This window comes from Ictalurus furcatus, chromosome 6 (assembly GCF_023375685.1).
Source record: "Ictalurus furcatus strain D&B chromosome 6, Billie_1.0, whole genome shotgun sequence".
NCBI classification, from domain to species: domain Eukaryota; kingdom Metazoa; phylum Chordata; class Actinopteri; order Siluriformes; family Ictaluridae; genus Ictalurus; species Ictalurus furcatus.
In genome coordinates, this window is record NC_071260.1 from 12,018,286 (window position 1) to 12,148,649 (window position 130,364).

The 130,364-nt window shown below is 38.9% G+C and overlaps 2 protein-coding genes across 5 annotated transcripts in view; both read right to left on the reverse strand.

The window, feature by feature from the left end:
* Positions 1-57,389: 57,389 nt before the first annotated feature.
* Positions 57,390-101,387, reverse strand: ramp1 (receptor activity modifying protein 1). Its single transcript, XM_053626517.1, has 3 exons — positions 100,883-101,387; positions 80,403-80,538; positions 57,390-59,326 (listed from the first exon to the last, which is right to left on the reverse strand). Exons 1-3 carry the CDS (start codon positions 100,941-100,943, stop codon positions 59,071-59,073), a joined length of 453 nt encoding a protein of 150 aa, XP_053482492.1. The 5' UTR covers positions 100,944-101,387; the 3' UTR covers positions 57,390-59,070.
* Positions 101,388-122,194: 20,807 nt separating this feature from the next.
* Positions 122,195-130,364, reverse strand: part of epb41l5 (erythrocyte membrane protein band 4.1 like 5) — a 58,922-nt gene continuing 50,752 nt past the window's right edge. For 3 of the 4 annotated variants that reach the window (XM_053626518.1, XM_053626522.1, XM_053626520.1), the window contains 5 exons: positions 129,716-129,797; positions 127,443-127,520; positions 127,238-127,294; positions 126,551-126,678; positions 122,195-125,236 (listed from right to left, as the gene is read on the reverse strand). In XM_053626518.1, coding sequence (XP_053482493.1) covers positions 125,173-125,236; positions 126,551-126,678; positions 127,238-127,294; positions 127,443-127,520; positions 129,716-129,797 — 409 coding nt within the window. In that variant the 3' untranslated portion in view covers positions 122,195-125,172. The remainder of the gene's footprint in view (positions 125,237-126,550; positions 126,679-127,237; positions 127,295-127,442; positions 127,521-129,715; positions 129,798-130,364) is intronic. The other variant, XM_053626521.1, reaches the window with a different exon arrangement.

Here is a 130,364-nt window from a genome sequence, read left to right on the forward strand (position 1 = left end):
TGAAGGCTACAGCAGGGATAGAGCTTTCTCTTACAAAGCCCCACAATTATGGAACATGGAATGATTTTATGGAGATGCCACTGAACTCTCATCAACTGGAGGCTACATTCTGCCACTGAGGATGACCTCAAGCAGTGCAGCCTGGAGATTGCTGAGGATGGTGCCACTTGAAGTTCCATGGAAATGGTTTTTGACCTCAATTCCACATGGACATTCTCGCTGTGGTTGTTGTGGCTACGGTTGCTGCTATGGCCTTAGGACTGCAATTATTACATACAGTTTTGCACTCAGGTCTCCTTTAGTGAACAGTTCACTAGTTCAACAAAACAGAGGACTACACTGCGCTACACAAGCAGCAGGAGGAGTACCAAGCAGCGTTACGCAGGCAGCAGGAGGGGTACTACACATCGCTTAGGAAGCAGTGGGAGGTGAACTTCAATGTGGTGACCTCAGAGCTCCAGCTGGAGACCAACAGGAGGTCTCAGCTCTGGAGCCCCAGCCCGAGGTAAATGTGGCGACCTCAGGGCCCCAGCCTGAGGTCAATGAGGTGACCTCAGGGCCCCAGCCTGAGGTCAACGAGAGGACCTCCCAAGTCATGCTCAGGTTCCGGGTTGAAGAGGACGTCGCCCTGATTTCCGTCCAACAGAGGATGTTGCCCCGAGCTCCAGCTCCGCTGAGGGCATCGCCCCGAGCTCCAGCCACGCTGAGGACATCACCCCAAGCTCCAGCCCCGCGGTGGACATCGCCCCGTGCCCCAGCCCCACTGGGAGTGGTGCTCCGCCTGTCTGCTGCTCGGCAGAGGCCGCTCAGTTTCCTGGTGCAGCGAAGGACAGGTTACCCAGGGGATCAGGACCGCCACTGGAGGGGAATGTTCTGGAGCACCTTTGGAGGGGGGTTCTGTCACGATCTCGCCTGCAGATGGCGCTGACAAAGGGCCGGAGGGCGCGCGCGCGCGTGCATGAACCAGCGTGAGCACTCGTTCATGGATTGCATATGAACTATGGAGACTTTGTTTACAATGGACACGTGCATTTGTTTCTGTTCTGTCTCCCCCTTGTTTAGTCATTGGTTGTTTTTCGAGGGTGTGTATTAATTGTTACCAGCTGTCAGCGTTCAAGGTAAATTACATTTGTTATTTAAACCCCTCGTGTTCCTGCACACTTCACGCAGTATTAAATGGGCAAATGTGTTAATGAGTAAAGCTGTCACGGAGTGTTTAGGTGTTTAGATGTCGATACGGTTAAGGTTCCATGTCCTGTTCTCGTTTCATGCCACAATTCCAGTTTAATGTTTAGACCTCGTTTTGTGTTTGACCTTTGTTTGAGAAATAAATGTATAGACACCAAGTATATGTGAGCTACCTGGATGCTAGCGGTCGTATTTTCGTGCCATGTGTTTCTTCCATGCTTTGAACATAGTCTCATGTTTAGTACCTCGATTATAGCTTTTCCAGTTTAGACCGCAATCCCTGTTAAGTTCTGGTTGTAAATAAAGACATTCATCTTTAATTGCTTCCGCATCGAGTCCGTTTCGTAACAACTGATAAATGTGTGTGCATACTGATATAACATATCTCACCTAATCAGATAGAATGATCAGTTTAAAGATGAATTATTTTGATAAATAAATCTACCATTTTGAAATCTGTATTATATTTGAGTAGTGTTATGTTTGCTTCAGAGCCAGAGGGCCGCATTGAAATGGATGAAGTCTTTGGCGAATTAAAAGCTCACCTATGGGACTTGCATTGCTGCTTAGACAGTAAATTGTAAATGAATGTTAATGTGTAGTAAATGCATGGACAGTTTCTCCTCCTGCTTGTTTATGTTATTCAAGTTCCACTTTGCTTGTCAGGAGATTATCATGGGTTTCATTCATTCATTCTCCACCACACTATTTATTTATTGACTTTATTAAGTAATTATAATTCCCCCTCGCCAAAAATGGTTTTGCAGTTTCTTTTTAATCTAGCAGTATGAAATTCTTCAGTGACACTCAATAACTCATATATACTAGGCAACTAAACACAACATAACCCTTTTTTTAATTCAACATTAATATTTATAATTTATTAATTACTACTATTTTATACACTACTATAGTTTTCTACTACTACCACTACTATTAAGTCACAGCAACTGTTAAAACTTTCATGTTAAATTTGATAAAAAGTACTTGGCTAGTTTTTGTCCTGTGATTGGCATGCATATTTAACACTATTGCTCCACTGAAACTTTTTCACTTCACATTACTAATTCATTTTCCTCAACCAAAGACATCGCTGAAATATTTCTCAGGAATTCAATAATAAATGAGATTTATACCATCCATGCTGCTACTGTATCACTGTCACTCTCTGCCACACAGCACAGGAATTGGCATGCTAATTAATTCATCCTGCTGTGATTGACAGCTGACAATAAGCATTATTGTCATGGAAATATTTCCATAATTTCAAAAGAGATCAACATCATTTAAATATGACCCTTCTCCTGCTTCTATTCAGAATAATCTATTAAATGGTATTGCACATACATGATGCCCCTCAGCATTTAGCTTTTTTTTTTGCATGGTAGTAAGCCGGCTCCAGGAACCATTTTATACTCTTAATAATTTTTTTCATGTTTACTGCGCATGAGTCCAGCAGACATTCTGACTTTCCTTGTGTGTGTGCAGATAGAGTGGAATTATTGAAGGTGGAGCTTTTCTAATCCTTTCTATTAAAGTAAAATCCTTGAGAGGCACAGTGAAAAGAGACACAAGGCCCGCTTTTATGAGCCCTGTTGTTCACATAAAAGGATCTTCACTCTTTCACGATTCACTGCTGCTATTATTGATGAAATGCAGTTTATGTGAATCATAGCATATAAAGAAATGCTGAATAAAGTAAAAATCTAATTGCAGTTTGTGCCAATTTTTAAGATTTCATTTCAAATATGCATTATGGCTATGGCCAGTTCTATATCTCTATATATTATTTTTTAGTTCTGGTGTTTCAGTGGGTTCTCCCACTGACTACTTACCGTGTGCCAGTAGAGCAGAACTGTGTTTCTAAAGCTTCATTTACATTTTGTTTAACTCTGAAGTTCATAACATTGCTCACTCTTGCCATTTTGTAAATTAGTGCTTCCTCTCAATTTGCTATTTTGTGTTTTGCACTGAACATTTTACTGGTCCATAACAGATAGCAGATAGGATTTAAGAACTGAGGTTGGTATATTGTATCCTGACTGAGTAGTGATATGATTCCCAGAATGACTAAAGACATTTTTTATCCTAGGTCTTTATCTATATGACTCAGTGCTGTGAATGTTTTCCAACGAAGCTGCATTTCCATTTTCATTGCTGTGTTACCAAAAATGCTTAATACCAAAATGCTTTATTCTAGTTTATAATCTGAGCACCAGATTCTTCTTCTTTTATTTGTGTGTGTATCATTGGATGGTACTACATTGTGGTAATGCCAAATTTTCTATTGCTTTAAATAATAAATACAGTGGTACAAATGTGGCCACAGAAATGTTTCCAGCCCTTTTATGTATGCCATCTAGCACATTCCACAAATCAGGAAATTACTGAAGCACTGTTAAAATTCTTACACTGTCCTCTAGGTGGCACAGAAATAGCAGTCCATCCTTCAACTGTAGGCTGTCAGCTGTAGGCTATGGCAAGAGGAGACATTGGAGCCTTAGTTCAGGAAAATGATGTCATTGACAGTGACAGTGTCAGTGCTTCCCAGACTAGATGTTTATGTCTCTTGTCAGTAGGCTAATAAACTAATTATTGTTACTGCTCTTTATTCCAGCAAAGGCTGTTTTTCTAAAGCACCCACATTTATTTAGCCTATTAGAATATCCTATTTATTTATATTTATCCAATTTAGCCAGGATAATGGTGTTGTAGGTACAAAAAAGAGAAAAGAAATAAGATGTTCAATATATTGGTTGTGAGCTAAAATGGTGGTCTTAAACAATGATTGTGAATAATTATGGCCACGAGAATCGTTCAGTGCCTTTAAGCTGAAAGCCTGTCTAATGTACAGCAAAGTCATGATTCCTGGAATGTGAACACTGCTATGCAACACCTGTTTAAGAAGCCAGCAGTAGAACTATGCCATTGCTTAATGATGGGTATAAGTATTATGAGTAAAGGCAGCATTTTAAGGTGTTAAATCCTTGTTTATTGATAAACATATTTCAATGTTGTATTTCTCAGTCCTCACTTGAGTAATAGAAATTCCTGATTTAGACTTACCAGTAGCCTACATATGCAGCCAGGAGTGTGTGCAAATTGCTGGTGTTGTTTATATTCTATGCAAGTGTCCACTTTGACACTACTACTGAATATTTGGCAGAGAAATATATTTGCTCTATATTTTGTCCACCACATTGTTATTTCTACCATTAAAAATCAATATGAAATCTGAAAGTGAAAAGTGAAATTGTATGTCATTACAAAGCATCACCGAAAAATCCATATTTTCCTGTGAAACACAAACCTATTGTTAGATTTCATTCCTGCTATTAAAATAACATGTTACTTGTTTGGTTGACTGTTCATGTTGGCTATTGGTGTAATTTAGCCTCTGTGGGGGACTTAGAAAGTGACTGTGTGACAACAAGCCTCTGTTACAACCAATCCCTGTGACAACCAGTCCTGATGCAGCCAAGTGTCCCCTCAGAGGAATCACAAAATTCCTTTGGGGCACACTTGGCCAAAACATTTCACAATCTGACAGCTACCCACTGGAAGAGGATTATGGATAGCCATAACAAACTGACTTCCCTTATGTTTTTTAAAAAGAAATTACTATGTACATTTTTGGAATTTTATTTTACTTACTCTATATTTTTACTGACCTGCTCATTTATTATGTGGTGAAAAGGTCTGTTTCCCATGTTTTGTTTCATTCTTTTTCTGTGCAAGATGCATTTATACCAGCACCACACACTACTATGCCAGTGTCACTGCTATGCTGAAAATTATCCACCACCCAACTACTATGTGGCCAGCTGTGGTCCATTTTCATTGATGCCTGTATCTGATAAAGTGTAGATGGCTGTGATCAGGTAGGTGTACAAAAACTGATGGCAATGTACAGTATATATTTAGTACTACATCTACCAAAAAAAGTCTAAATATAAAAATGCGAATATAAATCAATGTATTATATAAGAGGTTAAGAGTCATGCTGACTGCAACCTTTTACAGAAAGTGTGTTGATCTTAAAGACAGCATTATTCCAGCAAAAAAAAAAAAAACACACAATATTTTCTAGGGTTGTTTTTAATCTGAATTTCTCAATTCATAAAATTTAGTAAAATGTTACTTCAATTTGATATCACTAATTTCTTGATTGTTTTGGATTTGAGTTTGGATCAAACTGTTCAGTTATATATTCATATCTTGTCACTTGTAACTAAACTCCCATGCTGGTCTATTTATCCCCAATCTAGATCTTGCTGGAGCCTACTACAGACAAGAAGTGGAACAAACAGAAGACTGCCTTTTCCATGGCCATGTGTCACTATGAGTATCAAATGATCCCCTATGGCTTCGCCAATGCCCTGGCTCTCTTCCAGTCATTTGTCAATATGGTGGTCATTATGTGGTGGTTTACATTCAGGGCTGTCTCTGAACCTTCGTGTGCTTGCACTTGAGTTCTCTATTAATTGTTCTCATTCTATTATACATATCCTGTCACTTGTAATTGAACTGCTACACTAGTGTATAACCCTTGTCTAAGTCTTGTCATGTTACATTTTCTCACTCTGTCATAATACATTAAGGAAATAACTAGTCTAGAGAGTATAATATACAGATCTTAATAAATATGCACCCAAGCTAATATATAGTTACATCTAATCGCTCTTCGTTTGTCAATAAAATCCTATGTCAACAAGGGGACTATTTGTGAATTGGTTTGATCAACTTCTGGACAAAAGCAGCTGAGCTCAATCTAGCTATTTAATTCTGAATTGAACAGCCTCCTCAGGCACTGGGCAGCTGTGAAAACTCCTGTTAAAAACAAAAACAAAAATACTTCTCTCAACTCTTGGGAGAGTGACATAATTTCCAGATACTTTGTTTTACTAAATGCTAGTTTAGTAAGTTGTTACCACAGTTAAGACAGTAATACTATGTACAGCCCTATCCACCCAAATCTCCTAGTATTGCATACTTTATTAAATATATATTAATATTCAATATATACATGAATGTAGTGTGAATAGTATTGCACACACATATATATATATATATATATATATATATATATATATATATATATATATATATATATATATATATATATATACCCGATTTCCCCAGCTCAGTTTCATGAGGCTAATAGAAAAATAGAAAAACAATTAACCCATGTGTCAGCTGCAGTGGTCTGTCTCAAATTTACCACCTCTAAGCAAAAGCCTTTAAGGCCAAACATTATATTAATGGCATCTAATGAGACATGTAGTGATTTGTTTATTGCTGGATTTATGAGCCTTTATTGGGTGGTTGTAAATGTAGTAACATAGGTTCCTAAAAGATGCAACCGTGCTTATAAAGCATGATGGCATTCATATTAAACTTGCAGTCAGACAGGTCTTTTATTGCTAATCAATATTGTATACTCCTATTAATATTTATGCACACTTATGTAACTTCTGTTCTTGCTCTTATGTAGATAGATGCCAAGCTATTCATTACATTTTTTCAACTACATTTTTTAGGATTTTAAAAAATTATGTTTGAACCAAAGCTAAGCTGGTAAATCAAATAGATCAGTGCAACAAAATGCAGGTGAAGTTCCAGCTAGAGAGATGAATTTCTCTATGAAATTTGTCCCACAGTTAACTCTCCTATTATGTTGGGGAAAAAAAAAGTTACATCCATTATTTTATGGGTCAAAATGACTTCCACAGTTTAAATACACACAAAAACAGCAAAGAACAGCTTAAAACAGTAAACCTTTATTATGGCTTGTCTTGGACAAGAAGAAACATTTGCATATAAGTTCATGACCCTAAATTTCAAAGAGAAAAAGACAGATTAACCAGTATTTCAGACATCTCAAACATGGAAATGGGTCAAACTGACCCATAACATAATAGGAGGGTTAAAAGAGCATGGTCAGAATTCAGAGAAAGACTTTTCTTTACTCGTACAATGTTCTAAAGTGATTTAGCTTGAAGCTGGGGATCCTGTCTGAAAGGTAAATTGAAAATATTAGCCTGTGTGGAGGCTTGGCCTCATGACAGCAAGATATAATAGTCTTAAATAGTTTGGATTCATATGGCTTAAATCCTATATGTTAGAGGAGATAATATACCATAAATTGCTCTCTATGAGAAACATAAAGAATGTATCACTACTATAAGAGCATCTCTTTTGCTCTTATAGTTTACTTATTCCCCATGATTTCCTAATATAAATTCCTTAGGCATTGCTTTGTGCTATTCTGGTCAGTTCAGTTATCTGAAGAATGAAACTATATTCAAACTACACCAGAATATGAGCTTCATTTAATGCCTTTTTCCTTCACATGAAGTGAATTGGCTGATGAGCACATAGAGCCATCAATAACTAATAGCAATCCAATAAAAATATTTGCTTCCTGTCTTCATTCCTGGCTGAAACACTAAGCAGCTTGTGAGGATGTGCACTCAGCAGGTGTCGTGTTTCATCAGTGTGTGGTTTATTAATTGCAGATCTCCAACATATCTGCCTGGCATAATGAGCATGCCCGTATTTTGTAGCTCTATAACTGGAATGTAAACAGTCTTCAGGAGTATTAATGATGTGGGAGTTGTTTGTTTAGAAGGTCAAGTAAAATGCAAGCCACCAGCGGGGAATTCAGAAGTGTTAGATTGCTTTGCTAATCACTTGGGAATCATATCATTGGTACATGCTAGATTAATCAAATGCAGATTTTTTTCTCCCATATGTGTTTAAATATCCCAATTTAGAAAGAAATTTATATGATATTGATGTTACTTTATTACAGCAAATGCTTCTTTTGTATATTTCATATTACACTATTATAAATAAAGGAGTCAGAAAAGGTTCATTAGAGTTAGGACCCGTTCACACTTGTTCGTTTTTCGCAGCGCGTTAAATGGTCTGTTTTTCGACACTTTTTTTTTGTGTGTGTTAAACGCGGGCGACTTATGTACATGTGCTTTTTTTGTTTTTTATTTTTAATAAATTTGCACAGATTTCAAACAAACTTCTTTCACGTTGTCATTATGATGTATTGTTCGTAGAATTTTGAGGGAAATAATTAATTTAATCCATTTTGGAATAAGGCTGTAACATAACAAAATGTGGAAAAAGTGAAGCGCTGTGAATACTTTCCAGATGCACTGTATGTATATATATATATATATATATATATATATATATATATATATATATATATATATATATATATATAGATAGATAGATAGATAGATAGGTAGATAGATAGATAGATATAGATATATAGATATGAATCTGGTGCTTTCAAAGGACACCATGTTTATGTGTGTAGGCAAAAGGATTTATTAGCAATGAGCATTATATTTTGGGTCTGTCACTTACTGTATGCACTCGCACTAAAATGGTGGGTGCTGGTGTCTTCTTCTTCGTCTTCTTTTTCATCTTCTTTTTTGTTGGTAAGACAGTTTTGTACTTGAGCGCCATTAAGTCATACTTTTATGTAACTTCAGCGGCTCCAGACACGTGAACAAAAGCACGAATCTCATTGGTCGGACACTGTTGACGTGGCAAAAAAACCAAAACATTTGAACTAACATTTAAAAAATTTTACGCTTTGTTGCAACGCCTTTTATTTCTGGATGTGAACACTCTCATTGATAACCATTGGGGTGTTAAACATACCGTTTATCACGCTGCAAAAATCGTCCTGGTGTGAACGGGGCTTAACGGCATACAAAAAACACTTTTGGTTCCCTGTAGGTCCATTTTTGATTCCATAAAGAATTTTTTGTAATTTTTTGTTGCTACAATAAATGGAATAATATGTTTCCACCATAAAGATCCTTACACAATATGGGAACATTTATGTTGAGAATATTTTCAGTTCTCTGTGACACAAACAAAAAATAACTAAAAGGTTCTTCAGGAAACAAACAACAGTTTGTGGCCCCACTCTTCTTTGGTACTTTTACTTTTAAGAATGATGATTCAGAGGGGAAATGTCTAGACAAAGATTGATGACTGCAAATATGACATTAGACTGTTTAAATACATTTGCAATGAACAGGCTTCTTATCTTCTTAAAAGTCTGATTAATTTACTTCAAATTACTTACATGTCTAATCTGCAAATCTAATAAAATCAGCCCTCATTTAATAAATAATATAAACAATAATATAAACCATTTAAAAATGGTAAAATGATTAATAGCATGCTAGCATCAAAATGAATGCACAAATATAAGTCCTGTTTTACAGCGTTTGTACATGCAATATATGTAAATGGCTGAGCACCTATGTCTTACCAAATATCTCTTTTCTAATGAGTTTGTAGCATTAAAATTACTTTCTGTCAAGCTTCTGCTTGGCTTGCATCCTCTTTAAATAATTCATCATGTAGCTCTGTTAGTGAGACACCTGGGAGATGGAATAGATATTCAGATAACAATAGAAGAGGAAAGAAAGGTGTACAGGTCACATGAATATGGAAATATATGTACAAATGTTCCCAGGAAGGCTTGTCATTTGCAATGGTACTCAACTGGGGTGCTTCAGGGCTCACTCTGTCACACATTCCATGAGAACATCTCACCTCACCCTCTCCTAACTTCAATTCAATTCAATTTTATTTGTGTATCACTTTTAACAATGGACATTGTCCCAAAGCAGCTTTACAGAAATACATAAATTCAGGATATAGATTCTAAATGTAAGAATTTATCCCTAATGAGAAAACCAGAGGCGACGGTGACATTGAAAAACTCCACTAAGATGCTATGAGGAAGAAACCTTGAGAGGAACCAGACTCAAAAGGGAACTCATCCTCATTTGGGTAATAATGGATAGTGCAATTATAAATAAGTAAATCCCTTCTATAAATGTGTTAATACTACATGGTAAAATAGTGCAATTGTGTAACCAGGAAAATTCATTACAGTTTTTACATGAAGTCTGTTTTGTTGAACTTATCCATTGTTCACTGAGGGAGAATTGAGTGCAAAACTGTGTATGGTAATTGCAGTCCTAAAGCTATAATAGCAATTGTAGTCCTAACCATCACTGCATAACTGTTCATATGAATTGAGGTCTAAAGCTATCTTTATGGTTTTTCAGTGGTACCATCCTCAGCAATCTCAATGATCTTTAAGCTGCACTATGTGGGGCGATCCTCAGCAGCAGCATGTGACATCCAATTGATGAGAACTTCAACCAGAAGTAGGGCATCTGGATGGATCAGGCAGGTCCAGACAGCAGAAGGGGTCAGTATCACTGGCATCTCAGGAGTATCATGTGTAGCTCGACAGAAAGAGAGAGGGAGTGAGATGGAATGAGAGGGAGAGATTATTAGGTATGCTTATTAGGTATGCTTGCCTTGTAATGGTTAAGGACAATGTACTTTTTGCGTCGGCCAGCCACTCCACCATCAACAAACCTGGGTGAACGTGTGAAAGTGGGGAGGGTGACAGCTTGACTAAACAAATATGTTTTCAGCCTGGACATAAACACTGAGACTGTGCCTGAGTCCCAAACACTAATTGGAAGGCTGTTCCATAACTGAGGGGCTTTGTAAGAGAAAGTTCTTCCCCCTGTTGTAGCCTTCACTATTTGAGTTACCAAAAATAGCCTGCACCTTCTGATCGAAGTAAGCGTGGCGGATTATAAATGACCAAAATTTCGCTCAGGTACTGTGGTGCAAGACTATCCAGTGCTTTGTAGGTCAATAGTAGTATTTTATAATCAATGCGATATTTTACTGGGAGCCAGTGCAGTGTGGATAAGTATGATGTGGTCATATCTTCTGGTTCTAGTAAGGACTCTGGTACTTATATATAAATAAGTTTATATTATATATAACTATTCATGCATTATTTTTTATAGATGCACAAAAAACACTGAATTAAACTACAGTCTAAATTAATAATGTATATTCTGGTGTGTGTCTGTGTGTATTGGTTTCTTTTCAATCTTATATAATAGGACAAACAGTTGTGTAAAGTTTTAGTCTGAAGTTTATTTGTAACACTCAGTTTGGATTCTATTTTACATAAACGAAAAAATGATCAAGTTTGACCCCCCCCCCCCGATTAATCGGAAATAATAATAATAATAATAATAATAATAATAATAATAATAATAATGAAAATAATCGATAGTTGCAGCCCGAGATATGTCTGATATATGACTGTATCTAAAATCAAAATTTTCCCTTTCTTGTTTAGCCACTTTATACTTGAGAAGTATAAAAGGTGTGATGTGGTCATATCTTCCACATCACACCTTTATACTTATAAAGTGTCATTTGTTTCTACTACAAATGACACTTTATACTTGAGAAGTATAAAGTTATACATTTCAGCCTTTAAACTGAATCAATGACCTTTTAAGCACTTCAAAGCCATTACATGTGTAGCTACTGAACGTATTTCAGATAAAAACTGATGCTCTCTTTACTTGATCAGATTAATCCAAAGACATTTGTATAGTGTGACTGTGTGTGTGTGCGTGTGTGTGCGTGTGTGTGCGTGTGTGTGCGTGTGTGTGCGTGTGTGTGCGTGTGTGTGCGTGTGTGTGCGTGTGTGTGCGTGTGTGTGCGTGTGTGTGTGCATATGTAATAAATAATTTCACTCCACCAAGAGGATGCAGATTATCTGTGGGGTTAAAAGGTGTTTTTCATATTTATGAAGACAAGCTTGTTATTTGCAGATAAACTGATAAGTAGATTTGTATTTCCACAGCAAAAGATTTGCATCTTTTTTTCTGCATTCTGTTTCTTTGGCTGATGCTGTACAGTATTCACTCCTTGAACTTTTCAACATCTTGTAGTTACTTACTGAATACATGTGCAACCAACAAATTAAAGATTTTTGTTGTTGTTGTTGTTATTGTTGTTTAATTAACCTTTGTGTCACAACAAAAATATTTGCACCTTTAATGATAGACATATTGTGTAAATCAAATGGTCAAAAAATCAGTTCAGTTGTAACATTAAAAAGGTGGTAAAGTTCAAGGAGGGTGAGTACTTGTGCAAGGCACAAATTCCCATTACAGTGTTTCTCATAAAAGATTCATTCATTCCTAGGGTGTTTTTAATGCATGCCAGGGAGTAAAATGTGAGGCTATTTGCCAAAATGTTGGCACTAACTTGATTCACGGTATCCTAAGTATCTCCTAGAATCCCAGTTTAGTCCCACTCTTTGCTTTTGGGCCAAATCATTCAAGTTTTGGATGGGTGCCATTATTTTATATAGTTTGAATCTTAACACTTTGTGTGATTGGGGTCAAAGTAATTTAAGTGATTCACCTTCACTTCCAAAGGCTTTCTTGTCTAACATATGATAACTCATTTACTAAATATCTTCTCTAACAGCTGTAGCTTTGTGGTTAAGGTACCACACTATTGACTGGAAGGACCGGAAGATGATCACTGTAGGACTGCCTCACCTTAAGGTTGGATAAAATCATATAAGGAATTTGACTGTTATATTATATCTCTCTGATCAGACATAATGTATTGTTGAGATCATTCTGAAAATATGACAGGTTGAAGTCAGCAAATGTGAGATAAATAAGGTGCCTTTAATTTTTACTTCCAAACAGCGAAAATATTGTGTCAAATGCATTTTCTTTGCATATCTTATTTGAGTACTTTTGATTGGTCATATTAAAAAATTGTGGACAATATTAAATTTTATATGTTGGTCTGAAGGGGAGTAAACTCATACCGACAGCCTAACAACCAATACTACTCTTTTACAATATATCTGTTATTATGATTATAACACAGTAAAACTACCAGCATGCTGTATAATAAGCAGGGCACACAGTGATCACTGTGTATGCTTATATACTCCTACACCAGCGCCTACCAAAGAATTTTGTTTTTAACCAATCATTTTCCAATATTCCAGTAATTCCACATGTACCGTTATCCAATAAACAATATAAAAATACAACCCCAATTCCGAAAAAGTTGCAGAAAAAATGCAGAAACAAACAAAAAGAGTCATTTGAAAATTCTGTTCACCCTGTACTTTATGGAAAACACATTATTAACACATTATTTGATGTTTTACTTTGTGAATTTAATTTAGATTTGAAAATATACACTCATTTCAAATCTGTTGACTGCAACACACTCCAAAAATGTTGGGACGGTCGACTGTTTACCACTGTGTAACATCACTTTTTCTTTTAATAGCACTTATTAAGCATTTGGGCGCTGAAGACACCAATTGTTTAAGTTTAGCCAGTGGAATTTTCCTCCATTCACCCATTATGCATTTCTTCAGCTGCGCAACTGTGCGCAGGCTTCGTTGCCTTATTTTGTGCTTCATACTGTGCCACACATTCTCAATCGGAGACAGATCAGGACTGCAGGGAGGCCATGCTAGCACCCGCACTCTCTGTTTACGCAGCCATGCGCTTGTAATCCAGGCAGAATGTGGTTTGGCATTGTCCTGCTCTGGATGGCAGCATATGTTGCTCCAAAATATAGCTCTAACCCATATCTTTGTGCATTAATGGTGCCCTCACAGATGTGCAAATTCCCCATGCCATGGGTACTGACACATCCCCATACCATTGCAGATGCTGTCTTTTGGACCTGACCCTGATAACAGCTTGGATGGTTGTTTTCCTCTTTGGTCCAGAGAACATGATGGCTGTTTTGTCCAAAAACTATTTGAAATGTTGATTCGTCGGACCACAAAACACGATTCCACTGAGCTACTGTCCATCTCAGATGAGACCGAGCTCAGAGAAGTCAGCGGTGCTGCTGGACAGTGTTGATGTATGGCATCTGCTTCGCATAGTAAAGCCTTAACTTGCATCTGTGGATGCAGTGGTGAATGGTGTTGACTAACAAAGGTTTACCAAAGTAATCCCAAGCCTACTTTGGGAGGCAAGTTAAGTAACGCCTTAACTTGCATCTGTGGGTGCAGTGGTGAATGGTGTTGACTAACAAAGGTTTACCAAAGTAATCCCAAGCCCATGTCAGGATATCCATTACAGAATCATGACCGTTTTTAAGACAGTGACGTCTGAGAGATCGGAGATCAAGTACATTCAGAAGTGGTTTCCAGCCTTGAATCTTTTAATTATATTGTGCACTGTGAAAGGTGAAATGCCCAAAATCCTACCGATTTGTGTTGGATTATTTGCTGACGCATCTGTTGGCTGATTGGCGAGCCTCGACCCATCCTTGCTCTTGAAGGACTAGGCCTTTTTTGGGAGGCTCCTTATATACTATTTATTAGCTTTTTAAATTGAGCTATCGTATTCTCCACCAAATATGCATGATAGTCTAGCAGATCAGCTTTAAAAAGGAAATTTGGCTAATTTAATATTTCTGATCAACTCCCAGCTGGCAAAAAAAGTCCCCAGGACATCCCCTAAATGGCCTCTACGAACGTCCCCCGAACGTCCATGTGTAGGGTCCACAGGGTGTCCAGCGGCCATTCGGGACGCTTAGGGGACTTTCGCTGAAATGAACACATTCAGTAGTGTTATGATTTGATATCCTCTGTCCACCAGCGAACGTTATAAACTGGACCAAACGTGGACCTAAGTGCACGCTCACAACGTCCGAGGGATGTCCCCTGTCTGCTGGGCTATTCCTCCAGTGATAAATTGAACTTAACATTCATTAATTATGCATTAGATATTACCTCCGTGGCCACTGGCAATAATATCCTAAATACAGTGGAACATTATTTGAAGAGCATGTAGCAGGATCGGCAATTCTAGACAGAGATCCTTGTAAACAAATAAGACACGCGTGTTTAAAAACAGATGAGACTTTATTGAACTATTCTATGACACAGAAACTAAGCAAACACACGCACGCACAGGTGAATATGGTTTAACATAGTGAATGAAGTGAGTGAACAAAGGATGTTATTTCACAGACCATGATCTGAACAACCATCAATTTTATCAATCTAATTTCAGTTCTTTAGAAGGGGTTTAAACTTAATATTATATGCACCAGTCTTAGCTAGATTCTGGAGGTACTGCGCTTGCCTGTTGAGAGGGCTTCCTCATTACTTCGTGGTGTTGAGGGGATTCCCACGATGGTTATTCGTTCATCTGGTCAGAGTTTGAGTGGCATCTCGGAAGACCAACTGGAATGATGAATGGAACGGCGTCTAGTATGAGGGATGTTTGGAGAGCTGGCGGTGGGAGTTTTGAAAGCTGGGGAGCTCTAGGCTGGGTATCCAAGCAGATGTTGATTGAAGACTCCCGCTGCCGCTGATTAATTGATTTGAGCGAGCCGAGAAAGAAGAGAGAACGCAAAGAGCAGAGAGTTGGATTTTAACTCTTTTCTGGCTAGTCCTGCCCTCTAACAGTTCCAACTAACCAGAGACTGTCTTTGGGATTAGTGTAAGCCAAATGCTCTGCCCATGATGTTAATCAGTCCATTGTCTCTGCAGATGGGTGGTTCCATGCCTTTTCATTATGTGTGGATTAAACTTTGTCCAAAATACTAACATGTAATATAATGACATCCTATCTGAATTTCCTTACTTTCATCTATCAGAAAATTATTCCATAAACACATACATACCGCACACAACAAGTGTAAGTACATTATTAATTACATTATTAATAGTAAAACACAATAATCATACTAGTACTACTATACTAATGCATGCTAAATAAATTAAATGATTAGTGGTAACTTAATGGTGATACACATGAAGGAAATGGAAGGAAACATGGCAGAAAATATGTGATTGCATTGGTTTTAAAGATATATTCAGAGATGTACAGTCATTGTCTCGTAGGTTTTGGTGTCCTTTCTTACTGAAGTTATCACTTTACTGGTGAGGATCCTTGAATTTTATCTGTTGGGTAAGCCATCTGGTTTGGCCCAAAGGCCTAAATCACTGTATGTGACAGCAGTTTCTGTGGTCGAGATGGTCCCACCCTGGGTCAGGGATGCCTCTAACACTCATCTTATTGTCGTAAGGTGGTTGAGTCAAGACAAATGCAAACAGAGGGTAATTAAGTAGCTCCTGAGTGTCTGCTGGGTGAGGTTCATTGTTTTATGGCAGCCAGTCTGTAACGTTTTCTCCAGAACTGTCCGTTGGATTTTATGTCTGAGAGTGTCCATGGGTTTTGTGTGTATAATTATTTTTTGGGTCATATATCTTGCGCGTGGTTGAGATTCTACAGAAAAAACAGAAAAATATATGCAGGATAGTGGGTTCTCCAGGAAAAAAAGTTGTGATCCTAAGCCTTAATCAAACAAATTTGCATTTATTGTGAGCAGCCATAATTAATACATATATGTACTGTATGTAATAACAAGCATTTCATTACATTGATAAAAAGACAAAGTGAGAATTTGGCATATAATGCAACAATCTGCTCGCAAGTCACCTGATTCAACTAATGAGGTGAACTACAGTAGATGTATTCTGGCACACTTTAGAAAAGGATTAGGTATAAAGGTTGGTCATTATTTGATATGGTGAGTTCAGCCAGATGTCTTAGGAGCAAAGACAAGCCAGAATACTAATACATGCCAGTCCATCACACTCAGTAATAAAGCAGGTGGGAAGCAGAACCTAGGAGTTTTGCTTTAGTACCTAGCTTCTAGGTGTTTTCCCTGTTCTACACTAATGGAACCTGATTGTACAAAAGGAATAAATAGCTCTCACCATGCCAAGTGCTTCCATCAAAGATACATGGGCGGGGGGAAAAATAACCTAGTACATTTAATGTCACTAGAGTCAAAGATATGGATTTGGTGACGCAAACTATTGCCAGATGTTGATAACTAATCATATGAACTGCTTATTTTGTTCATCAGTCTTTTATTCTTTATGGTGCATTATGGTGTCTGAAGCATTAATTGGACAGAGCCCATTTGAGGTATACTGTGTCCGAGAGAACCTGACAAGAAAGAGAGTGTGTGAGAGAGAGAGAGAGAGAGAGAGAGAGAGAGAGAGAGAGAAATAATCAAAGGAAGAAAAAGCTCAAAGAGCAGAGAATTCTTGTATTGTCCAAGAACATGGGTCATTTTTTTTTTTTTTATCTGTTACCATGTCTGCCTGGCTGTAGATCAGCATGGTTTGTTTTTAGCAGTGCTGCTGCATGTGTTTTGAGAAATGAAAGATTAACAAGATAAATTGCTTTATCAATCCTGTGCTGCACCTAATTACGAGGCATCTTACAACTTGTAACTGTTCCTGAGAGAGATTACAAAATGGATCAACTACAGACTCAGAATCTCAAGCTCTCCTCTGTTAGACAAGACAAACTGCTCAAAGGAGTAGCCAGTGAAACACGGGGATTCTCAGGAAGTCTCAGCTCTCTCTCTCTCTCTCTCTCTCTCTCTCTCTCTCTCTCTCTCTCGCAAAAAATATCTGAAAAAATATCTGATTTCATTGTATTGCCTATAAAAGTCACTATTTATTCAGCCTGTTCTGTGTAGGCTTGGGTGCTGTTTGAATTAATGTTGGCACACATGCATTTATCAGTGGCTTGTTTTTGCCTGTCTGTATTTGTTTATTTATCCTTTATTTAACCAGGAAGATCCCATTGAGATATCACATCTCTTCTTTCAGGGAGACCTGGTCAAGACTGCAGCACATAGAGTTTCACATAGAGATAATCACAGAAAACAATATCCATAGAAAATAATTAATAAGCTTAAAATCAAGAAAAGCACTTGCAAGATTCCTTTAACACCGTTTGCAAAAGCTGTTTAAAAGTACTCAGAGGTGGCAATATCTCTAGTTTATCTACATTTTGCAGATCGTTCCAGGCCCAGGGAGAATAAAAAGAAAAAGCATGTTTGCCAAATTCTGAGTATACCTTTGGAACTTTTAACCGGATGTGTATAATGTGTATAATTTCATGTGTATAATTATTCAATATTCACTCCTGGACTCATCTGCGTCTCTGAAGTCAATAGCAAAAGGAATGCGCAATTACTTAAGTGTGATGAAAAAGATGATGAGGGCAGAGGTTGAAAAAAGAGGCAGATGTTTTCAAACCATAAGCTTCATTCTTTATCACTTACCATTTCACCAACAAAGTACTGACATACACAATTAAGTTTCATCAACCTTGAAAAGTAAATGAACGAACCGTGTGTGTGTGTGTGAATACTAGTGAGGGATGAGTGTATCCGAGAAATCTATATCTCTAACTGGAGTCTGTCTCTACTATCTGCTCTAACAGGCATGTTTCATAAAACAGCCTGCATTTCCACTCTTTCCTTGCCAGCTGGCTCAGAGAACAGAGTAAAGACTATTTTTGGAAGCCATAACTGATTGTATGATTTGGAACGAATGTTTCTTCTGAGACAGTGGCTACATCTGGTTTGCATATGTGCACACTGATTTGGAAATGTTAATGCATAATTTAACATAATTAAGTCGTTTGTTAAACCAGCATATTTGCAAGAAATATTTTATGTTAAAATAAGTCCAACAGTAAATGGATTTGGTTGAATTTCTCAGGCTACTATGTATACGGTAATGGTGGGACCTGATTTAGGTGCATTAGCTTTTAGACGTGACCTTTGATTACCTTTGTCTCTGTCATTGTCATGTTAGCTCATTTATCAGTATTCGGTAGGCACTTTATCCCCGTCTTAAACCACTGCTACAGAAGTAATAATTCACTTTAGTATAAGTAAAAGTAGTGATCACAGAAAAAACCTAGCCAAATGCTGTTGGTGTTTCAGTTGCTTGCTAGGTTTGTTGTCTAACTAGCTAGCTGATGATAATTTATGCATGCTGTCTAGCTACATAATTAGCTCTGTTGTAACTCTTTCAGAAGTCGGAGTCAGGAACCAGGAGACCAGCCAAGAGCCAGGTTGTAGAAGTATGGGAAATTTATTATGCACACACAAAAGGTGAAATAAACAAGAGAACGTGATATGCAATAATGGCCTGATCATCATTGGTATCTATGTCTCTGGAGTATATTTGCTATGTGGTCTGATTTGGTCAGATCTGGTCTGACGTGTCTCTAAAAACTTAAATAGAAACATCTTCGGGTATACAATAAGGTAGACCAAACAAGATAGGAAGACACCTTCTTAACACAACAAAGTCATAATAATATTCTCAGAATAACATGTTTACCGGTCACAGAGTTACAATATGCAAGTTATCATGATCATATTGCTTTGGGTAAAATTAAAAGGAACAAGAAAAACAGGGAGCTGCGAAATGCAAATATCTCCATGGGTTTTGGTTTTCATAGTTTGCAGATCATTATCACACTGTTCCTGCTGCTGCTGGCTAATTTGGTGTGTGAAGTGTAGAGTTTCAAAAGGAAACGATTTTATGTTGAATGGTCTTGAAATTAAATTATTTAAAAGTTTTTTACTTAAAGGTGATCAAAAATAAGTGTAGGAAAGTTGAATATTTTATTTTTAAAATCCTCAAGTAAAAGTACTATGATTTAATTATACTCAGAAACGTGAACCTTACCTTCAAGTACTGTAACGAGCATAAATGTTGATCAAGCATCTGATTTAAGACTACACAGGAAGCCGTGTCCTGTGTAATTAATTAATTATTCATTAATCAAAAATCAAATGATCAAATATCTCACTGCAATACCACATTGTTCATTCATTTAACTCAAACTTGTTCCAGTGAACAGCACAGCCTGTGTGAAAGATTACCACTCATTAAACAACAGACTTTTCATTTTTTTGGAGTCCTGCCTGGATGCCAACTTCATTGGGATTGAATAGAATGTTCTGCAGAGAAAAAAAAAAACTTAATGTTTATTGGACAGTGCACTCCTTGTTTGCCCCACCTGGATGCATGGCTTCTCTGTATAATAATCGGTAGACCTCTCAAAGGGGCAGAACCTCAAAATAACCTGCCAATCACAGAACAGGACTGCCACCTCAAACTTATTAAACATATCAGTGCCAGTCGGAATATCTTGGAACCTGCTGTAGGTGTTATTTGTAAATAAATTAAATGTAAGTATAAAGTTCTGTTTGATCATTTGCATTAATTTGTTGTTGTTTATAACTCTAGCTAGCTGTCACTTCCTTCTTCAGCTAGCAGCTTAGCTGAGCATGAAATGGCAGACACTGCTAATATTGAACTGATTTGAAAAAAAAAATTGATACTCATACAGTATTTAAGAGGAGAGACTGAAAATCAAACAAGTTGTCAGACCAATGTTTAAGATTTTAATTTAAAATCAGGGAGCAAAAAAGGTCTGTTTAGTTGTCTTGGTAGTGTAAAATTGATTGGCTGTGTTCATTATGAGTCTAAGATTATGTGGACCCATACAAGTCTCTGTGAATGAGCTGTTACAATCGAAATGATAACATGTTAGAACGAGAGCATTAATATAAACCTATCGTTCATGTTAAATGTGTAACATTATAAATAGTCAATGACAGAACGTTGTGCTTCCCCTATTTTAATAGCCACAAGCAGCCATTGCTTTCTACCCCTGCTGTTGACCCATTGCACCACCATGTACTACCCACCTCATCCCACTTTTTTAAGTCATTACTGCAATCCAAATATATGATTCCAATTACATATTTGTATCAAATACACACTTTTCCTTTGGCAGCTGAGTGACCTAATTTACTCAAAGCCTGTTACCTGAGTGTCTTCTTCATGCAAAATGCTGACAAATTCAGTTCTTCTCCCTGTTACTATGCCTAGGGTTAGGGTTAGGGATGCCTGCCATCTCCTTCTTAATTAATCACTGTATCAGCATTTTGAATTGATGAGGTGTGCAAAAAAGAAGCAGGAGCAAAGAGGGACACTCAGGTATTCTGTTGAAGATATGAGCATGTGTGAAATGGGTCTGGTACTGCCAACATAGGAAATCCAGCATGCTTCCTCACCTAAATGCTTTAACTTCTGTCGTATCCACCTCTCTACTGTTTTGTACGTACATTCGTTCAGATTCTAATAACAAATTGCAGCATGACAATTATTCAAAGTCATTACTAGTAGTGAAATCAGATAACGATTCACTATTTTTAGTATCTTGTCTGGAATAAATCTCCTTACACAATGTATTTGGCCTCTTCTTCCCTGAGCAACATTTCTAAAATTAAGCTATCAGAAAACTGAAATTTTTTGGTGCTACACTCTGACCTGTGAGTGATTAACCTGACCATAGACAGTGTCAGAGGGAGAGCAGGGCATCATTAGAAAGAAAAGTATGAGCAATCGCAGGCGGAGAGGGCAAACTGAATGGTGGCCTCTAATAATTATGTGGTCGCTGCTCTGAGTGGCATAGATCAAACGTTCTTTTTGTGGTGTGTGTGGTGTGTTCACCTAATATTACAATTTTTACCTGACATTATCCTCCCATTATCATGACTCAGGCCTTGTGAATAGCTTATTAATGTTATTAAACTGATCATTTCATGACATTTGTTTCAGATCAGATTGGAAAGATTGGAGCTGCCTTCAGTGAGTACGATATGTGTCAGTGTGTTTTCGAAAGTGTGTGTGTGAGTGTGTGTGTGTTTGTGAGTCTGTGTGTAGCAAGTCGGTGAGAGTGATGACGGAGCTCTGCACACTCAGTACACTGTCACCTCAGTGGAACGCTGCAACCTACGCAGCCATCACATGGCATCATATGTCAGCAGCCTGCCCACATCCACACATTCACTCATCCACCTCTACCTCTCTCTCTGTATCTGGCTCTATCATACATACACACCAAACCCACTAGAGCAGTTCTGTTCTTAGAGAGACAAATTAACCACCCTTGCACAGTGTCTGTTCAATGGCTCTACCATTTGCTGTCATATGGATACAGGATTGGAAATGCTGTTGTCTTTGAGAAACACATGCGTGGTAAATACTGTATGAGCTTTATACTCTAGACATATCAAAGGGCTCTTGTTTGAATAATGTTAAAGTCACAACATTTCATATACATTTGAGGGCAAAAGATTGCAATCCCTCCCATTTTCTCTTTCTTAGGGAACAGAGGCTTTTTGCCTATAAAAGTCAAGGGAGAAGTGCTAGAAAGAGACTTACAGGACTCTCCATCCCTGGCAACTGACCAGACCAGACTAACAATGTCAATACCTAACAGTGTCAATACCTGTTGCAGTGGGGGCAGTGGTGGCTTGATGGTTAAGGCTCTGGGTTATGGATCGGAAGGCTGGGTGATCGAGCCCCAGCACTGCCAAGCTGCACTGTTGGGCCCTTGAGCAAGGTCCTTAACCCTCTCTGCTCCAGGGGCACTGTATTATGGCTGACCCTGTGCTCTGACCCCAGCTTCCTGGCATGCTGGGGTATGCAAAGAAAAGAATTTCACTGTGCATATGTATATGTGATCAATAAAGACTCATAATCATTTGCAATATTGTTGAATTACTAGCTATTTTATGTTTAGTCATAACCTCTGTTATTCTGGGTCTTTGGTTAAATTGTAGAATCTTGGATAAATTGTAGAATCTATTTATTTTTAGGCTAGTTATATTTACATTTTATGGCATTTGGCAGATGCCATTATCCAGAGCGACTTACATTTAGCTCACTTATATAACTGAGCAATTGCAGGTTAAGGGCCTTGCTCAAAGGCCCCACAGTGGTAGCTTGGCAGTGCTGGGGTTTGAACTCCTGACCTTCTGATCAGTAACCCAGAGCCTTTAACCACAGAGCCACCACTGCCTTAAACTGTATAGGCTAATAATAGGCACAAGTTATTAGAGAATATTTATCATGTTTTAATAGGATGAACTAATATCACTAAAAAAAAAAAGCTTGAGATACACAATTTGATCATTTTATTTACTTATGATCCCAAATTAACATCTGTGAAACCAATAAGTTACCTCTCTTTTTCATTATATTTGGTACGCCACTAAATCTGTTCTTTTTAATGTTTTTTCTTCTTCTTGGGTTTAAAAGTGTTAAACTCCTTCTCCCTTTCTGTTCCTTTCCTTTCCTTCACTTGCCAACAAAAGTCAAATGTCACAGCTGTAATTGGTTGGCTGCATGTGTGTACGTGTGTGTGTTGCTGTTTCCTGTGAAGTTTGTGAGGCGTCTCTGATGTGAACAACACAGAAGCATGTTTCTTCAGCTTTCACCTGCTGGACAGAGAAATACAGGCACCAAAGGTAATTTAATGGCTCAGGAGTCATTATAGCGCTTGCAGAAGCCTGAGGCATTTTGTGTTTTTAGGCCAGACAGTGAAGTTTCACTTGAGATTCAGGGTGTTAGGCGCAGAGTAGCAGGCGACATGTATCTTGGTACGCTTCCTGTTTTATCCCTGGGTACTAATAACTTATTATTAAAACATTTGACATATTTCTGTTGTCAGTGGTTAACAAACATAAAACACTTACAGAGTGAAAATGTGTGAGTGCTGACAGGAAAAGGCACCATGCTGTAATACTCTGAGGGATTGTTTCATGTTCAAGGTGAGTTCTTCCATTAGAGTGAGACAAAAACAGGGCTCTAAAACAACAGAGTGAATGAGGCACTGGACTGTTTCAATACCGAAGATAATTGCAGAACATCACTGGAATGCAAATCACTTTTCTCATCATTGATCCTGCATTGGTGACCTTGAGGTATTCACTTGTTTTCCATATGCCCAATGTTATGAAGTTAGTCATTGTGTGTATCTGTATTGGTCTTGCATGGCTTATCCTTTAGTGCATAAAAGGAATTTTCTATAAATGTTAAATGCCAGATTGCACCGGTTATTTCAAACTAGATGCGACAGCCTTATAAGGATATCAGAGCAGAAAGCTTGCTGAAGAGCATGATGTCCACTAGAATAAGACAGGCATGTAGAACATATAATTAATAAAGTATGTGCCTGTCTCTCCCTTTGTCATGTCTATATGTCTCCTTCCTCCACTAAGTCCTTTAATCTGTGTCTTTATTTGTCTCTGCTATGTGTCAGCTGAAATGTTATGTCAAAAAGTCTGCATTGTACAATAAAACAGAGTTGCTGAAATATGACATGGTTTCCATCTTAATTGTCTTTTAGTGTAACAAAGTGAAGACTTTATATTTTATCTTACTTTTTTGTGGTCTGGAAAATAAACTCAGCATTTTAAGTCTAAAGAGTACATCTCACAGGTAATCAGAGCTATGAATTTGTGTACCACCCAATATAGAGCATGCATAAAATGTTTATAAGGAATGTGTATATTTACAATATATTCTTCCTCACACAGGTACAACATTTACAGATATTTTCATGTTTCCTCTTGTCGCCTCAGGGAGTTTTTCCTTGCCACTGTTGCTTCTAGCTTGCTCATTAGGGATAAATTAAAATTTAATATCCAGATTTCTGTAAAAGCTGCTTTGTGACAATGTCCATTGTTAAAAGTGCTATACAAATAAAAAAAAATTAAATAAAAAAATGTTTGTAGACTCCAGACCAGTAGGCATGTGATTACGTGATACTGATTAAACACAACGAAGCACTCTTCAAACATTTCTGAATAGGAGTAAAGAGATATATACATGTATAGATTTATTGATTGCTTGAAATTTAGGCAAATGACTGCATTTAAGTATGGTTTGATCTTAAAGAAGTAAGATTGAACAGAAAAAAATGCAATTTAAAAAAAGGTAATGAGTGAAATATGTTACTGTATGCTAGCTTATGTTAGTCATCTCTCTATCATGACCAATGAAGATTATAAATGTTTATGATTTTGACTTCAGTAACTGATTTCAGGAAATCATGTCAGCTAGATTCTGAAAATTGTTTCAAGGTTAAGTTAAGAACCATTTGGAAAGCCTGCCAGGTGAAGATTACGAACATTTGGTGAAAATCTGAATTGTACTGTATTGTATTGAATTTATTTTTATTTCATTTTATTTTATGAAGTGAGCCATCAATAATGTAATAAGTAGGTAGCAATTAGGCTGGAGAAATGAAGCAGAATAATTTCTCACTCAGGTCTTTCATCGAGACAATACGCACATAAACAATTAATCATGGATCAGCACATCACTCAGGAAGAGAACAGTACAATCTGAACTGTTAGGAACAAACAGGAATGGTTAAGAAATTTGATGTATCAGTGTAGACCTGATGAAAGTAATCAATGCTAATTTCCACTTGGATATAAATGCACATAGGAAATGTTCACCTTGCCAAGTTTTTATAGGATAAGCTGAACTTTGCTGACCCACTGTAGATCATTATGGCAGAACGTCATCTGCAGGATCTGGTAATAATTAGAAAGGTAGAGGCGATGATAACCTAAAGGCGCAGGCATTCACTTTCAACACACTCTTAGCTTGTTAGCAGTATGTAGATCTTAATAATGGATCTATTTTAATTGAGAACTGAAAGACTATTTCAGAATGTGCCAAATATGCTCTTCTTATTTGGAGATAATGACCTTAAGATTGCATTTGGCACTGCTTCCTCTTACAAAGAGCAGAAGTGATTAGTCACTTAGGGTGAACAGAAGCTAGTAAGTGTTGCTGGTTTGATTGATAGTTGAAACTAGTTTAGCACTGGCTGTCAGATAGGAGCTGTAACTGTGTTCCCTTGTTGCTTTGAACTGCTTACATGTTGCTAGAATTGAGCGATTAAGACTTTGTTTCAGTAATTAAAGAGGTGTGCTCAGCTGTGAAGCACCCCTACCGCAGTATTTTAGAATTCGTAAAATGCGGACACAGAAGCGTCAGCAAAAGCATCAGCCCTTGTGTGAAGCCCTCATCATGTGAAGACTGAGCTCATATAAAGACATGTGCGAGTCCACAAAGCAAGGACACAGACAAGACACCATTCACTCTGCTAAGTAGCACTTTTTTCCTCTCTCTACTGCTTTTCTCACACTCTTTATTTGCTAACATGCTAACATGTGTTAACATCAGTTCATCCCTGTTGTTTACAAAAGGTGCAGGCCATGGTGCACTCATAGAAGAGTATGCAATTTAGACAACCTACGCTCTCTGCAGGTGGCCTCAGCAGACTCGTTCTCATTCTCGATCGGTTATGGAATTGCCAATTAGCTGCCAACAAGGCCGATTTCATTCCTGCCTTTGCCTGACACCTGGATCCAAACAGAGAACACTGCAATAACCACTACCCTGGTACCCTGGTACCACTCAACTGCAGATGACTTCACCACTTTCTTTTCCAACAAGGATACTATCAGGAACCATTTCTCCACCCCAGACACCCATAGACAGGCTCCTTCTACAAGCAAATCTCAACTCTGCTCCTTCTTACCTCCCTCGGAGACTGATGTCTCCACGCTCCTCCTCTCCAGCCATCCTACAACTTGTCCTCTAGACTCTATCCCTTCTCACATTTTTCAGGTCATCTCTCCTACACATCCATCCAAGGTGCTCACCTTCCTTATCTCATTTAAGCAGGCCTAGGTTACCCTGTGCTTAAAAAAACAACACTTAACCCTGCTGCTGTTGACAACTACAGACCTGTGTGCCTCCTCCCTTTCCTGTCCAAAACCCTTGAAAGAGCTGTTTTCAATCAACTCTCTACTTTTCTCACACAGAGCAACCTCCTGAACACCAAGTAGTCTGGCATCAAAAGCATTCACTCCTCGGAGACTGCTCTGCTTTCCATCTATGACAAGCAAGATCAACCTCAAGATCATCTGTCCTCATCTTACTTCTGCTGCCTTTGACACTGTGAAGCATCCTGTCAACTCTTTCTGATTTAGGCATCACCAGGACAGCTCTGCACCATATGGAATCCTATCTGTCTGGTAGATCCTTCAAGGTATCATGGAGGGGAAGGGTACCTGAATCTCAGCAACTGGGGTTTCCCAAGGGTCAGCTCTGGGTCCATTGCTCTTTTCTACTTATACTATGTCTTTGGTACCTGTGATTGTGTTTCAAGGCTTCTCATATCACTGCTATGCTGATAACACTCCAATCTATTTGTCCTTCCAGCCTGAAGAACCATCAATCTCAGTATGCGTCTCTGCCTGCCTGTCCGACATCTCGGATTGGATGAAGAAACGCCACCTTAATCTCAACTTGGGGCTTCACATCATCCCTGCCTACCCCTCACTTAACCACAACCTCACCGTAAAGCTAGGCTCAACCACACTCAAGTCAACCAGGACAGCCAGAAACCTTGGGGTGACTTTCAATGACCTTTTGATCTTTACAGACCACATTTCAACAGCTGCACAGTCCTGTAGGTTCATTCTGTATAACATCAAAAAAATCAGACCCTATCTAATTGATCATGCAAAACAGCTACTAGCCAGGTTCTTTTTTTTATCTCAAAACTGGACTACTGCAATGCACTAGTCCTAGGCCTCCCAGCCAGCTCCAACAAACTCCTTCCCAAAAGGACCCATGTCATCTCCCTCTCTCTCCACTGGCATCTTGTAGATGCCCGCATCAGATTCATGACCTAGATGCTCACGTACAAGACCTTGTCTGGAACAGCACCCCCTATACCTCAACACCCTCCTTGAGTTTTATGTTTCCTCCTGTGACCTGTAATCAAATAATTCAAACTGACTGTCACTCAGTCATGAAATGAACTTCCAACCTCAATCCGGACAGAAGAATCCATCACTATCTTCAAAAAACAGCTAAAGACCAACCTCTACCGTGAACTAACCCCTAACTTGTCTCCCCAAAAAATCTGTACTTTCACTGGCTCTTACACCTTAACTCTGTGCACTTTGCACCTCTAGCACTCAATTAAAAATCTTGTATGGTAGCACTACTTTTATTGTTTTCTGCTTGCTGTATCACTTTGCTTGTATTCCCTCATTTGTAAGTAACTTTGGATATAAGTGTCTGCCAAATGAATAAATATAAATGTAAGTACTGTAATGTGCATTTGCTTGTTCTGTTCACACGATAAGTAAATGGTGATGGAGTCATCATGACAATGAGTTCATGCATGTGGATTGAAAACAATTACATAAACATAAATAAAGAGACTAGAGATGACAAAATGCAACTTGGATGTGTTGCCTCAGATAGGAGGAAGATAATGGAATTCTTCAAGTGAATTTACATTAAATACTGTACAGCTTTATTGTAGTGCTGTTAAGTTTACATTGTCTTTTTTTCTCCCCTGAAATCATAAACAGAAAAACACAGACTGTCTGAAGTGACAGATTAAGTCAGCTCTGGACTAGGAAAATAAAAAGAAGAAGTGCTAAGAGGGAGATGTCATTTCATGGAATTGACTGCACAGTGCTCTTGGACTGGTTTCAGTTCGACTAAACCCCACTTCTTCATGTAGGTTCACCCAACCAGGCTGGACTTCCTGGATTTTTAAAGCCCTTTCAGGTCTTCTTGAAGCATCATCTTATGATGTACTCCCACATCATAAGACAGTGGCTAAAGTTGCTTCTTTATTTACTGAGTGAATTTCAGGAGCCATTAGTGAAGAACAAAAACACAGGAATCATCATAATTCTATCATTATTTTAATTCTAAATAACTTAATAAATAATATACTGTAATATAAACTATGTACCTACTGGCTCATGGACATAAATGCAAATAAAAAATTATTACAAAAAGAGCCAAATGCAGTTAATAATCACATAAATCATACAAGTACCATATTATAGCATTTCCAAGAGGCCAGGTCATGTGTTGACAGCACATCACATACCTGAAACAAAACCTCACTAATGTAATAATATCGTTAGTCCAATCTAAAATAGTTGAAAATGTATGGCTTTTCCTTAAAATGTTTGAATTTCCTGTTCTTTGCCATGCTATTCCCTAATATAACCTATATGTTATTAGATAACACATTAAAATTGAGAAACATGTAAATGAAAATAAAAATATTTTTGATTATATATATATATATATATATATATATATATATATATATATATATATTAAAATATTTTTTTTTAAATATAATTTACTTTTTTTTAAGGATTTTTCAATTTTCAGCAAACAATTATAGAGGCTATTTTGTGTATGTAACTCTGAGCTTGGCATAGATCAAGTGTTTAAGATGAATGCATGAATGAATGAATGAATGTTTAATATTTACATTATCACATATTTTCATTACACAGACAAACCCATAAAATTTAATAAAGGGTATATCGAGCCTGGTGTACATGCTGAGATTTGAGGTTTGCTGATATACTACTGCTGTATTTAAACTACATTATTGCTGTTGGGCTGTTTTTGTTGTTCAAGTTAAAATAGTCTCATTAAAGCCTCCACAACAATGTAAGGACCCCCAGTTGAATAAGTCCAATGTAAGGTACATTGGAAAGCCGTTTTTAGTGGAAAACCTAGTAAAATTCATCTAGTAGGACTCTAACAGCAGTCATAATTCAGGCCTTGGCTAGTTGGTAAGACCATTCAGTAACCTGCAGACATGCTAGGTGGAGTGTGTTAGCCCTGGCTAGTGTGTTTGAGATCTTCAAACACTGGACACTGTGATTTATTTATTTATTTATTTACTTACTTACTTTTGACAGCTCCAAATGAGAACCAGAATGAAGTAGCAATTTTCACCTAGTTTAGTCATAGCCATTTCCCAGCAGCTAGCTAAGGTTCAACTATTGACTGTCTGCTACCAACCTGGGTAAGCAGAGGACCTGAATGCTCTTGGAGGAAAGCACATTTACATTTGCCAGCAATTGGTGACCATTAAGAGAGTAAAGACATCCCGCTAATCAGAGAGCACGGCCAGTGGTGCTCTTCTAGACTTATAGACCTGCCACAAATGGCTATGACTCTGTCTGGATTCAGTTTTAGACAGTACCTCCCTTTTAGACGATAGGTTCAATATTAGAAACGTAGAATGACATAAGAAGTAATGGTTTCCAGCCAGGTCAAACAAATAAAGCAAGACTGAAGGCAATGTTTGTGATTTTCAAAAACGTTAAACAAAAATTAATTAGCTATCTTGTATTTCTTGCCTTTGTGTTTTTTATTCGTGTCACATTTTGTTCAAAACAGGACAAAAGGACTTTTGAGAATACCTTTAATTAGTATTAAATTGAAAGAAAATTTCCTATTAATAAACATGTACTTTGTGTTAAGTGTTGTATAATTTAATTGATTATTAGTCACCTATGGTACATTAACATGTTTTCTAGTTTTTTTCCAGAGAGACTGAATTCCCTAAACTTTTCCCACAGAAAGGCCCTGCTGTCACTGAAACTCCTAAATTGGTTGCCCCCTGTGTATTCAGAGAAGGCTGGTTATGAGGGGAAATTGGTCTGATGAGACCATGACTCACTGCCGGAGATTCATGTGGCATCAGTTTGATAGAGCATCAAAGTGGAGTCAAATAAGTTGAGCACAAATTATTTTATTTTTAAACTCTGTGGGTGAATCACACCTTTTATGAAACTCGTCAAGGTCTTATCACAGTTGGTGGAATCAGTGAAACTCGTTTCATCTCATATTAAAACTTATATTAGGTAACTATAACATACAGAATCAGTGCGTCCAGAAAAAAGAGGTGGGTAAATCAGTATGCTGGGCACCCTGAACAAGCAGATTCTGGTATATATCTACGTTTAAACATAATGCGCTTCACAGTGGTGCAGTGCTCTTTAGTGCTGTAACTACAGGACATGCTATTCACTCTGAATACCACCACCTGCTGCACACACATTACCCACAACCTGGTTGCTGTGCGATTTTTACTAGGTGGCTTAATCAGTCTACATGGAAGGCAAGCAATCTTTTCAGAATCAAGAAACACACAGTTACTGCAAAAAAATAAAAAGTGCATTACAAAGCCAATATATAGACCTAACTCTCCTGCTAGCACAACATGCAGTCACCTTGTGGTTAAACATGTCAAAAGAAATGACAGATAATAGCCAGACTGGAATAATCTTTTAGATGCAGTGCAATGACAGAACATGCTTGCTCACCATAGTTGGCCAATGATTTGCAGACTTTTTGTTGAAAGCGCAAGCACAATGTGTAGTATTAGAAGCTTTGTTAGAAGATGATAATTAACTCATTCCTCTCCTTTAGTCTGTATTAATGTATGTACCTAACTAGCAGGCAATTCATTGGTACTAGCACTTTTTAGCCTAGACAATTAGGTTTCCAGGCAACCAGAACATGGGACTGGGCAGCATCCTAGAGCTTTTACTTGCCTGCTGGACTAAAGCAGCTAATGAATTTCTCATTTGTCCACCCTGGTCCAGTATTTGTTATATAACTCCAATTCTCAGAGATTCACATCACAACCCCATCAGTCAATAACACAGACTTCATTTCCAATAATGCGCAGAAAGCTAATGAACTAAAGACCATGCCACGTGACTTTTTTTGTCTCCTGACCCGTAATCTCCCAACCCCTTCATACTGATTTCTAATCAATTTCAATTTCAAGCCTGATCTGATTGGCATTGTTGGTTTTGACTTTGAGTATATATATATATATATATATATATATATATATATATATATATATATATATATATATATAGTTTATGAGTTTGCCCTAGCCTAATGTACTATGTTTGCTGCTCACTTTGCTTCACTCTTTTTTGTCTGCTTGATCCTCTAATAAACCTGCCTCTGCATCTGAACTCTGCATCTCCTGACATTGTTTCTCTATTCTACTCCTTTGTTCTGTTTAACATTATTCTCTGTTAACTGCCACCAGTCAGTCTTCCACATCATTAACCAGGAGACGATGTGTTTCTGTACGTACAATTACATTTTCACATGCCTTCATATTTTTTTAGCAGCGTGTGTGATTGTGGCTTTTGCATCATGTTTTTGTCGTCTCTCACTAGCCTCGCTGTGGGAGTAGTGTGAACGTGTGTGCGTGTGGGTGTGCGCGCATATAGTGGGTTTATAGAGCGCATGTCTGTTCTTCATGCTGTGTAGTAACTGCTTTTCTCCCCTCTGGTCAGTCACAGGCATCTGATGTCAAGAAAGCTGTTGGATTTAAAAGCAGTCAATAGATTAGATTTTTTTTTAAAAATACTCTTAACAAAACGAGAGGGGGTTGTGAGCAGAACTCTTTAAAACTGTGCAGTGTTTGTGGAGCCTCCCCTGGAGATAATAACAGCACTGAGCCTTTTCTTGTACTTGAAGAGAGATACTACACTTTTTTATGTAGAGCATTTTAAGCTTGTTTATAATCTTCAGATTTTGTATTTAAAAAGGTTTCTTCAATTTAGCTCGGATTTTCAGTCTGGTTCAAAGCCAGAGACTAAGACGGCTATTGCAAAAGCTTGATTTTGTGTACAATGGCCAGGTTTTGGGCTGAAATGTCCTTTAGCAGAATTTATGATGCAATCTATTTTTGTACAAACTCTTGAACAACTCATCACAAAACAGCTTCAAAGCATCAGTAATATAATACAAACTTTTACAGTGGGTGTACTGTGCATATGCAGTGATTTCATGATTTTTAAAGAAAACAACATCTAAAAAAATAATAAGTTCTTAGTTAATTATTTTTGTTAGTGAAAAGGTAGTCCTCTTTCAAAGGGAACTTCAACGTTTCATTTAGCATAACACTATGGGAGCACCTCTCACACGTGACCGGCATCTGAAGCTTGAGTAAAATCATGCCTATTTAGAGGCCTGCCATGATCAGGTGACGTGGCAATTAACCGCGTCGTGTGATATAAATATGGCACCTGTGAACCGCGCCATCAGCCTTTATTATCTTCAGCGAGAGACTGTATGTCAGTTGTTTGTGTAAAGAAACAAAAAGATGCTTCATTTCCTTGCTATCTTTTCTCAAAATCTCAGAACTTTTCTATCCCTTTAAAAAAAAGAGAAGAAAAAAAAGAATGAGCGAGAGAGAAAAATATGAGTGAGAGAATTCAGGAAATGTGTTATGGTTTGCTCCCGTTTCATCACTGGGAATAGTGCACATTTTCTGGGTGAAGTGTCTAGGGGTGTAGCATGCGATGGCAGCCTCGAGAGGCCATGCATGGTAATGCCTACATTAAGCAGCTCAGCTCACGACTCGCGCTCTTCTCGGAAGCTGAAGCGAGTTGGGTTTCAGAGCCTCGCGGATCTGGGCCGGCCACTGTCGAGGCAGTTAGCTGTCTCAGGTTCGGGGGATCTCTTATGGATCCGGAAGAGGAGCCGGAGACAAGAGCTGCTCTATCTCTTGCTCTGTCTTCCGGGTTTGGCCCTCTGCTGGATTTTGGAGCTCATGTCGTGACTCCTCCTTCCGTTATGGAAAGCCAAAAGGGGAAAAAAACACACACAAAAATAATAGTAATAATTCCTCTCTGACTCCGAGGAGCCCGAAGGATGTGCTAAAAACTGAGAGCAGCATATAAAGAGCTGTTTGAAGTGATTACTAAGGCTGGATGAGCCTTTTTCTCCCCAGTGAAAGTAAATCCCTCACACTGCAGAAACTCCCCTTTCTTCCAGATGTGCATGACAAAATATCAGGTTTCTGTGGGAAAACCATGCATAAGCCGTATTTATAACCCCACAATGTTGGATTATTCGGCCATTGTGGGGAATGAATGGCATGGCTATTTAGCTATGCCGAAGGAGGCACTTGCGAGCTACCTCTCTCCATCGACGGAAGGTAATTGGGGGGCGGCTTTGACATCCAAGCCACCGTGTAAGGCCACCATGGCATTGGTGGGCAAGGCCTATGCGGTAGTAGTCTTGCTTGTGGGTCACTGCTGACAATGACAGTGTTGCAGACCTACCAAGCAGACCTGCTGAGTGAGCTCGACATATGGCGTCATTCAACCAGTTCCTTCCCTGTTGTCTTGAGTTCACCCGGGCATCCACGAGTGGAGCCCGGGCCAGTACTAGTGCGAGAGAGACCCAGAAGGCGAGTATGGCGGCCCACCAACCCCCGCAGACAGCCAGGGGAACCAGGTGTCCGCAGTCGCGGCCTGCTACTAGGCCTGATCTGAGAATGGTCATAAAGGCCAAGCAGGCAAAGAAGAGCGGTCCTGAGGGGCCGTGGAGGGACTTATCAGGGGACATGAGGTTGTTAGGGCAGTTAGCCCCCAGTGCTACTGTAGGGCCTCGCCTAGCCAATGCGGTCCCAAGTTTTCAATGTTCTCTGATCAGCGAGCTGTCACAGGGCAGCGAATATCTGATGCTTTCCCTCCAATAGAATGTGGAATAGTCACTAAAAGACCATCACTAAAAGACCATCTGGCTGCATGGAAACTACTGCCAAATGTGTCTCCAGGGGTTCTGTCTACTGTAGAAAAGGGTTACCGGGTCCAGTTTATAGCTCGACCCCCCCCGGTTCAGAGGTGTGCTCACCACAGTAGTCAGCACAGACCAGAGCCCGACGTTAGCGAGGAAGTAAGATCCCTCTTGGACAAAGGGGCCATAGAACATGTACCCCGTTCCCTGAGGGAGGGAGGTTTTTGCAGCCGTTATTTCCTGGTCCGCAAAAAATAGGAGTATGCGGCCAATTTTAGATCTGCGTCATCTGAACTGTACTCTTCGGACATACAGGTTCAAGATGCTGATGCCCAAACTTATCATTCCACAGATTCAGTTTGAGGACTGGTTTGTGACAATAGATCTAAAAGGTGCATATTTCCACATAGAAATATCGCTAGCTTTATCCCCTCGCACCTTCACAAAGTGCATGGATGTCAATCTGGCTCCATTGTGACTCTAGGGCATCCGTGTACTAAACTACCTGGATGACTGGTTAATTCTAGCATGATCCAGGGAACTAGCGGTTCAACATCGAGATGTTGTTCTCGCCCACAGGAAGAACTTGGGGCTCAGGTTGAACCTCAGAAAAGTATGCTTTCCTCAGTGCAGTGGACAACTTTTCTAGGGGTTATAAGGATTCTACTACGATGAGGGCGTTTCTATCCCCAACATGCATAGGGTCAATCCTATCAACACTGAGCAAGATAAAGCTGGATCTTGGGAGACTATTGGTGCTTAGGGGCCTATTGCACAGGAGACCATTCAGTGGTGGCTGAGAAGGCTCTGAGAATAATCAGTGTCATGCGGTGATGCCTACGTGCTCTGAGAATTTGAGTGTCCCTGGTTTCTAGCCTTGGGTCACACTCTAGGGGTGTCTCCTTAGCACAAGACGGTAATGACAGATCCCTCCCTCACGGGCTGGAGTGCAGTCTTAGACAGCTGTCCAGCACACGGTCTCTGGTGCGGCCCTCATCTGGAGCGACATATAAATTGCCTAGAAATGTGGGCCATATTTCTAGCACTGAAATTCCTTCTTCCTCAATTGAGAGGTCACCATGTGTTTACAGACAACACACCGGTGGTCTCATATATTGACCACCAGGGAGGATTATGTCCGTGCCCCCTGTTCAGGCAGGGCAATTAATTCTTCTCTGGGCAGAAGGAAAGTTGGTCAGTGAGTGCAATGTACATTCTGGGAACATGGGGGCAGACATCCTGTTGAGGCAGGGGTTGAGGCCCAGGAACTGGTGGCTCCATCCACAAGTGGTGGAGTCCATATGGCGAGGTTTGGCCAAGCGGGACTGCATGTGTTTGCCTCCGAGGAGACAACACACGGCCCGCTGTGATTCGCCCTCACTCCTCCCGCACAATTAGGGCTGGAAGCCATGGTGCACATGTGGCCGAGGTCACATCTGTATGCTTTTCCCCCCATCGCTCTGCTCCCACAAGTTCTAGTGAGAATTCGCCAAGACAGTCCATGTCTGCTGCTAGTAGCACCTTACTGGCCAACTCGAATATGGTTCTCAGAGATAATATCCCTACTAAAAGGCACTCCTTGGGAGATTCCCATCCGCAGGGATCCACTGTAGACCCAGTGAACTGCGCAATAACTACAGTCCTGGAGTTCTTACAAGAATGTTTCTCAGCGGGGTGGGCTCCTTCTACAATCAGGGTTTACGTGGCCGCCATTTCGGCCAGCCACGCAACTGTTGATGGAGCCTCTGTGGGGTAACATCCTCTAACTTCGAGGTTTATGCGTGCTGTCAGGCGGCTGAGGCCCATCTGCAGGCAGCACATACTTTCCTGGGACCTTTCTGTGGTCCTGGAAGGTGTGTCAGGTGCCTCATTTGAGCCCTTAGAGTGGATCTACTGTCTCAAGCCGGAGGGCTGATTTATCACCTTCGGCCAGAACTATGGAAACTGTGGGTGTGGCCCCTGAGGGGCACCAGCTCATAGATTCTGGTCTCACAACTGAGGTTGTAGAGACCATGTTAAATGCTAGAGCACCATCCACAAGGAAATTGCATGCACTCAAGTGGCAGCTTTTTGTCTTGTTGTGTGAGGAACGTGAGCTAGACCCAGTGAACTGTGCAATTGCTACAGCTTCTGACTCTAAAGGTAGCACTTCTGCTGGCCCTGACATCTCTCAAGCAAGTAGGAGAGCTACAAGCTCTCTCTGTTGCCCCTTCCTACTTTGACTTTGCCCCTGGATTAGCCAAGGCCTTCCTGTATCCTATGCCGGATTATATTCCTAAGGTGCCTACATCGGCTGCCCACCCTGTGGTGTTGCAGGCTTTCTGCCCTCCTCCATTCCCCACACCGGAACAAGAGAGAATGCACCTGCTGTGTCCATTAAGGGCTCTCTGTACTTACGTCTACCGCTCTAGCCAGTGGCGTAAGTCGGAGCAGCTGCTGGTCTGCTTTGGAGGCGACAGTAGAGGTGATGCTGTGTCAAAGCAGCGCATCTCTAATTGGAAAGTGGAAGCAATCTCTATTGCTTATGAGACGTGCGGTCACGCTACGCCTCTGGACATAAGGGCTCATTCCACTAAGGCGGTCGCCTCCGCAAAGGCTTTGTCCAAAGGGGTATCCTTACAGGATGTGTGTGCTGCTGCAGGGTGGTCTACACGACACATATTCATTTGTTATTACAGCCTGGATATTCATTCCACCTCGGGCTCGAGTGTCTTACAGTGATCATCGGGCTTGGGTCTTTTTGAATAGGCCGTACCCTCGACAGAGTGGGTATTCTCGTTCCAATAGTGTTATGCTAAATGCAATGTTGAAGTTCCCTTTGAAAGGGAATGTCTAAGTTACACATGTAACCCTATTCCCTGAGAAGGGAACGAGACATTGCGTAGCTTTGTCATACCAGGGCAGGCCTGTGAATTGCGTCTTCACTTCAGATAATAGAGGCTGATGGCGCGGTTCACAGGTGCCATATTTATATCACGCGACGTGCTTAATTGCCACGTCACCTGATCATGGCAGGCCTATAAATAGGCATGATTTTACACTAGCTTCAGATGCCGGTCACGAGCGAGAGGCGCTCCCATAGTGTTATGCTAAACGCAACGTCTCGTTCCCTTCTCAGGGAACAGGGTTACATGTGTAACCCAGATGTTTCTCAGTTTGTTTTTGTGGAATATTTATTATATGTGAATTCTGAGTGTTAACACAGAGCCAAGACAAGCACAATGTAAACCAGCCAAAATAAACTCAGATTATAACAACAAACAAAGTAAAACCAAATACCTAGAACATTGGCCACGGGAAATTCCGGATAAATTAGATAAGTGAAAATGTTATCGGTGCCTAAACAGAGCATATGAATTGGCCAACTTTCTCCTCACTGTCAGATATACTAAGCAGAGATAGGTCCTGACCAAATATAGGCTCAGTGCCCACAGTTTCACCACTGAAACGGGCAGGCAGAGAAACACCTGGCTACTCAGAGGCAAGAGACTGTGTGCTCACTGCAACACAGGGGAGGTCGAGACAGAGATACTTTGAAAAAAATTAACCCTCCCTCAATTTCACCAATCACTCTTCCTGACCTTGAGTGACTACATTACACAGGTGTCATTTTACAGTAGCACAAACTCCCCTGTAGCCTCATCATTTTCATACATTATGATTGCTCTCGAGTTATAAAATTTATAACTTCTCATCAGTCAAACAGCAGTAATGTGATTTGACGTCCTCATGGGTACACTTAGACACAGCTTATATTTCATTACCCTGACACAGCATGCTAAATGATGAGCCATAAAACACAAAATAAATATGCTCTGTACACTTTGTGGTTTTTTTGGTAGATCAAAGTTCTAAATGTGACATTCATGAAAGAGCAACAAATCACTACATTGGATCATAAAGAGCGCTTCACTACAACTGTCTTTCCTCACAGTGTATATATATTCTACACTTGCAGGAACAGGGATACTGCCTCTGCATGAGGCACTTAAAGCTGGCTAGCCTCTGTCTTTTTCAATTTTACCCTCCTTCAATAATGAGTATAGATAAAAATAAAAAGCATAAAAAAAATGATTTGAGTTTTGTCCATGAATGAAACAGCTTTATGTATCCAAATACAATCCTATCACTCTATTTCCTCACTGAGTTAGATCTTAGAAATATAAATGTAAATTCTGTGAATGTAAGATATTGAGCATAAAAATTCCACTGCGAATAATTTCACAGCAGATTCATATTCCATCTTTACAAAAGTTAAAAAATTAATTACAAAAGTAAAAGCCTATTTTGTTGTACTTTTTTTTATTCCCTCCACTCAATAATGATGAACAACATAACATTGACTACCTTAATAACAGGACTTAATAACAGGACATTCCCTTACATCCAGAATGCTAAATCCAGCTGTTAAAATCTTTTTTTTTCATGTGGTCTTAATTTGTTGTTATGCCTTGTTACTTTATATATTTTTTGTAGCATTTAAGTATGTTGTAGCAAACAGTGGCTAAGAAGGTCGGGTGGGTGTTTTTACTACCATACATTACATTTGCTCATATTCTTTACCATTGTCATATTGTGTTGTGTGCTTGGCCAACGATGCTTTTTGTTCATAGCTCTACATGCTTTTATGCATAGCTAATGGTGTTATGCAGTGCCACTATCTGTATCCTTATCTGTATTCAGATTTAAACCCAAAGTGGGTGTGGCCTAAACTGATGTGGTAGGATTTTTTTATTGTTGTTATTTTAAAATGAAATATGAACCCTAGCATAATGCCCCCAACAACACTGGAAAACAGTGGAAAAAGACCCAGAGATAGAATTGATTACTGATAATATTTAGTTAAATAAATACAGAGAAGGATGGCATGGTGGGTATCACTGTTGTTAGGTTATTGTCTATGTGAAGTTTCTTATGTTTTCCACGTGTCTGTGTACGCTTCTTTCTAACTTCCTCTTCCACTGGCTACACTAAATTACCCCTAGGTGTGAATGAACGTGTGAATGTGTGTGTGCACAGTGGGTGTGCACTTGCGATGGGCTGCCATCCAGGGTTCCCAGGATTTACCACAACCTTGAATAGGATAAAACAACTACTGAAGATGAATGACTAAATAAAGAACAATCCTCCTGAATGTAGGTGGGTTCAGGTGGTGTGGGTGAAGAAAACTGGCACATCCTTTCTCACTGGCTCAGCAAAATCTGACACACACCATCACTCAGATTAGGGTTGTTGTTTTTTTTTTCTTTTTCAAAAGACAGTTGAGCGATCAACCTGAATTGATTGTCAGCACAGTGAGAGTAAATCAATTCTAAAGCTTCCAATCTCACTCCAGAATCTGAGGCTCTCCAAGTTTCCCAAACTTGTTCAATTTTTCCAATGAATTGAGTCCTGCAGTACTAGACATAATTGGACAACTGATACAAACAATAGTGCACAGTGGTCTGCAAAGGACAAACTTGTGAATGTCTGAGAATGATGTCCACATTTTCCCAACCAGCTCTTCATCCACAGTTTATGTCTTCACATCTTATACTTCTTCTATGCTTTTCATTTCGGTGTTATGTTTTGTATTCCTAGCCTTACAGTAAAGTAACAACATGTCTCATTTGCTGCTCTATTAGTCACTGAACAACAATTGAATCTTTTCAATCCAGCCTAAAATGTCTGAAGATTAAATAGTGTGGACTAAATGTCTGTTGACAGTCCACAAATTAGACAGATACTCATGTAGGACACCCACAGAGCCCACGCATGCTGCAGAACATTTTTGAGAGTTATGCAAGTGCTGCAGCGTGGGAGGAGACATGGTGTCTTCATGAAAGAACCTGTTTGTGAAGACTTTCACTAATGATCTCCTCTTTCACTGCCCATATCCCAGACTGTAGCTTTTCCTTTCCTCAAGACATCCAGCAGTCAAGCACTGCAGTTTTAGTTAAGCCATTTTGCACTCTGCCCTTAATCGTAACGTGTGCCACTGTATGTAATGTCACAGTGGAGAGATTTGTTATGATGATAATGGTGATACCACTTGGTAGACTAGGAGTTGCTACAGTATGATGATAATTTTGATGTCACTAGCTAGACCAGGAGTTGTGGTGGACCCTGGTCCAGATGCTGATCCTGCAAAGTATTTCAGCAGACCAATCCAAGTACTTGCAAAAAATACTGTAACAGAAAGAATAAAAGTATGAAAAAAATGGCCACATGTCAGTGTCTCCTTTTTTCTTAACATGAAACATTGCAGCTTCTGTTACAGGCTTATCCATTCACATGCATTTATGTAAATGATTTAGCTGAAGGTTTCTCATTACAAGAACCTAGATACTATTCTAGAGATCAGCTCAGAAAGAGGTGAGATTTAACAGACTCAAACAGTTATTTCATTTTATTTTTCTCCTTTGGTCAGATTAGTAAAGTGACGACATGGAAACAGAATGTTTAAAGATGACAAGATGAAGAAGTATGTGTTTATTCCCCCCACCGTCAAATTTAAAGTAGATGTGTCTCATCTGTCCATGGCCCTAGTCAAAGTGTTAATGTGACGCACCACTACATAGCAAAACAAAGCATAAATCCTTCAAATTGTTTTACTTAAAACCATAAACAAATCATTAATATCTAAGCATTAAAAGTTAACTGTGGTTATAATTCAATAAGCCTTGGTTTTGCCTCACTATGACATCCACCATTTGATATTGTATTTCATATCTATTAGATTTTACTGAAGGAGCTAAATGGCAGTAGGGTCCATGCGAGGCATAATGGGTACAGGTAAGGTACAGGTCACTGGCAGTGTTTTTGTATTGTCCAGTTTCCTTCCATTTTATTATTAGCCTGCTTTCATTAAAGCAGATTGGTTCATCTTGAAATTGGAATGTGAACTGGCTTAGTGTTCAGATCAACCACTTAAAGAGATGTAGTGTTCATTATTGCTCTCTGTCTAGTCTTTCTCAAATTGCATGACAGTTTGCATTTGTTCTTCTTGGCAGCCTTTCTCTAAAGCCTAGTAGTCCTATATGCACTGTGTAAGGTTTTATTATTAGGCAAAGCATGTGGAAAAAGTGAAGTTCCTAAAACTGAGCGTGTGCTTAGGACATAATTATCAGGACCAGCACCATCCTGGTCCATTTAATCTTAGTGATCAGACACTAGACACCCCCACCTCTTCCATTCTGTTGAGTAGAGTTTATATTTTTCAATTCAATTCAATTCAATATAGCTCATTTTACAATGGACATTGTCTCAAAGCAGCTTTACAGAAACATATAAATACATGTTACAGATTTTAAGTGTGTGGATTTAGCCCTATTGAACAAGCCAGTGGCGACGGGAATATATATATATATAGTAAGTGACACCTGGTTAAACATAGTGTTGTATGGCTGTGTTAGACATAGGGAATTGTGCATTTATGAATGATAAGTGAGTTTTCATAGAATCCAGCTGCCCAGAAATTTCCAGACATTTGGCCTGGAATATTCCCAGAATAACCATAAGATCAATTCTCTAATAGAGACATCATTTGAAGGCCCTATGAGTAGCATGTCTGTAGCTTGTCTTACAAGCCTATAGCAGTCAAATATGACTGATGAAATACGTCAATTGTTTTCCTCCCTGCAGTCCCTGGTGTTTTTGCTCATATGGACTATGACCTTTAAAAGATAATTAAGGGTAAGCTTGGCTCACCATTTCCCTTGGAGTGATGCAACTCTCTTGTGCACATGTGGTCATTTTTCTCTGTACATACAGTCTGCTGTACACTGACTGGGCTTAATTGCTATGGGGTTTCTCTTATCTACAGGCTACAGTGTACCCAATTGTGATGTTTTTCGATATTTATTGCATGTCTGTTTATTTATTATTCTGCCTTAATCAGGCTAGAGAAGAAGACAAATCCAATGCCTCTAGCTGACTTAAATATGCATGTGTACATGGAATGTCCATGTTTCTGTGTGCATGAGTATCTTATTTTCATGTGATTACTATATAAGGACATGACAGGGATGTCCTATTATAGGAAAATAATCAATGTCAAGGTGGAAGCCTGATGGGAATCAACCCTGAAGTTGATTACTTCCCAATGACAGCACATACTGAAGTATTTATTCCTTTTATACACATCAATTTGCCAACAGTTACATTTGATAAAGGACTTTCATCAGTTTATAGCTACATTTAATGTCATGAAACATCCGCAAAACAAGTTAGTTCCTGATATCACTTATGTTATAGCTGCTATAAACAGTCACCCCTCACTAGTCTCTCTTTACTATCTGTTGAAATTCTATTCAGGGGGTTGAATAATTTTGAAACTGGAGAAGTCATTATAAGTTGCATTTTCAGTTGAATTTGGGGAAACCACTTGAAGCATTCATTGTGTTGAACTATTTCAAGTGCTTTTGTTTGATTTGATCATTGCAAACAGCTGAAAGTCTGTAAATTTTTACCATAAACCTGATTTGCAATGGGGGTTGAATAATTTTGATTGCAACTGTATCTCTCCTCAGTGCGATACACTCTTATTTCTCTGTGAAGCCCTTCATCTTTCACAGTGCATTGTTACCTTCTCCCACACATGGGCTCTTAATTGATTGGGCTCTCAGGGCCATTGTAAGTGTGAGCTGAACAAGAGTACTTGCATGTGGTGTGTTCATGCTGCATTATTAGGCTCTAAAAAATAGAGTCTGCACAAATGGACTGAGGGTGAATGTTCTGCAGTGAATATAAGCATGCTCTGATCTACTGCTGCACAAATCTTTAGCAGAGTAATAAAATTTAATTTCATGTTTAATATGTCATACATTCAAGCTCTGCTCCCTTTTTTATATTGTCTCAATTTGCTTGTTAATAAATATCACTTATTTCTGTTAGCAATGTTTGTCCCTGTGATAAATCAAATTTGTGATTCAATTACATTTTGATCAGTGCTGTAGAATGGTATGCATTTAGATTTCTTGTAGGCCAAGAAGGAAGTTAGCATCACCCTGGTTCCCTTGACAAAAAGCCAATAGGAATTTTCCATTGGTTTTTGGAAAATTACAGAAAATTAGTTTAAGTTGCAGTTTTGTTCATCAAGATAATCTTCACAAATTAACACACCTTTTATGAATTGTGAAGCCAGAAGTTAAAAAAAAAAAAACTAATGGTAGGCTACAAATGAACTACTCCAAGGTGGCATGACTTCAACGTCACCACCACTAAGCTTCAGACAACTGTAGTAGATGAGTTTTCCTGATCGGCATGATGATGTTTAATGTCCCTGCCAACCTCTGTAGTCCCATTTACCCACTTGTTATCAACCTCCTATTTCAAGACACAGCTTAACAAAATCACAAGTGGGGTATTACTGGTGTATTTTATGTTGTAGAGCAAAACATGAAAATATCTTGTGCTTGTGTTAACCACAGACCTTATTTCAGGCATTTAACCAAAACCCCATTCAAAAACTTATTGACTTCGGGACGATGGAGCTTGTGTGCCAGGCAAGATTATTTGGAGATTAATTCAAGCATAGAGCAACCTTGAGGGGAATTCAGCAGTTTGGAAGGAGTACCAGTGTCCCCAGTGTGATCTTTTCAGCTGTCAAACTTTCCTGAGTAACAGAGATCTCCATGTCAGCATGTTGTTGAGACTTTCTGTTTGTCTGGTCACTCATTCCAGAGCGCAGTCGAGATGAAGTGGAATCAGTTCTCTGAGGAGACAATGATGTGTGTGCTTCTTTTCTCACTTCCTAATGAAGGACCACTCCATTGCTGGTCTCCCAGATCACCCAGGTTGGAGAGGATGTGCTTCTGAGCCAAGCTGAGAGCAGGAATTCATGTCGAGAATAACTTTCACATTTAATATCTAAGTAAAATGCATGTCAAATATTAACTCAGATCTGTTTCATAGCAACAGTGCCCAGATTAATTATTTTGCCCTCTAATTTGTTGTAGACACTTCTATTTCCTAATTACCCAGAACTAAATTTTTATCTTTGCCCAAGGGGGTAATTTATTTATTTAAGTGGTTTTGGTAATCATGCAAAATGAGGTCAAAGCAGAAATCATTCTCAGTGTTCATATTTGTCAGACTAGAGATCAATTATCCAGTGTATATTAACAACATAATCAAATGTATAGGAGTAAAATTACATTAATACATTACATTAGTGCTGTGAGTAGATATTGATATTACATTGTCTTCCATAGGAGATCACTTGATTATAAGAATCTGAGATCTGATTTGCTTTAAGCACTACACTGATATTTTGATTTCTTTTTAAATCACTTTAGTCTTGAGTCTTGAGTAAAGACTTGGTCTTAAAAAGGATTTGATGGTTTTGGTCTCAATCTCACCTTGGCTTCAACCCCCTTAAGACCTTGCCTTTACTTGATTTTTATTAGTCCTGGTCTTGGACTAGTCTTGGACTTGACACTTGAGGTCTTGACAACAGCCTTACCCACAACACCAATCATTTGTTACTATCAAGTCATACTACGCACATTTCAGATTGCTAACACTGTTTTAATGAATCATTAAAGCTAAATTATAAAGTTGAATTATAGAGACATACACTCAACTAACACTTTATTAGGAACACCTGTACACCAACTCATTCATGCAATTATCTATTCAGCACTGCAATGCATAAAATCAGAAGAATTGTCAGGTTCAAGCTGCAGTGGGCACAGGTTCATTAAGATTGGACAGGTCAAGACTGTCGTCGTCTGATCTGATGACTCTTGATTTCTGCTGAGGCACACAGATGGTAGGGTCAGAATTTGGCACCAGCAGCATGAATCTACGGGCCCAACTTGCCTTGTGTTGTCAGTCCAGGCTGGTGGGGGGGGTGTAATGGTGTGGGGAATGTTTTCTTGGCACACTTTGGGCCCATTAATACCATATGAATCATCAATTGAAGGCCACAGCCTATTTGAGTATTGTTGTTGACCATGTGCATCTCTTCATGTCCACAATTTATCTGTTTTCTAATGGCTACTTCCAGCATGATAATGCACCATGTCACAAAGCAAAAGTCATCTCAAACTGATTTTATGAACATAACAGTGTTCTTCAGGGGCCTTCCCAGTCACTGGATGGGAATCCAATAGAACACCTTTGGGATGTGGTAGAATTGGAGATTCCCAGCATGAAAGTGCACCAAAAAAAACTGATGGGATTGCGTGATGCAGTCATGTCAACATGGACCAGAATCTCTAAGAAATATTTCCAAAATCTTGTGGAATCCATGCCATGAAGAATTGGGGCTGTTTTGAGAGGGAGGCGCTACCCAGTATTAGTATAATGTTCCTAATAAAGTGCTCTCTAAGTGTATCCGTATATAAGTAGTGAGGAACAAAAGAAAACTCACTAAACTCAACCAAATATGTTGCGAGCTATTGTGCCATTATCAGGTTTCCAAAAGTGTAAACCTCATTCCTTTACATTCAACTTTTTAAATATTTTCTGATGGCAGTGCATTTTAATCTATAGGCCTGAACTCTAAAAATATTTCCAATCATAGCCATTCACTGCCATTGCCTTTTTTAGTATTGCCTTATTACACCTACAGTTATGTAAGTATTCATATGAAATGCTTTTTCTGTACTTGATATGCTGTAAAAATGTAATGACCTTTATCATTTTACTTCTGTATCAGTTCATGTCTCTAGATGGAGTATCATGAGCATTGCGGTATCAATGGCTGTTTCACACTGCTGCCATGTTCTGGTTTTTATTCCTTCCAAGTGGAGGACCTGAAGGAGGAGATCACTCCTTCAGGGTTTAGAGAATCCCAAACCTGTTTGCAGTTCTCAATAGATGCTGGCCTAAAGGGAGGTGTGAAGAGAATGAAAGATTGGTCTGTTTGCTCTAATCTTTTCTGTTCTCCAAAACCAAGTCTTCTTCTCAGAGCACTGATGGCATGCAGCCCAAATGCACAGTATCTCAATGTCTGTTTTGTTTTGTCCTTTTATTACCACTAAATGAATCTTCTCAGGCTCTACGACAGCAGATCCTATTGTGTGACCATAAAACAAATCTAGAAGGGCAAGGCTATCATGTGGCTCCACTAATTCTGCTGCACACACACAGCCTGGACAAGTATGGTAACCAGACTCTACTTTTCCCGAGACAGTTCAGATGATCCTGCCGTATTACTATAACGGTAGTGTTAGGTTGCGCTGGGGAAACTAATCCCTGATGCTTTGGCCAAATAGAACAATGATTCATATCCACCAACTGCCATTCATTAAATTAGTATTTCAGTGTTTGGTTTAATTCTCTGGTTGTTTGAGAGTTATGGTTGCCTTATCTCAATCTTGACTGATCAAGAAGGAAGGTAAAATACACTTTTGTCATTTTTACTTCTGTTTTTCTTAATATTTCTTGTCTTAATTTTTTTTTTCATGCTTGCTTACTATCTGAAATAATGATTAAGAAACAGAGTTGGACAAAGGTGTACTACACGAAAGGTTTGCAGGATGTTCCAAGCCATATAAATAATTCATTCATTCATCTTCTGTAGTTGCTTTAACGTAGTCAGAGACCAGTTTCAGGAACATTGGGCACGAGGTGGGAATGCACCATGGATTCCTGGATAGGAAGCCAGTCCATCATGCCACATAAATTAAAGCAACTAAATTAAAAAATATGAAATGCAGTAGCATTCTTCTTGTGAGCTAATTGTGTTATGGTTGTGATGCACCTCAGAGACATTTTTGATTCCGTTGGTGAGTACAATGTATAGATTAGGTTCACTGTTTAACCAGTCGACCCAGACATATAAATTTACTTATTCACTTATAACTAAATTCACTTATAAACAGAACTTCTGCTAACTATTTCTTGAGGTGTGTATGACACACACACAAGGACATGCAACTATAATGAGCATATTAAAATATCAACATATCGCTTCCATCAGAAAGAATTTGCATGAGACGAACCTTCTCACCAGCTTGGCTTTCTCTGACGTTGGTAATGACGAATGTGTGACAGAAAGAATCAGCCTCTGGCTCTCCATACTATGAAATTAAATGCCACTGAAGAGGTTGGTACAGGGCCAGGAAGCCATGTTATTTCACACAAGCTCTACCAGCATACTTGGATCTCGACACTGATCAGTGCCCTCTGACCACTGAGGGATGTTGTCTTACAGAAACACATTGCTCTTATACTGTATGAGGAGGGTGTTATAAGCAGTGTGGTTGATAGAAACAGGTATCAAGCATGTAATATTAGAGACTGGAGGAATAGATTATAGAAAAGACTACAAAGACAGTAAAATGGAAGGCTATTACAAAAAAGCAACGAAGGAACAAGCATTCCTCAATATATCCCTAAAACAATATGAAAAATCTAATATTTTTCTTTTTCTAGAGTAAAAACATACGTTCATCAGAAGTATGTCATCACTGATTTGTTAGTCATTTAGTTTAAATCCAGTTTATTTTACACACTTACTGACTTGAAGCGAGTTTAGCTGTTCCATTGACTGAGGAGGACAGGCTTTGAGTCTGCATAGTTTACTTTGAACTGTTCCTCTAGCTCATCAAATCCACCCACATGGGGTGAGCTGAGCAGCATGCAGCACTCAGTGGAGCATGCTCTTTTTTATACCAGAGGAAAAAATAAATCCTACACACTTCACATGTGGGAGGCATTGTGAAGTGGTTTTACTTCATGCAAGCAAACACCCTTTGGTGAGCTAAATTGGACGCTGAAAATAGGAGCAATTATTAGGTAAAGATAAAACACTGCTTAGGAAAATAGTTGTATGGAAGGGGATTTTTTCATTGATGCAGGACTAGCTAATACAGATCGATTAAATGCCTCCACAATTTATTCATGTTACCAGTACAGCAGGTGGCACAAGAAGGTGGTGCAGCAGGTAGCTTAAAGGTCCAGGGTTCTTGGTTCAATCCTGATTTTGGGTTAGATATTCTGGCGTTCCTTTCATGCTGTACCGCATTCCCACCTCATGCCTAGTGTTTCCTGGAGTAGGCTCCAGATCTACCTTGATGCTGTCCACTAGTAAATGTTAAGACACTCTAATTACATATGTTTAAACTCTTAAAACTCAGTGATCAAAGCAAATTTTACCTACTGATAAACAGCACAGTGTCTCACGATCGGGGAAAACTCATAGGATGTCACTGTGGTTGAATTCTTGAAAGCAATCAAAAACCTTTTGACCATTTTTTCCCCTGCTAATAATATACTTTACCTAACCCAAGCACTAAAGATGGTTTTATTAACCTTCTCAACCTGCCTCAGCTTTCAGCAAATACCACATTAGACAGATAAATAGCCAGTTTAACAAACAAAACAGTCACTCTGCCTGAGGATGTTTCAAATGCTAGCTTGCTAGCTTAAGTGTGCTTTCCTTGTGTAGCATTACCATGTGGTGGGAAACGTTTATCCCAAATTTAGTGAATCCAACTACGCCACCCTGGGGCAGAACCAGGAAAATACTCCCAAATAAAGGCACACAGATAAGTTTTACCACTTGGGGCAAGGAACATGAGAATGAGACATGAGTACAAATATAAAAATTATATTCATACTCGCGTCTCGATGTAAGCCCGAAATAGTCCAAGGGCATGTGTTTGTTGGGTCATTGTCGGGACGCCGATTAAAAAAAAGGGGGTAGAATGTGGCAGGGTAAGTGATTTAACTATCCTATTGGCTCTGCTTAGGGTATGGCTTCGGCAGACCAATGGGGTGGGAGCTACCCGATTATTTAAGGACCCTTATTTTGGTAGGCACATGGGTGTCTTGGTGATACAGAGTTCCTCGCTCCCCTGGAAATTCCGGTTCCCATTTCCGTTCAGTCTTAGAGTGGCGCTGGTGGCGCGTGCATTGTGGTGAGTTGGTGCCTGAGATCACGTTCAGTGATCGCAACATTTAGCCGGTGGCTGAATGGTATGTATGTCGAACCACGGTACCTGTGAGTAATCATACAACTTAGCGTCTGGTGTTTGATCAACCCACTGGTGAGAGTGGGGAGTTGAGCATCTAAGTCTTCTCTAAGACAAATCCCTAGCTGAAGACGCTACATGCGACGCCGCTGCTGTTTTGCTTTACTTCAGTGTTTTGCTTCACCTGATTTGTTTTCTTTTACGGTCATTTTCTTGATCTGTTTTGCTTCATGGTTTTATTTATTGTCTTGCTTTGTCTAGTATTGTTCGTTGTGTTGGTGTCTGTTTTGTTGACTTTAGTTTTGAATGTATGTTGGGCTTATGTTCTGCAACCACATGTAGTCTGAGAGGCTAAGTGGTAAATTAGTGTTTTCCAGCCTCAAACCTGTTTCAGGTTTGTTGTTCCACACAACCACCTTACTATTGAGAGTGTATATGTTAAGCCTTACTGTCTCCAGGCTATATTTTTTCATTTTATTTACTGTTTATCATAATTTTGATTCTGCTTAGGTGCTGTTAACTGACTCTATTTCATATGGTGGTGCCAGTGGGCCTGAGTGTTATAGCCACCACTCCGTGGTGTCTGTAATACTTTTGTTTATCTTTCTTTGTTTAGTGTTTGTGTAATTTTGGGTTAACCGGTATCTTCTTCTCTCCAGCAGCCAGTGAGTCTTGGTGGGACAGGGAGGCTAGTTGCATTTATTCGGTGGTGTGTGCTTCACAGCGTGCTCAGTGTGCCAACACAACAACTTCCTTATGGTGTAGGTAGCATTTGATGATTTTGGTGTCACTTGAGTTGGGTTTGGATGACCTCCCGAGCTGTAGCTGGCCTGCCTTGTTCCTGCCGAGCCTGGGCCTGGATAAGTGATTAGTTTAAAAATCCTTATTGTGCTTCATGGGAGAGTGATTTTAAATTTGTATGTTAAGTTTTAATGATGCTTAAGTGTCATAATAAAATATAATTTTTATATTCATACTCGCGCCTCTCCCTCATGTTCCTTGCCCGATTGGTGAAACTTATCTGTGTGGCTTTAGTTGGGAGTATTTCCCTGGTTCTCCCCAAGGGTGGCATAGTTGGATTTACTAATTTGGGATAAACGTTTCCCTCCACTTGGGAATGCCACACTTGAATGTTAGGCGCTCCATAACAATGGAAATAAGCCTTGATTCAAATCAAGACTCCAGTACTAAATTATCTAAATTATCTTATCTAAATTATTATTCACCGTTGAGATGGCAGTGGACAAAACTGCAATATTAATGCTACTGCTAATTTAAAAAATGGCAAATTCAGCCAACAAAACAATTCTTCCAGAGTTAATCAGTGACTATTTTGGCACAGATGTAATAGCAAAGTGTTATCAGTCGAGTGAAGAGCAATGATGAGACTAGTTCATCAATTGCTGTGATTGGCATTTATCTCAGGAAATGAAACTAGAGAGTCTGATGTGGACGAGCGATTGATGTGTGATTACTCAGTGTGATTACTCATTTTCCATTATAACTGGTTGTATTCATAATCATTTATATTTTCCATCCATCCATCCATCTTCTATACCGCTTATCCTTCCTGGAACCTGGAGCTTATCCCAGGGAGCATCGGGCACAAATCCATTGCAGGGCACACTCACACACACACATTCACACACCCATTCATACACTACGGACACTTTAGACATGCCAATCAGCCTACCATGCATGTCTTTGGACTGGGGGAGGAAACCGGAGTACCCCATTTATATTTTATTTCATATTAAAATAATTACAAATGAAATAATAAATAAATAAATCATTGTGTCTGTATGCTTCAGTGGAATCTGAATTGACTCTTTAAATGCAATATTCTCTCTTTTCATTTTTGGAGGTACAATAACTTTACTTATACTACAGCGCTGCTGAATTCTCGATTCCGATTGGTTGACAGACATTCTGAGGTGTACAATTATTTTTCAGTAAATGCACGGCTAAAGTAGTTCCAGACAGGTCTTGACCGCATTACAGTTCCACATCACTTCACCGAGTTAACTGAACTAACAGAAAAGTTAACCTACTGTCCACCACAGCACACAGAGCTAACAGCAAACAAAATGACAGAAAATTTAGATTTTCCATAAATATGTAAGGAATAATTTACGATGGGCCATTAAATTATTCGAAAAATAATGCCAGGCCCGGATTAAGAATTCAGAGCCCCTGGGCACAATGTCTTGTAGGCTCGCTCTCTCTCTCCCCAGTAACAGCATATCCGTGGCTGAAGCCTGCATTACTAGCTGTAAAATGATGGTTTGGAATTAGCAACAGAAGCTTGAGATGGGATGCGTAATAAATTAGTTTCACACACAAGAGTGTTTTAAGCACAAAAGCTGATAAATGTCTTGAAATAAAACATATGAACAATGTCTTGAGGTGTGGTAACCGTGGTATAAGTGGAATAATTGACTCTGGTCCATTGAATTATTAGAAAATAATGCACATGGTGTGAAAATAATCTCGTGGTGTGCATCATTTTCTAATTCAACTGCCCGTCATCAATTATTCCTTACTTGTTGCTTCAGATACATATAAAAGAGCAACAGTACAGTAGTTTAGAACTATATAGATTGCAATTTGCACAAGTGCTAGCCTATACATTACAATATGTACAACTGTTGTACATTTAATCTATCTTACTATCTAAGCCCACAGTGTAGTGGTTTAAAAGCATGTAGGCCACAAACCTAAATAATTACAACTGTAGAAAGCTGAGAAAAAAAAAGTTAGGCATGCTTAGTATAACATGATCAAGATTGCAGTGATGGAAAAAACATTAGTCTTATATCAAATTTTGATGCATCTTAGGGTACTGATGCTGACACACATGATGTTGGAGTTTATTCCCTAGTAAATGCCACTGATGAGTCTTCTTGTTAGCAAAATCATTGATAAGATTTTTAAAGTCCAATTCTTTTGCCAATGGGCTTTCAAGGGCTAGAAGTGCAAGGCTGTTCAGTCCATCCTGAGGCATTGTTGATTTCAGGTAGTTTTTCATCAGTTTCAACTTGCTCAAAGCCCGTTCACCCTCAGCAACAGACACAGGCAGTGTGCAGAAAATCCTCAATCCAATACAAAATTCCCCAAAAATGCTCTGTAGCTGCATTTTATAAATGGCATTAAGGAGCTCAAGAGGGGACAGAGTATATGGAATTGTGGCACTATTGTGCTCAGGTTTCAGCATTTCATTTTCAAATTCAGCTGTGAGATCCTTGTGGTATTTTCTTGTCATTGCCCTGCATGTTGTCTTTATCTGCTCTTCAGTCATATCTGTCAGTTTTAGAATGGGTGCAAATGTTTCACATATGGTTGCTGTGATCTGGAACCTTGCACTCAAGTCACTGATAATACTATCCATTACAAGAAAAAATATGTTGCTTCTGAATGCACTTTCTGCACTCTTTTGAGTTGCATCTTCTTGTGTCATCTCATGCACATGCATTTCCTTTTCCGCTTCCATCTTTCTTTTTTCACTCTGAAATTGAGCAGGGATCTCCATTGCTTGCGCTACTAAGGAGGCCTCGGAGAGCAGGGAGTCCCATTCATTACGAATAGCCTATATTTTGTCGTGTAGTGTCGTGATGTTTGCAGCCTCAATATCCAGAGAAATATCAGCTGCCTGAAGAATCAGGTTTTGGTTCTTGAAGAGAGCATCCTGTTTTTCCCTTTATTGCCCATCGTTCTGGACTAGAACTTGTAGAGATTGTAGAGATGATTAACATTGCCAAAAAACGTTGAGACCTGGCGACACAACTCAGCTGCATGTACACCCACCAGATTGAGGGTATGGGAATGCTACAGGGTATGTATCAAGTGGATGTGCTTTCAAAATCTGAGCTTGCACTCCTTTCACCTTTCCAGACCTTTTGGCTCCATTATCATAACCTTGTCCTCTACAGTACTCTAATGGTATGCCACTGTCTTGCAACACTGCTTGAATAATTTCTGAAATGTCCCTGCCTGTCTTTTTGTGAAAGTCTTTGAATTGAATTGAACTCTTGGTTATCATCCAAACACCACTGTCTTTGTCTTGATGCACATATCTTAACAATAGTATGTTCTGTTCAGTGTGAGATATGTCTGGTGTTGAGTTACATATCACAGATAAATAGATTGCATCTTCTCTTTCTGCCAGGATAGAGTTTAACACTCTTTTGCCGCAGAGCTCAATGAACTTGTTCTGTTTCTCACCACTGAAATAATGAGTTAACCATGACCCTTGTGTAATGGCAATGTATTGTAATGCTTGTGTAAAAGGGGATCATAATGTGACAGCAACTCAAGAGTGCCAATAAATTTGCCATTATGAATATCATCTAAATTAGCGGTTTTGTCTCTGAATGCAAGATTTCTTGAAGCGAAATGAAGGGTCACATTCAAAAGCCTCTCTAAAATTATTTTATTCTTCTCTTCTTTTGTCTGAAGTTGTTTTTGAAGGTGACCATCAACTCCATTTGCTGCCAATAATGAGTGCTTAAGGCTTTTCCATTTCACATAGCACTGCTTATGGATTGTGTGTGTCTCATGTTTTGGTAATTTTCCGTACATTCTTTGCCATTTCATGTTCACTAACTTAAATCTATCCTTGCTGTTCACTGCACTTTTGGATGGCTTTGTCTGTTCATGAAAGAACACAAGGCATGGGATGCAGTACAGAGCCTCTGTACTATCACTATAAATAATAATCTCTTCTGATTTTCTCACACCCATTGGCTGACTTTGCATATTGATAATAATTTGGGAATGGTTTTCTTTCCATATCTTTGGGTGCCATTTTGGTTGTGTCTGTTTTTTTCTGCACCTTTATTAGCCTGCGTGCAAACAATTGTGTCTCTCTGTTGATTAGTGAACTTCTCTGGCCATAGTCCTGGGTCCTCTGGCAAATACTTTTCTGCGTTGCCCTCACATTTTTCCCCTTCCTCTTCTGTCCTATCCTCATCCTCCTCACTACCCTGAGAGCAACCTTAATTTTCCTTGCTCTCTTGCCTTTCATCATTCCCTATCACATCTTCTTGCTCACTATCTGCTACAAGGACAGATCCCTCCTCAAACATGAAGCATAAAGTATTGTCAATCCTAGATCGATATTAGCCTCTTAACCTGCTTATAGCTTAACATACAATACAACAGGCTACTTGATGTTAGACAATTACACAATTGCAACAAAGTAACTGTGTTTCCGTACATGTCTCTCTTCATTCCTGTCACAGCTTGTCTAAATCATAGATTTAGATCTAGATCACTCTCTTCTCATTGAGACAGAAATTAACATGCATGATTGCAATTAGCCTATTGCACCTTGAGACTGATGAAGGCTGCATCTCATTAACAAGTTGATTTTCTCTTGACAGTTGTGTCTCATTATGAATCACTAAAGAACAGCCTAGAGATCTTTAATTTTCTAATTGGTAACACTTTAGAATACAGATCCTTCATTAATGATTAACTACACAGAAAGAAATTAATAACACAATATTAACATTCTAGTAACTACTATTAACTAACTAGAAATTCGGATTAATGAATTTGTAAGTAATAGCGCACAGATGAATGCAGTAGTTCACTATTAACTAATCAATAACTACTATTTCTTTCATGCCTCCCGGAGAACTACTAAGAAACTATTAATAACTACTATGCCTCCTGGAGGAGTTCGGTTACTGAACATAACCTTGAGGTAACCATGGACAATCAACTGTCCTTATCCTCTCACATTGCGAATCTGACACACTCATGTCGATTTCTCCTTTACAACACCAGAAGGATTCGTTCATTATATCATTTATACAGGCCACTCAGGTGCTGGTTCAGTCTCTTGTCATTTTGAAACTGGATTACTACAACTCACTACTGGCAGGTCTGCCTCTGAGCGCCATTCGACCTCTGCAACTGATCTAGAATGCAGTTGCATGACTGGTTTCCATCCTTCCTAACTTTTCCCACACCAACACATTGCTATGCTCCCTCCACAAGCTTCCTGTAGCTGCCCACATCAGACTTAAAACACTGATGCTTGCCTACAAAGCCAAAAATGGACCAGTACCCACTTACTTCAAAGCACTTATCACACCCCGCACTGCACCACACTCCCTTCAATCCTCTAGCACTGCTCGACTGGTCCCACCATCTCTCAGAGTACAAGGAAAGCATGCATCAAGACTCTTCTCTGTTCTGGCACCTACAGTGGGGGAAATAAGTATTGAAAGCGTCAACATTTTTTTCAGTAAATATATTTCCAATGAAACTATTCACATGAAATATTCACCAGACTTTGGTATTAACTCAAGAAATCCACACATATAAAGAAATCCAAACATTAAAGTCCATAAATGAAGTTATGTGTAATAAAGAGGAATGGCCTTCAGAAAAAAAGGCCTTCAGAAAAAAAATTGTGGATGCCTATGAGTTTGAGATTTAAAAAGATCTCAAAATTATTTGAAATACATCATTCCTCTGTAAGGAAAATCGTCTAAAAGTGGTACAGATTTCAAGCAGATTTCAAAGCAAACTCAGCCTTTGAACAGACCGTCTGTTGCAAAAAGAAGTCTCCAAGAACTCCAAAAGTTAATTACAGGATCTACTGGTGTCAAAGTGCATGCTTCTACAATTAGAAAGAGATTGCACAAATTTGACCTGCATGGAAGGCATTCCAGGAAAAAGCCTTTGCAAGACCAATGAGCATATAAGCAAAGACCAGGGATTTTGGAATAATGTGCTCTGGACAGACAAATCAAGGATAGAGTTGTTTGGCCACAGTAACAGCAGATATGTTCGGCACAGACCAAAGACAGCTTTTCAGAAGAAGCACCTCATACCAGCTGTGAAGCACGGTGGTGGAAATGTTATGGTTTGGGCTTGCTTCGCTGCTTCAGGGACTAGACAGCTTGCATTCATTGATTCAACTATGAATTCTGCATCATATCAAAGAGTGCTTGAAGATAATTTTCCTTGAAGTTTGTTCAAGTGTATCAACTTCATTAATAGGCACTGTTTCAAAGATGATCAAATGTTTGCTTGTCCAAATATGTCAAAAAGCCAACAATTTCCATGGGGTGTACTTAATTTTTCTTATGTAAACAGCTATGTTGCAGCAACAATGAGGGCATATGTGAATGTGTCCTACAGTTTAGCATCAACTGACAGCTGTAATGATTATATCATGACAGATTAACATTACATGCGAGTGATAAATGATCTTATTTGTTGCAGCATTTCTGTTGATTGATCTTTGAGCTAAATCTCTGCTCTGTTAAACCGAGCAAGAGTCATACATTTTCAAGGTTTTCTTGTAAATGTATGTGCAAGAGTAATTAGATTTGTTTAATTGTGATTGATGCATATGAAAATTTGATCTGACATAATTGGGCCCACAGCTGTTTCCTTTGGAAATGAGCCAGGTTTTGAAAATGTTATGTTTATCCAAATAAATGAGGAAAATGTCATGTTACAAAGCTCACTGGTGGATTTGTGCTGCTAGGTTATTCTTTTTTATTTCACTTTGTAATTTTTGTTCACTTAACCCCCTGCACAACAATACATGTGAATACTAAGTGTCTTGATTCACTGAATGATCTATTCATTCCGCTATATTAACTGCTTTTTCCTGTCAGGGTTGTGGTGGATCTGGAGCCTACACCAGAAACATTGGGCATGAGATGGGAATAGTCCAAAGACATGCATGGTAGGCTGATTGGCATGTCCAAAGTGTCCAGAGTGTATGACTGGGTGTGTGAATGTGTATGTGATTGTGCCCTGCGATGAATTCTGTAGGATAGGCAGTACAGAAAATAGATGGGTGGATCATCAGACCCCAACGTCAGGCACAAAAGAAGTCTGAAGTGATGGGAGCCACGGCCAGTCAGTGGAGAGAGAGAGAGAGCAAGCACATGAGTGTACTGTAAACAAAGCAGGTGGTAGTGAGACAGTGAAAGGTTCCAATACTGATAGGAAAAGGTTCAGGACTGATAGAGCTATGGTGCTTTTGTTTGCAGAACTCAGGAGCTTCTGAAGTGCAGTGAATAGTAATGGTAGAAACAGTCACAACAGAAATGGTTTTTACTAGAGATGCACCGATACTAAATTTCTCAACCAATAACGATAACTGATTATTCATAGTGATATCGGCTGATACCAATAACCGATACCGATAGTTCTGCCTTTTATGCCTTCTTTTAAATGAATAATAATTAATTCCACAATTCTGAAAAAAATGCAAATAAAAACTTTATTCTCTCCATTTCAGCAAGTTGTTTCACAGTAAGTGGTCTCATAAACAGAAAACACATTACTCTAATTAACATGAACACATGAACTAAATTCTTAAGATTAAAGTAAGATTTCTTAACTTATTGAATGTTATGAATTCATATTAACATTGACTAAATTCTAAAAAAAAACCTCCTGTTAGGCTTCACATTCACTCACCACAAACAAAAGTATTTCTACTTCATCATTGAACATCAAACTGGTAATATATAATATAAACTTTTTTATATATTAACATTAACTGGATATGAAATTCACTGCTGCTCACTTCCGGTGTAAAATTTTTAGCAGTGCAGATCTTACAGAGCTCAGAAATGGAAGTTTTATCTTCATTCCACACAAGAGACATCATCTTTACACACAGCACAAAATCAATGTGTTTTCCCACCCTCTTTTGATTGACAGTATATAATCGGCCCTGATCATCGGATGTTTTTAAACCCATAGCATGAAAAATAGCCTTTATTGGCCGATACATTGGTGCATCTCTAGTTTTTACAAGAATGCTAATAATTGCAATAATATTACACATTGAAAAACCATCTACTATATACTTTCCTTAAACTTACATATCCCAAGTGAGGCAGAATACAAACCAAGCATACAGTTGAATGTTACGCAACTTGCTCAGTGCCTTTCTGGCAATCCTGTGATTTAAGCTCACAACCTTCCAGACACTAGAGCAAATTCACTTATGCAGAAACACTGAGCTACCATCGCTTACTTATAAAGTCTACACATTTTTGGTTCAGGGTGTTTAGCCAGCAGGACACATTGAAAGGAAAGCAATCAGATTTAAATATAAACACAGGATAAGAAATGGAACAGTCCCTTTGAAAACAGCGCAGGTGCCAGAGTCATCAGCTTTACAAGCTTTACTCCAAATGAACATTCAATTAATCAAAGTCTCTAATCATTACAAATCAAGCTAACAAGCTTTACAGATTGCCTTGTGTAATTAAACCCAGTCATTTCAAGATAGATCAAATTTTGCTTCACCATAAATGTTTATTCGTCAATAAAATTATAATGTCATTGCCATTTACACAGTATGTTAATAGCCACATAGTTTACTCCATTTTGAAAATAAACTCAATCAGCATATCAGCTATATTAAACTTTATCAGGATTTGGCAGGATGCATGAAGGTGAGAGGAAAGAGAGCTGTGGAGTCCAGCGTTCACAGATGACGATAATAACAATGATCCTGTGGTTTATCTGTTCAGAAATTAGATTTATTCAGCCAGTGTCAGTTCCACTGGCATTTCAGCTGTCTCAGTGTAGAGGTATTGTAATGAAAATGCACTGCTTTAAACTACCAACCAGGACCTTGCAGATATATGACAGAAGTCTAGGAGAGTAAGCTTTGCCGGTATAGTATTGTGTATTTTAAAGCCAGTCTCTAGTATAGTTTTTTCAGGTCATTTGTGTGTGTGTGTGTGTGTGTGTGTGTGTGTGTGTGTGTGTGTGTGTGTGAGTAGCATGCTGCACCGTTCATTAGCTATTTGTAGAGATACGAGTCAATAGTTGAACATCTCTCAGTTTCAGGAGCACAGTGCATGTTCTCTGGGTTTGGTAACGTGAGCCTCTGTGCTTTAGAGGGTCACTGGAGCAGGCCGATCTTCATTACACAATGCCCTCACTGCGTTTACTCCTCCACACCACCAGGGCAGTCATGAGCAGAGTGACCACAACGGGTACTATGATGAAGGGCCCTAAAATTCTGTTGGGTGGGTCATGAGGCAGTCGGCCGGTGGGCGAGCAGTTGTGGAAGTAGTGCTGGTGAACACCGATAAAGAACTCATCCACTAGCCTGTTGGGCCAGAAACAGTTCATCTTCAAGGCCACCAGGTACGTGCAGTTTGTCAGCTCTCCATAGGACCTTCAGGAAAGAAATACAAAAGAATGATTAAAAATATGCTCACAAAAAAATTGCAAATTAGCTGGAATCAAGAACATTGTGTTGATAAATGTAGGCTACATAATTATTCATTCATCCATTAATTCGTTTTTAGTATCCATTTTATCCTGGATCCGGAGCCTACCCCAGGTGGGAATACACCCTAAATGGGAAGTCTATCCATTACAAGGCATCATGCACACACCTAGGGGCCTTTTAGCATAGCCAATTCACCTACTGGCATGTTTTTTTGAAGGGAGTGGGAGGAATCCAGAGAACTTGGAAGAAACCCACATTGACATGGGGAAACATATACAGAAACTCTGCACAAACAGTAACCCGAGATCAGGATCTAACTGGGAAGCTGGAGCTGTGGGGCAGCAATGCTACCGACTGCACCATCATGCTGCAGATTACCTCGGCATCCCGTATAGTTTCTTTGGAGTAATATATTTAACAGGCTGCATAATAAAGTAGGTCATTTGTCATAAAATACATAAAAACACATACCACTTTATAGTTTATATTATGAGGATTGTACTGCAACAACTGCGGACCCTGGTGAGCTCAGAGCTAGACCCCCTACAGCACAGAGAGGGACAGGAAACGTCTTAGCAAACTGGTTAAGAGGGCTATCTCTGTCCTGGTCTGCCCTCTGGACAGCATAGAGGTGTCACCCACTGTATGAGATACTGGGGTCCCTGAGCAGCGCCTTCAGCAGCAAACTGCTGCACCCTCAGTGTAAGAAGGAGCGCTTCCGCAGGGCCTTGATATCCCTACAGCAGTAAGACTCTTTAATGCAAAAACAACATAATGTGGCACTGCTGGCTGTTTTTGCATCATCAGCCAACACGTTCACAATATTCTGCAATATGAACATTTATTCATTTATTACTATTTGTTACTCACCCTATACTGTGAACTGTGCAATATTCCATTTGTCACTTATCTGTATATAAACAAGGTGTTACTCATCTGTATATATTCATATTCTGTACAAATACTACTCATATTTGTACAAATAATCTGTACAAACACTGAGGTGTTCATAGTGTACATATTACCATTATAATTATTTATTCTACTGCTATAATTCGTATTTTTCTATTCCTACTATATATATATATATATATATATATATATATATATATATATATATATATGTGTGTGTGTGTGTGTGTGTGTGTGTATATATATATATATATATATATATACACACACACACACACACACACACACATATATACAAAAACAGATAAGAAAGAATACACATTAAATAGGAATAGAATAGAAAAAATGTTTAATATATACATTTATTTATTTAATTAATTAATTAATTGGGCCCAATTAGCCATTTTCCCTCCCCGGTGTCATGTGACTTCTTAGTGTTACAAGGTCTCAGGTGTGAATGGTGAGCAGGTGTGTTAAATTTAGTGTCATTGCTCTCACACTCCCTCATACTGGTCACTGGAAGTTCAACATGGCACCTCATGGCAAAGAACTCTCTGAGGATCTGAAAAAAAGAATTGTTGCTCTACATAAAGATGGCCTAGGCTATAAGAAGATTGCCAAGACCCTGACACTGAGCTGCAGCACGGTGGCAAAGACCATACAGCGGATTAACAGGACAGGTTCCACTCAGAACAGGCCTCACCATGGTCGACCAAAGAAGTTGAGTGCACATACACAGCGTCATATCCAGAGGTTGTGTTTGGGAAATAGACGTATGAGTGCTGCTAGCATTGCTGCAGAGGTTGAAGGGGTGGGGGGGTCAGCCTGTGCTCAGACCATATACCGCACACTGCATCAAATTGGTCTGCATGGCTGTCATCCCAGAAGGAAGCCTCTTCTAAAGATGATGCACAAGAAAGCCGCAAAAGACAAGCAGACTAAGGACATGGATTACTGGAACCATGTCCTGTGGTCTGATGAGACCAAGATAAACTTATCTGGTTCAGATGGTGTCAAGCATGTGTGGTGGCAACCAGGTGAGGAGTACAAAGACAAGTGTGTCTTGCCTACAGACAAGCATGGTGGTGGGAGTGTCATGGTCTGGGGCTGCATGAGTGCTGCCGGCACTGGGGAGCTACAGTTCATTGAGGGAACCATGAATGCCAACATGTACTGTGACATACTGAAGCAGAGCATGATCAGTATGCAGTATTCCAGCATGATAATGACCTCAAACACACCTCCAAGATGACCACTGCCTTGCTAAAGAAGTTGAGGGTGAAGGTGATGGACTGGCCAAGCATGTCTTCAGACCTAAACCCTATTGAGCATCTATGGGGCATCCTCAAATGGAAGGGGGAGGAGCACAAGGTCTCTAACATCCACCAGCTCCGTGATGTCGTCATGGAGAAGTGGAAGAGGACTCCAGTGGTAACCTGTGAAGCTCTGGTGAACTCCATGCCCAATAGGGTTAAGACAGTGCTGGAAAATAATGGAGGCCACACAAAATATTGACACTTTGGGACCAATTTGGACATTTTCACTTTGGGTTGTACACACTTTTGTTTCCAGCGGTTTAGACATTAATGGCTGTGTGTTGAGTTATTTTGAGGGGACAGCAAATGTACACTGTTAGACAAGCTGTACACTCACTACTTTACATTGTAGCAAAGTGTCATTTCTTCAGTGTTGTCGCATTCAAAGATATAATCAAATATTTACAAAAATGTGAGGGGTGTACTCACTTTTGTGAGATACTATATATATATATATATATATATATATATATATATATATATATATATATATATATATATATATTAAACATTTTTTCTATTCTATTCCTATTTAATGTGTATTTAAATGTATTTCTTATCTGTTTTTGTGTAATTGAGCTGCTGTAACAAGGGAATTTCCCCAGTGTGGGATCAATAAAGTTTATCTTATCTTATCTTATGTGGGGTGAAATAACCCTAATCAAGCCCACACACCCTCCTCTGAAAAAGGACTTTCCTCTTTATCGTAAGTCAGGAGAGGTCACAGGAGTTTTTTTTTTTTTAATTCTCCCAAGCATGCTGTTAGCGCAAGAAAAACAGCAATGGTTATAATCAGCAGCAAGCAGGTTTGGTGTATGGGAGATCTTCAGCTTCCTGGTAAACACCACAAACGTACGACTAGCATGCCATGCGTACACACACACACGAACACAGTCTTTCCTATGTGAAGTTAAAGAAATCACAGAGGCAACTGGGAAGTTCATTCTGTGGTGGAGAATGAAAATCTTAACCAAAAACACATTTAGGGCTACATGACTCTACTCGAGCTACATGAGCTACATAACTAGCTAACAGCAGAATAAGAAAATCCTCATGCTTCAGACACGCCCCCTCATGAGTCACACCATTGAAACCCATTAATTTTGTTTCATTCTAATGCACAGCTTTTGTTTCGTTATATGCTACTAAGTGTCTGAATGGATTGCACAACTTCACACTTCAATTGAAAATGCAAACCTACAGCACATATTCAAGCAATGTTTGTTTTTTCTGCATCAAAAATGTACTGCATCATATTGTATCAAATTTTAATTCTGTTTATCGTTACACCTCTAATAATTATCCTACACCAATACTAAGATCCTACTAGGTTGAGATAGGTTCACATATTACAATGGTACGTTCAATTCAATGTAATTCAATTTTATTTATTTAGAGCTTTCATCAGTGCACAGTGTCACAAAGCAACAGGAATCCGGATATAGATATATATTTGTCTTTAATGATCAAGCCAGAGGTGACGGTGGCTTTATTGATCCCCAAACGGAAACTGGGGAATGATAATATGCAGATACAAACAAAGAATATGAGCACACTGCCTCAGGTAGTGTTCAGTTCTTTACAGAAATAAGTGCTGTGTACTGGATATACAGACCTATTTATTATGACATAATGATGTATTTATTAGTACCCTTTCATTCCCAGCTGTTCACTGCTGTCACTGAACAGTGAAGTCTGAAAATGTGTGAAGTACCTGCTATTGTTCAGTTAAAATATAATTTTGGTAAAATTATAAAACTGATTGCTCTTATTTAATAAAAATGCATGGTAGGTTATTCCAGCCTTGTGCTATAATTACATGCTCACAGCACTTAATTTTACACTAAGCATTTAAAATCCTTCATTAACCATGAGCGGCGTGTGCATGTTTGTGACTACCTGAAAACCTCTGTTCATTTCGCCTCAATGCTTTTTCTCCAGTGAACCTGGAGGAGCAGATAACTCTTTGCTACCTGGTCCAGGACTCAGCCCACCTCTCTCTTTCTCTCACCCTCACACAGCCACCCCCATAGTGCCCTCCATAGGGCAGTCTATTTATAAGACCATTCAGCTACGTGTGGGAAGCCTGGGATGACATGGCTGACACAAACTTTTAATCAGCAGCCCTCTTTTACAATGCTATACGCTAACACATTTATCCCAACATTTCCTTTTTCAAATTAAATATGATTATAGCTTGATTATATGATTAGATTGGTATTTATCAAATTATTTTCATATAATTATCTCAGGAATACTCAGATACAGACTTCTCTCAGGCAGGTAGGGGACAGGATCAGATGAAGTAGCTGGACAGTGCAGTAGTTTGTCAGTTTCTGTTGAGGTGAAAAGCAGATAGCAATGCATAATATAAAACACTGCAGTTCACAGAGCAGGGATAAACAGGGAAAGGCAGGGACTGTGTAAGGTTTTCGAATTCTTAATTCAACTGTACATATTTGCCTGTACTATTTTATAGTACATAGCTTTTATAATATAAAAAGTTTGCCCTGCTCTTTAATCTAGTCTGTGAGGGATGCAATGCCTCTAACCACCTCACACAGTTCCTTTAATCTTTCTATTTGTCTTCGCTATTTTAGAGGCATATTTAAAGAATGATATATATTTAATATGTTGAATAAGACAATATGATACACATTGTAAACTTAAAACTAAGAATGACCTAGCTTTGGATCAAAATTCTAAAGTTTCAAAAGCCAGATGATACAGTATACTGCAACAGCAATGATGTCGACCAGCATTGCTGAGCACAGAATACACGTTTAATAAATCTAGCAATCAAAGATGAATCTACAGTGAGGGAAAAAAGTATTTGATCCCCTGCTGATTTTGTACGTTTGCCCACTGACAAAGAAATGATCATTCTATAATTTTAATGGTAGATTTATTTGAACAGTGAGAGACAGAATAACAACAAAAAAATACAGAAAAACGCATGTCAAAAATGTTATAAATTGATTCGCATTTTAATGAGGGAAATAAGTATTTGACCCCTCTGCAAAACATGACTTTGTACTTGGTGGCAAAACCCTTGTTGGCAATCACAGAGGTCAGACGTTTCTTGTAGTTGGCCACCAGGTTTGCACACATCTCAGGAGGGATTTTGTCCCACTCCTCTTTGCAGATCTTCTCCAAGTCATTAAGGTTTCGAGGCTGACGTTTGGCAACTCGAACCTTCAGCTCCCTCCACAGATTTTCTATGGGATTAAGGTCTGGAGACTGGCTAGGCCACTCCAGGACCTTAATGTGCTTCTTCTTGAGCCACTCCTTTGTTGCCTTGGCCGTGTGTTTTGGGTCATTGTCATGCAGGAATACCCATCCACGACCCATTTTCAATGCCCTGGCTGAGGGAAGGAGGTTCTCACCCAAGATTTGACAGTACATGGCCCCGTCCATCGTCCCTTTGATGCGGTGAAGTTGTCCTGTCCCCTTAGCAGAAAAACACCCCCAAAGCATAATGTTTCCACCTCCATGTTTGACGGTGGGGATGGTGTTCTTGGGGTCATAGGCAGCATTCCTCCTCCTCCAAACATGGCGAGTTGAGTTGATGCCAAAGAGCTCCATTTTGGTCTCATCTGACCACAACACTTTCACCCAGTTGTCCTCTGAATCATTCAGATGTTCATTGGCAAACTTCAGACGGGAATGTATATGTGCTTTCTTGAGCAGGGGGACCTTGCGGGCGCTGCAGGATTTCAGTCCTTCACAGCGTAGTGTGTTACCAATTGTTTTCTTGGTGACTATGGTCCCAGCTGCCTTGAGATCATTGACAAGATCCTCCCGTGTAGTTCTGGGCTGATTCCTCACTGTTCTCATGATCATTGCAACTCCACGAGGTGAGATCTTGCGTGGAGCCCCAGGCCGAGGGAGATTGACAGTTCTTTTGTGTTTCTTCCATTTGTGAATAATCGCACCAACTGTTGTCACCTTCTCATCAAGCTGCTTGGCAATGGTCTTGTAGCCCATTCCAGACTTGTGTAGGTCTACAATCTTGTCGCTGACATCCTTGGAGAGCTCTTTGGTCTTGGCCATGGTGGAGAGTTTGGAATCTGATTGATTGATTGCTTCTGTGGACAGGTGTCTTTTATACAGGTAACAAGCTGAAATTAGGAGCACTCCCTTTAAGAGTGTGCTCCTAATCTCAGCTCGTTACCTGTGTAAAAGACACCTGGGAGCCAGAAATCTTTCTGATTGAGAGGGGGTCAAATACTTATTTCCCTCATTAAAATGCAAATCAATTTATAACATTTTTGACATGCGTTTTTCTGGATTTTCTTGTTGTTATTCTGTCTCTCACTGTTCAAATAAATCTACCATTAAAATTATAGACTGATCATTTCTTTGTCAGTGGGCAAACGTACAAAATCAGCAGGGGATCAAATACTTTTTTCCCTCACTGTATTTAGCCAGCGCTGCATAGCCTACTGCTTCGCTGCATGATTTTGCAATGAAATGTAATGCCATAAATATGAAGCAACAATATGCAGCAGGCCCGGACTGGCCATCAGGAGCACCAAGAGAATTCCCGGTGGCCTGATGACTGATTTGGCCTGCTGCTCTGCTGTTATTTATTTATTTATTTTTTTAAAAAATTGTTTATTTATTTATTTAATCGTTATTATTTCATATGATTGCGTGTCCGATGTGCTCAAGTGATCCTTTCCGAATTCGGCATTTGATAATAAATCGATAATAATTCATGAATCATGTTAGTTTTGACTTAAAACGCTATCATTCTCCTCAGCTCCGGCAAACAGTTTGGACAGAGTCATCACTGCACAGAGCGAGGATGGAGAGGAAGTGGCCAGGTGGAGCAGAGAGGGAAAGGGCACGCAAAAGGAAACCCTCTAAAAAAGAAGCGGTGAAATGTAACAAAATTACTGACCTGTACAGGGCTTCAAGTGCAGGTCAGTCTCACCTGTAAATACTCTAGCTTTGTGTTCGCTAACTTAGCTAATCAAGTATTAACCACAGTTTCAGTACTAGCAAACATTAGCACTATTGCTATTACGACACTCAAAATATGCTAAAGGACAACATTATCTACTGTATAGTTATAATACTAAGCAATTTAGCAGACAGATATCCAACATACAGTACATTTAGGGAGCCCTCCATGTTGGTATTTTAAATGTTTAAATTACAAATACAGCTAGGGCAAACAACAGCAACAACAACAACAACAACATCATCAACAACAACAACAAACACTTTCCCAAGCTATTAGTCATAAAAGGCAACATCAGTGTCAATATTAGGATTTTTCTAAATAGATATTGTCATGATGTAGTTAGTATTGTGACAACAGATATGTAGACGATTTCGAAAATTATGTCTGCCCATATGTGAAGTTGGAGAAAAAAAAAATCACAATAAGGTGGAGAGAGTCAACCTGGCACTAGCTATGTTGCAGTGGTCTCACTTCAGGGTCAACCTGAGATGACCGATAGGGGTAAAATAAGGGCCTGTTTACATCTGGTCACTTCATGCGTTTTCTCTGATCGGACAGCTATCTGATTTGTTAAACGGTTCCATTTAAACTTGGCCGAAAAGAAAAATGAAAATGCTTGCTACAACGCTTACGCAACAAAAGGCAGCACTTATTATGTGCAGCATTTTCGCTGTCAGCAATACTAAACTTTAAAACCCAGCAAAATACCTGGATGAAAACTCGGAGTCAACTCTGGTGGGAAAATATAGTGCTGGCTTCTTTTATGGAACAAGACTGGCTATCCAGTTTCCCAATTGGAGCGCCAGGCGTTTGATTATCTTTGTGTCAGCCTGAAAGCAAATTAATGAGGTGGCAGCCTCATCTCCGTCAGACTATACCGGTCCGTTCTTCCACTTGGGAGGAGAAAAGCACTGATGTATGTAGTTTCAACAACCAGATGCATTTAGACTTGTCCAGTTTCATTCAGAATTCATCCCAGACCACCTCCTGATGTAGTTTGAGCAATCGGATTTAAATCCGTCTCGAATGCGTTTCAGGAGGCATTTACACCTGGTCTTTTCACAGTCAGATAGCTATCCGATCAGACAAAACACATGAAGTAACCAGGTGTAAACAGGCCCTTAGATCAATTAAATATGCTTTAATATATTTGTATGAAATGTAGTATGGTTAAATCTCTTTAAGTATAAAATACCTGAGTATTTAAGTTAAAAAAAAACAAAAAACAAACACACTGCCCTAATGTGATGCTTTAATTTTAACAAAAAAAAAAATAGATTTGATCCTGTGTTCACAATTTACAGTGAGGTTAAAAAGTTTTTTCCAATAATGTGGAGACTGTTCATAGCCAGTGGTGCCAGCAGCCATACGGCTGTACGCACTGTGCGTACCATGAGAGGGCGCTCTTATTTTTCTAATCTATCTGTGTACACTCAAGACATATTGAGAACGCAAGAGAGAATGAGAATAAATAAAGGTGTTCGTTTGTGTGTTATAAAGTGTGTATGTGCTTGCATCATGCATGGTTGGGTGTGGTTGAAAAGAAATCTATTGGCTTGTTTCGTTTTGTTTAATTGGCGCTTTTTCCATACATGGAAAATGACATTTCAGATAGTTAATGTCTAAAACAAGATTCAAAATGAATAAACGCTCTCTAAAATAGCTAAATTTGATTGAGACATTTGCAAAAAGGCCTAAAACTAATGAGGCAAAAATTGCTCCTCCGCCCATGGTGGAGACCACAGTCTCGTCAGCACCTGAGTCCGGGCAACCTGAGGCCCACTTTCTTTCATTAGATGATTCGGATTCAGCTGCCAGCTGCTCAACCTCCTCACATGGAACCACTACCCTCCAACAGCAACTTTCTGTTAGTCCTGCCAGCCCACAGGTAACAGTTAGCTGCTTGGTTACAATAACTGACGTATCAGATATCGGCACATTTAAAACAGATGAGCTTAAATTGGCCACTGATTCCGTTAATCCCTGATGAGTTTTTCAACGAGACTTTACTTCCAACATTGAGATACAGCTAGTAATGCCAGTGCGTTAGTGACGCTGCTTCAAAATAGAAGGGAAGATGCGACGTTCGGAAATATGTGGGATCAAAGTTCTGAGTTGGCTGCCAAACTTCATATCAATACCTCGCATGGTAACAATACCGAAAAGCGGTCAAACACACCAGCAACAACCCCAGAAGAATATTGGCGACGGAATTTCTTCCCTTCATAGATTACCTCGCATCTGAAGTGAGAGACCAAGTTTGCCCGGCACTCCCATGACTGATAGGCTAGTATTTGCTGCCGGACAAATTGTCAGAATTGTCGGATGCAGGAACCCTCGTAGCACGGGGAGAACATGCAAACTCCGCACACACAGGGTAGCGGCGGAAATCGAACCCCCAACCCTGGAGGTGTGAGGCGAACGTGCTAACATGAGTGTAAGTAACATTTGGAAATGTGATTTTACAGACTCAGTAATGCAGAAGTCAGAAAATAAACAATAAACAACTAAGACTAAATTTGTATTTTAAAAAACAATAAGGGTGCCTTAGAAAGGGGGTTGTTTGAAAGTACTCAGAGGAGTGGAGACGTCTCTCTTATGCCTGCCCCAAAGTCTTAAAAATGAAGCATGCATGTGTCAGTGCTCAGCGCCAAACTGAAGTGCACTCACATGTGGAAATTCTCAGCACAGCCGCTTTCCTGCTCCAGTACCTTTTGTGTGCTCAATACACAGCACCTTGCACTGTCTTGTAATGGCCATGCTTGCTGCTCTGCGTCAGCAGTCCTCCCTCTGTTAAAGATATTACTTAAATGCCATATGAATTCGCCTGGGACGTTTGTTTTTTTTTTATTTGCTACTGATAACAGTCTTATTAATCTGTGCAGTGGAGTGGCTGCAGAACAACCCAGGAAAAAATACTGTAGACAGGACAGACCGTTCCCTCTTTCACGGGAAACATGATGCATATCTTTTGGTTTAAACATATGCTACATTATTTTAAGAAACATTTTTTAAAATTTGTATACGGCAAGAAACAAATATACCTACTTTATACATGGATGTTTTAGGGTTATTAACATAACTAATACTTTTGTAATAATTCATTAGTGCATGCACTAATTATTAACTCATTCTGTTAATTGATATCATGACTTGTATTGTTAATAAAGATTATTTACATTAACATGTACAAAATGTAGGTTAATCAGGACTGGTATCTACTAGCATGCAGTGTTTGTATCAAGAGAGTCTCAAATCGCCCATAATTTTGGCCAACTTACATTGTTTCTAAGCACAACCCTCACAATGTAAATAATCTTTATTAATAATGCAAGCCATTATCATAATTAACTGATTTAATTAGATGTTAATACTGAACTATAATCTTTGTTAATGGCTATGCGTATATATGACAAACTAATGTATATACTTTATTTCCTGATGAGTTAAAATTTAGTGCATATATTAATTCATTAATTAATAGGTTGTTACAGATATATGCTTATTTGTAGACTTTACAGTAAAGTGTTATCAGAAACTGTAAATCAAACAAAGTGTCATTTATAACAAAATATTAATAAAATATATACTAAAGTATTTACATGTTTTAACATATTTGCAAGACACTTTACACTCAAATATAAGCAAAGCGATATATCAAGCAGAGAACAATACAAGTAGTGCTACCATACAAGATCTTTTAATTGAGTTCCAGAACAAGCAACGTGCGCAGAGTAGAGGTGTAAGTGCCAGAGTAAATGTATTTATTTATTTATTTATTTATTTTATGGGTTGGTTAGGTGTTCATGGAAAAGATGGGTCTTTAGCTGTTTTTTTGAAGATGGTGAGAGATTCTGCGGTCCGGATTGAGGTTGGAAGTTCATTCCACCACTGCGGAACAGTTAGTTTGAATGTTCTTGAAAGGGACCTTGAGTAGGTACTACTAAGCGTCGGTCGTTGATTGATCGCAGATTGCGTGAGGGAACGTAAGCCTTCCTGAGAGAGTTGAGGTAGGAAGGTGCTGTTCAAGCTCAACACTCATCTTATGTGTTGAGCTTGACCTAAATTTCAAAGCCATTCAGTAAAAATCAAATCAAATTGTGAAACAGTGGATATCTTCTTCTAGATACATACTTAAATGAATGGTTTATGTCCAAAAAAACAAATAAAAAGCAAACAAATAAAAAAAAAACTATTAAGAAACTACCATAACCTTTTAGTTTCAGGGGGGAAAGGGAAAGGAAATGGATATTTAAAGAGACGTGATGAAAAACATCCATCTGGACTTTTTTTCACTGTTCCAGCTGTTAGTCATAGTTTTGAAGAAATGCTAAATCACAGCTGCATTTTACATTCAGGATTTAATGATTCAAGTTTTTAAGATTATTGTTTAAATGACGCTGTCTATGCTAAGTTATGCTATGCTACCAAACTAACAATGCACATTTGTACATATGACCATTTTCCTTAACAATAAGAGATGTGACACTCATTTATTCATTATTATGCAAATCTGCATTTGAATAGGAAATTATGCACATTTTGGAATAATGCGATTTCTCCAAAAAAAAAAAAAAACACCTAAAGCAGCACTTGTAGTGAGCTTCTCAGCTCCTAAAATAAGTGAGCATATGGAGGCTTCTTTCCAATAACCGTATGGAGTGGGTTTGGGGGGGTTGGTTTGGGGACTCCTAAAGCAGATGTCACTCCCATGAGTCAGTAGATTGAATTTCCGAATGGTTTAACACCACTAAATATATCTGACTAGAGAAACTGGAGACACATATCAGCACACAGTGACCATGCCCATGATCTCTGACTTTAAATGTTATTTACTTGAGAATTGCACAGGAATAAGAAATGGTGACACAATTAAACTTTCATCCATGGTGACCATAGGAATAGGAATAGATTTTACAATATACTGAACTCTTAACCTTCCCAGCCTAAATTGCCTATATTAATCATACATGAATTAGGCTGAGAATTGCAATACACAATCCTCAAAAACTAGCCTGCTGCATTGTGCCTTACAGACAGCTAAAGCCTGGATATTGTAGAGCACAGAAGTCATTAATGTGACTAAGTGATACTAGATCATATGAGTGTTTTTAAAGGTTGTTTGTCCTGAGTGTGTTCTGTGGGAGCTGAGTGCAGAGCTCAAGGATCCTGCGAGACTTGGCATCAAGTTAGTGCCAGAATGAGCAGACACAGTGGAGGAGCGGGCGCCTGGAAAAGATCAACTCTATAGCTATAAAAGTTTCATCCCATCTATTAAGGGATGCGCCACATCTGGGATGAACATATTCTTTCATCTATACTGGTACAGCATAACATTATTGGCATATCACCATACGAGTATATTGTAACACTCTTAGTGCTGCAGTCAGGCCCACTGTACATACTGCCCAGGTCCAGGACAAACCCTTTTAAAAAGACCCCAAAGGACACAAACTCACACACAAACACAAAACCTACACAAAGTAAATGGCTGTAACAAACTATAACTCATTCTAATGTGATATTCAATACTGTTATAAGAACCTTGCCATAGACTCCCTTGAGTCGTTCTTCCCTTTATCTCTTCTTTTTTGTGTGCCTGACTTTTGTGTCATCTTAGCACGCTCACATAAATATATGTAACTAATTCCCAGAGACCCCCTAAATATAAGCTATGAAAGTTCCAGCCAGTGGGGAAACTCTTACTACAAAAACACAAGCCATTTTACAAAATAGGATAAATATTAATATGTCTGATGAGTTGCAAATTATGCATGGCCCTACATTTTTTTACCATCATAGCCATCAAATACCATCATTCAGTGCGTTTACATGGACAACAATAATCCACTATTAACCTGATTAAGACAATACTGTGATTAAGAACCTACCATGTCAACAGCAATTTTTAATTACCTTAATCTGATTAAGGTCATACTTGAAGTAAGCACTAATCAAATTAAAACATTTGGAGTACTCCTGTTTTAGTCACAAAATCGACGTGTATTACAGACATGTAAACACCTTAATCACATTATTAACGTTGTGTGAGAGTTTTCACCACATTTTGCGTCAGGACACGATCACACACGGCAGTGCTTAACATTTTACGGTGAACAAGAGAGCACGGCTGCGTCCCAAACCGCATACTTGCCTACTGTAGGCCTGTAGTGGGGAAAAATACATGTATCTCGGCTACTATATAGACGGTAAGTACGCGGTTTGGGACGCAGCCCACGGCCTCAAACAGTTGTCTATTTGCATGTACAGCATGACAAATAATTAACTGCACTTGAAGCGTTCGTAAAAAAATTAAATAAAAACACCCAAAACTGTATACGGAACCATAACGAAGACGAACTGTATGTTGATACGTGAAATATCTGGAGGGACGTCGGACGGCGTGGCGCAGTGACGTAATGACGTGTGCCGTTAATCTAATTATGTTCTATAACATGTAAAACGGGTACATGAAAGGAGTATTCTAAAAGCGACAAATGTAAACACCTTAATGACATTATTATCTTAATCAGAGTAAGGTCAATAATTAAGATTACTGCTGTCCACGTAAACGTAGTCACTGATGGAATAGTCATATTTCTGCACATCAGTGGATTAATAAAACCTCCTGGGCCTCTCACCCGGCCTGATCCCAGGACAGCTTCTCTGGTCGTCCCCTGTGATGGCAGAGCTGACTGCAGCTGTTGTTGTCTATGACACTGTATGCACTCCCTGGTCTGCAACACTTCCTGACCTGTGTTTATTTTAAACTGTAGGAAACAGAGTGTACAGGCAGAACATATTCAGTTCTTAAGGCAGTTTTCATTACCAGACCGTCTGTATGATCCATAATTTGCAGAGTTGGCTAAATTTACGTAGAAGTTACGTAAATAAAATACTTAAACATTTTCAACATTCTATAATCAAAAACATGGAAATAAGCAACTACCTTTTCCAACCATCAAAAACCTTTTCCTGTTCATGATAAACTATGGACTGACACTTTGATCTGTAGTTCCCTCTCTCTCATTTTCCCTAATGAACGTTTTGACAGCTAAAAATATCTTCCAATACTCCAGGCTTCAGATTTGTCTAAGCCCAATTCCCAAGTCGAGAGTGTAACCTTATTTTCAATGTGATGGCAACATTAAAAAAAAGGGATCTAGACCTCCACAAGCTGCTTTTTAGTGCAATCAATGAGACAAGCTGTAACATGGTTGAGAACATATTACAGCTATAAAACATGTAGTCAATAGGCTCTGTGGCCTGTTTACTTATGCAGGAAGATTATTAAAATTATTTTCCAAATTTACATATTCAAAATATATTATTCATTAACCTCAAGTTAAATATTCAACAATAATTGTATCTATATAGTTGATTTCTATAAAATATATAAATATTGAAGTATCTAATTGTCCATTCCAGTATAGGCAATAAAAGCAGTGATGAGCTGTTAATAGCTTAAGCAGATGCAGACTGTGCACAATGTGCCTTTTTATATTCATGCTCAATTTAATACTCTCTGTGTGGGAAGAGATTATTTTACATAAATGGTTTCTCACCACCCTAGTGATGGTTTGTCATTTCATTTGTATCTTTTGGCCCCCCCTAGGGCTCAGAGCGTTTCATCGGAAAAGTCACGCTGAGTGTATCCAAGTCTAAAGAACCCAACATAGGCAGGATGGCACGGGTTAGAGAGAGCTATCTTTCTTGGTGGATCTTTACTGATGAGTGTGGTGTTTTGGCTTTTTAAGCTTCCTGTAGCAACGTCAGTAATCCTTTGCAGATAGCGATCATTATTGCAGCTCATTCTTTAACCCATGACCTAAGCTGGTGTCTCTGTCCCTGTTTATGTGCACTGCTGAGCAGGTAAGACGAAGATCTTGTGTGAGAGATGGGAGCCATGGCTATTTTAATGAGCTCTTTAACAGCTGAGACTTCTTGATCTCAGAGCCAGGTGAACGCACCACTCAACCATGTCAAGAGAGTACACATGGGCCCTAAGGCAGTGGTTTTCAAAGTGGGGGCCGCGGCCCCCAGGGGGCACCCAGGGGGCCTCAACAATTTGGTCGGAGCCAACAAGCCGATCCCTCCCCCTAGTGTGTTTTCTCTTTCTCACTCTCAGACAACCACACACACACACAATCAATTCCTAATGTAAAGATGTAAGATGTATTTATTAATAAATAAAAAAAAAAGGGGGATATATTCAGAAGTCTATATTTTTAATGTGTTTTAAAGATATCTTGCAAAAGGGGGGCCTCAGTCAAATGTTAATGCCATTTGGGGGGCCTTGGAAAAGTTTGGGAACCCCTGCCCTAAGGCACAATGATGCATATAGATGATCGGACAAAACTTCTTAGGCACCAAGCATTGGTCATAATACTTAGCACTCAGCAGTGCTCTTCAGAAGGTAATGAGCCACTCACATTCACAGTCGAAATGTTTTATGAGAAGATATTTGTATTCAGAATAAGGTTATTCAGCTGAAGCTGATGTTCTGGGGTCCTAATTCAGATTATTACCTGCATGTATTACCTACATTATTACCTGCATAATTCAGATTATTACCTCCACACCTCCAAGGTTGCCAGATTTTTCTTAGTAGAATTGTTTGAGACAGGGTTTAGATGAGAGCCTTTAAAAACAAGTACCTGCTGGACCTTCTCACTCGAGCCAATATTGTACACAAATGCACTTACGTCAAGGACCAGAATCTCATGTAACTGAGACACATTTCTGTTTTCGGCAAGCTCTGCCCTGCACATGCATAATACAACCAGCAGCCTGTACAGTGCTTATGTTATGGATGAGGTTTGAATACTGATGTGTGCAATTTCATAACGTGTAAGTCAACTCTGAATACGGCCCTAATAAATAGAAACAAATTTTTTGTAAAACATTGTAAAAATCTTATGTCACTCACACAATAATAATATCGCACATTAGTGTAGCAGTGGTTCAGGTCTATTATAGGAATGGATAAAGACATAGACTTCCTGAGGTAGAAACATTAAGTAAGCAGCACATAAACACAGGAGCAGGCCCTCCATATGAAATGTAATTGGAAAAATAATTGGCTCTAGAACATCTAAAATAATTCTCATTCACTGCATATCTTCTGTATCTTGGTCTTGCAATTCACTATCACTCATACAAGATGGCTATGGCTGTTAATGGGAAATATACATTAATGTCTTAACTTAATCTTGCACTTTAGTCTGTTTATGAATATCAGGCTTGTGTAAACAAAAAAAATACTAGAGAAAAAATTAATTAATCCAGGATGACAAGGCTCATGTTTTACCCCTGAGCATATTTGGCTCTGTGGGACTGTCTCTCCTACTGCAAAGCACAACAAAAATTGACTGCCAGTGGCCAAGGTCAATCTTGTCCATCACAGCAAACATTACTCATGGTTAGCATAACAAATGACTCACTGTTGAAAGGAGAGGCAAACAATCCAGATAAACAAGTCAAACTTTTTGTGCGTCTAATTAGCAGCATTAGCACTTATACCTCAGAGAACAACACATTTAAAACGACATGCCTGACAACATGACGAGAAATACAGGGGACATGCATAGCTCATGCAGGCAATATGCATAACTCATACATTTCCACTGTGTGCCTGTCACTACATCATCTTCTGCATGATGGCCTAACACGAGAAAACCCACTGTTTGTTCCTGATCTGACCACAGATGCACTTTTCCCAACAACATGTTTAGAGTGACTGATTAACCTGGAGCCCAACTGTCAAACTCTATGTACAGCTTGCTGTTTTTCTTCTAATATAGTGAAGAGCAGGTTTCGCTGTTGAATGAATCTCTGTGTACTGAAAAAAGGAAGCTCTCCAGAGAGAACACGTAAACTCCAGTTTACGTGTTCATAAAACTGCTGGATTGGACACCCAAAAAGAATTGATGTTCACCAGCTTTGCTCAGCAGCATAAAGAAAAACACTTGTGAGGGATCAGATGTAGAGCGATAAAAGCATCCATGGCAACCAATGATACTGCTACATGTGCTTAAGGGATTAGGGCAAAACAATTCAAGTTCCCAACTACAGCTTGACAGCAGCTTGACAGAAATCCCTTGTCAACAGTTTAAACTTTGCCAATGGCAGGATGATGAGTGAAAGGTCATTGAGAACAAAAATGTTCTTGAGCCCTAGAGACAGGGAATAGCTGAGAATGGCAGACTCTTGACCCTTGCCTCGACATGCCTTAACTACGAGCACTCCAGAGCAATGTTAACATCGGCTGCCTCGGTCACAACACTTTTTTAGTGGGGTGTAGCTGTGATTTTTGAATCAATAAGAACAGCTTCAATTATACCAAAAATGTGCGATTCTCACTAGATCAAAGGTTAGATGCTTAAAACACAATTGATCAAAATGCTGAAAATAAAACTTTTCAACTTTTTTCCCTTTATGTCACAAGGTCCAAATCACTTCACTTCACTGTAATAATGTATGAGCTATATCTCATGAGAATGTATATAATATACTGTATAATATGTGGTTGTTGGTGTCAGACAAGCTGGTTTGAGTATTTTATAAACTGCTGATCTCCTGGGACATTCATACACAACACTCTCTAGTGTTTACACAGATTGGTGCAAAGAAAAAAACATCCAGTGAGTGACAGTTCTGCAGACATAAACACCTTGTTGACAAGTGAGGTCAGAAGAGAACACTCAGACTGGCTTGCGCTGTCAGAAAGGCTACAGTAACCACTCTCATATAACCACTCTATACAACTTTGCTGAGCAGAAAAGCATCCCAGAATGCACAATCCACCAAACCCTGAAGTGGATGGGCTGGAAGAGCAGAAGACCACATCAGGTTCCACTCCTGTCAGCCAAGAAAAGGAATCTGAGACTACAGTTGAAGATTGGAATAAGACCAGTTTTTTCAATATTCAACTGTGAGACACTGAACTGTTTACAAATTATCCTGGTGTTAAACATCTTGAAACCTAATAATAATAAAGCTAATCAAACCTAATCAGTGAGTCAACGCTGCACACATTTACCCTGGCATGCTCAAAACCTTCCAGTGACGCATTACACATAAATCGGTGTTTATCAAGACCAATTTTCACCCACCTGAGGCTTATGAGTTGCTGTTGGCAGAAAAGCATAAACACTGCCTCAGCTAATTATTATCCAGCTGTTAATAGTGCTGCATTCCTTTTAACTTTGAGAGGATTTTTTGCATGTCGCTTAGTTCTAGGCAAAAAAAGTTTTCGTTTTTATACTTCATAGCAGTTATTTTTCCTCAGGATATAGACTATTCCCAGTAAATCAGCAATTCAAAATGCAGACAATAGGTCATTCACAAACATCCACTAGCAAAACGTAGCTACCACACTTTTATAAATATGCATATTGTTCCTTACAAAATTCGTAAAAGAATTGTGAGCGAAACTCATGATCTCAATTCTAAAAAAAAAATCCTGACTCCCATTTCAGAATCACATAGCCCCATTGTGAAAATTTTGTCCTTTTTTGCACCCTGTCCTCATACTTGGGCATAACTTGCTGGCATCACCCACGCAGGCTGGTTCTACATATCCTGAAAATAGACATTGGTTTACATACCGGCCCATCAAAAAAGTTATGGCTTGTAGCCAGCCCATGTGGCTGGGAATAAGTTCTGAATAACCAAAACATTTTAACTAGGCAGCTTTAAGTTAAAAAAATGGCTGCTTTCCTTTCTGTCTTTATTTTGTAAATATAAAGAATTTTGAGCTGATAATTGCATTCTTTGTGTAATTATAATTCGGTTATTAGCCTCTCAGACCCCAAAATATTGTGTCTAAATAATGAGTAAATAAACCGTGTGTCTGTGCCCTTCGTGTAAGTATAGTCAAAATGTACAGTGCCATTAAGCTATCATTTTCGTATCTATGCAGCACTACCTGCTGGTCTTATTTGTATACATTACTAACTTTAAAATTGTGAAAATAAGCTGGAACAAACAGTTGTAACAAGATATGTTGACAGTGTGGGATACAAATTAAATTCACATTACTGTAACACTGAGTCTCATTACTGAAATGTGGTCATCTTTTCTTTTCTTTTTTTAAATGAACAAAATTGTATTATTTAAATTGTTTAGACATTCACTAAACACTTTGAGGTTACTTCTACTAATGAAGTACTAATGTTTACAATAAAGCCTTAAATAAATTGAATCTGATGAACACTATTTTTTTTTTTACATTATTTAATAAGAGAAGTGTTTTATATTGACCAAAATGAATAATAGACAATTAATTATTGAATGAATAAACAGTATGCATTACAATTTTTTTGTAATTTTTTTTTTTTTTTTTTTTTTTGATTTTATCTAAATGGTTAAAACTCCACTACATGTTTCCATAACAGAACAGTATCATTTCAGACCTAGCTGTTTATGCTTCAGACCAAAAGACATAATCTGAATGAAATGAGAATCAAGCAAGTACAGACACGTGTTCTATTAAGAACCGGCCCATAACCACTTCTGCTTTGGAAGCCATTAACTGTGATTGCTGTGTCTGAAGGCTCACTCACACAAGATTAGGCTGTAGTAACAGATTAAGGGAAGCAGAATTGTTTGTGTTCTCAATGCAGCTTTAGGAACTGCCATCCATTGACAGTGTTATTGTGTTTTTTTCGTGATTGTTTTGTTGCAGAACATGGTCATTGTACATGACACAACAGAATTATGTACAAACCAGGGTTTGCATAATTACAAAAAAGAGGAGAAAACAAATAAACAACTAAACAAATGGTGGGGGTGGGAGGAGGGGGAGCACAAGCTATTAGCACACACCTAAGGTACCACCTACTGCCTCTTTTGGGTGACCTTAAATATTCTCAACTGCCATACTGAGATATTATTTTAGAGAGTTTCTCAAAAAATGTGACCATGCCTTTATTGTTCTTGGTTTAGCTTTTTTTTATTCTAGCTGTTGAGCATCCTAGCAGTGCAATATTGTTTAGTTCTAAGAGCCACATTTTGTGTGCCAGAAATGTAGGTTCAAATCAAATTTTAAATATTACCTTCTTGGCAGCAGTTAGTGCAGTGTGAAAGATCATATGTTGATTAGCATTAAAATTAAGGTCAGCATCATCATTTAACAAACAAAGACTGGGATGTCTAACAATAATTCTGTCACATAACTCTTACAGAATTCAGAAAACCTCATCCCAAAACTTGCTAATGAGTTGGCAGTCATAGAACAAGTGCATATACGTCCCCACAATATTTAAAATTACAAAGTGAACAAAAAGGAGTAGGCAAATGCTTAATTCTCTGCAACTTATAAGGAGTAGTGTAAGCCTTATGAATAAGTTTATAGTATATGTCTTGGTGGATGGGGTATTTAGACATCATAAGAATACTTTCCCATATCCAGTCCCAATTTGGTTTATAAGGGGCCAATTCCTTTTCCCATATTGTGGTAATGGGGACAGTGTTATTCTTAAATGCTAAAAGATTCATGGACCACTGTCAACTGCATGGTGGCTTGTTATTAAAATGTTTCTGATTCAGCATGCTTCCAGCTATGGCACCTCAGGCTTGAAACATGTTGAAGATTAATAGGTTGGTTTGGCAGTATTGACTGTCTGTTTTGGACACATTTCAAAAGCTGCAAGAATGGACAAGAAGTACAAATGGTTTAAAGTATTCCAAATAAATTGCTTCAGGGTTCTCGGTTCTTCATGTAGGTTTTCATTGATCTAAGACTGTGGATGTTCATTTCAAGTCTATTGGGAGATGGAGACAATGGCAGTGTGGTGTGAAATAGGCTGCTACTCACTCTACTGTGTCCTCCCAACTGCACCAGTGGCCTTGGTCCAGAGCTTCCATGTCCTCCTTGAACTTAGCCAGGCATAACTCCTTGATAGCATTCTCATAATAGCTGTTACAAGCCATCGCTACTGCAGAGAGAGTCGCTGCAAGAAAAAGAATAATTGATTTAGGAAGGTCCTGCACAGCGATCTCAACACTTCCTATATTTGTCTTCTGATAAATAAATTCAATACTACATCGTGTACGTAATGTTAGATTCTACATCAGAGCTGTGATCTGTTACTTTATATACCTGGCACAGATTCCAGTGCCTTCAATGTTTTCTCTTTTTTCTTTCTCCTTTACTGCCTAAAAATTATTTTAACATGGTGCCATGTGCAACTATAAATGAAAATCGTCAGCCAAAGAAGGACAAACTAGTATTATAAATGAATTTCCGGTTCATGTTAGTCCCTACTTCACAATGAAAGATGCTAAGAAGTTGACTTGTATATTGTATCTTGTCTCGCTTTAAATAATTGTAAGGCTTTATTTGCAGGAATGTGGGCTACAGCTTATTCAGAATGCTGTAGCTAGATTAAGAATGTTCTAGAAGAGTATATTACACATCTTCTACAATTAGTACACTGAATAAAATGGATCTAACTCATTCGTCTTCAATAAGTGTTTTATCCTGGTCAGTGGAGTCTGAGATTATCCCAGGAATTCTGGGTGTGAGTCAGGAGTTGCAGTGCATCCTGAACACACATTCACACATAGGGGCAATTTAACATAACCAATCCTCCCACTGATATTTTTGGTAGGTCAGAGGAAACCAGAAAACCTCAGAAGAAACCCATGTGGACATAGGGAGAACATACAAACATACAAAACTCCACCCGGACAGTAACCTGAGATCAGGATTGAACTAGGAATCCTAGAGTTGTGAGGCAGCAACGCTACCGGCTGCACCAGCATGACACAATGATGATTTATTAATAATAATATCAAATGATGCAAAAGTAGTCCTCTGAAGTACTTTTGATTCCACACACAATCTGCATACCCACATTGCCACTGGAAACACACTGGAACTCATCCAACTTTACACAGCACCATACTAGACAGTGATGTAGTAGCTGGCAACAGCACTGTTGCGGTCATGGAAAGAAGCAAACGCATAAACTTAATTTTTTTTAAATGTATTTGTGGCCAAAATATTGCCACAAATGTGTGTGTGTGTGTGTGTGTGTGTATCAAGCAACATGTCAAACTTTCTGTTTCTATGGTGTCTAAACTTACGAAAGACAACTTACTAGAAAAGTAAAGTTACCCTGGGTAACGATGTAGCTAGCTGCAGTGTTTATGGTAACATTACAGCAAGTGTACGGAGCTGTGAACATGACCTCAAAATATCCCTCAGGCAAATGAATATGACCTCAGGCAAAGTATGTGAAGGTGGCGTAAGAAAAGCATTAAGATAACAGTACAAATAGACAGTTTGACCTAGTGAAAATAGGCCTATGTAAGCATTGTAGGTAGCTAATTGCCACAGTCTCAATATTAATGACTTTAGCTATAGTGAATGTCTTATTCATATCTCAATCGTCAGTAAACCACTTATCCGAGTTAAGAAACGTAGTCCAGCCTAGTCAATCAGTCAGTCTATACAAATAAAATTACGCGATATTAACTTACTTGTCAGCCACATTGGGATGTATCCAACAGACAATGCAAAACATCAGTCCATCTTTCTCTACATATTGCACCCAGTCAAATTCATCCCTCTAGGTAGTCATAAATTTCCTTTCCATTTTATTGTCATAATCTGTGAGTTCGATGCTTTACCAGGTGCTTGGCTGGGTTGTGGAGGCTTGAGAAACATTGCTTTTTAGAAAATGAAAATGATGTGCTTCGCTGCTGTTGCCTGAGGTAAAGTAGAATCGAATTTTGATTGGTCAAGCTTGTTTCTAAGCAACTGCTTGTTTAAACTTTCACTTTCCTGGTTTCTGCTGTATGCAGCAGCCTACACGGTCTAGATTATTTTCAGCAGCAGAAAAACGTGAACTTGGTTATAACTTTTTTTGTTTTTCTGGTTGTTGTTCTTGACATTTTCAGTCTACTTGTCCATTCGGGCAAGTAAAAGTCTCTTTCACTTGCCTGTCCAAAAAATTTACTTGTCCCGGACAAGCGTTAATGTCAAGCCCTGGTTAGTATTATTGACTTAAGAGTTCTAGTACAATCCTAAAAATCAAACAATTTAACCTCATTAAAAAAATGTCAGGTCCGGCAATGAACATTGTCGGCCATGTTTGACTAAGCAAATTAAATACTATAGAACCTACAAGCAGGTTGTTGATGAACACACTGAGTTGAACATCATAACTTAAATCACTTACTGAATCTGACCAGTTGGGTGAATTGATTTCTGTCATGTTAGACTCAAAATCCAGTGAAAAATACAAACTCCCATAAACCACTGTGAACTACAGCTAATAAGGCACAAGGCTTTGGTAAGGCTCCAGTAAAACTCCTAGCTGAAAATGTGAACATTTTCTCAGAAAATATACATTTCTGCTCTGTGTCTTTTTTTTTCTCTATATAAAATGTAACAGAAAGAAAAACAAATCAAATCAGGAGACACAAAGTGTTGGGCTGAGAGGACAGAATTATAAAGAGAAGAAACACAAAAGGATAGTTAAATTCACTACAATAGGTTTAATATGCAGCACTTGTAAAAAATAAATAAATAAAAAAATAAAATAAAAAATAACACCTTTCTGATGTGCTTTGCAGTCTCCTTCCTATTCTATCCTTCATTCATATCCTGTTTTGATCAAAGTGTAAAGCGATGACCCATAAAGCCACACAGGGCATGATTGGCATTGCCTTTGTTGTTTCAGACACTGTGACAGGGACATCTCTGCTTAATGTCAGGCAACGTCAAGTCTATGGGTTTAGTCGCGTGACAGAAGAGAGACCCTCAGTAAGAGGGAGAAGATGTCAGTCACAGATCAATGCTTCTGTGCTTCTCCTTCTGTGTGGGAGTGTGTGTACATGCTTGAGTGTGAGCTCTGTGTTTGGTGATAAGGCTTCTATAGTAATTTCCTGGCTATTACATGACGATGGCTGTATGCTGAAGACAGCCTGCAATAAGAGGTAAACAGAATTAAAATGATGGAAAGAGCAGCAGAGTTCACAAGCACATTTACAGCTTGACAGACTGATCTATTCAACTAGCTGGATGTTATTTTGAAAACATCTTAACATCTTAATGGTGTTTGTGTTCCTGTTTTCATCTTTCTTTTTCAGTTCTTACATACAGTGCAGTGCACTATGCAATAATCAAGACTATACAATTCCACAGAGAAAAGAAAGAAGAAAACGTATATTATTCTGTGTACACACATTTTATCATTATATAAATATAAAATTTGGTGACTCAAATTGCTAGTACTAGTATTACAAATTGTTACCATTTACTGTCATATATTCTGCTTTTTTGTCATATTTTTATATTTTTATTTTCATATATTCTGTGTATTTATACACTGCATGATACAGTATATAATACAATGTATATGTACTAGAGCTGCAACAACTAATTGATAAAATCGATAATAATCGCTGTCAACGAATCTCATTATCGATTAGTTGGTCTGCGCACGGCACGGGGGAGATTTGGAGATTCGGAGAGTAAATACTAAAGTTGTGTCCCAAATGAAGTACTGTACACTTACACTATGCACTCTGCACTACAGTCTAGTGTGTGGATTTTAGAAAGTTAATATCATCTCAAATAGATCACTAGCGGGGGGTTTTTTTACTAACCGGAAGTATATGCATGACGTCATACAACGCTAGCATTAGCAGACTCCCAGAGTCAATAACAATGACTTTCATCAGTTTACTTTCTGTCAGCGTTACATTTTATTCCCAATATGACCTCAGTCACCATCAGACGGAGGTGAAATCTTCACGTGACTGAGGAAGAAAGTGTGTAACCTCCAAGTCCTCTAAGGCAGGAGTACATTTTATTTTAAACACCACGGAAACCAAACCGATGCACGAGGACAAAGTTATGTTTATATCCAAAATGCTCCACTGTGTGTAAGGGGCAGGGGAAAGTGGTGCAAGCTGCTTAAAGGTTTAGTTTAATTTAAGTTTATTCTCATTATATGCTGTATTTGCGCGCTTGCAGTGTAAATTCTGTCGTTTATTATAGCGGAAGTGATGTGTTATTAACGAGGCTGCGTTGCTGATCACGCACAGTGTAGACGCACTGATACACAGACAGTGCGCGAGTAAGATCTGTAATGTATAATTAAAACATTATGATCAAAAGTAAACACAAGTAAAATAATATTCCTAAAGGCAGCGAGTAACAGAAACCACAAGGTGCAGTGAAAGTGAGTTTTTATTATTAATTTAAGACTGTAGTTTAATTTGGTGCTTTTTGTGCATCCATAAAAATAATGCATAAATATGATAAATTATTATGCATTATTTTTATGGATGCACAAAAAGCACCAAATTAAACTACAGTCCTAAATTAATAATATATATTCTGGTGTGTGTGTGTGTGTGTATTGGGTTCTTTTCTCTTTTGGATAAACAGTTGTGTAAAGTTTTAGTCTGAAGTTTATATTTGTAACACTCAGTTTGTGGATTTTATTTTAAATAAACAAAAAAAAATGGTACTGAAAGTTTGCCCAGCCCCATCTGATTAATGGATTAATCGGGGGGATAATCGGACAACTAATCGATTATGAAAATAATCGTTAGTTGCAGCCCTAATATGTACAATATATTACAGTTTTTTCGGTAGCCAAAGATTCCCCTATTAATCTCAGCGATACTACCCAATTGTGGGCATCTTTGAACTTGTGTATGCAGAAAAGGGCAGATCCTCCAAGTGTGTTACAGTGCCCTGTGATGCAGTATGAGCAGCAATTCAAAAATATGCAGTTGGCTGGCTTCCCGCATCTTGGAGACAGCACATGTTAGCACATGTCACTTTCCTTGGTTGGTCGATGTTGTGTAATAGGAGAGAGCTGGTGAATGGGAATTGTCAGGTGACCAAGTAGCTAGCATTAACCAGCTAATAAATAAGCCTGATGTTAGAGAACTAGCTAGCTCTATACAGATATGCTTTTCCGTTGTTGTTTTGTTTTGGAGATCACTTTTGTGATGATTTTTGACATTACTAGTTATCAGGGCATATACAATGTACTTTTTTTTTTAAACGAACAATTGTTCCTGATTCAAGGCTAGCCACTGGAAAAGCGGAATAAGTCTATGGCGAAGGAGCACTCAAATAGCAACGGAAATGCTACTATTGTATATGTATTATACAAAAGGGCACAATGAATTCCACAGTGTTGTTTTATGGAGGATAAATGGTGTATTGTAGAACATAATGAGTGCATGTACAGTACAATGCAGTATATTATATATAGTATATATTTCAGTCATGTAAGAAATTAAGTACACCCCATGGAAATTGTTGGCTTTTTTGACATATGTGGACAAGCAAACATTTAATCATCTTTGAAACAGTGCCTAGTAATAAAGCTGATATACCTGAACAAAACCACAAGGAAATGTAGCTTTTTCAATCATTTCTTCAACAGAAATATCAATAGATGTGATATTCCACTGTGGAAAAAGTAAGTACAACCTAGGCCTCAGAAGCTAGCATTGTCCCCTTTAGCAGAAATAACTTCTTATAGGCATTTTGCATAATTGTCCACCGGTCTCTGACATTGGCTTGCTGGAATTTTTGACCACTCTTCCATGCAATATTCTTTCGGTTCAAAATGTTTGAGGGTTTTCTTACATTCACATTTACATTTATTCATTTAGCAGATGCTTTTATAAAAAGCGACTTACAAATGAGAAAATAGAAGCAAAGCGATATATCAGGCAGAGAACAATACAAGTAGTGCTACCATACAAGATCATTTAATTGAGTTCTAGAAGAAGCAAAGTGCACAGAGTAGAGGTGTAAGTGCTACAGTACGTTTTTTTTACTATTTTTTTATAGGGGTTAGTTAAGTGCTCACAGAAGAGGTGGGTCTTCCGCTGTTTTTTTTGAAGAAGGTGACAGATTCTGCGGTCCGGATTGAGGTTGGAAGTTCATTCCACCATTGAGGAATAGTTAGTTTGAAGGTTCTTGAAAGGGACCCCGAGCCACACTGAGTAGGCACTACTAAGCGTCGGTCGTTGATTGATCACAGATTGCGTGAGGGAACGTAAGCCTTCACGAGAGTGTTGAAGTAGGTGGGTGCTGTTCCAGACAAGGTCTTGTACGTGAGCGTCAAGGCCTTGAATTTGACACGAGCGGCTACAGGAAGCCAGTGGAGGGAGATGAAGATGTATCAACGTTATTAATAGCCACTGTTTCAAAGAGGATCAAATGTTTGCTTGTCCAAATATGTCAAAAAAAAACAACCACAATTTCCATGGGCTGTACTTATTTTCTCACATGACTGTATATCCTGTGTAACCATGTTTAGAGCAGAACAAAAACATACTAGAATTGTGCCTCTCTCAGGAATCAAGAGCTTCAGGGTTAGTACTCCTCTGCTCTTGAAAGCCTCGACTGCCAACCAACATTACATTTGTGTGGGGGTTTCAAACACAAGTTAGCAGATGAAACGTGTAATATAGTTCTAGCTAAAGGCATGGAGCTCCAATGTGAGGTTTCTGTGACCCTCCTGTATTGGTTCCGTCAAAGCTTTCTACATATTCAAAGCCTGACACAAGGATCTCATGTGAAATGCGAAAGCCAGCACTGATTTCTGGGGGAAAAGTTTTCTGGGGAACATACAGTGTTTGATTTGGCTTTTTAACTCACATAATACCTTTGGCTCATTGAGTTAAGTGTTTAAAATAACATAGTTCATGGACATCCATATGCAAATGTACTGTACCTGTAAGTGAGAATGTTTGGTCTTGCGGGAGAACTTCTACCTATTTTAACTATGTCATAAATTTTTTGTCATAAGCAATCAAATCTAATTATGGAGATACTAAGTGCTCAGTAAGCACATGTACTGTGCTCTCAAAGCAGGGTGACTGTCATTGGCCAAAGGTCACTGTGACACTCACCTGCAAAAAAGTGAAAATGCTTGGCCTACTCATAGACAACTCATGCAAGAACAAGCTTTTACTGAGTAGGGAAAAAAAAGGACATGAATAATAGACCGGAACTTCATGTTCTGTCTTTGAAGCAGAAAGAGGGGGCGATTTTGCCTTAGGTGAAATCCATAGACATATTGTGCATTAACAGTGGGCGGCATGCAGTAGTCAGTGTCCCTAAGTTAATGCAGAAAAAAAAAAAACACCAGTCATTTCAGACAGCTAAGTGTGCAGTTCACTCCAAATTCACTCAATTGGTCGGGAATAAATTAGTGGAAGAGTAATTACTGACCCCTATAGATGTTGGTGTAAGATTACACACAACTGAATCTGGTAAAGCTGACAAAAGATGTTCTAATATATTAAATGATGACTGAATTACGCAGCTGAGTTATATATGATATCAGTGGTATGTAGCTTACATAATCAATAAGATCATGCTTTTGAATGCTTCACATTATCTCAATGAGTCTTCTCAGAGGTGATGATAAATTAGCCAGACAGAAAACAATAGTTTCTTCAACAATTTGTCTAGTGGCCCTGAGTCACTATTTAGTCACTAAATTAATATTGCAAATATACGCTTGCTGGCCACTTTAATAGGAACACCTATACACCTGCTCATTCATGCAGTTATCCAATCGGCCAATCATGTGACATCAGCGTAATGCATAAAATCATGCAAATACAGGTCAAGAGCTTCGGTTAATGTTCACATCAAGCATCAGAATGGGGAAAATCTCAGTGACTTAATTGTTGGTTCATGCTCACAAGAAGGCTACGGTAACTAAAATAACCACTCTTTAAATCCATGGTGAGAAAAACAAAAGCACACAACACATCACACAACCACATCAGGTTCCAATACTGCCAGCCAAGAACAGGAATCGGTGGCTACAGTGGGCACAGGCTCACTGAAACTGGACAGTTTCAGGTGGGAAAATGTCACCTGGTGGTTTTCTAATCAGAAGCTGTGCAGTTTTGCCCCGTTGAGCATTCTGAGATGCTTTTCTGCTCACCACAGTTGTAAAGAGTGCTTACTTGAGTTACTGTAGACTTCCTGTCAGCTTTGTCTGGCCACACTCCTGTGACAGCACTTACTGTGTCAACAAGGCATTTGCGTCTGTAGAACTGCTGTTCGCTGAAGGTTTTTGTTTTTTTACACCATTTTGTATAAACGCAAGAGACTGTTGCGCGTGAAAATCCCAGGAGATAATAAGCTTCTGAAATACTCAAACCAGCTTGTCTGGCACCAAAAACCACACCAGTCATTGAGATCACATTTTTCTCCATTCTGGTGTTTAATATAAATATTAACTGAAGCTCTTGACCTGTATCTGCATGATGATTTTATGCATTGCAGTGGTGACACATGATTGTCTGATTGGATAATTGCATGAATGTGCAGATGTACTCGCGTTCCTAATAAAGTGGACGGTGAGTATAGATGATAAAGGACATTTTTAGTGTAATGTAGGTTGACAATTTTTTTCATGAAAAATAATGTAATATACACTCATTTATAGTGCAGTTTATTAAATCAGTAAGGGGTAAGAGTGGAAGGAGTAAGGCTTCCTGTTCACAATGATATATGAGGTGTGTAGAATCACTGCAGGAAATGTAGGAGGTATCAAATTCAGTTTATCCTTGATGAAATCTGTAATTGGCACACATTAAGCACACACTCACATTTATGTTACACTTACGTAAACATAGCTTGAGGCCATTTGGTGAATAGGAATACTGGTCAATAAAAGAATGGGCTTAATTTCATTAAACTGTTGGGAGCATCATTGGTAAAACAACTGACCTTACCACATAAAATCCTCAGAGAATCTGAAAGCTTAATGGAGCCTTTAGACGGTAATTGGCTGTTATGCAGTAATCGTGAAAGGCCAATAATGGCAAGCCATGATCTGTCTATTACAGTAATGTCAAAAAGGCAAAGTTTGAAGTGAAAAGGATGGAACAAAGAGATTTGACAGAAATGGACTTTGGTGCTGCAATGTCTCACTCAGTGGAGGTAGAAATATTTACAAAGTACAGCTGTAGCTTTACGGAGAAATACAGTTGAGAGGAAGTAAGTATTCGGACACTTCCGAGATTAAATTCTTCTCTAATATGTCCCAGTACATCGCTCCATTCTGGTGATTTCCTTCGATAACGTGTAATGCCCTTGTACCATTTGCAGCGAAGCAACCCCATATCAAAATTCTTCCCCCTCCATATTTCACTGTTTGTACAATGTTCGTGAGCTCGTACAGCGCAACCCTCCTTTCTCCAAACATGACGAGCTGAATTACTGCCAAAGATTTCATCAGACCAAAGTATATTGTTCCAAAAGAGTTTGAGTTGTCTAAATGTTTTTAGATGCATATGTCTGCTTCTTTTTCAGCAGAGGAGTTTTGTATGGGGTGTAGGAACGGAGATGAGTGCAATGCAGTTCGGTGCTTATTGTTCTCTGTGTAACTGCTTTCATGTCATCTCGCAACTCTTTTCGTGTGATTGCTGACTTTTCTCTTACTTTCCAAATCATTAGTACAATTATTTTATTATTTACTAATATTATTACTAATTACTAATCATTATCAAGCCACACCTGTACAGGGATTATTAGTTGTGGTAATATGAAATTTCCACCTGCATATTATTGTACCAGTTGTACTGGCAGAGATGTTTAATGTCTTTGCAATGGCACTGTAGGGTTGTTTAATAATTTTGTCCCTGAAAACTTTAGGAAGATCCTTCACCTTTATCATGATTTCTATTTGTTACATGAAATCTTCTAATATATTTAATATAGTATCTGAATACTTACTTCCCATCAATTTGTTTTTTTTAAACATATTTTTGTTTATGCTAATAAATACATACTTTCTTGTTCATATTTAAAGTCAAAAGACATTATGTGTTTTGTGAAGTGGATATGGTATGTACTATTAGTATATTAAATAACAAAAGCAGAAGTGACCGAATACTTATTTCCCCTCACTGTATATACATTACAAATTAAACTGTGAAACTTCTGAATTGAAAATGTTTCAACAAATTACATTTTGTATTATGCCAACAAAGTGAGAAGTTCCAGGGGTTCTTAGGTTTCACCCACTCTCAGTGTCAGTTTCGGTACATGTTTCCTGAAGGTGTGCTGTTGCATAATATACACAAACTACGCTTCAAATAGAGCATGGTGTGTCCAAACTGACTTAAGGGCGAAGAGTTCAGATTCTAAGATTGTTATCTGGTTTGTGTAAAATATGTCATGCTGTACAGACTGGAAACTTCTTAAGTTCATTCTTTAACTTACAATACATTTTTTTAAGAGTAATTGTCAATACTCTATGCAATAGTAAGGTTCTTGATCTAAGAGTAAAAAAGTTAAAACATGATCATTCTTTCCCACTGAAATTTCACTAATGATATTCGAACATGTTTTCAGTTGATTCACCTCTATTTACACTCGTGACACCTCTCTCCATCTCTCTTTAAAACCAATTATCTGTAGGAAAGTGTCTGCAGAGGAGCTGTGAGCTTTATTAAATTCACTAGGCAAATACCGGAAAGTTATCAGGAGTCAGACTTGACGTGTGTCTTCTGAGAAATGCTGCTTCTTGCAGGTGCAGTGACACCACCTTCTCTTTTTCTGTCCATGCCTGTATGTGTGCTTCATTATATGCATTAAACAAATACTGCATTATTCCTGACCACAAAGAAAATAACAAATCTGCACTACAACGAGTGTCTTACAACAGGCCATATGTTTACTTAACTACTAATAAACAATAATAACATATCGATGTTATGTGGCACTATTTATTGCAGGCTGTATCAAGAACTATTCTTTCAGCACATAATGTCAGAGACACGGATGTCTTTTAGAATATCTACCATAATCCTTCACCTAAAATTAATAATGTATTACTCAGGCAATTTGAATTGACTCTAAGGCACCATGCCATCACATACATACACATAAACACCTGGTGGTGCAGCTCTCAGAGATGTGTTATTGTACAGTGGCTGCCTTTTATTAAATACCCAAATTAATCACGCTCTTTGTTACCATGTCAAGCTGTCATGTGTTTTTAGAGTGCCATTGCCATGTAATCTGGGAATTAAGCGTTCGGCTCGCTGAGTGTCTCCAGCCAACGCACATCGGCAAATGAAGCATGTAGTAAATGCATTCTTAAAATCTGAGGCAGAGGCACAGGATATGAGCCAGCAGCTAGATCCACCGGCCGAGGTGTTGCCGTCAAAGAGACATAATGAGCACTCCTCCTATTCATTTCCGCCGCTTTTGCTACAAATTGCAGGCAGTATTTCAAATATTGGATTTTCTGTGGTTTCCTAACATATCCTTAAATCCTGTTATTGCTAAGATAAAAGAAAACAGGAAATGAATGGCCACTCATCTTCTACGGTATTTATCAGACACAATGGTTAATATTGAAAAACAATTATATTTTGGTGGATTAGATCTTTTTTTTCCAGCTGCAAATATGTGAATAGCGATTCATAATATTCCTGTATGAAATTGAGAAATGGGATGTTGACATCATTAAGCCTGGAACACACTAAACAGAAAGTGGAGAAAGACTAGTAGGCCACACATTAATCTCCATGTTGATACAAGCAGAGAGCAAGAGCAACATGGCAACAAATATCCTTTTCAGGCCATAAAAATATAAGCAGTCAAAAATTTTTAACTGTGATTTTCTATTGCCATGGGAATGCAATAATTTCCAGCTAATTTCCAGTTCCATTTCCAGCTAACTGCCCGAAGTGACGAGTTTAGTTTATATGCAGCATACAAACTTCAGCTTTGGGGCTGTAATGATCTGTCATACAGGAAAATAATCTAATGTGTTGTTGCAAATTGTCCCTCGCTTGGTTCAGCCTTGCTCATTTCCAGAGATGCTTTACGTCTATCGACAGTAGTAAATGCCACGAGCCCTTTGCTCTCTCCCTACCTCACACAAAACACACCTGCGCACACACACATAACATTTATCAGAGCCTCCTGTAATATTCGAGATTGTGCCGACCCTTTGGGATGTTGTAATTACAGGCAGAACAGAATGTCACCCCACTCGGCTGTACTGGTGATAGATCACTCACAGCCATTATATAAATGCTGATTCCCATCAACACAGGCATTCGCTATGAGCTGCAGTGACTCACCACTGCAACACTTCATCAAATCCTTGCACTCTGGTTCGCTGCTGGAAATTTAGTTGCATTTTTAACTCGTAGTGAAGACACGGGTTAGTGAATATTACTGGAGAAGTATGGTCATACAAATGTGGGAGAGTGAATTGGCATAATTGGTTCCATAATATACACTAATATGAAAAAACAAGTACATGCCATGGAAATCGTTGGCTTTTTTGACATTTGGACAAGTGCCTATTAATGAACTTGATGTACTTGAACAAAACCACAAGGAAAATGAGTTTTTCAATAATTTATTCAACAGAAATATCAATAGATGTGATATTCTTCTGTGGAAAAAGTAAGTACACACTTGGCCCCAGAGGCTAGTAATGCCCCCTTTAGCAGAAATAACTCCTTGTAGGCGCTTGCATAATTGTCTACCAGTCTCTGACATTGGCTTGCTGGAATTTTTGACCACCCTTCCAGGCAAAATTCTTTCAGTTGCAAGATGTTTTCTTGCATGTACTGCCCGTTTCAAATCCCCCCAAAACATTTCAATGGGATTCAAATCCGGGCTTTGACTAGGCCATTCTATAACCCTCAATTTCTTCTTTTTGAGCCGTTCCTTGGTGGATTTGCTAGTATGCTTAGGATCATTATCCTGTTGAAAGGTCCACTTTGAGTTAAATTTCAACTTTCGGACACATGGCCTCACATTATCTTCAAGCACTCTTTGATATGATACAGAATTCATAGTTGAATCAATGACTGCAAGCTGCCCAGTCCCTGAGGCAGCGAAGCAACCCCAAACCATAACATTCCCACCACCATGCTTCACAGCTGGTATGAGGGGTTTCTCCTGAAAAGCTGTCTTTGTTCTCTGCCAAACATGTCTGCTGTTACTGTGGCCAAACAACTCTATCTATGATTCGTCTGTCCAGAGCACATTATTCCAAAATCCCTGGTCTTTGCCTATATGCTGATTGGCAAACTGTATTTGTGCAAAGTCTTTTTTTTCTGGCACGCTTCCCATGCAGGTCAAATTTGTGCGATCTCTTTCTGATTGTAGAAGCATGCACTTTGACACCAACAGCTGCAAGACTTACTAGCAGGTCCTGTGATGAAATTTTGGGGTTCTTGGAGACTTCATTTTGCATCAGACTGACTGCTCTTGTGTGGAATTTGCTGGGACAGACAGTCCTGGACAAATTGGCAGTCATTTGAAATCTGAACCATTTGTACATTATTTTCCTTGCAGTGGAATGACGTATTTCAAATAATTTGGAGGTTTTTTAAATCTCTTGCCAGACTCAAAGGCATCCACAACCTTTTTTCTGAAAGCCTTACAGAACTCTTTAGATCTTAGCATGATCACACCGCATGCCTCAATAGCAAAGGGAACACCAGACACTAGATATGAGAGGGGTATAAATAAGACAGGTTCCACCTCCCTAAACAGGTTCTGATCACTGTCACCTGATCTTGAACACCTGATCATAATTTTATGGATTTGAAGGTGTGATAAATGTAGGGGTGTACTTATTTTTAAAATGTGACAGTATTTTTGTTAATTAGAATTGTGAAAATTACCAAACAAAATGGCAATTTATTGTCATTTGATGGAGTGTATCAATTTTATTAATAAGCACTGTTTCAAAGAGGATCAAATGTTTGCTTGTCCAAATATGTAAAAAAAAAAAACAAAAAAAAAAAAAACAATTTACATGGGGTGTACTTATTTTTTCACTGTATTTGTAAAATGTATTGAGGACATATATACACTCACCAGCTACTTCATTAAGAACACCTATACACCTGCACATTCATGCAATTATACAATCTGCTATTCATGTGGCGGTAGTGCAATGCATTAAGTCATGCAAATACAGGTCAAGAGCTTCGGTTAATGCTCACATCAAACATTCGAATGGAGACAAAATGCGCTCTCAGTGACTTTAACTAGCATGGTTTTTGGTGCCAGATTTGTTGGTTTAAGTATTTCTGAATTTTTCCTGGGATTTTCACACACAACAGTCACACAAAATGGTGCATAAAACAAAAAACATCCAGTAAGCAGCAGTTCTGCAGGAGGAAATGCCTTGTTGATGAGAGGTCTGGGAGGAATAGTCAGATTGGTTTGAGTTAATAGAAAGGCTATGGTAACTCAAATAACCAAACTGTGGTGAGTAGAAAAGCAGCTAGAAAAACACAACACGTCAAATCTTGAGACAGATGAGCTACAACAGCAGAAAACATTGGGTTCCAAGAATAGGAATCTGAATCTAGGGTTTGCTCAGGCTCACTGAATCTGGACAGTTGAAGATCGGAAAAATTATCAGCTGGCCTTTTGTCCAAGTTCGCTGGCCTTTAGTACTCATCAAACAGTGAAACGATCATACTAGAGAAAATCCCAGGTGTTCAGTTCACCCTGAAATATAGCTCTAACACTTGTCAAGAACACTTCAAATGTTATGGCAACACACAGAGCTGTGTTGCAATCATGAGTGTGCTTACAAGTCAAGCAAATGCTCTGCAGTCTCCTTATTCTGCAAGATCTCATTTCTCAAAGTGCAGCCTGAAAAGAATTGTTAAGAAGGACAGTACAGCATCTCAGTACATCATCTTCCTTAAAAGACTGTGAAAGTCACTTTCAGGAATCACTGCTTTACACAGTACCATGTAGCGGGGTTGTCTCTGACAAGTTGTCTTCGCCCAACTATCAATCATACGTGAAAACAAGAACGATAAATTACTCCCACCTTGTATTTTCCTTCGTCTAATTTATGCAACAGCCACACATCATGGATTGTTTAGCAGACTCAATCTGCATAATGAATAATCAGCTAATGTGAGGAGTTTCCATTCCATTCCACCCAGTTAGTTCCCTACTGACATCCCACCTTAGTTAACTATCAATTATTTACAGCTTACCAACTGCTGTAAATTTACAAACAGCACAGCCTCGTTGTAAACGCGACAACAAAACCCTGTGTTGGTCTCTGTACACAGCAGCATGGCTTGTGTTGGACATTTCTTACCAATTGTATTTTTGTCTAGGCATTTGCCATAGAGATAACAACAGAACAGAACAGGAATTTGCCCAAAATAAAAGCAATACCCCAATGAGAACTCTTCTTTGCTACTTCAGCAGTTCATGTGGCGCAGCACACTGCAAATAAATAGGCTCCCAGGCATGACTGTCCTCATTCTCTATCAGTCAGTTTGCTACTGCAAATTGCAATTGAGGAGATTTAAAGAGGCAATAATGGCACAGAGCACTGTGATGATCTATTTTCCATATACACTGATGGGTGGCATTAGTGCTACTAATGAAGACACTGGGAATGGCAAAGTTACGCAAGGGCTTTAGTGTTAACGAACTCTTCAGAGGCAAAAGTAACAGAATTCAGTTCTTCCAAAAGTCAACGACTATGCTAATGTGTTTTATACCTAAAGGACTAGAAATGTGCCAGCGAGTGCATTTGTCTTTGCAGCTTGCAATGTCACAGTCTGTTTAAGATATTTATAATACACTATTTATAATATACTATTTATATCTGTAAATGTTTGAAATGGTTTACCCATTATATCAGAGAGTCTCAGATTCTACTCCACTAAGCTTAAAGCTCACTGAATCCGGCTAGTTAAACAAAATGGGCCTGTCTCAAGAGCTAAACTATAAAATACAAAGCTCTCCAGGCAACCAGAAAGAAATAAAGCATGTCTGCATTCATCTCCATTTATTAGTGCTGCCGTCTCTACCCACCATTGGCCATCTGATTACTCAGACCAAGCAGAATGAAGCTCTTCCATACTTCATCACTTTGTCGATCGTTTGTGAAGATCCCTTCGTGTGTGTGTGTGAGTGTGTGTGTGTGAGTGTGTGTGTAGATGGTAGATGTAGTGCTTTCATGTTTTGGTCATGACACTTTGTGTACAGGTAAAATCATGGGGACTGTGGCGCTCTAACAGGGTGACAAAGTTCACACTTTACAGTGAGAACATATTAGTAAAGGCTGCAAACATCGATATCAATATAGCTATAGTAGAGCAAGAAGGTAGGTCGAGCATGCCTTCCTTCATTCCTCACACACAGACTGACACGAGTGACACCATGATGGAGTTCTCCATTTCAGCCGCTCCCATTATTTTTTTGATGTGTTGGTGGTTTGCAGGGAAATAATTGAGTTGGTAATTTTGCCACCACCCAGAGTAATGGAACAGTAAAGCTTAGTACTATGCTGAACTGATCTCCCTAGCCAGCATCTCTGGTACAAAAAAAACAAAAACAAAAAAACATGGACAATCAATATGTTTATTCTTTTGTGGTTTTATAAGAATGAGGTCAAGTGCATTAAAGATATCACTCCTATTTGGTCCCGATTTATGTTTTAACAGCCACATTAAAGAAGCATTTTATTAGATATAAAATATTTCTTAGAAAACCTTAAAGAAATATCTTATATCTTACATATAATCAGCCCCTCCAGGATTTAGCAATTTTGCCATTTTTATAAATTATCGCAGATTTTCCACAGATTTGGGCCAAGATGTGTCATGTGAAATCATCACAATGCGCATTCAGCTAAAGCCCTCTTCAATTCACATGCATGTAACAAAAGTACAGCTAAAAGATCTCATTTACCAACAAACATCACTGTGAAAGACAGTGCAAAACAATTTCTGTGCAATTGCAATTTTGCCAGTTCAAGTAGTTTTCCACCAAAAAAGCACAAAAAAAACCACTGCAAGTTGCATCGCAAATTTTGAAAAAAGTTTTCAGGCAAAATCAAGCATTTTTGGCCGCAATAATCACAAAAAAAAAAAATTACGAAATCCTGTATGGACTGTATACTGGACTTATTAGAAATGCATGACTGATTGTAACAGACAATAATTTCGACACATTTCCCTGTACTAAGAGAAGTTGTTTGTTCAGAATTATTAGTGAAAGTCTAAACATTTACAGTTGTTGCACAGTCAATAAATGTTTATGCAAAACATACTTTTGTAGAATGCTTTCAGAAATTATTTAGACAAAGGTGAACATAATTTTGGCTAGATCAAACACAACAGGCTCATTGTAAAAGATTGTTGTTTAGTCACATTGTGTTCTATGTAAATAGGCCTTAATTAACCCTAATTACTTTTTAAATCATATCATATTGCTCCATTGTTTGAAAACGCCATAAGAACAGCATTAGTAAGACCTTCTCTCATGTCTGTCTTATCGTAAGACTTGTATAGGTGAAGTTTTACAGTTGCTTTTTGAAGTGCTACAAAATTGTAAATTTATATACTATTATACTTCTATTATAAATTAGTTGAGTCCACACGTTTCGAATCTTTTCTTAGTACAGGGAAAAGATGCAGTGGACAGAGAATAAGCAGGAAAAGATTTTGCATGCCTTTAACAGCAGTAGATGTGAACTAACTATAGTAAAATGTACATCCGAAGCTATTAATATTAATCCAACATTCACTGCAGATGTGACACTACCAACCTCATGTGAATTATGCTACTGAATAAATCCAAGTTGTTATCCAATTATGTAAACAAGAGAGTCTTCGAAAGAAGTACAGCATAAATTAAGAAATAGACAAATAAAAGACCTTAAGGAGCCAGTGTGTAGAGGAACCGAATAAGTATTTTTAGGAACATGATGCCAATATCCAAACAACAGTCTACTTCAGAATAGCCCAAGCAGACCCATGTTTTGGTAAAGACATATTTTCTCTCTTTACTCATAACTCTACGCTATTCTGTATAGTGTTCTCGTCCCTTAACACGCTTCCGCTAAACACCTCTTAGTGGTACTTAGCAGCATTTCCTTAGTGGGTGAGTACAGAAACCAATTTCCGGACCTTAAGCTAAGATGTACTATAAAAAGGTTCTTTTCACTTTCAGTGCACAATGGCACAGCATTTGGAAATGAAATGTGCAGAGGATGACATGAAGTTTTATTTGTGTATCTTGCATGACCCTTCAACACTTAGTCCTAGTTCCCTTCAACTCTTCCTACACTTTTTATATTTAGTAGTCTTGGGTTTAGAGTCTTGGGTTAAATCTACACATATTGGTGAGATTTAAAAAAAAAAAAACAAGCACATAAAATGTGCAGTCTAAGTTCTAAGTATGCGTACAAGGAACTAGCCTGCTGCGATATAAAAAATAGTATTGTACCTACAAGATATTACACTGCCATGATATCCAGTGATGTTTATTACAATTACATTATACTAACAAACCTGATAACTTTTATGCATTTTGCATAGGGGATCCTCAGTTTAACATTGGAGTATGCTAGTATGAGTTTTCACTCAAAAATATGGCAATAAAGAAGTCATTTCCTCCACAAATAAAAAGGCAAATGAGCCACATATAAATCTGGAATGATTTGTACAGGTGTTTGGAACTGTCCAATATTAACTAACACTTCCTGAAAGCCCCGTCCCCTTCACATCATTTCATGTGCTCTCGACTCATTCCCAATACCCAATCACTGTTCACCACTGTTCCCAATACTCAATCACTGTTCACCATTGTTCCCAACACCCAATCAATGATTACCATTGTTCCCAATACCCAATCACTGATCACTATTGTTCCCAATACCCAATCGCTGATCACCATTGTTCCCAATACCCAATCACTGATCGACATTGTTTGTCCCATACTTCTTTGTTCATTTAGACTCAGGTATATTTTCAAGTAATAAAAGAAGTGATTCCACCTGTAATAATTTCCTTTGTGTCTATTTCCAACTACTCACTACTGCTACTTATTTTTCCCCAAGTTCTTGATAGAAATTGTAGTATTTTGTAAACACTAAAAATGTTAGTTTGTGGGGCCATGACCAAAGAAATAAGATATAATCTTTTCATCTCTATTCCCCTACAGCCTTATCTTATTCTGTTCTATCCTGGATTCAGAAAATCTTCCTTCATGAAACCTTTTGATATGCAAATGATCAGTGAATATGAAAATTACATCATCTGGTGACTTCTAGTGTCTTTTTGAGTATACATTACCTTGTATCCCTAGAAGAGTTGACAACACTGTTTAGGGTGACTAATAGTTCACAAATGGTCTATTCCAGTACAATTTTGTGGTATCAAAGAAGTGAAAACGGTGTCCTTGAAGGATGAATCCATCTCCATCTTGGAAGAAGTGGATGTGATGCAGTGTATATGTGTTGATGGGTAAAGCCTCAGCAACTCTAGCTTTCTTGTGTGTCCCACAGATGAGACCAGGAAACAGCAGTCTGAGCTAATGAACTGTGCCAGAGAATGGAAAAAAAAGTGCTGAACGTAGCTTCAGCATCCATGCAGCCAATCGCTCTATGAATTCATACTTACACACACAAAACCCAAAATACACCCGTGTGTGTGCATGTGTATGTGTTTAAAGCACCAAGCTCAGGAGAGAGCATCAGAAACAGATGGTGAAAGAGACAGAGAGAAAAATCTGCTAACAAGCATATGTACAGTTAAAGCAGAAGCCTCTCGTGGATCTTTCTCAACCTGCAAATAAGCCTGGCAGGAAAGGCTTGTTAGGTATGCACGGCACACTTGAACGAGTTTCAGAACAAGCGAACAAGCCCATCCAACAGGAGGTGCTCTCCATCCATTATTAATTATCCAATTAAGCCATTGACCCATGTACACTCTCAGTAATAATGCTAGCAGTCTTTACTTTTCCTAGTTGCCATTGTGGTACAATGAAGGGTAGATCTTCTATATGTTTAGTGTTTACTTAGGAAAGTGTGTGCAGTGTACAGCATTAATTAGCTTTTACAGTAGTGGTCCTTAAGGATTAACTGTATAGCTTAGACTATTTTTTAAGGTTTCCAGGTAAAAATATACAGAATAAAGGTGAAGAATATGTTCCCATGATGGTACCACCCCAGTGACAAGGGAAAGTGTGTCCAGGCGTTTTTATTCTACGAGTTACTAGAGTTAACATTGAATCTGAAACTGTAATAATAATAATAATAATAATAATGAAACATTGGTTTAAACCTAACTCCTAGTCTACATTGTGATTTTATTACCTGGTTATTTCTACGTGTGTCTCTAGGGAACTAGTCAGCTAGGCCTTATAGCCCATATGCATGATAAATGAGAGCAGACCTTTTGGTTTTGTTTACTTCATATAATTTGTGTTATTTATAAGCAGTAGGTGTGTGTGGTGTGTTTAGTTCAACTCACCCAGTATAACACACAGAGCTGCATGTCTCCCTGCGGGTAAAACGCCGCTGTTTCCCATCATGAAGCGATATTTTCACACCGACGACAAGTTTTTCTAGTCTTCCTCTCTGCTCAAGTTACTCGTTATCCGATATTTATATTCTCCTAACTGTCATATACAGCATGTCTGAGTAAGAGACAGAAGCAGGTTCAGAGCAGTCCACTCTTCACAGATAACACTGAGCGAGTTGCAGTTGTGAAGAACAGCGACCGTTCTCGCGCGTGCGAGCGACACAGAGCGCGAGACGGAACGAATCACATTCTGACCTAAAGTGTTTCTGTCCAAAACCAATCAGACTTCAGTGACGGAAAAATGAGTCCGGTTTAGACTGGGTAAAAATCAAAGAAACAAATACACTATATCCAGAATCATCGGGGAATCGGTGTGCTGACCGAAAGGACTCACAGGAGCACGAGCGGTTGTGTGCGCGCATGTGAGCTCGTGCGGGTGGAGAGAGAGAGAGAGTGTGTGTGTGTGTGTGTGTGTGTGTGAGAGAGAGAGAGAGAGAGATATATATATATATCTTTTTTATTATTATTCTCAGGGTTCTATGAGTGTCTTGTTACTAGTGTTTCTTTTTGACTGTATTGTTGAATGTATATCCATTTGTTCCTACTTATTCATTTTTGTAGTTATTTTCTAATTTGCTCCCAAAGTCTGTATCCAAGCTTTTGTAATACACGCGTTAATATTTGTCATGGTAACTCATGTAGCAACCTTTTGACTTTGACTTGATTGATTTTGAGAGAGAGAGAGAGAGAGAGAGAGAGAGAGAGAGAGAGAGCAGAAGTAGCACTGTACCTAAAGCTGTAAGACACACACATTCCACTGGCATTATTAATGCAGCTAAGTACTGCTATGCTTACACCTAATCTAACCCTGACCTTAACTTCATTAACCAAAAGTAACCTTTTGCATCTTTTAGTTTAAAAAAATTAATCAGTTTTCCTCGTGGGGATAAGCCAAATGCCAGATATTCCCCATCTGGTCTCCATGAAGATGTAAAAACAGGGCACACAGCTCTGTTTAACCTTTTCACTGAGTGATTAAGTGTACTTGTTTTTGTACCCCCCACCCCACCCCCATGCCAATAAAGCTCACTGAATTGAGCAGAATCGAAAGTGAGTATTCTAAGCCCATAAGCTACAATAAAAGTGCTTTTCTGTCTTCCAGTCTGTGCAGAGAGGTTGTATTTACATAAGCAAAAATGTGTGTTTTACATAGGCAAAGGAGGGCTTTTTGACATACGCAAATGCTTTTCTTCATCCTACTGACTTCATGACTCAACATACACTATATGGCCAAAAGTATGTGGACACCTGACCAACACACTCATATGTGCTTGTTGAATTGCGCATTCCAGATTTAATCCCCTCTTTGCTGTTATAATAACCTTTACTCTTCTGGGAAGACTTTCACCTAGATTTTGCAGCATGGCTGTGGGGAATTGTGTTCATTAAGCTACAAGAGCATTAGTGAGGTCAGGCACTGATGTTGGGTGATGAGGTCTGGGGTGCAGTCAGCGTTAGAGTTCATCCCAAAGGTGTTCAGTGGGGTTGATGTCAGGGATCTGTGCAGGACACTCGAGTTCTGCAATACCAGCCTTGCCAAACCATGTTTTCATGGAGCTTGCTTTGTGCATTACCATGCTGAAACATGTTTGAGCCCCTTAGTTTCAGTATTAGGTCTTAGGATCTCATTGGGTATGCTTTTTGTATATGCTTTCACTGGGCAATATCAATCAGAAGCACAACATCTCATTCCTCTCACTCTTATGCTGACAAACATCATTCTGTGTCTAAACAATTGGTGCTAACATCCTAAAGAGGGTCTTAATGATATGAAATCTGGATGATAAAATAGACTTTTTAGATTTTAGGGTTGGGTAAAAAAAAAACAGTTAAATAACTTTGCAACACTATCACAATATTATTCAGGTATTCATTCTGTCTCAATTCAGCTGCAAAATGTATGTTCTGTACAAATAATTCCACTTTAGCATGTTTACAGCTACAGAACACAACAGAAGACAGTTGTTAGATGGTTTATCAGTACCAAGAAAAGCTGGATTACATCACCTGATGTTTAGCCGCCAACCACTGACTCCCTGTCTGGTACAGTTCAGGATTCAGTACAGGATCCATATTTTATTTGTTTTTAAATCTCTTCCTGGATTTGCACCCTCCTACATCATTGATTTTCTCAGGGAGTGTATGTTTTGGACTGTTGTCTGGTTACAGGATAAATTCATTTTTCATTTTCATCCTTTTATTTTCTTTTTGATGGATGTAAGTCATTGGATGCATGGAAATTGTTTAAAGGTACTTATTACTTGACATCTCATCCATTCAAACTCATTCAGTTAGTGGTTTAGCCCAAGAGTAGTCAAACATTTTGGAGCCAAGGGCTTTGCATTTACTATTTACTGGAGCCCTAGAGCTTTTTTGCACTCCTGAACTTTCCAGACAGAGAACAAATGGGGTCCTAGTGACATTATTTATAAGTCAACTTTTTGGGGGATCATTGAGGTTTGGATTAAACCCCTTCAATTCACAAATTCGGGTCAGGTCGGTTAAACTAGCTAATGATTATAAGAACACAATAACTTCCATAATGGTGGATTGTTATTTCCTGAAGAAAACAAACAAACAAACAAACAAACAAACAAAAACAGCTGACCACCCAGTTATGTTTCTTGGACTTTTTTGGTGTCGCCAGACCAAATTTTAGGAATCACTGCTTCCTAAATGAATGACACCCCATATTTTCAGCACATAGTTACACAGTCAGTGCTTAAGCATTAGTGCTGAGGTCTATGTCACCCCCTGCTGGGAGCTGATGGCTCCTCTCACCATTACATTTTGCATTTTACATTTACAACAGAACGGTACGGGTCGGGTTGGCACAGTATGGGTCGGGCCAGTGCGTTTCGGGTTGGGTCGGTACGGGTCTGGTCGGTTCAGTACAGTTTGGGTCGGGTCAGTACGGGTCGGTTCAGGTCGGGTTGGTACAGGTCGGGTCAGTTTGGGTCAGGTCAGGTCAGTATGGTTCGGGACGGTACCATTTGGGTCGGTACGGTACAGGTCTGTTCGACTTGGGTCAGTTCAGGTTGGTACAGTTCAGGTTGGTCAGGTCGGCTGGGGTCGGTACGGGTTGGGTCGAGTCGGTACAGTTTGGATCGGTTGAGGTCGGGTCGCTATGTGTCGGGTCGGTACGGTACATGTTGGGTGAGTACGGTACTATATCAACATAACAATATCAAAAGTAACAGTCTGGTGTGGCCACCAGCTCCTTCATCCATAAGGATGCAGTGCATCTCATCCTCATAGACTGCACCAGATTTGTCACTTTTTGGTGTGAGATGTTACCCCACTCTTCCATTTGTGAGTCATTTGCAAGTTCTCAATCACATCTGGGGGGGCAAATGGTTACACATGGTTTGCCACTGCAAGGATGATCAGCTGTCCTTCCTGTCTCCCTGTTGCACTATCTTAGGCATCTTACATTACAGACATTGCAGTTTATTGTTCTAGCCACATCTGCAGTCCTCATGCCTCCCTGCAGCAGGCCTATGGCATGTTCACGCAGGTGAGCAGACACCCAAGGCATCTTTCTTCTGGTGTTTTCCAGAGTCAGTAGAAAAGTCTCTTTAGTGTCATAAGTTATTGTAAGTGTGACCTTAATTGCCTACCACCTGTAAACTGTTAGTGTCTTAAGGACTGTTCCACAGGTGCATGTGCAATAATTGTTCATGATTCATTGAACAAGCATGAAAAAACATTGTTTAAACCCTTTCCAATAAAGATCTGTAAAGCTTATTTGGATATTACAAAATGATCTTTAAAATGAAAAAGGGAGACTTTTTTGCTGAGTATATATAATTATGTATCATATTATCTTTATACTATAGTTATTATAAAAGCTCTACAGTAAAACACAGCAGTACTAAAAATATTGTATATATTTAACATACACAACCCTTAAGCACCCATGTAAGATAGGTGATCATGGTTAAATATGCAATAAACATAGGTACCATGAAGAACCAGTCAGTACCAGTACTATCATGTGTAATATTGTGTGTGTGTGTCCTGACCACAGTAAAATATGGTAAGGGCTATTCCACAGGTCAATGTGAGAGGACATTTATTTTTTGCTGAGTATATTTGGGTTCACACTTGATATGCAATAAAAGGCAAAGTCAAAGATTCTGGGTGACACAGTGATGCATAGTGATATTTCCTAAAGGTCCTGACATGCATGTATTTCAGCTCACAGCTTGCTGGCTTTTTCCTCGCATAATCTGGCATTATCTGGATTGTTATGTTTCTCTCTCCTGACTTTAATCTTCTGAATTTTGTTTCTAATCTCAACATGCAGTATTTTCATTATTTCGCAGTTTGTTCTGTGCCTCGTTGTCATTTCTTGCCTGCTTTTGTCCTTGAAACTTTACATGCGTTCCTCCAAGCTCCTTAAGGCAATGAATAAATGGGCACGATTATGGTTGGAACTAAAGTCTTAAGATTTCCAGGAACATGGTTGGTGACCACTGCTCTTGATAGTGTCTCCCCCAAGCATCTTCATTTTCTACTTTGATTCCTCAAACAGAACATTTAACTCTCCCCCAATAAGCCTCATCTCACCCTGTATTTGTGTTCATTTTTCTTAAGATTCCCCCTCACATCTTTTGCTCCTCTGCATATAATATAGATTCAAGTTCCTGATATTTAGTATGTCTTTATTATTTAGCACTTCAAGTCTTGAAATGACAAAAGTATATATAGTTTTCAAGTTTAGGACAAATGCATTTGATGTACACATTTGTTGCGTGTTGTAATTCTCCTATGCTAACTCCTTCACAGGTTCAATTGTTTGAGCATTATATATCAAATTTATATTTATTACCCTTATCTGCACTTTGTGAGACAATGTAACAAGGGCACCTATGTTCATAGTGCAACAGTGATGACACCCAGCATGTGCTCATTATGGAAGACTCCCTCCAGGGTATATGAGAAACACTGTGCAGAACTGTCTTCCTGATCCCTACAGATGTCTCCTCAGTTTAAAACCTGCTACCACTGCTTACTATCACCTTCCCCATCCAAACACATTCCTTAAAGCCTCGCTTAGTATTCAGACCTAAACACATCTCAGAAACTGCCATGGTAATGATAACCATTGACCTCCTTTGCACAGCTGATTCTGGACTACTCTCTATTCTCATCCTCCTAGAGCTCAGTGTAGCCTTTGACACCATCTCTCATTGGATTCTTCTAGAACATCTAGCTAATACTGGAGTCCTTGGCACTGTACATCAGTGGTTCGCATCCTACCTCACTGACAGGACACAATTTGTCCAAATAATGAGCTGCAAGTCAGAGAGCTGTGCTGTCACCAAGGGGGTTCCTCGGGGCTCAGTTTTGGGGCCTCTCTTATTTATCATCTATCTCCTCCCACTCGGCAAAATCCTTCAACATTATGGTGTTCACTTTCACTGCTATGCTGACGATACTCAGCTTTACATGTCCACGAAGCCCTCAGCCTCTCTTCCTCTCAGTACGATCATAGCCTGTCTTCATAACATCAACTTATGGATGACTAAGAACTATCTGAAATTAAACAACAATAAGAATGAGCTACTCATTGTTGGCTCTAAAACTGCACTTGCATAGATGAACACCACCCTCTCCATTGACGGCTGCACCATACCCTCCTCCAATCAGGTTAAGAGCCTTGGTGTTATTTTAGATAGCACTCTCTCCTTTGCTGCCCACAAACAATGCTTCTCGCAGTGCCTTTTTCCATCTATGGAACATTGGAAGACTACGCCCATCCCTCACTCAACACAGCACAGAAGTCTTGGTCAATGCTTATGTTATACTGCTGCAACTCCATTCTGTCTGGCATCCCTAATAACCTACTTCACCGGCTCCAAATAATCCAAAATTCTGCAGAAAGTATCATTACATGCTCCAAATCAACCAGCCATGTAACACCTCTGCTCACCTCACTTCACTGTTCTTGTTGCCTATCGAATTAAATTCAAAATTCTACTTTTCACATTTACGGCCCTACATATCATGCTCCCACTTACCTCACTAAACTCTTGGAAAACTACACCCCTCCCTGCCTACTGAGATCCTTCTCAGCAGGTCTACTAGCAATACCGGACATGAACTTTACCATCATGGGTGGAAGAACCTTTGGTCACATTGCCCCTAAGCTCTGGAATTCACTTCCCCATTACATCTGCAACTATGAATCAATTTCAAGATTCAAAAGTTCCTTAAAAACTCATCTCTTCAGGCTTGCATATTCTCCATGACATGGTTACATAATACCTAATTATAATACATGTTTTAAGTATAACATTGTATTATATATATATAATACACATACATACATATATATATATATATATATATATATATATATATATATATATATGTATATATATGTATATATATATATGTATATATATATATGTATATATATGTATGTGTATATGTATATATATATATATACATATATATACATATATATATATATATATATATACACATATATATATATATACATATATATATATATATATATATATATATATATATATATATATATATATATAATTGTATATATAATATTGTGTTTTAATGTTTTGTGAATTGTATTTGCATGTTGTATTTGTGAAGTGACCTTGGGTGTCTTGAAAGGAGCTTTTTTTTTTTTTTTTTTTTTTAAATAAAATGTATTATTACTGTCATTATTGTTTATATCCAAGATGACATTTCCTGAGGAACTTTCCACACACAAATGACCCTGAACTGAGATTATTGTGACTGAGGGAATTCCAGATTTATACTAGATTTATATTTAGATCCCTAATGAGCAAACCAGAGATGACAGTGACAGAGTCTACAAAAAATAAGAAGAAATATTAGGAGGAACCAGACTCAAAAGGGAACCCATAGTCATCTAGGAGACACCGGATAGTGAGATTGTAAATCTTTATGGTATAAAATTAAGCAAAGTTAGACAGTATTAGGTGTGTTGAAAGGATGTTTTATGTCAGCATCATAGTCCATATGATTACAGTATGCAGTGATTAGGTAGAAGTCTATAGTATCTAGGTGAGATTATCTACTGAAGAAAGGATTAGACTTGGGTGGAGTAGAGCGGTAGAAGTAGAGTGTTGTGGTGAGTCTGGAGGGCAAGCAGAGCCACAATAGTATAAGTGCACATACAGTTTGACAGGGGGGCAGAGAGAGCAAGAGTGCAAGCTGTTAGGAGAGCAGAAGTAGCACAGTACATAAAGCTGTAAGACACATTATTAAACAGATTCAGTACACCTTTATATTATACAAATAAAAGTAATCAAGCCTCTGTTAAAAACAATAAACACAATTGGCACTATTTGACTCTTATACAGAAGAGAAATTATTTATAATCACACTACTCATTGTCACCCAGATGAGGATGTGTTCACTTTTGAGAGTGGTTCTTCTCAAGGTTTCTTTCTCATGTCATCTCAGGGAGTTTTTCTTTGCCACCATCACTTTTGGCTTGCTCATTTGGGATAAATTTACTAATTTAAACTTTTAACTGTAACTTCTTATCCAAATGTCCATTGTTAAAAGCACTATATAAATAACATTTAATTTAATTACACTCAAATTACACCATTTGTGGGATGGTGTTCAGTTCAGAGTGTGTGTGTGTGTGTGTGTGTGTGTGTGTGTGTGTGTGCGAGCGTGTGTCAGTCAAGTCTCTGAGTATTGAGGAGACTGATGGCTTGGGGGAAGAAGCTGTTACACAGTCTGGTTGTGAGGGCCCGAATGCTTTGGTACCTTTTTCCAGATGGCAGGAGAGTGAAGAGTGTGTGTGAGGGGTGTGTGGGGTCTTCCATAACGCTGGTGGCTCTGCGGTTGCAGCGTGTGGTGTAAATGTCTGTGATGGAGGGAAGAGAGACCCCAGTGATCTTCTCAGCTGTCCTCACTATCCACTGCAGGGTCTTGCGATCCACTGAGGTGCAATTTTCGAACCAGATAGTGATGTAGCTGCTCAGGATGCTCTCAATAGTTCCTCTGTAGAATGTGGTGAGGATGGAAGGTGGGAGATGGGCTTTCTTTAACCTTTGCAGAAAGTAGAGATGTTGCTTTATCTATGGTTATTTATCTAAATCCTCCAAACATTGATTAAGAATTCCTGACCGTGAGCCACGTGACCAGGCCAATATAAAAATCCTGCTTTATCTCCTTGATGCTAGAAAAGGTTGTAGCTCAGCAGCTGAGCCCACATACATCCAGATTATTGTGAAGCTACTTTGTGATGATCCATCCATCCATCCATCCATCTTCTATACCACTTATCCTTCCTTCAGGGTCACGGGGAAACCTGGAGCCTATCCCAGGGAGCATCGGGCACAAGGCGGGGTATACCCTGGACAGGGTTCCAATCCATCGCAGGGCACACTCACATACACACACCCATTGATACACTACAGACACTTTGGAAATGCCAATCAGCCTACCATGCATGTCTTTGGACTGGGGGAGGAAACCGGAGTACCCGTAGGAAACCCCCGCAGCACGGGGAGAACAATCGAACCCCCGACCCTGGAGGTGTGAGGCGAACGTGCTAACCACTAAGCCACCATGCGCCCTACTTTGTAATGATGGCTTGTGTTAAAAGTGCTGTACAGATAAAACATTGAATTGAATGTCAGGATAGTAATTTCTATCTATAACACAAGCTAAATGCAGTGTTATGTAGTATTTAAGAAGGCCAGAATGGAAAAAACAATGTACTAATACTCCTATCACTTGTTGATTCATATATACATCACTAAATGTCTTCAAATCTATTAAGATCTATAAATCTTCTAAATAAATGCATTTTTAGATTGAAGTTTTGATTTTCTGTTGTAGTGTTTGACAAATGTCAGGATTATTCAGGGAATGATTTATGTCCCCTCCAATATTTATTGGATAAATCATTCTGTATAAACAATGTGTTATCAAGTTAACTGATGAAATTCAGGACAGGCTCTGAATCTGCTGCATCCCTGACCAGGATAAAGTGATTACTGAAGATGAATGAATGAATAAATGATGAATTTGATTGCTCCCTGAACCTTCACAGAAATGCAATGAGATGGGTCTAATGTCCTAAATAAAAGGGCACATTTCCCCATCCACTGCACATGAGAGATCAAGAGTTAAAGATCATAGTCATATGATGCAAAATCATTTCAAGCTCAACAAGTGGAACAGATGGTCACCTCAGCTCAGTATTGAACCAGGGACCCTCACAGATCCAGTGTCCTCGGTTTGATCCTGAGCTTGCGTTATGGTGGGTCTAGCACACTTTTATTTCAAATGTTTCTATGAAGGGAGTACAGGGAAAACAGGCAGTACTGTTAAAATACATTTCTACTTGGAGAACAAGCTAAATCATACAAAATGACAAAAGGTGCACTAAGGTTCTTCAATGTCAATACATCAGTACAGTGATCTCTACGGAAGTCAGTAATATATCTGCAGCATGAGGCTACAGCGTGAAACAGTGTACTCTTACAGCACAGAGACAGAGGTGGAATAAATTAAAGCCAGACTGCTAAAGAACCGCAGCTGTGATGATTCATCACACGGATGAGCTGGTGGACATGAAAACAATTAACATTAATGCAATGAATGCAGTCTTAGAGCATACGGGTCAAAAATAATTCCAGTACAACTTCAGCATCTAGTCACATAAAAATTTTTTCCAGCTAGTGTTCTAGGTACAGACACAAAGGTGTGACCGAGCTAGCACACAACATGAGAATGAGACACTCAGGAGGTGACAATAATGAACACAGCATAACAGTTTCTGTACTTTAGCTATGTAAAATACCAACTAGCATTCAGTTAGCTGACATGCACTGCAATCTAACCATTAGTTATGCTCTTAAAAAATGCTCTCAGCATTTAAAAGCTTATACTGAATACTGAACACTAAATGTCTCGTATCACAAGAAACCAAAGATAAAAAGAAAAGCGATTGTTTCGGGTTCTACAAATACAAGTTTCCAGTGTTGGGGATCCATAGTGGTTCAACTGGTTGCTCTTTCACAGTAACAGGAAGATGTGTGAGAACAGCAGAGGGCAGAGAAGCACCATAACTCTGTCCTCTGAGTCACTGTGATGGGAATGGTGGAACAGAAACGGTGGCGTCCAGACATCAGCTCCTGCATCTTTCTTTATTACTACATTATAAAATTGAAGTGCAGTGGAGCTGGGTCTTAGCAAGGCTGATCCTGACATCACATCTACTCTTCAATTTATGCACATTAAAGTCTCTCTGCTAGAATGCCTGCAAGCATTGTTACTCAGGAATGTAGAGGAGGGGAAACAGAGTAAAGTTTTCAGGTAGTTGCTGGAAGTGAGGTTTTTTTTTTTTGTTTGTTTGTTTTTAAAGAGTTCAGTGGTCAGCAGGCCCCTGGATCTGTTGTTGTTCCTTGGAGGGTGAGCCACAATGCTGCAAACAGTAGAAAACACAACGTTACAATAAACCCAAGGATGTAGGAATCACTTCACGTCATGTAATGATGATGTACAGTAGAGTTTGACCGATTGATCGGCACCCATAACCAATTGCTGGAACTATCGGTTACCTGCAAAAATCCAGACTGATAATTGTTCCCAGTTGTGACCGTCGTGGGAGCGGCTGAGAAGAGTCTGCGGTCATTATACAGTACGAGAGTACTGTAGAGAAGTGGGCTTTTTTTTTTTATTCATTTTGGATGTCTCTAGTTTTATTTGTTATTTGGAGTGTTACTTTTGGTTCAGTTTGGATGTATATCTTTTATTTACTTTATTATTTATATATTTATTTCATGGCACACAGTGGCTTAGTGGTTAGCACGTTGGCCTCACACCACCAGAGTTGGGGGTTCGATTCCCACCGTGGTCCTGTGTGTGCGGAGTTTACATGTTCTCCCCGTGCTGCGGGGGTTTCCTCTGGGTACTCCGGTTTCCTCCCCCAGTCCAAAGACATGCATGGTAGGCTGATTGGCATGTCTAAAGTGTCCGTAGTGTATGGATGGGTGTGTGAATGTGTGCCCTGCGGTGGATTGGCACCCTGTCCAGGGTGTACCCCGCCTTGTGCCCGATGCTTCCTGGGATAGGCTCCAGGTTCCCCGTGACCCTAAAAAGGATAAGCGGTATAGAAGATGGATGGATATTTATTTTGATTAAATCAGTTATCGACAGGTACTGCCCAACTTCGATATCGGTAAAAATCCACTATTGGTCGACCTACAATGTACAAGATGTATATTCCTCCATTTTAATCAGCTCATTAATGATGTTAATAGCAGCAGCATATTAATGAACATTATACCACAGCGCTGTTGGATTCTTGAATATGATTGGTCAGAAGGTGTTTAATTTTCTATAACAGCGGTTCTGGCAGTAGTACCAGCTATAATCCAATCACAGTTTAGTGTTTTTTTTTTTGTTTTTTTTTTGTTTTTTTTATTAATGGGCTGGTTCTAATATGTTATTGTTTCTACAGCAGGTCAGTCAGAGGGGTTTGAATGGGTTTAAATACGCTCCTTTGTTTGGACACTTTTTTTTAGTTAAAGTGCGCCTATGGTTTTTCAAATATTACCTTTCATGTAGCGTGTTATATAGCTGTTTGTGAATGTAAAAAGTCTGCAAAGTTATAAAAATCAAAGTGCACCACAAACGGAATTATTATTAATGAATAAAAATAGGTCTGCTCGCAAACAGACGGAGCTGAAACTCGTTATGGTAGTGGGCATTTCCTTTTTGAAACACGCTGACAGCGGTACACCAATTGTTTATTTAGGTGTCAGCTATAACGCACACCTTTTGGATTTTTGATATTTAATAAAATAAACTATGAAATCATATCTAAACATTTTATTAAATATCAAAAATCTAAAAGGTGTGGGTTATAGCTGATACCTAAATGAACACTTTACAATTGGTTTTATGACTGTAAGTCATTCCCTTCAAATACTATTGAAGATACGTGTTTACCAATGTCGTATGTAACTTTAGAGATGGTCCCTTAATTTGCGCATATCTACGAATATCGAATGTCCAACATCAAGCCAACTTTATGCCAGTCCACTAGATTCATCTTCTCTTGTGGCTTATCTGCACAATCCCACCACTACTCACACAACCACCAGAGTTTGGACCCGGCCCAGAGTAACATGTTATAATAGTATCGGCAATCCATTGCTTTTCCTGTGAGACCCAGATGTGAAGACTTGAATTTTAAGACCCGAATTTAAAGACCAGAATTTTTGTTGGAAAATAATGTGTTGAAATATTACCTGACGAATAATGAAGATGGTATTTTAATAACTGAATATTTTGGAACTGTATTTTAGGTGTCAAGATCTCCCCTTTAGACAGAGCTGCAGCCTGCCACGCGCTTTGAGTGCCGGAGGGCGTGCGCGTGCATGAGCAACCGCTCTTCGAATGTTGATGACTGACACTGTTTACTGTGGACACGTGCATTTGTTTTGTTTCTGTTCTGTCTCCTCTGTTTGGTCATTGGCTGTTGTTCGAGTGTGTGTCTAGATTGGTGTCAGCCACCAGCACTTAACAATGATTATGTTTGCTTATATACCGCACGCCTCCCAGTACACGGCGCGGAGTATTACATTAGATTAGTTAATTACGTACCTTGATAGATAGTTTAGTTTATACCATGCTGTTGTTCCCCGCTTCTCATTTCCCTGTCCACATTTCATGTTTAGTGTTTTGACCTCATTTCTAGTGACCTCGAGTTCCGAATCCTGCCTAGCCCAGTATATGCCTGTTTGCCGATCGCCCGACCCACTGCCTGTTTTCAACTACGCCTCTGTTTTACGTTTTGGATTTATCTGCCTGCCTCTTTAATAAATGTTTTTACCTGCTTGCTTCTGTACTCCACTCCCTTACGTCTCGGGACATGACATTAGGAAGGTGAATATGTGTGCATTGAATTTTGAATGCTGGAATTTTGTTTTCAATCAAAATATACAAACCCAATAAATTGCAGAGGAAACTAATTCAAGCATTGTATGATATGTTTTTATCCAATGTATGTAATTCAACATACCATTTTGCCTTGAGGACATTTGGCACTATTATACTTCCATAGCACTCAAACACTGAAACGATCATACTAGAGAAAATCCCAGGTGTTCAGTTCGCCCTGGAATATAGCTCTAACACTTGTCAAGAACACTACAAATGTTATGGCAACACACAGAGCTGTGTTGCAATCAGGAGTGTGGTTACAAGTCAAGCAAATGCTCTGCAGTCTCCTTATTTTGCAAGATCTCATTTCTCAAAGTGCAGCCTGAAAAGAATTGTTAAGAAGGATAGTGCAGCATCTTCTGCTCCTTAAAAGACTGTGAGAGTCACTTTCAGGAATCACTGCTTTACACAGTACCATGTAGCGGGGTTGTCTCTGACAAGTTGTCTTCGCCCAACTGTCAATCATACGTGAAAACAAGAACGATAAATTACTCCCACCTTGTATTTTCCTTCATCTAATATATGCAACAGCCTCACAACATAGTTTGTTTAGCAGACTCAATCTGCATAATGAATAATCAGCTAATGTGAGGAGTTTCCATTCCATTCCACCCAGTTAGTTCCCTACTGACATCCCACCTTAGTTAACTATCAATTATTTACAGCTTACCAACTGCTGTAAATTTACAAACAGCACAGCCTCGTTGTAAACGTGACAACAAAACCCTGTGTTGGTCTCTGTACACAGCAGCATGGCTTGTGTTGGACATTTCTTACCAATTGTATTTTTGTCTAGGCATTTGCCATAGAGATAACAACAGAACAGAACAGGAATTTGCCCAAAATAAAAGCAATACCCCAATGAGAACTCTTCTTTGCTACTTCAGCAGTTCATGTGGCGCAGCACACTGCAAATAAATAGGCTCCCAGGCATGACTGTCCTCATTCTCTATCAGTCAGTTTGCTACTGCAAAATGCAATTGAGGAGATTTAAAGAGGCAATAATGGCACAGAGCACTGTGATGATCTATTTTCCATATACACTGATGGGTGGCATTAGTGCTATTAATGAAGACACTGGGAATGGCAAAATTACACAAGGGCTTTAGTGTTAACGAACTCTTCAGAGGCAAAAGTAACAGAATTCAGTTCTTCTATGCTATGCACGTTTTATACCTAGAGGACTAGAAATGTGCCAGCGAATGCATTTGTCTTTGCAGCTTGCAATGTCACAGTCTGTTTAAGATATTTATAATACACTATTTATAATATACTATTTATATCTGTAAATGTTTGAAATGGTTTACCCATTATATCAGAGAGTCTCAGATTCTACTCCACTAAGCTTAAAGCTCACTGAATCCGGCTAATTAAACAAAATGGGCCTGTCTCAAGAGCTAAACTATAAAATACAAAGCTCTCCAGGCAACCAGAAAGAAATAAAGCATGTCTGCATTCATCTCCATTTATTAGTGCTGCCGTCTCTACCCACCATTGGCCATCTGATTACTCAGACCAAGCAGAATGAAGCTCTTCCATACTTCATCACTTTGTCGATCGTTTGTGAAGATCCCTTCGTGTGTGTGTGAGTGTGTGTGTGTGAGTGTGTGTGTAGATGGTAGATGTAGTGCTTTCATGTTTTGGTCATGACACTTTGTGTACAGGTAAAATCATGGGGACTGTGGTGCTCTAACAGGGTGACAAAGTTCACACTTTACAGTGAGAACATATTAGTAAAGGCTGCAAACATCGATATCAATATAGCTATAGTAGAGCAGGAAGGTAGGTCGAGCATGCCCTCCTTCATTCCTCACACACAGACTGACACGAGTGACACCATGATGGAGTTCTCCATTTCAGCCGCTCCCATTATTTTTTTGTTGATGTTTTGGATGTGTTGGTAGTTTGCAGTGAAATAACTGAGTTGGTAATTTGACACCACCTGTCATATCACAGCAAACCAGTGACTACATTTCCCAGGATGCACCACAAACTACAACCATGGCCGCCTAACCACCTTCTCTGGAGTTCTAATCACACACACCTGTTACCAATCTCACACACACTCACTCCACAGTATATAGAGACTGTCAACACAATGACTTTGCAAAGTATTGAGAGTTGTCACCATACCAAGCGTTTGTACCTTGTTCCTCGGTTTGCTTCATAGTCTTTGAACTTGTTTTTTGTTTCTCGTTATGTGCTTTTGCCTTGCCTAGTTTATGCCTGTTTGCAGATCACCTGACCCACTGCCTGTTTCTGACCACGATATTGTCTCATGTTTCGGATTTGACTGCCTGCCTCTCTTTATTAAAAGCTCTTATCTAGATTTGCATCCGTCCTCCCTCCATTACCCTCATTACATGACACCACCCAGAGTAATGGAACAGTAAAGCTTAGTACTATGCTGAACTGATCTCCCTAGCCAGCATCTCTGCTACAAAAAACCCCCCCCAAAAAACATGGACAATCAATATGTTTATTCTTTTGTGGTTTTATAAGAATAGGATCAACTACACTAAAGACAACATCACTCGTATTTAGTCTGATTTCTTAGAAATGCTTAAAGAAATATCTTGTTGCATATAACCAGTCCCTCCATGATTTAGCAATTTTGCGAACACAGAAATTAACGCAAAATCAAGCAAACTCAACAATATTCAGAGGAGCTTGCAATTTTTATTAATTCTAAAGCCCTCTTCGATTCACAATTCATGTGATTCACATGAGTATCGTTAAAAGGTCTCATTTATCAACAAACATCATTGCGAAAGACTGTGCAAAACAATTTCTTGCATCGTAAATTTTGAAAAAAAAATTTCAGGCAAAATCAAGCATTTTTGGCTATAACAATCACAAAAAAAATATGAAATCCTGTATGGACTGTATACTGTACTTATTAGAAATGCATGACCGATTGCAACAGACAATAATTTCGACACATTTCCCTGTACTAAGAGAAGTTGTTTATTCAGAATTATTAGTGAATGTCTAAACATTTACAGTTGTTGGACAGTCAATAAATGTTTAAGCAAAACATATACTTTTGTAGAATGCTTTCAGAAATTATTTAGACAAAGGTGGACGTAATTTTGGCTAGATCAAACACAACATTCTCATTGTAAAAGATTGGTATTTAGTTACATTGTCTTCTATGTAAATAGGCCTTAATTAACCCTAATTACTTTTTATATCATATCATATTGCTCCATCCACCTTCTCTCATGTCTGTCTTATCGTAAGACTTGCACTGGTGAAGTGTCAGAGTTGCTTTTTGAAGTGCTACAAAATTGTAAATTTAATACATTTATGGAACTTTACAAATGCCCCTATACTTCTATTATAAATTAGTTGAGTCCACACGTTTCTAATCTTGTCTTAGTGACGGGAAAAGATGTAGCGGACAGAGATTAAGCAGGAAAAAGTTTTGCATGCCTCCAACAGCAGTATTAACTACACTGAAATGACTCTACAAGCTATTAATATTAATCCAACATTCACTGCAGATGTGACACTACCATCCACAGTATGGAAAAAATGTGCTGAACGTAGCTTCAGCATCCAATCGATCTATGAATTCATACTCACACACACAAAACCCAAAACACACCCGTGTGTTCGTGTATGTGTTTAAAGCACCAAGCTCAGAAGAGAGCATCAGAAACAGATGGTGAAAGAGACCGAGAGAAAAATCTGCTATCAAGCATATGTACAGTTAAAGCAAAAGCCTCTCATAGATCTTTCTCAATCTGCAAGTAAACCTGGCAGGAAAGGCTTGTTAGGTATGCACAGCACACTTCTTGAACGAGTACACAGCACACTTGTCCAGGCGTTTTTATTCTATGAGTTGTTGGAGTTAACATCGAATCTGAAACTGTAGTAGTAGTAGTAGTAGTAGTAGTAATAATAATAATAATAATAATAATAATAATAATAATAAAACATTGGTTTAAACCTAACTCCTAGTCTACACTGTGATTTTATTATCTGGTTATTTCTACGTGTGTCTCTAGGGAACTAGTCAGCTAGGCCTTATAGCCCATATGCATGATAAATGAGAGCAGACCTTTTGGTTTTGTTTACTTCATATAATTTGTGTTATTTATAAGCAGTAGGTGTGTGTGTGGTGTTTAGTTCAACTCACCCAGTATAACACACAGAGCTGCATGTCCCCCTGCCGGTAAAATGCCGCTGTTTCCCATCATGAAGCGATATTTTCACACTGAGAACAAGTTTGTCTAGTCTTCCTCTCTGCTCAAGTTACTCGTTATTCGATATTTATACTCTTAACTGTCATATACAACATGTCTGAGTAAGAGACAGAAGCAGGTTCAGAGCAGTCCACTCTTCACAGATAACACTGAGCGAGTTGCAGTTGTGAAGAACAACGACCGTTCTCACGCGTGCGAGCGACACAGAGCGCGAGACGGAACGAATCACATTCTGACCTAAAGTGTTTCTGCCCAAAACCAATCAGACTTCAGTGACGGAAAAATGAAAGAATTTGAATTTCAAAAGCCCTTTATTTACATGCATTTAAAAACTACAAAGACATACTAAGGTCTCACTGAGTCCTTTCGATGACAATAAATAAATAACAAATCAAGTGCATCTGAAAACACACAGAGAGTACAAAACAGTGAAACACAAAAAAACAAACACTTCAATCAGTAGGCACTCAGATTTCTAATAATTGATTAAATTTACCTTGTCTTCTGCAACCACACAGGCCTAAAGCACGTTCGAGACACCATATATTCTCAAAAGATACAAGATCCTTCATCTCCTTGTAGAACTTAAAGTCAATCAATAGGCTTGATTTAACCAGAATTACTAAAAGCAATTGTCACAATTTCCCCTTGAGCTAGTTCTGTAGCATGCAGTGTGCTTGGAGACCCAAACCACAAGCTCTTAGCGAACACACGCTCTTGGGTCTTCAGTGACATTGACTTTGTTTACTTTCTACACATGCTTTTGTTATGGTTTTTGTCCTGTCTCCACCCCTGTATTGTCATTGGTTGTTTCCCGTAGGTGTGACATAATTGTTCTCATGGGTCTCATCCCCAGAGCACCAAGCTGAGACCCATGAGGTGGTCTCACCTGCAGAGCTTCAAAATGAGACCCACGAGGCATTCTCATCCCCAGAGTTCCAGCCTGAGACCCACAACGTTGTCTCATTTCTAGAGCTCCAGCATAAAGTCAAGTTCCTGCTAGAGGTCAATGAGGTGACCTCCCAAGCCACATCTGAGGTCGAAGGTGACCTCCCAAGCCATTGTCTGAGGTCGAAGAGGCGGAGTTCCAAGCCACATTCCTGTTCGAGGTTGAAGAGATGGCCTCTCAAGCCAAGCTCCTGTCCGAGGCCGAAGAGACGACCGCTCAAGCAAAGTTTATGTCCGAGGTCGGAGAGATGACCACTCAAGCTAAGTTCCTGTCCGAGGTCGAAGAGACGGCCTCCAAAGCCAAGTTCCTGTCCGAGGTCGAAGAGACAGCCTCCAAAGCCAAACTCATGACCGAGGTCGACAAGGTGACTTCCCAAGTAAAGTTCCTGCTAAAGGTCGAAGAGATTATCTCTCAAGCCAAGTTCCTGTCTGAGGTTGAAAAAAAGATCCTCTCAAGCCAAGCTCCTGTCCAAGGTCGAAGAGGCGACCACTCAAGCCAAGTTCCTGTCTGAGGGTGAAAAATAGGTCCTCTCAAGCCAAGTTCCTGTCCGAGGTCGAAGAGACGGCCTCTTAAGCCAAGTTCCAGCTAAAGGTCGACGAGGTGACCTCCCACTCCAAGTCCCAGTCTGAAAATGATGCCACGACCAATGAAGTTCTCCTCATGCCTGAAACCAATGTCATGACCAACCAGGTTCTGCTCATGCCTAAAACCGGCGTCATGACCAACCAGGTTCTGCTCACGCCTGAAACCGACATCAGGACCAACCAAGTTATGATCACACCAGTCTGTTGACATGGTCAACCAAGTTCTTCTCATGCCTGAAACTGACGTCACGACCAACCAGGTTCTGCTCATGTCCGAGTCTGCTGACATGGACAACCAAGTTCTGATCACGCCCGAGTCTGCTGACACGGACAACCAAGATCTGATCACGCCCGAGTCTGCTGACATGGACAACCAGGTTCTGCTCAGGCCCGAGTCTGCTGACACAGATAACCAGGTTCTGCTAGTGCCCGAGTCTGCTGACATGGATAGGCAAGTTCTGCTCACACCAGAGTCTGTTGACATGGACAACCAAGCTCTGCTCAAGCCAAGTCCGCTTACACAACCAACCACATTCTGCTCATGCCTGAGTCTGTTGACACAGCCAACCATCTCCAGCCTGTAGAGTTGATGGAGGATGACGCTCCACTTTCCTGCTCCACTGAGGACGATGCTCCACCTTCCTGCGCCGCTGAGAATGCCGATCAGTCTCCCGGATCAGCTGAAGACATTTTGCACAAAGGGCCAGGACCACCAGGGGAGGGGAGTGAGTTCTGATGGTCTGGGAGGAGCACCCTTGGGTGTGTGTGTATGGGGGGGGGGGGGGGTTCTGTCATGATTTCCCCACAAGCTAACGGCTAACGCTGTAGCATGCAGTGTGCTCGGAGACCCGAAGCGCAAGCTCGATGCACTCATGTAAGATAGTTGATCATGGTCAAATATGCAATAAACATAGGGCCCATGAAGTACGTTAGTACCAGCACTATCATGTGTACCATGAACTAAGAAACGTCCTCTCACATTCAATTGCTTTTATTTCCAGTAAATTTCTTAACATGTGTATATATCTGTATTAACAAAAAAGATGCCTGACTTGCTGGCTTTTCCCTCTCATAATCTGTCATTATCTTGAGTGTTCTATTAGAAGGTTAGATTCAAGAACAAATATGTATGGTTTACATAAATATATTATCTCTCATCAACACTTACAATAATCTTAATTTAAATAAGTTTTTAATTACAAGAGTGAGCGTGGTTGAGTCATATAGTAAATTAATGTGGCTGTAGTATGTGTACTCAAATAGTGCAGTTAAAACATGCACGTGTACTATGCCAGCAACTGGGGTTCGAGCCCGAGCTCAGTTGTGTGGCTTTTAAATGAGAGGGGTTTTTTCACTGTGAAAAGTTCCTCAAGGTAACATTGAATGAATTCAATCTTCTTTATTGCCAATGGAAAATTTTGTTCTTTTCTTAGATTAAAAGTTTTACTATTTAAAAAGTGGTTTAAAGTGAACACAGAAATCCACACACTGAAAAAAAAAGCTCATTGAATTTACGTATTTCAAATTTGTAGATTGGTTCCACGTGATTGAATTGAGTTAAATTAACATGATTTGATCATATATTTTCAATGTCCTGAATAGAATTAAACTTCCCCTGAGCTAAGGATTGAACCTCAATTGGTGGTGTTTTCGGTCAGTCTCTTGTTATTGTAAACTTTGCGTGCAGTTTCATTTGAAATATCGTTTGGGTAGTTCAGTGGAATGGTCTCCACACTTTGGGTTTGTGTGGTCCTAGGATTATGGGCCACTTCCACCTGTGCTTGGGTGTGGATAATTCCTGCTATAGTTTTGGGCAAGACGCTTTCACACCTCCACCATAGGTAGGCCAGCTGGTCAGGTACAACTGAACACTCATAGAGCAACTGTCCAGTGGGGATAAAGACATAGTGGTAGAAAGTAAAAGTAATAATATTAATAATTACTTGAGTAAGAGTAATAAAGTATACGATGAGAAGACCACTTAAGTTACTAGTTACTTTTGATCACATGTTGATTCATATATACATCGCTAAAAATCTTCAGGTCTATTAAGACCTATAAATCTTCAAAATAAATGCATTCAAAATAAACTGCATCCCTGACCAGGATAAAGTGATTACTGAAGATGGATGAATGAATAAATTATTAATTTAATCACTCTCTGAGCCACTGACCTTCACAGAAATGCAATGAGATGGGTCTAATGTCCTAAATAAAAGGGCACATTTCCCCAAAAAACCAAATGCGTCATAAATCACTTCCATCCACTGCACATGAGAGATCAAGAGTTAAAGATCATAGTCATATGATGCAAGATCATTTCAAGCTCAACATGTGGAACAGACAGTGACCTTAGCTCAGTACAGAACCAGGGACCCTCACAGCTCCAGTGTCCTCGGTTTGATCCTGAGCTCGAGTTATGGTGTGTCTAGCACACTTATTTCAAATGTTTCTATGAAAGGAGTACAGGGAAAACAGGCAGTACTGTTAAAATACATTTTTACTTGGAGAACAAGCTAAATCATACAAAATGTGCTCTAAGGTTCTTCAATGTAAATACATCAGTACAGTGATCTCTACAGAAGTCAGTCATATACAGTGGGGGAAATAAGTATTGAACGCGTCAACATTTTCTTCAGTAAATATATATTCAATGAGGTTATTCACATGAAATTTTCACCAGACATCAGTATTAACTCAAGAAATCCAAAATATAAAGAATTCACAACATTAAAGTCCATAAATAAAGTTATGTGTAATAAAGTGGAATGACACAGGAAAAAAGTATTGAACACGCTAAGAAAAAGCAGTTCTCCAAGGCAAAGTAAGCCAAGGAACCAGCTGAAATCCCTAAGTAATTATACCCCCTATCTGTGCAAATTAATATCATCTGGGTTAGTAAATTGATGGTCTATAAAAAAGCTTTTTGTTACCAAGGTGTCACACAAGAAACATCTCATGATAGGTAAAAGCAAAGAGCTCTCCCAAGACCTTCGCAACCTTATTGTTGCGAAACATATTGATGGAATCGGATACAGATGTATTTCAAAACTTCTGAATCTTCCTATAAGCACAATTGGGGCCATTATCTGTAAGTGGAAGCAACATCACTCCATCATCAACCGGCCACGCACAGGAGCTCCTCGCAAGATTTCTGATCAGGGAGTCAGAAGAATAGTCAGAAGAGTAGCCCAAAAGCCAAGGACCACTCGGAAAGAGCTCCAGAAACACTTGGAGGCAGCAGGTGCCATCATCACAGAGAAAACAATAGGCAATGCACTCCACTGCCATGGCCTCTATGCACACTCACCCTGCAAGACTCCATTACTAAAGAAAAGGCATGTCGAAGCTGGTTTAAAGTTTGCTACAACTCATTTGGAGAAGCCTATGAAATACCGGGAGAGTGTAGTCTGGTCAGGCGAGAGCAAAATGTTACTTTTTTGCTGTCATACTACACACCATGTTTGTAGAAGAAATGACACTGCACTTCACCATAAAAAAACACTATACCAACAGTGAAGTTTGGAGGTGGAAGCATCATGGTGTGGGGCTGTTTTTCCATCACATGATACTGGCAGACTTCATATAATTGAAGGAACAATGAATGGAACCCTTTACCATGAGATTCTTGAGAAGACTCTGCTACCATTATCGAATATGGCTGGAAAGATTGTTTGCCACGACACCATCCACCAGGATGATGATGAGATGTGGGTGGACCTTCCAGCAGGACAACGATCCAAAGCATACAGCAAAGGAAACTCAATTGGTTTCAGAGAAGAAAAAAATCAAGGTGTTAGAATGGCCCAGTCAATCACCTGACTTGAATCAAATTGAACAAGATTTAAAGATATGTTTAGAAGATTGGGGCAAAATCACACCTGAATACTGCGGCCGATTAATTTCTTCATACAGGAAGTGTCTTGAAGCTGTCATTACAAACAAAGTCTTCTCCACTAAGTATTAAATAAATTTCAGTTAGCGTGTTCAATACTTTTTTCTGGGTCATTCCACTTTATTACACATAACTTCATTTATGGACTTTAATGTTTGGATTTCTTTATATGTGTGGATTTCTTGAGTTAACACTGATGTCTGGTGAAAATTTCATGTGAATAGCCTCATTGGAAATATATTTACTGAAAAAAATGACACATTCAATACTTATTTCCCCTACTGTATCTACAGCATGAGACTACAGCGTGAAACAGTGTACTCTTACAGCATAGAGACAGAAGAGGAATAAATTAAAGCCAGACTGCTAGAGAAACGACCACAGTTGTGATGATTCATCACACGGATGAGCTGGTGGACATGACAACAACATTAATGCAAATGAATGCAGTCTTAGAGCATACGGGTCAAAAATAGTTTCAGTACAACTTCAGCATCTAGTGACATTTAATTTTTTTTTCCAGCTAGTGTTCTAGGTACAGACACAAAGGTGTGACTGAGCTAGCAGACAACATGAGAATGAGACACTCAGGAGGTGACAATAACGAACACAGCATAACAGTTTCTGTACTTTAGCTATGTAAAATACCAACTAGCATTCAGCTAGCTGACATGCACTGCAATCTAACCATTAGTTATGCTCACAGTCCCTATAAACAGTGTCGTAACTAAATGGTGATTATTGTTACGCACCACTACTACTAAAGATCCAGTGAATTATTATTGTCAAAAGCAGTTCCATGAAACAACAAGGATAAAAAAAAAGAAAGAAAATATATAGATTTATACTGTAGCGAACTATAAATTTAACACCTGTGACATACACTGTTAAAATAAGGCAGGTCATAATGCAACTACAAAGATAAAAACAGCACTGAGTGTGGATTAAAAAAAAAAAAAGATATATAATTACAAAATTGGCTCAATCTCTCAAAGACTGCATTTTGTCCAGGGCTACATAATATCATCCTCTAATAATAATCCAGTTTGTACTACAGCATTTAAAAGCTTATACTGAATACTGAACACTAAATGTCTCGTATCACAAGAAACCAAAGATAAAAGGAAAAGCGACTGTTTCAGGTTCTACAAATACAAGTTTCCAGTGTTGGGGATCCATAGTGGTTCAGCTGGTTGCTCTTTCACAGTAACAGGAAGATGTGTGAGAACAGCAGAGGGCAGAGAAGCACCATAACTCTGTCCTCTGAGTCACTGTGATGGGAATGGTGGAACAGAAACGGTGGCGTCCAGACATCAGCTCCTGAATCTTTCTTTATTACTACATTATAAAATTGAAGTGCAGTGGAGCTGGGTCTTAGCAAGGCTGATCCTGACATCACATCTACTCTTCAACTTACACGCATTAAAGTCTCTGTGCTGGAATGCCTGCAAGCATCGTTACTCTGGAATGTAGAGGAGGGGAAACAGAGTAAAGTTTTCAGGTAGTTGATACTGCTGGACGTGAGTTTGTTTTTTTATTTTTATTTATTTATTTATTTATTTATTTTAGAGTTCAGTGGTCAGCAGGCCCCTGGGTCTGTGGTTGTTCCTTGGAGGGTGAGCCACAATGCTGCAAACAGTAGAAAACACTGTGTTGGAGTGTTACTTTTGGTTCAGTTTCGATGTATATCTTATTTACTTTAATATTTATATCTTTATTTCATTTTACAAAAGCACAGTACATTTTCACGAAACAGTTAGTACTGCTTCATTTTGTAAGAAAGTTCAGCAATATTCTACTTGGAGTGTTATGTTTTCATTTTGTTCATCTGTTTCATCAATTTTAAAAACAATCAGTTGATTTAATTATTTGAGTTAATCAGCTGATTAAATCGGTCACCGGCAGGTAATGCCCAACTTGGTTATCAGTAAACATCCACTACTGTTCGACCTATAAACCAGTTCAGGTATGCTGTGCACAATTCCACCCCCCCCCAAAAAAAACATGGATGAAGATTCATCCACACAGAAAATCCGTATTATGGAAAATGTTTTTAAATCAAGTTTGGAAAAGTTGTCGGAAGCTTTGTGATGGTGACGTTGACGTCGAGCTACCGTGGTGTAGTTCGTTTATAGCACACGGTTAGCTGTTTATTTCTGCCGATTCCATTTCATAAAAGTTGTGTTCATTTGTGAAAATGATCTTGATGGACACAACGTGTTAGCATTGTAAACTTTTGCTGATCACAGAGCTTATTTTTGCAATAATCCAAAAGTCTACGGGAAAATCCTATTTGGTTTTTGTCGGGGGAACCGGTGTGATGCTAACTTCCAGGTTTCGGTACAAAATTACGTCATCCCTGCGTCACCGCTCTATTGGGTGATTTGTCTGCGTCTCTCCTCCTGTAAACACTGTTATTGTCTTTTCTGCATAGGCCTGAATTGTTTTCATTTAGTTGCATATTGTTATATTGGATTGCATATTTTCATTTAGTTGATGGCATTGTATTTTTACTTATCCTAGATTTTGGGTACAATTTTATTTATATTTTGCTTCTACGAGATGATGCACTTTAAGGATTAGTCTAATTTGATGCAAAGATTTGTACATTAGCAGGAATGTAGCACAACATGGAGGTGAAAGCAGCTGCCTGTTTATTTAAATGTGAAAGTGCAATAAAAATATGTTGTCCCTAAAATCAACGAATAATCGTGATAAATAATCGAGATCTCAATATTGATAAAAAATAATCGGGATTATCATTTTGACCATAATCGTGCAGCCCTACATCTGGTTATTGAAAAACGCTTTACACCACTCTATTACTGATTATTTTCCTATAACAGCACACCCCTTTTTGTTTTACTCCTTACTTAAATCTCACTACTTGAATCAGATTTGAATCTTCCTGTTACATGGCAATGACTCAGGACCAACACAAACCTTGTGGCAATCACATTATGAGTGTGAGAAAGATGAGGGAGGGAAGCAGGAGCGCCCCCTTCACTATTCTGTGCTGCCATCTTTGCTTTGTCAAGCTCTAGGAGGCCGTTAGTAAAGGTGCCAGTCTGCTACAGAAGGGGAAAGAGATGTGAAAGGCGAAGGTGGTCACTACATTTACTAGAGTATGTGAGAGTTGAAGAGTGAGAGGAGTGCCAGATGACAAAATGGAACACTTAAAAAAAATAAATAAAATAAGACATCGTATGTAACTAATCGTGTCAATAGCGGAATCTCTTTAAAATACGACAAACAATACTCACAATATGAAAAAAATAAAAAAGTAAGATTATTCACATTAAATGCCTTTTTGCCAGACACTCCTGTTGTATCATGGAGATATTTATATTTATGTGCCCAGAATGATTCAAGGCAATTCTCATGTCCCCTGTTTAAAGGGAAGTGATACAGTTTTTAGGAACAGGTAATACCTGAAATGTTGTACAAGGCAAAATAAAAAGCACACACTACATCTCCATATGTTTAAATTAATTATGTTCCAGATTTGGGGTGATTAAATGAAAGGAAACATGGGTATGACATATGGAGCATATGGAGCTTGAGCATGTTCCTTTATTACTGTACATACTGACATGTAAACACTTTTGCACTGTAACAAGTTGAACTTACTGGAGCTGCTGGAATGATCCATCGAGGTGTAATGATGGGTTTGGGCGGCTGCAGCTGCTGGAGTTGTGAGACAGAAATAATGTCAGTGGGGTTTGTGTACTAACCTCACGATGAGTCAAAATGCTTCGAATAAGAAACGTGTCATGTGTGCACTCCGTGATCCTGCAATATAGAAAAAGCAGCTGGTGCTAGATTATGGACTTACTATTGGTGTAGGATCAGTGAAATCTATCAGGTTATCGATCTGGGGGGCTGTGTGGACCTCCCATTCCTCTGCTTTGTCCTGCATTAAAAAAACATCATAAACTTAGAGAACTAACCATGTTTCAGATTAACAACTCACTGATCCAGACTGTTGCATGCATTATTTAATCGATTAATCATGATTATCTGAGCTGATCATAATTATTTGCCTTCACTGCACTCAGTGTTAGGTTCAATAGTCAAATGCTTGCAGTAAAATGTCAAGGAAAGCGTTGCTGGTCATGCAGGACATCTGCACACATGAGCTTCATTATATGGCTGAATTCACCGACAATCAAATCAAATTTATGAACTACTCATATCACATTCAATGTAAATAAATGGCTCATTTTATAGCGTATATTTGCATTATTACTCATTATTACAAGAGATGCATAAAATGTTAAGAAGAAAAATTGAAATGCTAAGTAAGGAATAAAACATGATTGGGTGTGCTGTTCTAGGAAAATAATCAATGATGGGGTAGTATGATGTGATGCTAAAGAGTTTTATTCCTCTTACACAGCAGTGTACCAAAATTGACATGTTTACAGTGTATTTAATGAACAATGATACGTCATACTTTTTATCAGTTTATAGTTACATTGTTATAGCACAACATCTGAGAAACAAGTTAGTTAAAACAGGTCTAAACAGTCATTTTCTCTCTAGCCTCTCTTTCTTGAAGACAAAAAAAAAAAAAACCCTGCATCATGTCATGTTACTGCTAAACCACGAAGTGCAAAGTCCTCTGTCCTGATGAAAAATGTTTATTTTAAATAAGCGTTTATCATCATATCAATTTTGCATTGTTTTTCTTTGTTAAATAACACATTTTTTAATACATTTATTATTTGGTTAGGATGGTGTGGATTGTCTGCCATACAAGTCCCTATGTAATCGGTTACTAAACAATATCATTAAAAAAGACCTTTTTTCCATTAATAAAAGTTAGAATTTCTCAGTAAAATAAGCTGCATTTGTTTCTCTTATTAACTTCAGGAGCGAGAACAAGAGGCTGAAGAAGAAAATGACTGTTTATAGCTATTATAATGCAAGTGAATACTGGAACTAACTTGTCTCTTGATGTTCCATACAATAAACATGTATCTATAAACAAACAGTTATATGTTTGACCCATCACTCTTTAATATATAAAAGTTTTGACAAATTGCTAATTGTTACTATAACAGAAATAAAACACCTCAGGTTGTACTGGTATGGAAGAATGATCAACTCTGACCCCTTCAACACCACCTCTGTGTTAATTATGTTCCTCATTATACATCTCATTTCTTACTTAATCGTAAGTTAAAATACCCTATACCATGGTCTGTTTGAATACTTGATTCTGATTGGCTGGAAGGTGTGTTCAAACCTTACAATGCACAGATATTTCCAGTCAGTTTAATCATCATTCTAAATGAATGCGCTGCCTATAAACAACTGGAACCATAGTAACATACAGTTACAATTGCATAGAGTAGTTAAACTCACAGCTTCATTATTAGTAGAGATGCAGCACAGACACAGGTAATTCACTCACACACATTCACTCACACACACACACACACACACACACACACACACACACAATCTCTCTCTCTAATAACTATTTACTATAATTCATTCAAATAAATGTAAACTTATCTCACTACTTTATCTGTATGTATTATCTAGAGGGGGCAGAATTATAGATCTAACGATCTGTATATAAAATAACATGAAAATGAACCATTATTTTTATCCTTTCAGTCATATTTTGCACTGCAAACATCAATGACAGCTTGTCAATAAACTTGTCAATGCTTGCAAGTGACCATGGTATAAGCGGGATAATTCACAGCTAAGTGTGCGTTACACGATATTAATGCACTCCGCTTCACGTCAAGTGGTTCTTTGCCTCCACGATGTGCATTAAAATCGTGTAACGCACACCTAGCCGTGAATTATCCCTTACATAACTGTAATAAACATGTTGATCATAATTAGACAAATACGAAACGAATCCATTTTAAAGCTAAGTACAGCCAGTTACGCAAACATCACAATGCTAAATGATTGTCACTTTTATCCTTAGCATAGTTCATACTATTGGATGAACTATTCATTTATAACTTTAAGCTTTTAATAGCCTTTTAATTGAGTGCCTGAGAATGAGTGATAATAGACTCCCATTCCAGAGCATGGAGCAGCTGGAGTGATTGTGTCTTTGCACACAGAAGTCTTTGTTACCTTGGCTGAGGAGGCTTCATTCACTGGTTCAGCTGACACACTAGAGGATGAGGAGATGAACTCGTCTGCTTTCATTTCGAGGCTGAGGGGAGACAATAACACACAGATGAAGGGATCACATTTCCAAGAAAGCATTAAGAAACCCTGAAATGTGTATCTACTCTGCCAGTGAAATGGTACACTTTACAAGTTCCAGTGTGCACAAACTCAGACCTGGAGTGTGTATTGAGATATGACCGAAATGAGAAAGGTTTTGATTTTACTTCAGGATTTCTTGCTTGTTAAGCAGTTAAATGCACAGGGCACAATAAGAAACCTTTCCAAGAATTTTTTAACATCTGTGCACAGACGTTCTTACAAAACCACATGACAGTTTTGAGATTGTCAGTGGGCCCAATGACAGAGTGATTTTTTTTTTTTTTTTTTTTTTTTTTTTTTTAAACAGGAAATATCTGCATTAAAAAGACTTCTTTTTGGGTACTGAGGTCTAGCATTCGTGAGCCACAGTAATATGCAAGTCAACTGAAATGCCCCAGTACTGTGTGTGCACATTTAAGGAGGCAGAAGGATATATAAGCAGCACTGACTCGCAGCTGGGATTATAGGAAATGAGGATTAAAGGACGGCTCTACAAAGAAAAGCCATTTCC

What these genes read in the sequence shown, in the direction of transcription:
- ramp1 (XM_053626517.1), bottom strand. Translation starts at nt 100,943, where the DNA reads ATGATGGGAAACAGCGGCGTTTTACCCGCAGGGAGACATGCAGCTCTG. An exon ending in AGCTCTGTGTGTTATACTGG is followed by an intron (nt 80,539 to 100,882) that starts GTGAGTTGAACT and finishes TTTTTCTTGCAG; the next exon opens with CGACTCTCTCTGCAGTAGCG. An exon ending in AGTTGGGAGGACACAGTAGA is followed by an intron (nt 59,327 to 80,402) that starts GTGAGTAGCAGC and finishes TCTTTCCTGAAG; the next exon opens with GTCCTATGGAGAGCTGACAA.